The following is a 144,179-nucleotide window of genomic DNA, read 5'->3' as shown; positions in this document are numbered from 1 at the left end:
GTATCTGGGATTCTCTGAGGCAGCTGAATTAACCATGTCTTTTAATTTCTGTGTTCTTGGTTTTTGTTTGTTTGTTTGGGGGAATACTGGGATGGAACACAGGGATGCTTTATCCTCCACTTCATTCTTGTGTGTGTGTGTGTGTGTGTGTGTGTGCTGGGGATTGAGCCTAGGGCTTCAAATCTGCTAGGCAAGTGCTCTACCACTGAGTTACATCCCAAGCCCTCTCTAGTTCTTTTTATTTATTTACTTACTTATTTTAACTTGAGACAGGGTCTTGAAAGTTACTATGGCTGGCTTTGAATTTGTGATCCTCTTGCCTCAGCCCCCTGAGTTGCTGGGATTGCAGGTAGGCACACCATACCTGGTTATTTTCTGTTTTCTGATACTTTGATATTTGGGGTCCCACTGACCCTGCAGAGACTGCCCCTCCTAGGACTAGTCCATTCCTAAAAAGAGTGAACAACTCACCTATGCAAGCATACTTTTCAAATACAAACCAACTGAAATGGAGCCCATACCCTACTCCCAACAACCTCCTTTATTGGAGTCTCATACTCCAGGCTATTACCTGCTTGCTCATTCACACAGGGTCAGGTACCACACAACTCAGGGAGCCCCTATATCCCAGGACCCACTGAAATTATGCAAAGCAGCCAATCCTAAACCTGTTTGCCTGGCTTCCCCATTCCTTCTTGCAGAAACCAATCATACCTCTTGCAAAGAGTGCCTCCCTCTGCATCCAGCCCCTGGGTCAATCTCAGCATTTCCTGGTGTGCATGCTGCACCTCCTCACCATGATGTGGTGTGGCTTGTGCCCCCATGCTTGAGAACTGTGAGTCATAAACTGCCTTTCCTGTCAATCATCTCGTGATCTGTTAGCCTTACTATACCTCAAACTTTCTATTAGTATGCTCCAAAAGCAGGAACAGAACCAAAGATGCCCCCTCCCTGTCCATGAAATCCGAAGTTTTATCTTAGCACACCACTGAGCCCCTTTACGGATACACATACCCAGATACAGTTTGCCATGAATTTCTGCTTGGCACAGGAGGAAGGAGTTGATCAGTTTAGTGCACAGTGCTCAGGAAGGCAGCTTTGGGAAGCAAGAGCACAGCAGTGAGGGTCCTTTGAGCAGTGTAGTGACAGAGATGCCTAGGGTAGTTGGGATGGGGAAAAGAAATGAGCAAGAGGATACTTAGACAGACTTTAGCTGTTGTACAATGTGACCAAATTCAGTGTTGATGCTCCAAGAGCCAGATGTGGGGAGGAGGCTGCAGGATGATGGGCCTGGGGAAGAGAAGGGCTGGAACTGTATAGAGCGCTGGGAAGCTAAGGTTGGAGGGGAGGTGGGGAGAAAAGAACTACCAACAGCACCTGGATTCCCTGGATTTCAGCCTGGAGCTCTCCAAAGAATACAAGCAGGTGACCAGGAGCAGGGTCTGATCAAGGGCTGCCTACCCACTTGCAGCCTGGTACCCAGTGACACCCAGGAGGGCTAATAATCCTGCTAGGCTCATGTGGGCCCAGATCTTTGGAGCCCAGCACTATAGTGGCTGGAGAAGAACAAGGAGCTTCCTCCTTCTCAAACCTGGAGTCTGTCACCTGCCACAAAGCCTGCCCACCGCCCAGCAGTGGCTTCTAGCTCCCTGCAGAAAACCTGCCTGCAATTCCTGCTTTATGGCCTCTGCCAAATGAAGCACAAACTTAACTACATCACCTCCCCGACAGGACGAGGGAAGGGGCTGGGGTGACATGCTGGGCTTCTTCAGCCCCCTAATCTAATCACTGGTGTGGGTCATTTCAATTACAGACACCAGAGTGTGGTGGGGGGCGTGGCTGAGCATAAAAGCCCCCCCCCCCCGTGCTGTTGCTCAGCTAATTGTTTAGCTCTTACTGTCTCGGCAGGTAAATAACTCAGGACTGAGCAGTTCCAGCTCCTAAGATGGAGTCTGAGCTGGGAAACAGGACAGGGTAGACCAAGCTGGACAGGGTGTGACAGAGGTGGAGCCCCAAAGGCACAGATTGGGGTTTCAGGGAGGGAGGACCAGTATTCGCAGAGGAAAACGGCGACCTAGGGTCTCTGCCCTGTGCTAACCAGTCACCACCAGGGATTGGTGGAGGAACTCTCTGCCTTAAAACCAATTTCTGAAGTTTTCTAGGAGCCTCTCTGAGCCACAGAATAGGGTAAAATATGAATTCTAACTGTTTGCTGACCTTGCCTGTATATAGACGTGATTGGATCCCTGAGAAATGAGAGGATCTGGGAAAGCCTTGAGGTTGGGCTGAGAGCAGGGCTAATTCCCTCGGCACCTCGCTGCTGGCTGCCCTCATGGTTCTTTGCTTTCTGGTTCTGACCCACCCAAGCTCAAAGCCAGACCACAAGAGACTTGCTTGGAGATTTAAGAGTTGAGAAGCTCAGCTTCCTTCACCATGATGTCTCCTGCTTCTCTGGGACAAATCTTAGAAGGGAAAAATCATCACCTGGTTATTTTTGATAAAAAAAAAGCCTATGAAGGTCCTTGGGGTCATCATGGCAGCATCCAGAAGTTATCTTGAGATATGTTACAACTTGAAGGCTGCCTGGTTATGGGACTGCTTAACCATCTCTGCATTCTAGATACCAGAACAGGAGCTGTAATTTCTTTGTGAATATTTAAACTACCTGAGATTCTGGGAGACAGCAGATGGTAGGAGCATTCACATCTGGGAGAATCCCATTTTTGCTCTGTTCCTAGGTTTCTTTCCACTAAAGCAGCTCTAAGTAAGGGCCACTAGTACTTCATGTTCTTCCCCTACTGAAGGCACTATTCCAAGAGGAGGTCTGAAGTGTTACACATCAATAATGTCATTGTTTTAGGCAGCAGAATGACCTTGGGGCTTAGAGTGAGTTCCTGGATGTGGTTAGGATTAGGGCCACTAGGTACTAGATCGCAGGGAGTCCATTTAGTGAGCAGGCTTTGCTGCTGAATGATAGCTTCTTCGTGGGTGACATAAAGAACCTGGGCAGTGGCAGCTGGACATGGACCAAAGTTGAGACGTGTGGGAAGTGGAATTAGAAATCCCTTTGGGACCCTCACTCAAGTCCCTCTGTAAGAAGACCCTTGATGACATCAGCCCTTAACTTTCAGATCCTTATGATAAAGGGAAGAACCAGAACCCATAAGGGGATTCTGATAGAGGCAGCCGGAAGTCAGATCCCACACCAAAGACTCGGCCTGGAATCCATCTGTTAATAGCAGGCAGGTCTTGTGTTTATTTTTTGATCTATAGTTACTTTTCAAAATGCTATTGAATACATTTCTTCATTTTGATCTCATAACTGTGAAATAGGTAAGAGTAAATATTTATTTAAATATTTAAATAAATGAAATAGAAGTCTGAGAAGTTAAGTTCAAGGTCCCTTGGGTAGACAGTGTTGGAACTAGGACTAAAGCAGGTCTCTGGACTGAACCTGGTACTTTCTCCAACGTGCAATTAGGAAGGAGGGAGACCTCGCAGCATGTGTTCACTGCAGGGCTTTTCCTCCTGTCTTCCCCTATAACTGGGGGAGGAAGTGGAGAGAACTGGAACCAGTATAGAAGCTGTAGAGTACATGGAGGCAGCAAAGGCCAGTGGTACTAAGTATGGAGTGAAGCAGCAAACAGGTGGAGCTTTGCATGGACACTTCCTTCCTGTTCACAAACTTCTTATGTTCCTCATTTCATTAACAGCAGCAGTGGAATTTCATGGGCAATTGGCGTTGAGCACTAACTGGGAGGTAATGAGAGAGGGAGGATGCAGGTAAAGGCTGTTTGAATTTAAATTCTTTTTCTTTGGGGGGATGGAGGGGGGCAGATTTTTTTTAAAGGCAATTTTAGTACCAGGAAAAGTTTTTAGCAAACAGCTTTAGACTTTTGTGTCCTCTGCTGGCAGCATTAGGACTGATGACTGTCTTGCTGTCCTCTGTGTCCTTCTATCCACAAGCCTCCTGAAGGCTACCCTAGATGAGGGTTAGAGGGAAATCCAGGGACTGGGTGTCTGATCTTGGGAGATTTTGTCGTTCAGACTTAGGAAAACACACCAGATACATGTCCACTGTCAGCAGTGAGCTGGAGTGAATTACGTTATAGGACACTCACCATGCAAAATGGTAGGCTCACTCGTATGCAAAACCCTCTATGGTGTGGACATAGATGGGGGATAAACAGAAAGAGAAAACAGGGCAACTATTCTAGGAGTATGTGGCACGTTTGACAAATTCTCTCTCTCTCTCTCTCTCTCTCTCTCTCACACACACACACACACACACAAACACACACACACACACATGCACATGTATAATAGAGGCCACAAAACATTTAAAGGGAGAAGGATATAAGATACTATAACACCAAAGACAGAGATGAGGGGACAGAGTCACGGAGGTGGGAATGTGGGGGAATAAGACCATTCTGAGCAGAGCTCTGAGACAGAGTTGAGAGACAGATGGATAAAGTAGAAGAAAAACTGGTCAAAAAGAAGGAGAAGCTTAGATGAGAAACCCTATCCTGAGGAGCACAGTAGTCAGGTGGGCTTGGCTGGACTGAACACTCTGTGAGGAGAAATGATGAGAAGCTAAGAAAGTCAAATACAAGAAGGAGGATGTTTTGTGGAATTTTAATCTTATTCAAACTCAGGTTTGAGGCCACAGGAACTTCATAGGTAGGATTATTACTACAGGTTTGGCTATTGGAGAGTCTGACCCAGAAGTTGGTTAGTTACCCAAGTGCCAGGTTAGCACAGGACTCTTCTGTTCTAGAAAGTGGCATAGATGGAAAACTAAGGAGCTATCAGGGCTGTGACAGTTAACTTAATGTGTCAACTTGTCTAGGCCATTATACCTAGTATTAGGTCAAATATTATCTTAACTGTTTCTGTGAAGGTATTTTTTTAGATGTTGATGGACCTTTATTTTATTCATTTATTTAATGTGATGCTGAGAATCAAACCCAGTGCCTCACACATGCTAGGCAAGCACCCTACCACTGAGCCACAACCCCAGTCCCTTGTGAAGGTATTTTTAAGACAAGATATTTAATTTATTAAAATAATTTTAGTTATAGTTGGGCACAATACCTTTATTTTATTTGTTTTATTTTTATGTGATGATGAGGATTGAACCCAGCGCCTCTACTGCTAAGCCACAACCTCAGCCCCCAAGATAAGATATTTAAATCAGTAGACGTTGAGTGAATTGGATCACCCTCCAAAATGTGGATAGACATCATTCAATCAGTTGAAAGCACTGAGAAAAAAAAAGACTGACCTCTCCTAAAGAAGAGACACTCCAGAGAGTAGACCCCTGGACTCCAACTAGAGCTCCCCTCTGAATTTCCAGGGAACTCTTCTGTTGGCCTACCCTGAAGATTTTGTACTTGCCAAGTCTCCATAATCACGTGTGTGTTATAGGCTGATTTGTGTCCCTCTGAAGGTCATATGTAGAAGTCCTAACCCCTAGTACCTCAGAATATGGTTGTATATGGAGATGAGGCCTTGAAAGAAGTAATAAGATTCCATGGAGATGCTGGGCATGGTGACACACACCTGTAATCTCAGCAGCTTGGGAGCCTGAGGCAGGAGGATCATAGTTCAAAGTCAGCCTCAGCAACTTAGTGAGATCCTAAAGCAACTCTGTAAGACCTGTCTCTACATAAAATATTTAAAAGGGCAGGATATGTGGCTCAGTGGTTAAGCACCACTGGGTTCAATTCCTGGTATCAAAAAAAAAAAAAGTGACATGGAGGCAACCGAATGGGCCCTGATCCGATATGACTGGTGTCCTTACGAAGAAGAGGAAATTTAGCAGGGTGCTGTGTCATACTCTTATCCCAGCTACTCAGGAGGCTGAAGCAAGAAGATCACAAGTTTGAAGCCAGCCTGGGCAACTTAGCAAGACCCTGTCTGAAAACAGAAAATAAAAAGTGGGCTGAGGAAGTAGCTCAGTGGTAGAGCATGTGCCTAGTGTGCACAGGCTCTGGTTCAATCCCAGCACAGGAAAAAAAAAGATAAAATTTGAACATAGACATGTACATGCACAGAGGAAGGACCACATGTAGACACAGGAAAAGGTGACCGTCTACAGAAGAGGTTGCAGAAGAAACCTTCCAGCCTCCAGAATGGTGAGAAAATAAATCTTTGTGCTTTCAAGCTGCTGCCCACTCTGTAATACTTTATTCAGGCAGCCCTAACTGACTAATAGAAGGACTCTAGAGTATAAATCCCTTGAATTACCAGGTATGATGGCACATGCCAGGAATACCAGCAATTTGGGAATCTAAGGCAGGAGGATCACAAGTTCAAGGTCAACCTGAGCAACTTAGTGAGACTCCGTCTCAAAATAAAGAAAAAGGATCGGCTGGGGATGTAGCTCGGTGGTAGAGCACCCCTAGTTTCTACCCCAAGTGCCACTAAATAAATAAATTCCTTGACTCCAGGGAGCATGGGTTAGACATATGTCGCAGCTCATGCCTTACACATGGTATGTGCTCACTAAATGTTGTGCTAGATGGGCTAGGAAACCTTGGCACTTGGGATCTCCAAGGCACAAGAAGACAGAGGAAGGGATTTAGCTGCAATAGTAGAAACATAAGCTTCAGAAAGATGCAAATATGGTGAGAGTTTTGTGTTCTGGTTGGTTCAGAGTTGACCATAGGAATCCAATCAAGAATGTTCTCTGTGACTGACTTCATATTCTCTGGTGTTCCTAACATAATGTCTAGGACTTAAACAACACTCAATAAAGGTTTTGTTGAATAAATGAAAACAACTAACCAAGTCATAACTGAGAGATGGAGTGATCTTACATTTAAAAAAAAAACTGTTTAAACACAAATATGTGCATGTATGTGCTTTTCAGATCTCTTTCTGAGAAGGCCAACAGTAGTTACTGAGGAATGAAGGCTTGTTTGGTGGCTTGTTTGTTCTGTTTATACATTTTCATCATAAATATAGTGGTGCTGGGTCCTTCAGTAACCCATAGGCTGTGTGTACCTGGACTCAATGAAAAGAAGCAATGGCGGGTGGGAATCATTTAGACCCACTGTTCCTCCCCTTTTGATCTCCTCACAGCTTTCCTTAAGTGTGATAGTGCATTGATTGAGACCAGAGATTCCAATTTTCACAAGCCACTCCACAGTGCCCAGAGAGAGCACAGGGTGACAGCATAGAGCCCCAGCATGACAAGGTAGCTTCGGAAGAGCAGTTGGTCAAAGCGGTACAGGAGCGCCAGCCACTCAACCTCCTGTTGGTCCACCTGATCCTGAGTTTGGAGGTAGTTGTTGATGGATCGAATCTGGAACCAGACTTCCTTCAGGGTTTCTGACTGGATCTGGTGTTCTTGACAGACTGGGGATTCTGCATGATAGAGGAAAATACTTGAGGTGAGCCAAGGGCTACCAAGGCCCACTGGAACTTTCTCTTGAATCTGACAGCTTCATCCTTCAAGGAAAGTTGTGGGCAAAACTAGGAAGAGAGTTGGGTGGGGTTGTGGACTGTCACCCTACTTGCTTGTTGAGGCATGGCTGTGCTGCAGGACAGAGACCATGGCAGAGCTATATCGTGAAAGCAGGGTATGTGTAGTGACCAGATCAACTCAATTGGAACTTTAGGGGCTGGGATGATTCTTTTACTTTCCTTTTTCTTTTTCTTTTAGGTTGGGGGAAGTAAATCCAAGTAGCTCACATGCTAGAGCTTTACTATTCTAGGGTGGATGAGTCACTGTGGGTAATTGAAAAATTAAACAAGCTAAAGCAACTTCCCCCAGCAGAAGGTGGACTTCAGTCCCCAGAGAGGTAATATAAATGTGGTGCAGGGACTATGAAGCAGGTGCTTCAGATTCTCCACAAAGTGCAACAAAAGGCCTGGTGCTTTGCTGATGGGCACTGGTGCTGAGGGGGACCCAGAAAGATGGGAAAGGGATCTCTAGACTTCTCACAAACCTGTTACTCCAGCATCCTGGGTCCTAGGGTCCATTCTAGACCCATCGGTGCCAGCATCCCCTTGAAGGCACAAGAGGGGTAGTTCCTGGCCACTTCTCCACTCATCATGGAGGAATCTGACCAACAGAATAGACTTTGATAAGCTGAGAACCAAGAAGGCCATGCAGACTGTGAAGAAGACCCCTGGGAGAAGGCACCAGAGCAGAGAAGTTAGTTGTAGTCTCTAAGGTTTTTCCCTCCTCCAGTTTGAAATGCGTCACCAGATCTTTGGCAGGAATAAAATAACACTGGCATCAGGTGACCCTGAGGATGCTTACCAATCAAAGAGGCGCTCCCTGAGCTCCTAGGTACCTCGTTAGACATGTTGACTCTGAAGACTGTATAGCCCACCAGCACACTGGTCTTGAACACAATCCTCGCCCGGCAGTTGGGTGGCAGGTAGAAGCTCCCCAGATCCACAAGCATTAGGAAGATGCTGGGAATCAGCAAATTCACAACATAGGCCAATGGGCATCTGCGAATCACCACCTGGCCAGGAACAAGGAGTTTGTTGAATCTAAGCCCAAGGACTAACATTTGACCAAATCCATAGCCAGGAATACTCACGTAAGTCCCAACATGCAAAGCCTTCATATGCCATGTGAAGTCTGTGTAGTTTATCTTAGAAGTATGTTTGAGGTTATTTTGTGGTTTAGAAATGAAGGAGAAAAATCCTTTAAACTTTTACATAGCCAATATTAATATTATTGATAGTTATAAGAAGAAGTTAGCATTTATTTCCCACTTGCTGTGTGCCATACACTAGACTGTTTCATATGCTTATCATAGTCAATCCTCAAAACTTTAAGGGCTAGATATTTTCATCTCCATTTTACAAACTAGGAAAGTAAGGTTCAAAGAGGTCGAATTATTTTTCCAAATTCACATATCTGGTAAGAAACTGTCTTAAAATGAAAACCCTCCTTCTCTTAAGCCACTTATACAATATTGGGTATTATTTTCAGCCTCTCTTCTTACATGGAATGTGAGCCTCTTAACACCTGAGGATCTATAAATATCTTGGCAAGAACAAAGAGAACTATAAAATGGGGAAATTGCAAGAGGGCTCAACAGACTGTTTGCAAGGTGCGGGCAGGGTATAAAGAAACTACAAGGTTTGTGATCCCAGTGACTCAGGAAGCTGAGACAGGAGGATCACAAGTTTGAGGCCAGCCCCAGCAACTTGGTGAGACCTTGTCTCAAAATAAGGAATAAAAGGGACTGGGGAGGGACTGGGGCTGTGGCTCAGTGGTAGAGCACTTGCCTCTCACATGTGAGGCACTGGGTTCAATCCTCAGCACCACATAAAAATAAAATAAAGGTATTATGTTCACCTATAATATATATATATATATATATATATATATATATATATATATATATATATATATATTAAAAAAGGGACTGGAGAAGGGCTTGAGTGGTGGCTCACTGATAGAGCACTTGCCTAGCTTGTGTGAGGCACTGGGTTCAATTCTCAGCACCGCATATAAATAAATAAGTAATAAAGGTCCATCAACAACTAAAGAAATATTTTTTAAAAAGGTAGGGGGGACTGGGGGAAAAAAGAAAAGAGAAACCACAAAGAGGAGGTCCATGTAGGGATTTCTGGGGACTGAGCTGATACAACCCTTATGCCTGAAGGGCCCAAGTGCTAGGGATGGTGGCCAAACCTGAGGAAAGAGAAAGCTATGCAGGGCAGGAACTGTAGCTTTCTCCTAGGAACACAGCAATCTAGCAATGATTTCACCAGAAGCAAATGAAGAGGTAAGTACCCCCTGCCTCTCCTCCCCTCCCTCCCTCCAATCTCCTGTCGCTGCCCCTGCCCTACCTCCCATTGGCCCAACATGACAAGGGATCCCATCTCTGCAGGCCTCAGCTTAGTCTCCAGGAGCACAAAGAAAGGGGAAGAAGTGGAAAGTGGGGCCCCCTGGAGCGGGGACCAGCTGAAGCTACTCAGCTCCGCCTGTGTTGTGGAAGCCAAGTGGATTTTGTAGTTTGGAATTTGAATCTCACAAAATCACTACTGTTGTTGCCATTCTGTACTGGGATTGTGATGTCTTTAAGAAACATATATTCTATTCTAATCTTTTCTGAAAGAGAAACCAAAGAATGGCAAGGTTGCCTCCCTCACTCCACTGTGATCTCTCATCTCATCCCATCTCTGGCTGGTGAAAATCCCCCCAAAAAACAAAATAAGACTTGTCTTAAAAATGGGTGTTCAATAAATGTTTGTTGAACAAATGAACATCCTTGGCCCTTTGCTATTGGACTTGGACAGAAATAATGCCTAGAATCTCTTTATTTTTTGCATTTGCCAAACAATAGAAGGTTTTCTGTGCTTTTATTCGTATGATATAATTTATTTAATCCTTACTGCCAAGTCGTTAGTAGGTAATACCCTCCATTTTATAAATTTTCAAAATTAAAGCTCGATCCTCTTAAGTGATTTAAGTGGCACCACTGGGATGTGTCCCCACATCTTCTGATGCCCAGCTCTTTTCCACCACAGCATAGCTACAACTGTTGATCAGATTGGACCTCTGACCAGAGTGCAGGGCTCTTCTCCCTCATCTCTGACTCCTGCTCTGCAAAAGAATCACAAAGAAGTCTGCAAAAGCCTCTCCTCCTGCACTTTGGTAGAAATGTGTTTTCTACCAAAAAAGGTAGAAAAGGCCAGGGATGGAGCAGAAGGTGGCAGGGAACAACGTGGCTGGGGGAGTCCAGATGCTGCCCTGGTGGTGAAAGTGGGGGCTGCCCTGCAGCTGGATCCAGAAGCATGTCCCAACTCAGTGGAGCTTGGCAGGCCAGAGCCGTTGGCGGATTATAGTCTGGCTGTTCTCTTTCACATTAAACATAATTGGCTGCAAATATCTAAACCAGAGCAACACTCACTGCTTTGCAATAATTTGGTTAAAACACATTTCTACCAAAGTGCAGGCAACAAGAGAAACAACAACAGAATTAATCGTCATCAACCTGCACCTTTTAGCTCCCCTCCTCATGCTGTGACTAAGATGGCAAAGGCAGGGAGAGGAGAAAGGGGGTCAAGTGGTTGGGGTCCATGAGGGTTTTGTGTTGTAACCTAGCCTGGGCTATTGGTGATCCGGCCTCATGAGGTAAGGGGTGGCAACCACACCTGCTGTCTCTGGAGGGTAGAGATGTAAATACCCCCTAGAGATGCTGTGGCAGAGATTACATGAAAGAGAAGAAGTCTAACAATATCACTCTAAGGAAAAGCACAAGTAGGCATGTTGGTTTAGTGAAAAGAGCCTAGACGTGAAAGCCAAGGGCACAGAGTCCCATAGTGCCTCCACTGTAGCCTAGATAAGCAAGTGTAAGTGACCTTGCGTGAGGGAGCCAACCTCTCTATGGCTCAATTCACGCACTCCCTCCCCACAATTTTTTTAAAAGTAGTTTAATTTTGCCTTGCCATACATCTTAGTACAATTGAGATGAGCTATTGTACTCTTTAAATAAAGTTTGTATGTAAAAAGCACAAGCGGCAATGATTCCTCTCTACCCAGAGGCTGATGCAGACAGTGAATGTAAATCTAAGCCAGAACCAAAGATGGGTAGTGTGGCTCCTCAAAGCCCCTGATGTCTGAGAAAGTGCTGTTTTATCAGCCCAAATGATCCCTGAGATGTCAGGGGGGAGGCATGGGAAGAGCTAAGAAGTTACGTGGCTTCTGGTGCATGCAACCTAGGCAAGCACATATGATTCTGAACTTGGTTTAATGCTCTGTAGGTGCCATTTAGAAATTCTTAATAATTTTTAATAGGGGGTTTGCATTGTCATTTCCCACTGAGCCCTACAAATTAGGTAGCTGATCCTGTCAGAGGTCATTCCTCACTGTACATCAACAGAAGCTTAAAGCAGAAGGGAAAGACCTAGGTACAAGGAGAGACAATTAGCTTTTACTATGACATAACAGAACTTCCTTGTCTTAATTAACATGAACAGGTTGCCAGGCCCTATCATACAGTCTGGAGTTAGGACAGGTCTCTGCCCTTGTCCCCTCCACATGGTTTCAGGAACCAGACTTGGGTGGTTGGGTGTTTTATTAAGTCTGTGATCAAAGAGGAATTTTGCCCCAGAATAGTCATAACCAGATTCTATACCTGATCAAGATGATGAGCCTTGGGACTTTCTAGTTTATATTTAGATGATATTTTGGATTTAGAGTCAATGCTAGAAAGGGCTAACTTTAGGGCATATTGGGAAGGGCAATTGTATTTTGCATACAAGGCAGATGCCACTATTCTACTGGGTTGAATACTGTCCCCAAGATATCATTCCTGGGGCTGGGATTGTGGCTCAGCGGTAGAGTTCTCGCCTAGCGCAAACGGGACCCGGGTTCAATCCTCAGCACCACATAAAAACAAAAGCATTGTGTTGTGTCCATCTACACCTAAAAAATAAAAAAAATTAAAAATTAAAAAGATATCATTCCTTCCTGGAGCCCCAGAATGTTTCCTTATTTGGAAACAGGATCAATTAGTTGCAATTAGTTAAGATGAGGGGTTGGGAATTTGTCTTAGTACAGCATTCACCAGTTATACTGTGCGAGGCCCAGGGTTCCATGCCCAACACCCATAAGACAAGGTCATACTAGGTAGGATTGGTGTCCTCAGAAGAGAAGAAACATGCAAAAAGAAGACCATGTAAAGATGGATGTAGAGGTTCAAAAGATACATCTACAAGCCAAGTAACACCAGTGATTGCTGGCAACCAGCAGATATTAGGTTGATTTTTTTTTTTTTTTTTTGGTGGCACTGGGGTTTGAACCCAGGGCCTTGGGTGTGCTAGGAAAACATTCTACCAACTAAGCTATAGTCTCAGCCCTAACAGCAGATATTAGGTGAGGCATAGAACAGATTCTGCCTTGGAGGGCCCAGAAGTTTGGGTCATTCTTGATTTCAGACTTCTACTCTCCAGAACAACAGAATAAATTTCTGTTGTTTAAAACCACTCAGTTTGGGGTACTTTGTTGGGGCAGCGTTGTGAGACAAATAAAGGTGACTTTCCCAGTAATATATACTGTGTAGATAGCAAAGAACAGTCTGAGATGTACTGCATTACATTTAGTTGTATGTCAGCATGATGTAGGATTAGGACATGGTTTCTGGAGTCAGGCTGCCTGGTTCAATCCAGGCTCCACTAGTCATCCTGAAGCTTTCAGTAAGTTACATAACTTCTCTGCATCTCAATCTATCCATTTGTAAAAGTGCAGATACTAGGAGCACCCATCTGATGAATATAAACTCTTTTTTATTCTATTTTTTGGTACTGGGAATTCAACCCATGGGGTACTTTACCACTGAGCCACATTCCCAGACTTTTTTATTTTTTATTTTGAGACAGGATCCAACTAAGTAGTTTAGGGCTTCGCTAAGTGGCTGAGGCTGGACTCAGGCTCTCTTGTCTCAGCCTCCTGAGCCAGTGGGATTACAGGTGTGTGCTACCATGCCTGGCACCAACTCTTAAAATGGTGCCTGACATGAAGTGTTCCATTTTGAGATTATTCTTATGTCTTCCCGTGCAGATTTTTAGGTTTATGATAGATATAAAGAACCTTTTTATTTACCATGGTGTCTTAAGTGTTTACCATTGAGGGTGGCACATGCTATCAGCTAAAAAGATGTTTGTTGAATTGTATTAGAGTCTTTTAATAATGCTACATTTAGTTACAAAAGGAGTGTGAAGTTAGCTCAAATGGGGGCCAATCTATTGAGGTCAGTTTTTCTGAGGGCTACCTTCATAGTAACCCCTGCCTCTGCCAGTGTGTCCCAGGCTCTCTACAAAACTGCCCCTACCTAAAACCCAATCATTTCTAATGGACTAAAGAAGCTGGTGCCTTTAAATTCCACAGAAAGGGAAGAAAAAGCACTTTAGTTTCAGTCCGTGTTCTCCATTAGACACCCTTCAGGTGTTAGCAATATTATGCCACAATTTCATTATCCATTAAAGCCAGGTAATAATAAGTACACAAAGGTATTTGGAGCCTATTGATGTTAATGAAAGAGATCAATCTAATTCAGAATGTGTGTGTGGAGAGCTCCTTGGAGATGGAATAGGCCCCAAGGTTAGCCTCTAATTGCCTCCTTGATGGTAGACCCCACCAGTACTCAATTTTGCATGACCGTCTTTATGACATAGTTGGAATTTTGACGCCCAGACTCACGCTTCATACAGAAGCCCATTTTCCTCCTTTCTGAGGCCCCTCCCAACATTCCCAGTTCAGAAAAAAATGGGAAAGTTGCTGCCATTTAAGCAAGTTCCTCGTGCCAGACTGAGAGCTTCTTGGATCTGGACTGTGGATTGGGCTATATTAACAGGAAGTCTATGATTCTCACATTACTTGAGAATTTCTAGGATTTTAAATTCTCATTCTCTCTCTCTCTCTCTCATGCGCGTACGCGCGTGGTGCTGAAAAGAATCTTCTATCAAGTTTACAGTATGAATTCAATGGACATCTCAACAAAATTACCCTAATCTAGAAAGGAAAATTATGATGGAAAAAGAGGTTAGGGGGTGCTAGGGTTGTGGCTCGGCAGTAAAGCACTTGCCTAGTACATGAGAGGCACTGAGTTCAATCCTCAACACCATATAAAACTAATAAATAAAATAAAGGCATTGTGTTCATCTACAAGTAAAAAAAATTTTTTTTAACTTTTTTCTCAGATACCCCTAATTCATTTTTGTAGGACTGCTCTAAGGGTACCCCAATTCCTGCCTGAATGAACACTTTGCTCAGTGTGAGAGTATCTGTGGTTGGGCTGGTTTAGTTCCCACAGCTGTCCACCTTTTCCATCCAACATGAATTTCTAAATTTTATCCCTACCTACTCCCACTCTACTCTCATTTCTTTAAAAAAAAAAAAAATCGCTGCCTTACAGAAATCAAATGCTTACCCTGCTGTTTCTGGGAACCAGCCCCTCCATTCGTGTATTGGAAGAAATCTCCCCTCCCAAGGCTGCTGGATCAGGTCCCAGGCTGCACACAGATTCCTTGTAGGGAGAAGTGCCTTGCTCTGGGCCCCCTGTGGAATGAAGCCCGACTCCAAAATATCAGTGGTGCCCTCTGATAAACAGTATGTGTCCCAGAGCCAGCAGCTATGATTGTACATTAGCTGGAACTAAAGGGGCATCTGGAGAATGTGATTTAGTATAAATGGCAGCAGTGTACATCAGCCTAGGATGATAATGTATTTAGAATAGATCATGGTTTTTTCTGCCCACCCCACCTGTCCCTGACCTCCTGCTGAGCAGCCTGGGCTGAGATACCAGGTGATTAGATTAAGAGAGAGGTGGCCCTTTGTGTCAGGACCTTGGCAGGCCTAACATTGGCATGGAACTACTGGCCAATGGTTGCTGAAGGACATCCAGATGCCTTGGATGCTGGATTCATAATGGGATATATGGTACAGAGAAAGATAACTATGAATCCAGGCATGGTACACATGGAAAGAATGGAAGGCATGGAGGCAAGAGAGGTTGAGAGAGACAGAAAACTGATAGATGTGGAGCCTAAGTTAAGTCATAACCAGAGCTGCAGAATCACTCCTGTGTCTGGCTAATATGATCTGTGACTACTCAGGATTCTTTCCCCACTCTGTTTCTGAGGAGCAGGTGGAAGCCAGTTCTGCTATATACCCACCTTAGCCTCCATGGCAAAGAACCAGGGAAAAGGTTCAAGGGCAGGAAATCAAATGCCTGCCTGCCTCCAGCCTGCCTCTGTGGCCGTGAACGGAGCAAAGGAACTGAACCACAGTTTCGAGACCCAGAGAAGACCCCAGTCACACACGGTGACGCAAACTTTTACCATCTCTGTTCAGCACATTCGAAATGGTGGTAGTTTGTAGGAAAACTTCGGCTGCTGCTGAGAAAACAAATTAATATTTAAGGTGAAGGGTGACACATAAGTATAGGCAGTCACTTTGTGAAGAGAAGGGGATGGGGGGGGATGAGAACGCCTGCGCATGTGCATATGTGTACTCTGATCGAGTTACCTGCCCCATCTCTTGCCTGTTTGTCTCCTCCGTGCAGCGTAGGTAATGGTGTGTGCAGCTTTCTCTGGAGCACTTGGTAGGTGACTATGTTCCACCTTGTACATGCTACTCCCTCACATTTCCTTTAATGTTCTCCATTATTTGGGCTGCATTAATAATGTTTGCAGGCTGATATCTTTAAAATTAATGAGGTGTTTACTCTTAGCCAAGAAGCTCATTGAAATTAAAAAAAAAGAAGAAGAAGAAGAAGAAGGCTTCTTTTTTCCCCTCCCTTTCTCTCTCTTTCACACACACACACACACACACACACACACACACACAAAGTGGACAAGCAGACCACAGCACAAGCTTTGCTAAAAAACAAGCAAAATTCTAGGCAAGAACCCAAACCCCACCCCACTGCTAAGAAGTATAGGAAGGCATGATTGCAATCAGCTGCTAGCCAGTGTTATACATTACTTAGGTTCAAACTCCAATGGTATCTTAGAGGCCCTGGTTTAACTAGTTTTGCCAGAATGCTGCAGGAAACACCTTTTAACCAAACAAGGAATATCTGTGCCCTCAATTATAGCCTATCTTACCACCACCACCCTTAGCATATCCATCATAACTATAGTTCCTAGTGTAGTCTAAATGTACCTTTCTATTCCAAAGCTGCATTTCTAGGAGAATTTATCTCGTGGCAGTCCTGACTTGCCAGTTAGTCTCTATTTTTCTATTGGATCCATTTCTTGGCATGAAGGCCCCTAGCCCCAAACCACTCCTACTAACCAACTTTGTGCAGAAAAACAGAGCACACTGTAGCATATGAACACTGAGTCTGCTGGTTATGTGAACTGGCTGCTGACCATATGTCAGGATGGTTTGCCAGGAAAACCAGAGAAGAGAGAAGGGCTACCTCTGGGGCACAAAGCAGTAGGTTTCATTGTCTTGTATCCATCACTCCCTAATCCCCCACAGACAGAATAAAGGAGCCAAGAGCAGTCTCAGGGATACATCAGAGGAATGTGGGTCCTTTGGGGCAGTTGTTCCCTCTGATCCAGAAGCCACCAGTGGTTTCTGTGGGTCCTGCAGGTGACCGCTGGATAATTCCTTCAGATATTCAAGTTAATAATATGATCATTTTATGCATCTGCATCTGGAATTAATGAATAATTTACTCAGTTAAAAACAGGACAATAAGATTGATGAGACAGTCTTCCCAATTTGTTGTAGTGACAGAGTAGGGGGTTTTGTTGTTGTTTTCAGTAGCAATTAGAAGTGATAATGTTAGTATGTGCTGAAAGGTTTGAGGACTCCTGCTGTAGTTGTTGATTCAGGCCTCTGATGCCTGAATATCATTCTTTCTACATTCCCTTATGGAATCTCTACAGCAGGAGCCCAATATCTCTCCCTGGACCTCTGCCCCCTGTCATAGCAAAATGCAAGTAGATGTTCGGAGCCATCTGAACCAACTGCTCCTGAGTGATAATGAATGAGAATGTGCAGTGGGAGTAAAGATTCCTCAGCCCAGTAAAAAAGGCCAAGGACTGCAGAGAAGTGGGCAACAGGGGCAGGAAGGAGAAGAACCTACATTAAATTGAATCTGTGCAAAATCTCCAGTGTTGCTCTGCAGGATGCTGTATGTTGAGGACACAGAAAGAAGTTCCCACTCGCTGTCATTCAAAAATGTTTTTTTGTCATGCTTAATGTCTTCTCTGTTCCTCAGGAAGCCCAGGTCTACATCTTCCACTGAAAAGAACAGAAACAATTGACTTCCCAGGAGAGAAAGAGGTGCCAACATCATCCCACTTTTCCACTCCCAATTCAAATCTTTTCTCCTGCCACAACATGCAAAGTCTAATTGGTCTTATTTGAATTAGGAGGTAGAAGTGGGGAATAAAATCTTTCTAGTCATTAAAAAAAAAAACTATGAATTTAGGGTTTGGAGTCAACTCTCTACAAAATGGTGGAGCTTGTCCTGCAATTTCTATAACATTCTCAGTGGTGGTAGAGTCCTAATGTAATCACAATTTAACAGCAGCAGTGGACTCTAACATTGTACCTGATCTGAAGTATAGCAGGAGCCACATAACTATAGGAAAGAGATTTAGATTTTTAAATAGACAATTATATTATATGCAAGAATGACATAAGACATGAAATTATAGTTTCACCTATGTATTCCAACCCAGCATAGTTGGATTTTCCAACTAATGGACCATTTCTCTCATGGTTTACCTGTGTGCAGAATGCTATTGAAGGTTAAGCTGCAATTCTGGATGTCAAAAGGAAAAGCATATGTCTGTAAACTGCAAGCAGAGACCACCTGGATGGGCTTAAAGTTCTTAATGCTCCCAGATGAGGTCACATAAACGTAGGGAATGTCAGGGGATCTTTCAATGTCCACACTATATAAAACACAAGAGAACCTGTTACAGAGAGGGCATTAGTCATTTCAAAACATACACAGAACTGACTAAAGGATGGTAATGACCATGAGACATAGGACTAGCCTAGCACTGCAGAGGCAGAATCCCATTTCCTATGAGATGATTTACTGAGGCAAAAATGGGCTTAGCAGTTGTAGTCTCATAAGTTAACTCATTTCCTAGTGTCATGGACCTGGACATGAAAAGTAATCTGAAAGCCAGGTGTGGTGGCGCACGCCTATAATCCTGGCTCAGGAGGCTGAGACAGGAGGACTGCAAGTTCAAAGAAGCCTTGGCACCTTAGTGAGGCCCTAAGCAACTCAATGAGACCCTGTCTCTATATAAAATATAAAAGGGGCTGGGGATATGGCTCAGTGGCAAATAACCCCTGGGTTCAACCCGTGGTTCCCAAAACAACAATAACAAAAAGTAACCTGAAGTACCAGCAATCAAATATTATCTTAAATGTCAAATCATGGCATTTCAAATTCCCAACAATATGCCTCCCTTCCACTTAAAAAATAAAAAATAGCAACAATGACTAAAAGTAAACAGCCACTGGCATGAATAGTGTCAGCGGTCTAAAACCCCACATAAGTATAACCCTGCACACTTACAACTCATTGATGATGATATCAGGGGCCCAGATGGCACTGAGAGGTAGAGAGATCTCTCTAATCTCATCAAACATGCTGGAGTTCCAGGATAAAAACTCATCATCCCAAACCTGTTAGGAGTAGTCAAAAAGGGAACTTATCAAAGTGGGACAAGATCCACCCCACTAAAGAAATGACGAGAAATTTGAATTAATGATCCAATTTATCAGCCCCTTGGTACTCTCTGTTAGGGAAAAGGACTTAAGAAATCATGGCCATTCAAGAAACCATGGCCATTCATCTTGCAGGGATTCTAATAATTTATGTCTGCTGCATATCTAAGGAAGTATAAATGCAAAGATAATATCTATTCCTTAGAATAATTACATTTTGAAGCAGATGCAGATCAGAAATCCAGCATGCATAGAAGGAAACAATCATTTACCTCACGGTACCATACACTTGTCTTTAACTTTTGATTCTGTATATCCTGCAAAGCAAAAAGGAAATGTACACCAAACCATAGGATGTCAATAAGCCAAAGGCACATTCAACAATATGACAATTCAGGTAAATAAAATCCAATCTAACCAAATAATGCTGATTTTAAGAACATTACCTAGAGTCTTCAATACTTGGTAGTCTCTGTTCCTATTTATTATGTACACCTGTCGCTTTGAGCTTACTAAATTATCGATGACAAAATTACACTTTGACTGCACTTGACATCTTGAATGATTTGCTAATCTCTTTTCCACTCTAATTAGTTACTCTTTCATTAATCAAACTAAAAAATGATATAAAGTCTTAGTCAATTCCTAGCTAAAAAGATGAGACCAAGCTTTTATTTGTAATCAAGATATTATTCATAATCATTCAGTGAGTGTTATCTCAACTGATGTTGTAAACCATTTCTGTTAACTTACCTTGTGTTTAAATTTCTCTGCTTATAAAAAAGACTGAATGGACTTAATATAAGTGAGGTATGTTTTACATGATATATAATAGGTGTGATTTCCTATATCTGCTGTGATTTGGTGATTTTTGTTAAAGATCTCCAAAAACAGCAAACAACAAAACAAAACAACAACAGCAACAACTCCCTTACCAATTTGTTTTGTAGTTAATCTAGTAAAGAACATTCCAAAACTAGGATGTTCCTGGGGATTAAAAGAAAAGAAATATCTCACATCATATACAAATATTAGCTCAAAAGGGATCGTGCCTGGCTATTAAGAGGTAAGACAATGCAACTCTAAGGCGAAACCAGAGTTGAATCTTAGTGAATTTGAAGTGGGCAATGTTTTCTTAGATATAACAACCAAAGCACAGAAATAAAAGAAAAAAAAAACAAATGGGGTTTCATCAAAATTAAAAACTTTCGTGCTTTAAAGGACAACATCAGGAAATGAAATGCTAACTCACAGAATGGGAGAAAATATTTACAAGTCATATATCTGTAATGGGCTTGTACACAGATTATATAAAGAATTTCTACAACTCAACAACAAAAAATGAAGAACCCTATTTAACAATTGGCAAGGGACTTAAATAGATATATTTCCAAAGTGGATACATGGGTTCCCAATAAACACATGAATAGATGCCTAAAATCACTGCTATCAGCCAAATTGTGTGCCCCCAGCCCCATTTAAAAAACACTTTTACTTCAGCAGCATGAAAGGCTGAGACAGAAGGATTTCAAGTTCAAAGCCAGCCTCGGCAAAAGTGAGGCACTAAACAACTCAGAGTGACCCTGTCTCTAAATAAAATACAAAATAGGGTTGAGGATATGGCTCAGTGGTTTTGAGTGCCCCTGAGTTCAATCCCTGGTACCAAAAAAAAGTTGTTTTTCTCAGGTATTTGTCACTGCAATGGATAGCTGACTAACAATAAAGAATATATAAAACAACCATGAGAAAATCAAAAGAATGACAGGATTATGTCTTTGCTTATCAGTTAACCCAACCTTGAATGTAAATGGATTAGATTCAGGTTAAAATATCTAGATCAACTAAATAGATTAAGGAAAAAATTTTTAAAAACTGCACCCAACATCATGCTGCCTACAAGAAACTCACTTTACCAGTGGAGACACACATGGACTAAAAGTGAAGAGAAGGAAAAAGCTATACCATGCAGATGGAAACCAAAAGTGAGCAGGTGAGCAGGAGTGGTTATATTTATATAGGATAAAATAGATGTTGAAGTCAAAAATCTATAAAACGAGATAAAGAAGGTATATAATTATAGAAGGATCAATTCAACAAAAGGAAAATAAAGACCACATATATATGATATACATTCATCCAGTACTAGAGCACCCAATTATATAAAGCAAATACTGTTAGACCTAAAAGTAGACATAGACAAATCCAATAATAGCTGGGGACTTCAACACCCTACCTTTATCAATGGACAGATCATCAAGACAAAAAATCAACACAGAAATATCAGAATTAAATTATTCTATAAATCAAATTGACCTAACAAAACTTACGAGACATTTCATACATGCATATATGATTACATGACCCATGTAACTCTACATCATGTACAACCAGATGAATGAGAAGTTATAGTCCATTTATGTACGATGTGTCAAAGTGCATTCTATTGTCATACGTAACTAATTAGAACAAAAAAAGCTATTTCATCAAATAGCGGCAGTATTCATATTCTTCTAAAGAGCACATGGAATGTGTTCTGGGACATATATATATTTAGCTATAAGACAAGTTTCAAAAAATTAATGAAATTAATTAATTGCATGTATCTTATCTGACCACAGTGGAATAACATTAGAAATCAACTTCAAGAGAAACTAGAAAAATGGTACAAATATGGGGCTGGGGTTGTGGCTTGGTGGTAGAGTGCTTGCCTAGCAAATGGGAGGCACTGGAATCAATCCTCAGCACCACAAAAAAAATAAAGGTATTGTGTCCATCTACAACTAAAAATATTTTTTAATTTGGTACAAATACATGGAAATTAAACAACATTCTCTTGAATGACCAATGTGTCAATAAAGAAATCAAAAGAGAAATTGAAAAATATCTTGAAACAAGCTGGGGTGGTGATGCATGCCTATAATCTCAGTAACTCAGAAGGCTGAGACAGGAGGATTGCAAGTTCATGGCCAGCCTCAGCAACTTAGTGAGACCCTCAGCAATTTAGTGAGAACTGTCTCAAAATTAAAAAAAGGATGGGGATAGTTAGATTGGGTAGAGGGAAGTGAAAGGATGGGAAGGCAGGGGATGTAGGGATAAGAAAGATAGTAGAATAAAACAGACATTATTACTGTATGCATGTATGTGACTGTATGACCAATGTGATTCTACAATATGTATAATCAGAAAAATGAGAAATTATATCCCATCTATGTATGATATATCAAAGTATATAAGTGCGTTAACTGTCATGTATAACTAATTAAAACAAATTTTTTTTTTAAAAAAAAAGGGCTGGGGATGTGACTCAGGGGTAAAGCATCCCTGAATTCAATTCCTGATACCAAGAGGGTAAAAGTAATAATAATAATAATAATAATAATAGAATTATTAAATTGTTCCTAATATTTTGTCTTGTTTTTTGTATCTGTGATCATGTTTGAGTTTGTAATATTTTTTTTCTTACTGTCATTGACAGATTTTTATGTGTACTGTTATGTACTGCTATTCTAACTTCCTAAAATGAGTTGAATATGTTCTCCATTCTGTAGTTAGTGACTGAAAATCTGTTCCTTGAATGTTTTATGTTGATCAAATTTTTTAGGATAATAGAGACTATACTGTTTAACTTACAGGTGTGGGGTTTATTTTTCAACAAACTTATGGAGGCCCCAAGCAACTCAGTGAGACCCTGTCTAAAATTTTTTTTAAAATAAAAAGGGCTAGGGATGTGGCTCAGTGGTTAAGCACTCCTGGTACAAAACAAAACAGCAAACAAGCAAAAATAAAGACCTCCCATGTTCTTAGATAGGAAGATTTAATTGTCAAAATAGCCATATTACAAAAAGCACTATACAGATTCAATACAATAATCCCATCAAAATTCCAATAACATTCTTCACAGAATTAGGAAAAAGCAGTTATGAAACTTATTTGGAAAAATAAGAGACCCAGAATGGCCAAAGCAATCCTTAGCAAAAAAGAGCAAAGCAGGAAGTATCATAATACTAGACCTCAAATTATACTACAGATCGATAGTAACAAAAACATCATGGTACTGGCACCAAAACAGGCATGAATAGAAGACAGAGACAAAACCACATAAATATAGTTACCTGGTATACTAGATTAAGATGCCAAAAACTACATTGGAAAAAAGACAGACCTTTTAACAAATGGTTCTGGGAAAACTGTAAATTCATATGTAGTGGAATGAAATTTAACCCCTATCTTTCACCCTGCACAAAACTCAACTCAAAGTGGATCAGAGACTTAGGAATTAGACCAGAAATCCTGTATATGCTAGAAGAAAATGTAGGCCCAACACTCCAACATATTGGCTCAGGAACTGACTTCCTTAAGAAGGCTCCTAAAGTGCAAGAAGTAAAATTAAAAATCAATAAATGGGTTGGCATCAAACTAAAAAGCTTCTCCACAGGAAAGGAAACAATCAGAAGCAGGAAGAGAAAGCCTATAAAATGGGAGAAGATTTTTACCACTTGCTCCTCAGACAGGACATGAATATCCAGGTTATTAATTAAGAATATTAAGAACTCAAAAAACTTAACTCAAAAAAAATAAAACAAAAACAAAACAAATAACCCAATTAATAAATGGGCAAAGAAACTAAACAAACACTTTAAAAAGAAGAAGAAGAAGAAGAAGAAAAAGAAAGAAATATAAGCCAGGCGCAGTGTTGCACACCTGTATTCCCAGCAGCTCTGGAGGTTGAGACAGGAGGATTGTGAGTTCAAAGCCAGCCTCAGCAACAGCAAGGCACGAAGCAACTCAGTGAGACCCTGACTCTAAATAAAAATTACAAAATAGGGCTGGGGATGTGGCTCAGTGGTCAAGTGCCCCTGAGTTCAATCCCTGGTACCAAAATAAATGAATAAATACAAATGGTCAAGAAATATATGAAAAAATGTTCAACATCTCTAGCAATTAAAAAAATGCAAATTAAAACCACACTGAGATTTCATCTCACTTCAGTTAGAATGGCAATTATCAAGAATACAAGTAACAATAAATATTGGTAAGGATATGGGAGGCGGGGTACATTCATACATTGCTGGTGGGACTGCAAATTAGTGCAACCACTCTGGAAAGTAGTATGAAGATTCCTCAAAACACTAGGAGTGGAACCACCATTTAACCCAGCTATTCCACTTTCTCAATATATGTCCAGAAAATTTACAATCAGCAGCCACATCAATGTTTAGAGAAGCACAATTCACAATAGCCAAGCTATGGAGCCAAACTAGGTGCCAAACAGATGAATGGATAAAGAAAATGTGGTATAAGGGCTGGAGTTGTGGCTCAGTAGTAGAGTACTTGCCTAGCATGTGTGAGGCACTGGGTTCAATTCTTAGCACTGCATTTAAATAAATGAATAAAATAAAGATCCATCAGCATCTAAAAAAATTACAAAAAGAAAATGTGGTATAAATACACAATGGAGTTTTCTCAGCCATAAAGAAGAATGATTTTCTGGCATTTGCCAGTTAATGGATGGATCTGGAAACTATCATGCTAAGTGATCTAAGTCAGTCCCCAAATAGTCAAAGATAGAATGTTTTCTCTGATACGCAGACCTTAATTCAAAATAAGAGGGTGCAGCCAGGTGTGGTGTGCAGGCCTGTAATCCCAGCAGTTAGGGAAGCTGAGGCAGGAGGATCTCAAGGTCAAAGCCAGCCTCAGCAATTTAGCAAGGCCCTAAGCAACTCACTGAGACCCTGTCTCTAAATAAAATACAAAATAGGGCTGGGGGTGTGGCTCAGTGGTTGAGTTCCCCTGAATTCAAACCTGAGTAACCCCAAAAAACAAAAACAAAATAAGAGGAGAGAGGGGTTGCCATTGTGGCTCAGTGGTAGAGTCTTGCCTAGCCCACATGAGGCACTGAGTTCAGTGCCTCATGTGGGCTAGGCAATAGCCTAATATCAAAAAATAAAGATATTGTGTCCACCTACAACTAAATATATATATATATATATATATATATATATATATATATATATATATATATAAATAAGAGGGAGGATAAGAAAAGAATAGATGAAAGATCAAGGGAGTAGACAAAGGGGAATGAAGGAAAGAGAGGAGGGTTGGAATAGGGAAAGATGGTGCAATGAATCTAACCTAACTTCTAACCTAACTTTCCTGTGTACATATATGAATATATCACAATGAATGTCATTATCGTGTACATCCATTAGACACTAATTTTTAAAAAAACCTCTAAGTAAATAGCAGAAAGACCAGTAGAGTAAAGGGAAGAGAACAGGGGGAAGGAGGAAGGAAGGGGAAGGAGAAGTAGTGGGACCTAAATTAGAACAAATTATATTCCATGCTTTTATAATTATGTCAAAATTAATTCTATTGTCATGTATATCTAAAAAGAACCAATAAAAAATAAATTGCTTGTTCCTCTAGAAATTAAAAAAAAAATGCTGGTGAGGGATACTCTCGTACACTGTTGGTAGGAATGAAAATTAGTACAGTCATTATGGAAAACTGATGGAGGTGTCTCAAAAAAATAATTACTTTATGATCTGGCAATCTCACACTGGGTATGTATCAAAAGTTATTGAAATCAGTATAGTTGAAGAGATATCTGTACTCGTATGTTTATTGTAGCACTATTAACAGTAGCCAAGATATGGAATGGACTTAGATGCCTATTGACAGATCAATGGATAAAGAAATTATGGTACATATCCATATGGAATGCTATCCACCTAAAACAAGAATGAAATGTCATCATTTGCTATTACACAGGTGAGCCTGGAGGGCATTAAGGTAAATTAAATAAATCAGCCAAAGAAAAGAAAGAGAAGTGCTATTTGTTCTCATTTATATGTGGAAGCTAAAAAAGTTGATATTGAAGTAGAGGTTAGAACTGGGAAGGGTGTGGGGGAGGGAGAGATGGAGAGGATGGTTAGAGGGTGACGAGGGTGGTGAGTGTGTACTAAGGAACATCTGGATAGGAAGAATCATCTAATGTTCTACAGCATAGTAGAAGGACTATGGTTGACAACAATTAATTGAATATTTCAAAATAGCTAGCAAAGAGGATCCGAATATTCCCCTCTCCACACGCACACACAAAATAAATGTCTGAGGTAAAGAAATACCAATTATGGTACAGAATAGAGGACACAGAAACCAATCCACAAAACTACAACTACCTTATATTTGATAAAGGGGCTAAAAGCATGCAATGGAGGAAGGATAGCATCTTCAACAAATGGTGCTGGGAAAACTGGAAATCCATATGCAACAAAATGAAACTGAATCCCTTTCTCTCGCCATGCACAAAAGTTAATTCAAAATGGATCAAGGAGCTTGATATCAAATCAGAGACACGCTGTCTGATAGAAGAAAAAGTTGGCTACGATCTACGTACTGTGGGGTCGGGCTCCAAATTCCTCAATAGGACACCCATAGCACAAAAGTTAATAACTAGAATCAACAAATGGGACTTACTCAAACTAAAAAGTTTTTTCTCAGCAAAAGAAACAATAAGAGAGGTAAATAGAGAGCCTACATCCTGGGAACAAATCTTTACTCCTCACACTTCAGATAGAGCCCTAATATCCAGAGTATACAAAGAACTCAAAAAATTAGACAATAAGAGAACAAACAACCCAATCAACAAATGGGCCAAGGACCTGAACAGACACTTCTCAGAGGAGGACATACAATCAATCAACAAGTACATGAAAAAATGCTCACCATCTCTAGCAGTCAGAGAAATGCAAATCAAAACCACCCTAAGATACCATCTCACTCCAGTTAGATTGGCAGCCATTATGAAGTCAAACAACAACAAGTGCTGGCGAGGATGTGGGGAAAAGGGTACACTTGTACATTGCTGGTGGGACTGCAAATTGGTGCAGCCAATTTGGAAAGCAGTATGGAGATTTCTTGGAAAGCTGGGAATGGAGCCACCATTTGACCCAGCTATTCCCCTTCTCGGTCTATTCCCTAAAGACCTAAAAAGAGCATGCTACAGGGACACTGCTACATCGATGTTCATAGCAGCACAATTCACAATAGCAAGACTGTGGAACCAACCTAGATGCCCTTCAATAGATGAATGGATAAAAAAAATGTGGCATTTATACACAATGAAGTATTACTCTGCATTAAAAAATGACAAAATCATAGAATTTACAGGGAAATGGATGGCATTAGAGCAGATTATGCTAAGTGAAGCTAGCCAATCCCTAAAAAACAAATGCCAAATGTCTTCTTTGATATAAGGAGAGTAACTAAGAACAGAGTAGGGTCGAAGAGCATGAGAAGAAGATTAACATTAAACAGGGATGAGAGGTGGGAGGGAAAGGGAGAGAGAAGGGAAATTGCATGGAAATGGAAGGAGACCCTCAGAGTTATACAAAAGTACATACAAGAGGAAGTGAGGGGAAAGGGAAAAATAATGCAAGGGGGACAAATGAATGTCAGTAGAGGGGGCAGAGAGAGAAGAGGGGAGGGGAGGGGAGGGGAGGGGAGGGGGGATAGTAGAGGATAGGAAAGGCAGCAGAACACAACAGACACTAGTATGGCAATATGTAAATCAATGGATGTGTAACTGATGTGATTCTGCAATCTGTATATGGGGTAAAAATGGGAGCTCATAACCCACTTGAATCAAAGTGTGAAATATGATATATCAAGAACTATGTAATGTTTTGAACAGCCAACAATAAAAAATTAAAAAAAAAAAAAAGAAATACCAATTACCCTGATCTGATCATTACACCTGGCATACACGTATTGAAATATCACACTACATCCCATAAATACATGTAATTACACTGACTCAAAAAATATATGTCTTAAAGAAGAAGAATAGAGAAAGATATCTCTTGGCCATATGAGAATACAGTGAAAAAGTGCCCATCTATAAGCCAGGAAGAGGGCCCTCACCAGGACCAAATCAGTCAGTACCCTGATCTTGGACTTCCAGCCTCCAGAACTGTGAGAAATAAATTTCTGCTGTTTAAGTTATTCAGCCTGTAGCATTTATTATGGAAGCCTGGATCGACTAAAATAACCCCTAGTAAGGAAATGCAAGTCAAAACCATAATGAGATACCACCTAACAATCATCAGGATGACTACTATTTTAAAAAGACATAAAATAACAAGTGTTGGCAAGAATGTGGAAAAATTTGAACCCCTGTACATTATTGGTGGAAATATAAAATGGTACATCTGCTGTGGAAAACAGTATGGTGTTCTTTAAAAAAATTAGAATAGAACTACTATATGACCCAGCAATTCCACTTCTGAGCATATCCCCAAAGAAATAAAACAAATTCAGACAAATGTGTTTGCACACTCCTGTTATAATTTGGATGTGTGGTGTCCCCCAAAAGCTCATGTACAAGACAACACAAGAAGGTTCAGAGAAGAAATGATTGGGCTTTGAGAGCCTTGACCCAATTGGTGAAGTGATACCTGACAGGACTGAGTGGTATCTGAAGGCAGGTGGGGTGTGGCTGGAGGAGGTGGGGTAATGGCGGTGCAGCTTTTGGGTATATATTTGTACCTGGTGAGTAAAGTCTCTCTCTCTCTGTGCTTCCTGATCATCACATGAGCTGCTTCCCTCTGCCACACTCTTCCACCATGATGTTCAGCCTCACCTGGAGCCCTGAGGAATGGAGCCAGTTGCCTATGGACTGAGACCTCTAAAACTTCGATCTCTCAAGTAAACTTTCCTCCTCTACAATTGTTCTAGTCAGGACTTTTAGTCGCAGCAGCAAAAAGGCTGACAACAATTCCTGTTCACTGCAGCATTAATCACAATAGCCAAGGAGTGGAAAAAGCTAGAGTGTCCATCAATGAATAAATAAACACGATTTATATACATAAATTGGGATATCATTCAACCCTAGGAAGAAAATTCCAAGCTGGGCATGGTGGCACAAGCCTGTAATCCCAATAACTCGGGAGGCTGAGACAGGAGGTTCACAAGTTTGAGGCCAGCCTCAGCAACTTAGAGAAACTGTGTCTTAAAATAAAAAATAAAAATGACTGGGAATGTAGCTCACTGCCTGCACCCCAAATTAAGAAAAAGTAATGAAATATTGATATAACATGTATGAGCCTGAAGACATTATGATAAGTGAACAGTTATGTATATGAAAGCAAATAACAATTCTTGTTTCCTTTCCTGGAACTATGTTTACTAAATTAATTGTATATCAATTCCCTATCAATATTTAAAATATATATTCTTTGTGCACAGGGTCAAGACTGACACTCTGAAGAATTCGGATTGGGTATGGGATATAGAAGATTTTAGTCCATGACAATGGTGTATCTGAAATTGTACAGTTCATGGACTAGATGGACATGTTTAGGGGCTCTTCGCAGGGTGGCAGCATTTGGAAGAAAACCCATAAACTTTTCAGATTAAAATTTCCCTGTTTTACAATCTAGAAAGGAAATTGCAGCCAAGTGTAGTAGCATGTACCTATAATCCCAGCTACTCAGGAGGCTGAGGCAGGAGGATCACAAGATTGAGGCCAGCCTGGGCAACTTAGTGAAAACCTACCTCAAAACAAAAAAATATAAAGGATTGGAGATGTATCTCAGCAGGAAAGCATCCAGTATTTCACCCCTAGCACAACAAAAATAAAAATAAAAAAGAAGCAAATTGCTGCCCGCTACTGTATATGGCATTTCTAGGTTCCTTGAGAAAGAAAAAGAAATGGTGAGCAGATGTGAAGTGACCCTGCTTTGGCGCCTCAGCAAAAGGAGGTTCCAATGAACTTGTTCTACAGATTTTTATGGACATTTAGCAGATACTTGGGAAAGGCAGGTTTTAAAGTGATATGCAAAGTGAAAAGATTGAGTTCACAAGTATTTCCCTAAGGAACAGTTTGGAGGGGGACCAGAAGAGACTCCCAGCCAAGAGTGGCTCAGCAGGGGTCCTGGTGGTGGGAAAAAAAAAAGTTCTCTATTGGAAGTTTAAGATTAGGGGACACCCTAATTTTCTTTGCAAATTTTACTAGCCAACAGGTCATGAAATATATCATGTTACTCAAGCACAAAGGCTCAGTTTTTGGCTTAGTTATCATCTTTGAGAATTCCTGCAAATAGGGGGGAAAATGGGTCCAAAATGCAGTTTACATTACTTGGAAATCTAGCAGCTATCTATGCTTAAGAATTAAACCTTTAACCTGGGCATGATGGTATGTGCCTGTAATCCCAGTAATACAAGAGGCTGAGACAGGAGAATCTCAAATTCTAGAACAGCCTCAGCAATTTAGTGAGACCCTGCCTCAAAATTTTAAAAGGGCTGGGTATATAGTTCAGTGGTAAAGTGCTCCTGGGTTCAATCCCTAGCACCAAAAAGGAAAAAAAAAAAAAAAGAAAGAAAGAAATATACCTTTACGGGCTGGGGATGTGGCTCAAGCGGTAGCGCGCTCGCCTGGCATGCGTGCGGCCTGGGTTCGATCCTCAGCACCACGTACAAACAAAGATGTTGTGTCCGCCGAAAACTAAAAAGTAAATATTAAAAAATTCTCTCTCTCTAAAAAAAAAAAAAGAAAGAAAGAAATATACCTTTACATCTACTAATTGTCCTTACCAGTTCCGTTATCACTGGCTTACCAAGCTGTGCCTGTCTCTCATTGATTCCGTCAGATGGTTAGGAAGAGGGTAGGGTCTCTGGGTTTTAATGATTCATTTTCACTTACCATTTTATCCAGTTAGTTCTTATAAATTGCCGTATTGATGCCTTTCTCTGCTCACCAATTCTTTGTCATATCATATATAACAATAACATTAAAAAATTTTTTCCCCTAAAATCTTATTGGGGCGGCTGAGGGAATTCGTCATTCAGCCCTAAAGAACACGGTGTCAAAAAGTAGTTTGAGGCAAAAACTAAAATCTTTTTTTGTCAAAGGAAACAAGTTTCTCAATGCCAGCTGGTGAACATAATTGGTTCTCTGGTGGCATTATTCACAGCTTTTCCCTCTGTGTATCTCTCTCTCTCTCTCTCTCTTTTTCTTTAGATACCTTCCATCTTGCTTGTTAAAAGCAAAGGATATTTCAGAGAATTGGAATTCATTAGTCTTCCTAACAGAGGGAGTCTATTTAGATCTAAATTGGTGGTTAGCAAATATACAGATAATTCCCCCACATTCTTATTTATCTCTCCCAGTTCCGGAGACTATAGAAACAGATGCCTCAACGTCTGGCTGGGAGGCTCTAGTCAATGGACTGGAATACAAAGGTATCTGGGATTCGGAATTGACAAAACTCAATAGAAACAAATTGAAACTCTTCACTGTTGAGTAGATTATCTCTATAATCAGATTTCCCTAAGGTACTCATAATACCCAGAAATTCTAAGACTAGACTGTAGTCTTTTATATAAACAAAACAGGAGGCAAAAGATTATAATGGAAGAGAGGTGCAGAGATGAGAGTGGGCCTGGAAGCTCTTCATTCCAAATACAAGTTGCCAGCAGCTCAGCGGTTGGCAGATGCATCCAACAAGTTCTCTATTTACATGGGGAGTGTCCTTGTCTGTGCAGAATCTGTGAGCGATTTTGTCAAGTCCTTCAAAACTGTCCCTGCCTCTGGAGTTCACTTTAGGCTTAGCTCACCTAAATGAAATTGAGAATTCTGCAATGCCTGTGACAAAAATAATACTGGGATTCAAAGTAAACTAGCCTGTGACAAAAAATAATACTAGGATTGATATTTTATTTTTAAATTCATTTGTTCATGTAACCAGTATTGATCCAGTGTCTTAGAAGTAAAATATACTGGACTGCATGTTTTGGGAAATATGAATATCAGTAGCCAGGATGGTGGAACATGCCTGAAATCCCAGCAATCTAGGAGAGTGAGGCGGGAGGATTGCAAGTTTGAGGCCATCCTCGGCAACTTACTGAGATTCTGTCTCAAAATAAGAAATAAAAAAGGCTGGAGATGTGTCTCAGTGGTTAAGCACCCCTAGGTTCAAGCCCCAGTAACCCTCCAAAAAAAAGTCTTCAAGTAGTTTATAATAAATTAGGAAATATGACATTTTTAACAAGTAACTATGTGCATTCAATACTCACCATCAAACAGAAATAAAGAAAAAAACAGATTTTTAAAAGCCGAGCACTGTAGTACATGTCCATATCCCAGTGACTCAGGAGGCTGAGGCAGGAGGATCATAAATTTGAATTTGCAAGTTCAAGGCCAGCCTCAGGAACTTAATGAGATTCTGTCTCAAAAAAATAAAAAGGGCTGGGGATGTAGTTCAGAGGTAAAGTACTCCTGAGTTCAATTCCCAGTACAACAAACCAACAACAACAACAAAAAGATTTCAGCCAACTATCTTGGAGAAATTTCTTTTAGGAGCTGAGATTTGGAGGACTATGATATTGCACAGATGAAGAATGAAGAGGAGAATATTCATTGGAGGAAATGGAATGAAAGCATACAGGCAAGACACAACAAGGGGTCCAGGTTCCTTGTAATATTGAGTATATGTAGATAAGACAGTAGAGAGGAATAAAACTAGAGGGATAGGACACATGAATATTCCAGGGCGTGCTGGGGATGTGGTCAAGTGGTAGTACGCTCTCCTGGCATGCGTGAGGCACTGGGTTCAATGCTCAGCACCACATAAAATAAAACAAAGGCAAAAAAAAAAAAAAACAAATACAATATTTAAGGGGGAAAAAAGCCCTCTGTTAAAAAAAAGAATATTCCAGGGACTGGGGATGTAGCTCAGTAGTAGAGCACTTGCCTAGTGTATACCCTGAATTCAATCCCCAGTCCCTAGCACTGCACAAAAAAAAGGAAGAAATATTAAAAATATACTTCAATAATATCTAACATATTGTAGTAACAAGCATATTCTATAATGGAAGAAAAACCTCATTCTTGAAAAAAATAATAGTGTTCTCCTTACCTACCATACAGAATCAGATTTTGCTTTCTTTTATCAAGATAGGAAGAAAGAGATAAAAATTTTTCAATTTGATACACTTCTTCCAAGGAAAAACATTAATATAAAGACTCTACTTCTTTCCCATATTTATCTCCAAATAAGCTCTAAAGGAAAGCCTAAGCAATTCTATTTTATCTTAATCAACATGAAGCAGAAAGTAGAAGGATAAGGAGAGCCCTATAGGTCGTCTGCATCACTAGCTCAAGGCTGACTGCCCCTCAGCCCTGGGGTTTCATATGACACACTTCATATTGTATATCTACTCAAAATGTCTTCACCACTTGACAACCTCTGGTGAGCAGAACAGTCATGATAACCCACTGGCAACTAGATGACAAGGAATAATATCTCTTTTAGCCAGGTGAAGAATCAGCCCCAGGAAACTGAATCTCCAAAATTCTAGTTCAGTATTCAATTAAAAAGAGAATAAAGGAATTTTCTATTAAAATTTGAGAGACTAGGCCTTTTAGTATGGGGGTATTTCCTGGCATTAAATTAAATAATATTTTCTAAGGTCTTTTGGCTTTTACTAGCAAGGGTGGTAAAATATAAATAAGAAAGACACAATTTGTTGTTAAAAGGAAGAATTTGGTGTGTATCTCTTAAATATTCCGGTTTACTAAGAAACAATTGAATAGGTATTTATCTAAGCTGGAGGAAAATTATACTAAAGCAATCTGCATCAGTTAAAAGAAAATGTAAACCCTATACTCTGTTTCAAATTTATTTTTCATCAATTTCAAGGCCTAATTGTCAGCTGAAGAATCCAGATGCTATTACTCACCATATAGCACTAAAATATTAACACAAAAAACCCATTAAAACAAAGAGGAATCATTAAATTATTTTAACAAAGTACATTAAAATACTAACATGATATTGTGAGGTATTTTATGCATGTGAATATAAAATTGAAGATAAAAGTAGCAATGAGAATGCAACAGGTTGATAGATTATTATTATAAGTTTCATATATTTTATGAAAAGTATCATAATGTTAAATCTAAGTACACTGGAATAAAATAATGATAAATATGAAACTCCCAAAGGCAAACTCTTAAAACAACAAAGACGGAAAAAATAATAATATGAGAAAGGAAAGCTTAAAAAGCCAATAGGTAAACTAAAATTAAATGTTAAAAACATTTTTTAAATATTTTGTTATTTTTAATATTTGTTAATAATTTTAAATCTACCCAAAATAAGGTGGGATATAAGGAATAGAAGTACAAAAAACACATAGAATAATTACAAAACAAACAGCAAGATGGTGTTGCAAATGGACTAAACACTTCAATTAAAATGCATAGATTTTTCAGACCAGTTAAGTGAAGCAAAAACCAGGAATCCTACTCAGCAATAAAAGGGAATGAACTACTGCTATGCACACCAACATGAAAGAACTAAAAAACTAGGCTAAATGAAAGATGTCAATCTCAAAGGTAATATATGCTTCTATTTACACAACATTCTTGAAAAAGCAAAAAGATTGAGATGAATTGTTGCTATAGGTTAGAGATTAGTGGGGAGAAAGTGATGTAGCTAGCTACCAAAGAGTAGAGTTGTATAACTTGATTATGGTGGTGGTTACACCAAGTTAGACTGCTGTACTTTGGAGGTTGAAGAGCCCCCACAGGTACATGTGTTAAAGGCTCAGTCCCCAGGGCAGCCCTATTGGGAAATGATGGAACCTTTAAAAGGTGGGGCCTAATGGAAGGTCCTTAGGTCACTGGAAGCATGCCCTTAAGGGGGATTATGGGGCCCCCGGCTCCCTCCTCAGTCTCTGCTTCCCACTCATGAAGCAAGTGGTTTTGCTCCATTATGTGCTCCTACATGATGTGCTGCCTTGCCACAGGTCCAAAGAAATGGGGCCATACAATCATGGTCTGGAACCTCCAAAACTGTAAGCCAAAATAAACCTTTTCTCTTTATAAGTTAATTATCTCAGGTATTGTGAATAGTAATAAAAAGATGCTCAACACATATACTCATGTAATAAATGTACCTAGAACTAAATATAGAAATGTACATAGGTATACATCAACTGGAGAAATCTGAACAATCCTTGTGAATTGTACCAATGTCCGTTTTCTAGTATTGACACTGTATTATGTTTATGGAAGATATTAACATTGGGAGAGCTTAGGTAAAGGATGCATAGGACCTTCCTGTAGATTTCTTTCTTTTTTTTTTTTTTCTTTTCTGTGGTGCTGGGGATTGAACCCAGGGCCTTGTGCATGCGAGGCAAATACTCTACCAACTGAGCTATATCCCCAGCCCCCTATAGATTTCTTTGCAACTTTTGGTACATTTATATTTATTTCAAAATAAAAACTAAAAAAAAACTCAACTATATCTGTTTATAGGAAACTATTTCAGCTGAGCACAGTGGTGCCCACTTATAATCCCAGCTACTGAGGAAGCTGAGGCAGGAGGATTACAAGTTTGAGGCCATCCTGGGCAACTCAGCAAGACCTTCTCTCAAAAAATAGAAAGTTCTGAGAATGTAGCTGAGTGGTAGAGCACTTGCTCAGCATGCACAAGGCCCTGGGTTCAATCTCCAGAACAGAAAAAAAAAAAAAAAAGAAGAAGAAGAAGGAAGGAAGGAAGGAAGAAAAAATGGAAAAATTAAGATATTACAAACCTACCAGAATGATTTAAAATAAAAAAGATTGACAATATTAAGCACTGGTTATGATGTGGAGAAACTGGAACTCTATATGTTATAAGCCAAAGGCCAAATTATACAGCCACTTTGGAAAACAATTTGATAATTTCTTTTTCTTTTCTTTGGTTTCAGGGGAGTGCAGGTTACTAGACATTGAACCAAGAGGTACCCTACTACTGAGCTACATCCCCAGCCCTTTTTGTTTTGATATAGGGTCTCACTGTGTTGCTGAGGCTGATCTTGAATTTGCCATCCTCCTGCCTCAGCCTCCTGAGTACTAGGATTATCATCATGCAACACCATCTCTGGTTTGACAACTTCTTATAAAATTAAGAAATTATTAATTAATTGCCCCCAAATGGAAATAACTTACATGTCCAGAAATTGGGAAATACATAAACAATTATAGCACAACTACTGAAATATGAAAAAATGTGTTTGAAACTCAAAGGCATTATGCTAAGTGAAAGGAGCCACATTCAAAAGATAAAATACTATATTATTCAATCTGTGTGACATTCTGGAACTCAAAACTATAGGGGAAAAAAAATAAGACCAGTGGTTGCCAGGACAGGGATTAGAGAAAAGGAATCGGCTTTAGAAAGATGAATTTCATCCTATGTGATTTATACTTAACTTTTAAAATGTATCAAAGTTTATAGGGTGCAACTAAAATAATGTTTAGAGTGAAATTTATAGCTTTAAATGCTTATATTAGAAAATTTAAATGTCTAAAATTATTTATTCAAGATTTCGCTTTAAGAAACTACATAAAAGGGACAGATTAAATCTAAAGTGAGTAGAAGAAAATAAATAAAGATAGCTGGGGATGTAACTCAGTTGGTAGAGTGTTTGCCTCCCATGCACAAGGCCCTGGGTTCAATCCCCAGCACAATAAATAAATAAATAGATAGATAGATAGATAGATAGATAGATAGATAGATAGATATCAGTGAATTGGAAAAAATAATGAGAGAAATGCAAAGCCCATTTGGTTATATTAAAAAAATTTTTTTAAACCTGATAAACTTTAGGCAAGATTGGTCAAGGGAAAATAAGAGAAAATACAAGTTACTAATATGAAGCATGAAGAGCCATATCACCAGAAATCCTATGGACATTAAAAGGTAATGAAAAGAGAAAAATATGAGTAACTTTAAGTAGATAAATATGACGAACTGGATGAGACGATCAAATTCCTTTAACAACAACAACAAAAAAAACAAAATTGCTGGACTGGAAACATATGTCACCAGGTAGTGTTTGCCTGGCATGATCGGGGCTCTGGGTTCAATCCTCAGCCTCCCTTCCCCTAAATAAGAGTCTACCAAGAAAAAAATTTAAAACTAAACATGGGTCCTATGACGGACGTTCTAGAACTGACAAAGTTAATCACTGATGAAAGAAATTAGAACAATATTTGTGTGGGATGGACTCGGAAAGGAATGAGAGGTCTTTCTGAGATGATAGGAATCTTTGCTATCTTAATGGAAGTATGGATTATATGAATATGTAATTATCAAACCATCGATCAGACTCTACACCTAAGATCTGTACATTTCAATACAAGCATGTTATACCTCTCAACTTTTAAAAAGTGGATTAGAGATGTACTCAGTGGCACAGTGCCTGCTGAGCATGCACAAGGCCCTTGGTTTGATTCCCAGCACCACATAAATGAAGGAAGAAAGGACAGATATAAGTTTTTGAAGTAAATTGAAAAACAATATTAAACCACTTTAACCAAGCTTTGTAACGTCTAGGATTTTTTGTAGGGAGATGGGGCAGGGTGTGGGGGGCACTCATACCAGGGGTTAAACTCAGAAGTACTCAGCTTCTGAGCCACATCTCCAGTCCTGTTTTGTATGTTTTTTTATTTAGAGAAAGAGTCTCACTGAGTTGCCTAGCACCTCACTTTTGCTGAGGCTGGCTTTGAACTCGCAATCCTCCTGCCTCAGCCTCTGGAGCTGCTAGGATTACAGGCGTGCACCAAGGCACCGGGCTTGTAAAGTCTATTTTTTAAGAGGAAATCTAGCCAGGTGCAATGGCGCATGCCTGTGATCCCAACCACTTAGGAGGCTGAAGCAGAAGGATTGAAAGTTCAAGGACAGTCTCAGCAACTTAATGATACCCTTTGTCAAAATAAAAACTAAAAAGGACTGGGATTTAGCTGCGTGGTAGAGCACTCCTAGGTTCCATCCCCAGGACCTAAATAAATAAATAAATTTATTTTATAGCACAACATTTTGATACATTTTAAAAGTTAAGTATAAATCACATAGGATGAAATACTCTCTTGGTATTGAAAACTTTGTAATTAGGGAAGACAAAGGAAATGAGAGGATCGTCAGGGCCAGTTCTTACTGAGAACTCTGCTAACTGCTTTACATGCATGTTCTCATTTCATTCCCATGACCCATCTCTCAGAAACAGGAAGAAAAGAATGCATTAATAAGCAAGTCCTCCCTACCATCCTTAGCAAACACTTTACATATAAAAGCCCTCTTATAAACTCATGATACCAAGGCATTTCCCCCCTCCCAACTTTCAAATTTTAGGTAATAAGTAGTGAATCTTTTCTTTTTTTTTTTTTGTTTTTTGTTTTTTGTTTTTGTTTGTTTGTTTTTGGATCTTTTCTTAAATCTACTATTATTACTAACAAACATGAGCATAGGGCTGGGGATATAGGTCAGTTGGTAGAGTGTTTGCCTCTCATGTATAAGACCCTGAGTTCGATCCCCAACACCACCAAAAAATAAAAAATAAAACAAAATGTGAACTGCAGGAAGATACCTGTTACCATTTTTAGTGTCAGCAATAAATCTGTACTGTGACCTATGACCACAATTCCTAAACTATCTTAATTCCATGAAACTTGTATTTCTAGCCTATTTGCCTAAATAGAGGTCTAGAAAGCACAATTTACCAAATAAATATTTTACCTCATGCTAACAGCTAATATGAATCTAGCAAATTTCCCAAATAGTTGAGTCATACTCTCAAGAATAGGGCCTCATCTAAGCTCCTGCATAAATCACAGATAGTTTTCCAAGAGGGAAACAAAAATTAGAAATGGCAAGATGGTCCTTACCACATCCAATACAGCTTGGACAAATAGGTCCAGGTAGACGGTGGTGGCATCATGCCAGTTGTGAACAGGTCTCACTTCCTTGTGATATTGCTCTAGTAGATGTTGGGTGAGATGATGCAGAGTAGAATTCCTGGGATGAGGTGTATCTGTAGCTAGAATTCCTGGGGGGTTAAAAAAAAAAAAAAAAACCAATCACTGTGAAAATGAAATTAAGAAGCATCTTTAGGAGATTTCAGATTGTTCCGAACTTGGCTATTAGTGGAATAGCCCACAGCTAGCTGGTGAGCTCTTTGGCAGAAACTTATTTAATAAGTAAGTGGATTGCCTAAGTGCCCAATAGAGAAATAGAATAAAGATAAATAAATCAAACCCATCTCCAAGAATGCAAACTGTACCCACAATTCCATTTTATAGCAATCATGCATCTTGGAGACAGAATTCTTTCTTTATTCCTGTATCACTGGCTCCTATCATAGCAGATACCCACCTATATATATAGCCAAAATTTAACTACCACCTTGGTTTCTTTCTTTTGATTTTCCATTTATAATAGACAGACCATTGAGCCCTAAAAAATCTGTATGAGTTTTTAGATAATGGAATGAGTGAGATTTCAATTCATACTTTTATCCCCAAAAAAATCTCTTCTCCTCACACTATCTGTCTTTAAATAAAATGCACTTGTCAGAAAATGAGATCTTTGTTTTGGGAAAATTCTTTCTGGTTCCAGGAAACAACCATTTCCTCTGGCCCAGGAATCTTGATTTGTAGAGGAGCAGTGATTGGTGGTGAGGCAAGAGAAGCCAGGGGACAGAAAGCAAGAGAAATGAACACCAACAATTGGAAGTGACAAATTTGTGAGGGCTCTCTCTGAATTGCAAAAAGATATTTTGTTCACAAGCTTCACCAGCCCTTAGGGAATTCAAACCTTCACTAAGTCATTGGACTGAAGCAAATTGCACACCTCCTGACACAGTGCGTGATGAAATCTATCTGCAGTGTCCTGCGTGTGAATTTGCCTGGGCTCTCAGTGGTTTTGATGGTTATTTTGATGAGCTGCTGAAAGTATAAGGGATCCAGCAGGAAACTGTAAATGAGATCGCTTCTCCCTGTGCGACAATCCTGTTTATGCCCATTTCTTTATGAATGATGTCGTGTCACTTGCCGCCACAGGCAGCAATTTCTATGATTTATCAGTGTCAATGTGACCAAAATGCTAACAACGATGCTGGAGGTGCAATCCCAGACTCACTGTGGGCAGTGGAATATTCACTTTCATTACCATCAGAACTGAGAATCTAATGAGCATTTTAACTTCTTAACTATCCACCCAAGAAGATGCCTAAAATGGCATCAGCTATTGAGGCATGCAGGACTAAGGTGGGTGGCTTGCATCAGGCTTCGGTTTTAGGGTTTTTGTGAATGGTTATTGTCAAAAAGTGTGCTGCGAATCTCTCTACCTGAGAACATTTCTCACTGGCGTACCCCAGGGGAGGGAAGTCAGGAACATAAAGCAAAGCTGGCCCGATGCTCTTCCTACAAACTTTGCTTTGGGCAGCTTCATTTTTACCTCGCTTGGAAGCTCCCAATTCAAGTCTCAGTTGGGGAAATGCTGAAATGTTCATGATTCAATACAGGAAACTATCAGAAACAGAGTTAAAACATAATTCTGAGAAATGAATGTGTATGGGTTCCCTCTACTCTCTGCTCATAAAGACTCAAAATTTCCTTCTGCTGTCTTTTCTAGGAAACAATCCATGCGTCCCCTGTGGATAAACATATTTTCAAAAATGTGTCAAAATCTTTGGGTAAAAAGAGAAAGTTCTGGAAGCTAGGACTCAGAACAAAAGAGAAACAGTAATGAAATGAGAAAAATAATAAGCATGGAAGTGTGCTTAAATAAACCAAAAGGGAAAGAGTTCTTTGTTTAAGATGGGAAGAAATAATAAATTACATTTCTACTATGAATGCAAATGTGCCTGAGGAGAAAGATCAATTACAGGAGAAAGATTAAGGATTTAAGTGACCATTAATTAACAGTAAATGATGCCCCTTGAAAGCTAATGTGACATTCACACAAGCACTAAATGACTCACAGTTCAGTGATGTTTCAACAGACACTGATGGAAGCTATCAACAGACCCAGGAAAGATTCCTCGCTAACACTGAATGCTAATAATCACTTTAAATATTTCACTTGTATGATTTATAGAAAGTATAATGTGTTGGGGATTGAGCTGTGAAGCACTTGTAGTAAGAGATTTAAAAAGAAGATAAGAATACAATAGAATTATTCCTTTGTGGGTTTTTTTGTTTGTTTGTTTTAATGAGTTACTCCCTCACATACACTCATGTTAAAATGTCTGGGGTACTTTAAGGGAAAGAGCTATTCTTGACTTAGTATATTCTTTAGAATACTGAGAGTAATATACACAACTGAAAGTTTACAAGGAAATAAGAGTTTCAGGTGTATGGTTCCAGCATCTTCCAAGTACTAACTGAATACTTACTGTATGCCAGGCAGTAGGCTAAATCTCATGAATGTTCTCATTTAACATCCCCAATAATCTTGACCTAGGAATTCCACAGTCTGTAGGAGTGCACAATTACTCTAAGTGAGAAACTACAGGCTTGAGGTTGGTACTGTCCAAGGTCAGATAGCTCTCACAAACGAGGGGGCTGGAATTTAAACAAGGCTGGTCTGGATCCAAAGCCCAAACTCTTTCAGCATAACAGTATACAGCCAGTATTATTTTCTGCGTAGTATTTTCAGGTAAATAATATCTTATAATTGTTTTGCACTTCATAATTTCACATTTTATTTATCTTCATGAATATCAAAAATTAAAGTTAATCATGGAAACAGAATGTGTAAGAGATTTGCCCAGATTATATGGTGAGTGAGTAGGGAAGTTGGAGCTAAATCCCTCTCCTCATCCAGTCCTCCTCCTGCCCTGCACACCCTCCACATGCAGAGAGCAGCCAGGCAGTGGTGATCAGGTCAGCATTCGGATATTTACTGTCTTGATAATTAACAGTTAAAATCCCAAATGCAGATCCCTTTGCCACAAATATCTTCAATGTAATTTATGGTAAAACACTGGTTTTTAGACATTGTTAAAACACCTTTCTGCTATATTTAGAACAAAAATTAAGCATAAAAACAAAGAGATAGATTAGAAAGAGGTATCAAGAAGAATTTCTTCTTATTTCTTTATTTTCTATTTTTCTTTCTTAATTGTGACAGTTATTTTTGCTAAGAAACCCATTTGGCATCCAGTAAAATTTTTTTAATTAAGATATGCTTTTAACCTTTAAGTTAAACATCCAGGCTTTTCATACTTTCATAAGAGATTATTTTTCTTCTCTATCTAACAGAAAAATTATTTCCAGATTTTTAAAAAAATTTCCAGCTTCATGAATACCAAATTCCTTACTCACCTCTGTAATTGACTCATTTCACTTTCAGTTATGTGTTAAAACTTGAAAATTTGGATACAGGCTCTAGAAAAACCCTCAAGAAAGTGGGATGCTGGGAAACACCAGCATAAACATAAATTCTTGGGTTTGTGTGCATATACAAAGACTCTATTGTATTATAACTTAAATAATTCAATACAGTAGAGTTAATGTCACCAGGGAAGTATAATTTGAGAAATTTAGAAAAGATATACTAGTTTGTAAAGTGCTTTTTCAAAGGAATTGTATACTCAGAACTTGCAAGTTTTAGTACAATCTTTAGAAATAAACTCATCTCTATGTACATTTTATAAGACTAGATGTTTACTTACATACTATAATACTGAAATGATACACAAGCGTCTGTAGCCATGACAAATCCGTGGAACTAAAAGCTTATAATGAACATAAGAACATTTTGGATAATAAAAATATATTATTATACATAAAGGTGAATCTGAAAAAGAATGCCACAAACAGTATAAATTGCTGCAGAGAGCTTGATTTCTAGAAAAGGAGAGATTTATCAAACACTCATAACATTTTGGAGCATACTTTCATCTATGTGTAAAAAGTCCTATCATGTGACACTAAACACATGTGTATGATTGTAGGAACAAAGTTAGAAACAAATCATTGGTCTCCCTGTAGCTTCACAGGACTGACATTTTATGGTGAATGAATTAAAACAAAAAATTGTAAGACGTTTACAGCACACTGTATCCCTTATCTTTAGCTTCTAATCATTAATACTCAGTGCCCAGTAAAATCATTAATAGGACTCACCTGTGGCAGCCACCAGGATGCAGGGCCACAGAAGAGCCATCACACTTGCCAATGTTCTTGGGCAAATCCCCAAAAGGTTAAAGAAACTTGACTACTGGATAAAATACTCCTCGATTTTTCGTGACAGAGGTCTCTGTTCTTCTCTGTTTGCCAGTGTGTACTATCCTTCCTGATGCTATTTTATAAACATTCAATTGGACGAAGACGATATCAGCACCACACTAAGATTTTGGAATTGATGACACCAGAAATCTTGCAACTTCTCCGTTTGGTTCTGCCCCAAAATCAAATGATGGCCAACAATTCCATCTCCCTGACGAGAGATAGCTAAGTGAATAATGTAATATAGGAGGAGCCCCTAAGGAGAGGAAATTCCACACTAATATGATTTCCTTTGCAGCCTCAACCTAAGGCAATGCTCTTGCTGACATCAGGACACTAATTTCATTAATAATTGAGATCCAAATAGCTGTCCTAAATCAGACTTATGCAGTAACATCTTCAGCATTTGACAGTGGTTATTAGACTCCTGAATTACACAAAGCTAATGGAAACCTGGTATTGTCTAATGAAGAACAACTGCAAACAATACAATGGTAAAAGTGCTTTTTGTTTTCCCAAGCCCCTTTAATTAAAAGAAACATTGATTTTTGATAAATAGGAGTGCTTTTTATATTTTCACTGACCACAATTCAGAGAGAAACAACCTAGAAGAGAATGCTTCTAGGCCTATTGAAAATGAGAACTATTAAGATTTAGCATCATTCAATAAAAAGGGTTTTTTTTTTAATAGAATACTCATTGACTCTTCATTTTAAGGAAAAGAATGCATAATTCTATATAATAGCTCTGTCTTCCATTAGACTTACTTAATGCTATAGAAACAAAAAAACAAATTTCATACCATTTCCAACATCTGCCAGTTTTGTATTTTAAGTGGCATTATAGAAGCACAGATTTGAGTTAAATTATTATAGAGCAAAGTGAGGGGTGAGGCAGAATATATTGGGCTCCTGTTCTCCTAATTACTCAGTCCCTTTGTTTAGAATCCATGAAGTTATCCTCCTAATTTTATCTACCAATAAAATATAGCCTGATTGGCTTCCTATTGTTGATAGAGGAAGTTACAAATATGAAAGGGAATAAAGGAGAGGATTATGGGGTTGAGTTGGTTTTGGAAGTGTCAGTGTGAACTGATGATTTTCAGTGTATTATATTTGGCTAAACACAGAAATAAATACAAATATAAATGTATGTACACATTTTCATACATACATATATATTCCCTAGCTCTGTACACTAGAGGCCCTGGGAGCAGTGAGACCCCAAGAGTAATGAGCACACTTGGTACCCAGATCTTAGTTTCTAAATACCATACTCACAAGAAAAAAAATGGAGAAATTACTGCTGCCCAAACTGATGCAAGGAGAGTATAAGGGAACCCAGAACATCTTATGTACTAGAAAGCAAAAAGGTACTAAAAGAATGACGGGGCCAAAAAAAAAAAAAAAAAAAAAATGATGGGGACATAATAAAATGACAGGGACTCCCAGTGGCCAAATCTGGTACAATTTGAGCATAAAAATTAATAATGATAATAACAAATTGTAACCCACTAGATAAAACTAAATCCACAAATCCATACTGATTTAAATAAGCAAGTGAATAGGAAGAAGAGAAAGAACTCCATTAGATGAAAATGCCGACTAATAAATGTAGAAGGCATAATGGAATCTTCATAATAACAATTAGTTCACCCAACAAACTTCCATGGATGCTAAAACTGACTAAAAAACAACTATGGGCAACATGTGATTCTGGATTGGATCTTGTTGTTACAAGGAACACTATGGGAGGAAATGATGAAGCTTGAATGGGGCATATGAATTAGATAGTATAAAGTTTGATGAGGAATGGCACATTTGTACACTTATTAATTACAAAGATTAAAAAACAACACCCTTCAGTGGAGAAAGCTAGCAGACAACACCTTAATCAAATGATGAAAATTAACGGTTGATCATGTGTGGCATGAGACAGAATGAATTGAGTCGACACAGGAGCTCTTCTGTTGCAATCTTGCCCAAAATTCTTAACTTGAATCTACTCAGGAGAAAACACGAGTCAACCAAATACTATGGGGCATTCTAAAAAAAAAAAAAAAAAAAAATCAGGCATGAAATATTCAAAAAATTAAGGTTATGAAATTTAAGAAAAGACCGAAGAATTGTATCAAACAAAGGGAGACCAAAGAGTCATGACAATTATTATGGTTTGGATATGAGATGTCCCCCAAAAGCTCACATGTGAGACAACACAAGGTTTGGAGGGGAAATGATTGGGTTATAGCTTTAACCTAATCTGTTCATTGATCCCTGATGGAATGAACTGAGTGGTAACTGGAGGCAGGTGGGATGTGGCTGGAAGAAGTGGTACAATGGGGGCATACAAATTTCGTATCTGGAGAGTGTGTCTTTTCTGTTTCCTAATCACCATGATGGGAGCTGCTTCCCTCTGCCCCACTCTTCCACCATGATGTTCATCCTCACCTTGAGCCCTGAGGAATGGAGCCCGCTTTCTGTGGATTTAGACCCCTGAAACCATGAGCCCCAAAATAAATTTCCCTCCTCTATAGTTGTGCTGGTTGGGTCCTTTAGTCTCAGTAATGAAAAATCTGACTAAAAAACAACTATGGGCAACATGTGATTCTGGATTGGATCTTGTTGTTACAAGGAACACTATGGGAGGAAATGATGAAGCTTGAATGGGGCATATGAATTAGATAGTATAATGTGGCAATGTTGACTTCCTGATTTTGATTGTGTTGAGATTATGTGAAAGAATGTCCTTCTTTGGAAAAACAACACTCTGTATTCAAGTGTGATGATGTTGTCACGTGGGCCATACTCTCAAATGGTTGTATGAGGAGGAACAGGAGGCAGGAGTTCTTTCTACTGTCCTTTCCATTTTGCTGTACATTTGAAAATATTTCAGATGAAAAAAAAAAAAAGAAATTTAAATGTAACCTGGTAGAGGAACTTCAACACAAAGTTATGAGAAATTTATTTGAGAAATTTCCTTTAGAGATAGTGGGCAGATAAGTGGGCCTTCATCAAGAGATAAGCTCACAAAGGATTGATCTGGTCCCCAACGTCCCAGCACTGGTATCAGTTCTCCAAATTGTCAGCATCTATCTATGAGATGAATCAAGACAAGAGAAAGGAAAACCCAGACATCATAGCCATGTAGGCAGTGCTTTTATGGAAAAGGAATGCAGAAGCTTCTCTTTATACAAAAGTTTAATTGAAACGATGATCAACATCGTATTCTTGACACGAATTTTTGTAAGCTATGACTCTAAGTCAAACCTTCCGGGACATGCTTCCCCTCCCTTTTCTTCATACTTTCTCATATGCCCATCTGCTACTGGAAGGCCATTGCTAATGATGTGTAATATAGGTACATTACAACCTTCATTAGCTAATTTAACAACAGTCTGGTGATCCTGCCCATTACAGCTCATGGATGATTAATCCTGCCCTGATGGAAAAGGTTTTGTGTGACTTGTCTTCAGATGCTTCCTGGTCTTCTCTTAATGGCCCTGCTCTGTACCATCTCCTGGCTCAGCTCTCTTTTCCTAACCTTATTGTCCTGTCTGGATTTAGTTTGTTTATTCAACACGTTTTGATTTGGTATTGTCCCTCATCAAAACCTTTAATTTTTCATGAAAGCTGTCTCTTCTCCCTCTCCTTAAATGCAGCACTTTTCATCCAGAGAAAGTTTTTTATTCACATTGTGTCTGATCATTCCCTTGCACATCTTTTTAGGAAGGATGAATATTGGGGTGAATCTCATTCAGGCCTTACAAGCAGATGAGTATATTTAGACAAAAACTTGGAGTCATGAGGGACTATGCTTTCAGGCCCTTTAAGGAATATCACTTGGGCGAAATAAACAGAGACTTCATCTGAGGGTTGAATCTGCATTCTCTAACAGCAGCTCAGGCCAAGCCTATAGCTAAGAGTACCTAGAAGTGTAGTTCTCTCAGAAGCTTCTTTCCACAGTTCTGTGAGCTTGTGTACTATGTTTCTTCATTATTTTCAAGTAAGATATGGCATCACTTAGATGCACCAATGTCTTCTGGAAGAAGCAGGGGGAGAGGGTTTATTATGCAAACATAATAAGGAAGTGTTTATTATGCAAACAGCAACTGAGTTATGTGTCCTTTAAGACTACTAAATAGTTTTTAATTACTGCTATATCAGTAAATCCCATAAATATGCAAATGCAATTAGTTCACAAAATAGGCCTTAAATATCTTTATTCCTCTCCAACAAAGTTCTTTGAAGTTAATCGCTAACTCTCTTTGTTCACTCCCTTGGCACTCGTGCTGAAATTGACAGGAGTTTTGACAGATGTACATATTCAGGGAGAACTGAATTTTCTAAGCACATCTGGTCAGGCTGGAGGAGAAAAGCAGAAATGGACACTCTAGCCAAACTCAAACATTTAATGAGTAGAGTCCCATATGTAATTTCTGTTACTCTATAGCATTGTCCTCTGAAATAAATATCAAGCTAACCACTGAAGTGGCACTTCAAAGTTCAAATCCACACTCAACATTTGATTTTCCTCTAGATCAGAATTTCATGTTTAATAATAATGCTCATTATTTTCTGGTCCCAAATAAATAATAAATAAATGCATGCATGAATGAAGAGTCTCCCATGGTTCTGACTCTTCATGGCTTTCTACAGGGAGTCATGGGCCAATGGAGCTTAGTCCCAAGTCTTGAAATCAGACACACCTCATTTTGTTTCTCAGGTCCACCACTTGCCCGATGTTCATGGCCTTGACCAAATTCCTTACTTCCTCTAAGCCTTAGTTTTCACATCTGTAAAAGGAGTTTAATCAGCACTGGGTTCATTTTCTATTAGTGTAGGGCAAACTACAAGAAACTTAAGTGACTTAAAACAGAACCTACTTCTTGGCTCACAGCTGTGTAGGTGAGAAGTCCAGGCACAACATGGGTGGATTCTCTGCTCAGGGATGCAGAAGGCCAATATCATGGGGATGTGCTGTTATGGCAACAAAAGAGCCAGCCATGTACATTCCTTCCCAACTCAATGGGTTAAAATTGGCCATGATGGGAGAATTTGCTACATGGGAATCAGCAAACACTGTAAATCAGGGTGATTCCCACTAGGTGGTTACTAAACATCAAATAACATACCACAGCCACTCCCTTGATCTTACAAGGCTGATCTATGCCTCCATTATCACGCTTACTCAATGGTATTGTGGACATTTTTTCACTTTTCTGTCTCCTCTAGAATTCTGTGAATACCATGAATAAAACACTGTTGTTATGTTCATCTTTATATTTCTGGCACAGAGCTTGGCACCCATTGAATGTTAGTAAATGTTTCAGAAGGAAACATTTATGAAATTCTGATCTAGAGGAAAATCAAATAATGGAAGGAAGAGAGAGAAGGAACAGTCAAAATAATTTTGGCTTATGCAAGAAAGAGGACACCAAAGGGGGCCCAGCTTTCTTACAACCATATCTCACGTACCATCCTTTCACCACCTACCTCACCAAAGATGGGCGAGAATGACATCCTGGGCTCAGAGTAGGATGGCTTCTGCTTGGTTGACCCCAGGACCACTGAGCAAGCATTGCAAAGGACAATCCCAAGACACACGCAGGTGGATCCTACTTCCCATTGATTTTCTCAGAGGATGCCCTAAGTTTAGGGGTCTTGCAGTCCCTGGAAGTAAGATGTCTCCCACTATGTTAAGTGAAATAAAGCAGGCACAGACAGACAAATACAGTATGAACTCACTCATATGGGAAATTTTGAAAAGGTAAACTCACAGAAGCTGAAGAGTGGAATTGTGATTACCAGGGACTGAGTGGCTGCAGGGGAAGTTGGGGAGATGTTGGTCAAAGGGTATATATTTTACTTAGACAGCAGGAATAAATTCAAGAGATCTATTATATAAATATAGTTAATAACAGTGTATTATATTCTTGCAAATTGCCAAGAGAGTAGATTTTAATTGTTTTTACTACACACAAAAAAATTACATGAAGTAATGCACATGTTAATTAGCTTAATTTAGCCATTCCACAATGTTACATACTTCAAACATTATGTTGTGCACCAAAAATAGACAATTTTAATTTTTCAATTAAAGTAAATTTAAAATAAACACATCACCGCCAGGAACAGTGGTGCATACCTGAAACCCCAGCTACTTGGGAGGGTGAGGCAGGAAGATTGCAAGTTCAAGGCCAGCCTTGGCAATTTAGTGAGATCCTGTCTCAAAATAAAAATTCAAAAGGGCTGAGGATACAGCTCAGTGATAGTGTGCCCCTAGGTTCAATTCCCAGTATTACAAAAACAAAGAAACAAAAACCACATTATTACATGAAAAGGAGGAGGAGGAGGAGGAGGAGGAGGAGGAGGAGGAGGAGGAGGAGGAGGAGGAGACATCCTTGAATCCTGCCGTAGATTCAAGAAGGAGAAGGAGGAAGAGGAAAGATGTCAGATGTCCCCCACAAAGCCAGAGGAAGACAGAACATAGAAGAAATTAGGAGGAACTCCGAAGTTTGTCATTTCTGTTTGTATTCCCAATTATTTCCATTCTAAGAAACTGTTTGACTACAGTGTATGGAAGATAATCTCACTTAGTAAGCCATGTTGTTCAGACCTTCCATGCAGTTTGGGGGCTATGGAGTCTTGATGTACCAGCACTGGGGAATCTCTCCTGATCTGTGGCTCACTGTAAGGCCTGGACTTTTCCATTTAGGCCCATTTAGGAGTTTTCTAAGGTGAGATCTAGATACAGTCAATCACAACAGCTAGTAAGACATTTTGGTTTTCGAGTCTCAATGTCTGAATGTTTCCATCTCTGCTGTGGATTCAAGATGGGACAAGGTCTTTGATCTTTCAGAATTTGTTTTATTTATTCATTCATCCACCCACTCACTCTGTGGGGGGGATTGTGGTATACACTGGAGATATAAAGATAAGAAAGCTCAAGGGACTTGGAGTGGAGGGGGCAGATAAAAAAAACAACACTTAGAATGTATGAGAAAAATGCCAACATATGGATGAACTGGAGAAGCTGAAGGTAAATAAAGAAGCCCAGACTTGAAGCAGGAGTAGGGAGAGCCTTTTCTCGAATGGCATTTGTGCAGAGCACGGTCAGTGGGGTGAGAAGGGTTGCCAAAAGAAGGAATGGCAGAACAGTGAGATGAGAGCATGGTGCCTCCTGGGGGAGTAAAGCTCACTTTGTAAAACTGGGGGCAGATAATTCCTGACTCCCATGTGTTAAATAGATTCACAAGTTCATGATACAGAGTGTTGAGGGAGATTAAAATAGGAAAGTGAAATATTGTATAAGTCTGTATAAGAGCTGTGATTATAACGCTGTCTCCAAATGGTCTGTGGCAATTATTCTAAAATGCACAACAGCTGTATTTGTCCCCTTTCTGCCATTGCTGAAATTTACACTGTCATTGCTCCAGGAGGAAGGCTTGGCACTAATGATAGGCTGGCTGACTATGGCTGGAGTGTGACAGACCTCTAGTTAGAGCCCTTTAAAGACTGAGTGCCGGAGTGGGGAACTGCAAAGCTCCCAGAATGTCAGTTTGTGGCTGTAAATGCAGTTAGAGCGCCACCTTGTGGTGTAGTCACGCCTGCCTTCACAAATTCTATGCAGCCAGAAAACTATGTAACTGCCTGTCTCAAATTGTATTATATAGTGCACTTTTGTATGTGTGTGGTACTGGGAATTGAAACCAGGGAGCTCTTCCACCGAAATGCTCCTCCTCTCCACCCCTGCCCCACTTACCACTTTACACTTTCTCCTCCAAACTCTAGCTCCCTTGGGGTTCCCAAGTTTCCAGAGAAACAGACTCAGTAATTTATTAAGGGGTGACTTCTTTGCTCTCTTCCTAAGAGTGACATTCCACTCCGGAAAAGTTATCAAACAGTGTTATCAAAAAGCTATTTTGAGGGGGTTTTTTAAATTTTTTAAATCAGTTGTCAATAGACTTTTATTTTATTATTTATATATATGTGGTGCGAAGAATCAAACCCAGTGCCTCACACATTTGAGGAAAGCACTATACTACTGAACTACAACCCCAGCCCCAAATTGAGTTTTATTTTCATTTTGTTTATGAACCCAGGATCTTGAGTATGTTAGGCAAGTGCTCTACTACTGAGCTACATCCCCAGGCATTTTTTTGTTTGTTTGTTTTATTTTATTTTGAAACAGAGTCTGGCTTTATAGCCCAAGCTGACCTTGAACTTGTGATCTTCCTACCTCAGCCTCCGGAGTAGCTGGGATAACAGGTGCATGTCGAATTTTAATATAGAGAGAAGGAATAAAATTATAAAAAGATGACTATCTCCCTGAAGCATACCTGTGATCAGGATTTATATAGAACTATCTTTCTTTGTTTCTGATTTTTTATTGATATATTTTAATTATACATAATACTTGGGTTCATTGTCATACATTTGTACATGCATACAAGTGATTTATTTTATAAGTAGGGTAGAAATCCAGAAGGACAAAGGATGGTTTCAGCCTGAACCTGCAGGGAAACCTGACAGTGGGACCCACTTGGGGAGCCTGGCTCCCATAATCTCCTGCTAGTCTAAGGGGTAAGGTGGAGTGGGGTGGGGCCTCAGGGAGTGAACTCCTATATATTTCCGGCTCTTCTGGGCAAACAAAGTTTTAGTGGCTTAAGGGAAGTATCCAGCAAAAATCCCAGCTATGGGCTTTGGAAGCAATAGCACACAGAAGCCCAGAGGAAAGCACAGAAATAGTACTAGGAGCTGAAAAGATGGCAGAGACCATGAACGGTTTCTACTGCAGAGACTGCATGGATGTATGGAGGGCACTAAGTTTCTTTATTATTATTATTTTTTGGCACTTCATTTCTTATTCCAGAAGACAGTTAAGTTCCAAGCGACCTGATGATATACTTGTTCAGAGCCCAACCATACAGAAATATTATTAGCTATTTTCAAATTAATACAATCTTCCTGGAGGAAACTCTTCTCTCCCCAAAATACTTGGTAATGATTTTTGCCATAAAATTTAGCAGAAGCACGTCCTTTAAGAATAAAATATGAAATCATAAAGTCTGAAGTTATACTACTATGACATCTGGACAAGTAATTTGGGCCAGGCAGAGTGGCACACACCTATTATCCCAATGACTCCAGAGGCTGAGGTGGAAGCACTGCAGGTTCAAGGCCAGCCTTTGCAACTTAGCAAGACCCTGTCTCAAAATACAGAATAAAAGGGTTGAGGATGTAGCTCAGTGAGAGAGCACCCTTGGGTTCAATCCTTAGTACCGAAAAATAAATAAATAAATAAATAAACCGACAGACAAGTAATTCACAACCCTGGTAGCACATTAGGATATATGACTGTTTAAAAACTTTAAAAATGCCTACACCCCACCTCTACAGATTTTTTTAAATACCTTTATTTTAATTTTACGTGATGCTAAGGATCGAACCCCATGCCTCACGCATGCCAGGCGAGCGCTCTACCACTGAGCCACAGCCAAGCCCCCTCAACAGATTTTGGCATTATAGTATGAGGTGGGAACAAGGTTCTGTCATGTAATTGAAACTCCACAGATGACTTTCCTGTGAAGCTAGGTCTGAAAACCACAAGTTTAAACCAAAACAAATATACTCATTTGTGGATGAACCAAATTATTTCTCATTATTCAATTATTATTAAATTCCATTTGATGCTATGAAAGGAAGTTTTTTGGGACATTGGCCCTATCTACACTACCTTTCTGGAAGATTTTTTTTCTTCTTCTTTTTTTGCAGTTCCAGTGGTCATGTGTGAATGAATATAACCCTACCCTCTCTAACCAAAGCCAATAAAATAAGCAGTGGACATCTGGTCTAAGTGGACCACTCCACTCTCTCTCAAACCTGGAACCCGGACAATGTCACTAGCCAGTTGGCTAGTGCTTCTGTGTCTGGGAAATAAGAAATGTTGAAGACCAGGGCTGGGTGATGTCAATTTCCACAGACAAACAAAGAATGTGGGCTACAGAAAACAGACCTGTAGGTAGATCAAGGGTAGGTGGCCCTAGTCAAAGACAGGAGTGGTTTTGATTCCTGATGACTCTCCAGGAACTGGTTTCAGTGTTTCTGTAGTCAAGCTGTACTCCCATAAGGTTTCCACAAAACAAACAAAAAGCTTCCTTTTCTTCAAATTTTACTTGTGCTGGTTTCTGTTACTTGAAATTTAAAAGTCTTTGTTAAAGCAATGGTCATTCAGTCAGGTACAAAGATTGTGTCAAAATCTTTTTTCCTGTTAAGTATGGAAAGAAGTATACCCTAATGGTGCATAAACATTGCCAAGACTCTGCAGAGTAAAGTATGGAGAGGAATATATCTCAATGGTGCATACAGTTGGCTAAGCTTCTGCAGAACCAGTCCTTACCACCATGTGTAGCTAACTAAAGTAGAGGCCATTGAAGGACAAGAGGTTATGCTTTAATCAGTTAGCCAGCATCGGGAGTTGAGGGCTATATAGGTTGTCCAATAAAGTGTTGTTAAATTCAACTCTTAGGCTTATTGAATTGAATATGTGCATATTAATTTGCTAGGGTTGCCATAACAAAATACCACTGATGGAGGACTTGAACACAAAAATCTGTTTTCTCAACAGTTCTGATCGAGAGAACTGCTGGGAGTTCACGATCGAGATGTTGACAGTACAATAAATAATAGATAAATAAATTAATGTAATTATTGATATATTTGGATTTAGCTGTCCCATTTTATTATTTGTTCTTTTTTTTTTTCATATGGGGATTAAACTCGGGGGCACTCAGCCACTGAACCACATTCCCAGCCCTATTTTGTATTTTATTTAGAGACAGGTCTCACTGAGTTGCTAAGCACCTCAGTTTTGCTAAGGCTGGCTTTGAACACGCGATCCTCCTGCCTCAGCCTCCTGAGTGGCTGAGATTACAGGCATGCACCACCATACCTGGCTTTTATTTGTTCTCTTTCTTTTTTATTTTTCCCTATGGTGCTGGGGATTTAACCCAGAGACTTGTGCATGTGAGGCAAGCACTCTACCAACTGAGGTATATCCCCAGTCCTTATATGTTCTCTTATTGATTTTCTTTTTTCTTTTTCTTTTTTTTCTTTTTTGGTACTGGGGATTGAACTCAGGGACACTCAACCACTGAGCCACATCCCCAGCCCTATTTTGTATTTTATTTAGAGACAGGGTCTCACTGAGTTGCTTAGCACCTTGCTTTTGCTGAGGCTTGCTTTGAAGTTGCAAGCCTCCTGCCTTAGCCTGGGAAGCTGCTGGGATAACAAGCGGGTGCCACTAAGCCCTGCTTGATTTTGTTTTTATGCTCCTTTTTTTCTACCTTTTAAGGATTAATAAAAAAAAATTTAAACCTATTTTAAATCACCTATTTATTTGTTTTCCAGTGTTGGGGATTGAACCCAGGGTTTGGCACATACTGGGCAAGCTCTCTACCACTAAGCTATACCCCCAGCCCTATAAAACAATATTATATATATTTTTTCTTTTTTGGGGGGGAGGGAGAGTGGAATACCAGGGATTGAACTCAGGGGCACTCAACCACTGAGCCACATCTCCAGCTCTATTTTGTAATTTATTCAGAGACATGGTCTCACTGAGTTGTTTAGCGAGTGCCTTGCTTTTGCTGAGGCTGGTTTTGAACTCAGGATCCTCCTGTCTCAGCCTCCCAAACTGCTGGGATTACAGGTGTACGCCAACAAATATTTCTTTATGTAGAAATATGCAGCCTTCTATTAAGTCAATTCCCTCCCTCAATTTTTGGTGTCTGTCTCTGTCCCAAGTTCTGGTTTAGGTTGTTTCCTAAGCCTGATTGGTTTTCTGTTAGAGTTTCAACCACTCTGTGTCATGCTGTGTCTGTGCCTCTTGTCTGAATAAAGCTGCAAAAATGGACACACACCCTTTGCCAGGACTTTGGTGCACATTTTCATTCTTTTAATTTCTGCTCAATCTCAGACTCTTCAGGTAGTTTTTTTGTTGTTGTTGTTCAGGGTTTATGATTGCTATCTAGGATCTTGTTCTTCCATAACAAAAGCAGTACTATTTCTTCACTTAGTTGTTTTAAATTATTTTTTTAGTTGTAGATGGACACAACACCTTTATTTTATTTATTTTTATGTGGTGCAGAAGATTGAACCCAGTGCGTCCTCACACATGCGCAATGAGTACTCTACCGCTGAGCCACAACCCTTCATTCACTTCTTAAGCTTTATTTATTTATTTATAGCAGTACTAGAAACTGAACTTAGGGGCACTCTACCTCTGAGCCAAACCCCAAGTCTTTTTTATTTTTTTATTTTGACACAGGTTCTTACTAAGTTGCTCAGGCTGGTCTCCAACTTCCAATCATCCTATCTCAGCCTCCTGAGTTGCTGGTATTACAGATGTGCACCATAACAACTGCTTAAACGTTATTTTAAAAGGCAATACAAAGATCCAAGATGGTGGAATAGAGGAGGTCATATTCCTGGCTGCTCCATGGTGTGAAACCAATAAAGCAGACAGGCAGCTTCTCTGCAAGGTGGGTGAACCAAAACAAAAGGGAGGGACTTTACTGGAACTTAAAATTGGACATCCAAGCAGTCTGGGGACTCAGGAGGTTGAAAATAATAAGGAAAAAAATCCCCAGTGGCACAGCCACTGCCACAGCTGGGCCAGAGTTCCAACCAGAGGGGTCCTTCTGTGAACATAGTAGAGGGTATAGGGTCCTTGCTTAGCATCTGGATGGCCATCTTAAGTGATGGCTGCCATTTTAGGGAAAAAGTTTCACTTTCCCATCCAAGGGCCTTTCTGAGAAAGGCTCACTACTCCCTCATACCAACCTAACCCTTAACTGCCCCGCATTGCCTCCCCCATAAAAGTCCCAGAACTCAAGGTCGATTTGCCTCTCTCTCCTATAGAGAGATGGCCTTTATTTGTCAGCTCTGACAAATAAACTCTCGTGTGTATCTCTGTCTGGCCTCCGTCTTTCATTTCTGGCTTACCTGTCTCTCATTGCTTGCTTTCCATTCAGAGGGATGAGGAGCCCACATTTTTGGGAGGCCTGAGATGTGTCTGGGTACAGAGCAGAGCATTTAGAGACCAAGGACATTGTCTAACAAACCCAAAGAACTTGTTGCACCATATCCACATGTGGGGAAAGAAGCTGCCATCTCTCCAGGCAGCATGTGGAGGACAAAGGAAGAAAACATTTTGCAGCTTCGGCTAGGGTTGGGGGCTGGCAACAGAGAAAGCCAATTCCTGGAAAACCCAAGCCTGGCCCGAAATATAAGCCCAGTGAACACATGTTGCAGGACATAAGAGTGTGCTTAAAATCAAACATGGAAAGAGATTTACACTGTGGACAACTGGTCATGGAAACCTACCCAGCTCTATCCCTCCCCCTCCAATCCAACTGTTTGCAGGACTGGCTGGGAGAGAGGCATCTGGATGAGGGAAGGTCTGGGGTGGGAGAGATTGTTTGGAGACTGAAGCCAAGACCAGGAAATGTAGGGTCTTCATGTGATGTAGGGGAGAAAGAATTGGCTCCCCCATCACACAAGTGCAACCCAAGGGGGATTTCTGGAGTAAAGTCTTCCAGCATGGACCAGCGAGTACCGGGCCCTGGAGGTGCATTGATTTAAAATCTCCAGACCAATTAGCATTCAGTGAAGAGCCTGGATCCCCCTAAACCTAAACCCTGCCTCCAGGAACTCCACTATGGTATTATTTCTCCCATGCCAGCAATCCAGAGGGTGGAGCACCACACTCCAGAAGACCCCACCTAAAACTGCTGAGAAGAGAAACTAAGAATATTTTGAACTCCAATGGAAAGAATTCTTTAACTTTTCATCAAGATTTTTTTCTTTTCTTTTCTTTTCTTTTAAATTCTTTTTCACTGCTTAATTGTGATGTTAATGGTACATGGACATTTATACAGTTTCCTATTTTTTTTTTCTTCTTATCTCTAGCATTTTTGAAGCCAGTTATTTTACATGGATTAGTATTTTCTGAGCTAGGATGTTTGAGTAGTATATTTTAGTTTTGTTTTGTATTCTTTAATTTTTCAAAAAAAATTTGCTTTATCTATTTTTTTCTCTTACCTGTCCCTTGATTCTCTGCTAACAACCAATGTCTATTGTTCTCTCTTTTACTCTTCCTTTAATCTTTTACTTCTGTCTTCTCCTTTTCCCCCATAATCATCACATCCTGTGTCAATTCTGTTCTCTTCCTGTCCTCCATTTGAAAATGCAAACCCTTTTGCAAACTTGCTACTTTTTATAGGCAATATCTGATCATATCATTTCTGTTTATTGTGATAGTTAACATTGTAGACATCATAGTGGGAACTATTTGGATTAATGCTAAAATTGTTTGCATTAGTCATTGTTATTATTTGTCTCTGCTTAAACAGTGAGGTACTGTAAATCTTCAGGGACACTATAAGTCCACAGGGTAGAAACTATACTGCTTCAGATTCATACTGTTAGATGATGAGACAAACAAACAACATGAAAAAGCAAGGGAACAAATTGCCCAAGCAAACCAAGATACTCTAATAACAGAATCCATTGACACTACAGTGGAAGAAATGTCAGAGAAAGAGTTTAGAATGTTAGAATGTACATAGTTAAACTGATCTATGAAGTAAAGGATGATATAAAGAGAGCAAATACAGGTGGCAAAAGTTCACTTCAATAAAGAGATAGAGATTCGGGAAAAAAAAAAAAAAAAACCAGAAATCCTTGAAACGAAGGAAACAATAAACCAAATTAAAAATTTAATAGAAAGCATCACCAACAGACTAGGCCACTTGGAAGACAGTTTTAGGCAATGAAGACAAAATATATAATCTTGAATATAGAGTTAACAATGGAGAGATGTTAAGAAACCATGAACAGAACTTCCAAGAAATATGGGATAACATGAAGTGACCAAATTTAAGTTTTATCAGGATAGATGAATGTGTGGAGATACAAACCAAAGGAATGCACAATATTCTTCAATGAAATAATATCAGAAATTTTCCCAAATCTAAAGAATGAAATAGAAAATCAAATACAAGAGACGTATAGGATCCCAAATATACAAAATTACAACAGACACACATCAAGGAACATAATAATAAAAATGCCTAGCATACAGAATAAGGATAGGAAAAACATCAGATCACATACAGTGGGAAACTCATATGAATCTCAACTGATTTCTCAACCCAGACCCTCAAAGCTAGAAGGTCCTGGAATAACACACACCAAGAAAATGAATGCCAACCAAGAATCCTGTATTCAGCAAAATTTAGTATCAGATTTGAGGATGAAATAAAAACCTTCCATGATAAACAAAAATAAAAATAATTCACAATCAGAAGGCCTGCATTTCAGAATATTCTCAACAAAATATTCCATGAAGATGAAAAAAAAAAAAAGTAAAAATCAGCAAAGAGAGACCAAAGAGAAAGGTCAAAGAGAAACTAATTCAAATTTAAAACCAGAAATAAACCGAAATGACCACAAACAAAATCATATCTCAATAATAACCTTGAACATTAATGACCTAAACTCATCAGTCAAAAGACATAGACTGACTGACTGAATTAAAAACAAGACCCAACAACATATTCTCTCCAAGAGACTCACCTCATAGGCAAAGACATCCACAGACTTAAGGTGAAACGATGGGGAAAACATCACTCACATGGATCTTGTAAACAAGCAGGGGTTTCTTTCCTCATATCAGATAAAGTAGACATTAAGCCAAAGTTAATCAGAAGGGACCAAGAAGGACATTTCATACTGCTTAAGGGAATTACACATCAACAAGACATAAAAATCAAATATTTATGCCCCAAACAATGGAGTATCTACATACATCAAAAAAACTCTTCTCAACTTCAAGAATCAAATAGACCACAACACAATAATACTGGGTTTGAATATATATATATATATATATTTTTTTTTTTTGGTGCTGGAGACTGAACCCAGGGCCTTGTACATGCGAGGTAAGCACTCTACCAAGTGAGTTATATCCCCAGCCCCTGGGTTTGAACATTTTTAACCATATTTAACCATATATATAAATAAAAATGTGAATATATATAAATATACATGAAACTATTTACATGGATATGGATTTGTATATACTTATTTTTCTTTTGAGATGAATGTTTACAGTTTTGGTAAGATATAGGATATGATTACGTAACTGAATATATATGAAAATATATGGGTAGGATTTGGGTTTCCATTAAGGTACATGAATGTATGCAAACGTATACAGAAAATATATATGAAAGTACATATGGACATTTAGTAACTTATAATTTTTGTTTAAAAGGCTCACAATTATGGATTATGGATAGGATTAGGTTTAATTCTGAGTTACAACTTTGGCTTAGGGGACAGGTTACTTTGGGAACATATATATCAATATATATGAATATGAATATAGAAGTAATATATATCAAAATTTATATGTGGGGTGGGGTTGTGGCTCAGTGGTAGCATGCTTGCCTAGCATTCGTGAGGCACTGGGTTTGATTCTCAGCACCACATGCAAATAAATAAAATAAAGGTTCATCAACAACTAATTTAAAATATATATGTATATATATATATATATATATATATATATATATACACACACACACACACTTTTATCTATGGATATTTTTAAGGTAAGCAATATTGTTACCTTACATGTGAAATCTAGGTTGTGCCTATGGAAATATGTATCTATATAAAATATCTATGGGTTTTTATGTGAATTTATGGACTTATATCCCCAAATACATATGTACATTCATGTAAAATGTTATGGTTTATATATAGAGAGGTTTCTCTGAGGTGTATTGGTAGGTATAAGACTAACGTAGAAAAATAATTAGGGCTAGTTTAGGGATTGAACATTTTTAACCATATATAGGAATACAATATGAATATATATGTAAAAATACACATGAAAGTATTTAAATGGATATAAACTTGTATATAGTTATTTTTCTTTTGAGATGAATGTTTACAATTTGTTTTAGTATAGTTTATGATTATGTAATTGAATATATATGAAAATGTATGAGCAGAAATTTGGTTGCCATTAGGGTATATTCATATATATATATGTGTGTGTGTGTGTGTGTGTGTGCGTGTGAATGTATATAAACATATATAGGAATATATATGTGAAAATATTATGAATAATCCATGCTTCATGTTGACAAAAAATAACTTACATGAAAATATTTTATATTTTCTATACAAGCAATACTGATAAAGAATTAAAAAATACATTAAACAGATTTCAATTATCTATACCAAAAAAAAGAAAAAAGAAAAAAATATATATATAGATACTCAAACTAAAAATAAATAAATAAATAAAAAGATAATATATTTTATAAAAAAGTAAAAGGCAATACAATTTCAGTGATACAAGGGATAATAAGTATTACTTGTTATAGACTAAACATAATCATAAAAATAGAAATTTTTTTCCAAAATTGAAAGTAAAAAATAACAAACTATGAAATAAATACATGTATAAAATAAAATGTGAGTTCTTTTGTGAGAAGGAAACTATTTTGTCTGTCATTTGTGAAAAGGAAAGTTAGCCCTAAGTAACTTAGTTTAAGATGAAGATGCAGTGATTAAATGGTTCAGGCTTTAAGTTTTTATAATAACCAACATGTAGATTCACAACTATCATGTATATGGGTATAAAAAGCAAAATCTATATCATAGCTTTTCTCATATGCAGCAAAAATATAATCTTCAATGGTCGTGGTGGTCCACACCTGGAATCCTGCAGCTCAGTAGGCTGAGGCAGGAGGACCGTGAGTTCAAATCCAGCCTCAACAAAAGTGAGGCACTAAGCAACTCAGTGAGACCCTGTCTCTAAATAAAATACAAAATAGGGCTGAGGATGTGGCTCATTGGCCGAGTGCCCCTGAGTTCAATCCCTAATACAAAAAAAAAGAATGAAAAAAAAAATCACCTTTGAAGTCTGAGGATATAGTTCAGTGATAGAGCACTTACCTAGAATGTGCAAGGCCCTCAAAAAAAGGGAAAAAAAATCACCATTGTTAAACAAATTTCTGTTTCAAAAAATGTTTTACTAACAATTTCTAGAATTTGCTGTGAATGTATAGGCTTCTTTTAGGAGTGTCCACACAGTAATAGAAAGGGGGCATTTTAACTACCATCTCCAGTTTGAGCAATGCATGTTTAATTTTTGTAAAAAATTAAAACTTACTCAACTGTGAATTTATAATGTTCAAAATATTTTTATCATGTTCTTCAGATAAGACAGATCATTCATACCCTGAAGGACCCACTCATTGACAAGTCAGATAGGGTTGCTTTTGCCGTCATCCCATTCTCTTTGTCTTGACAATGAAGTAATAAGATACAGCATAATATGTTAATTGTTGGTCGATACTCAAATTTTCACAGATGAAGGAACAAAAGTTGAGAAACCTTCACTTAAAGTGATATGACTAATAATTTTGAGCTAAAAACTTTGCTAAACCTTCCCATTTCGAAGTAAGAGAGTGCTTTCATTTGCACAGAGCAGCTCTCTGATTGGCTAGCTCCAGGACCGAATACTTGCTTGTACTCATTAAAGTAACTGATACTCTTCAGGTTTGCAACTCCTCACAAAAGTGGCTCAAGTGTTCAGACAGCCTATTTAACATCCTGTTCCTTACCTTTGGTTTTCTTTTCTTTTTTTGGGGGGGGGGGGGTACCAGAAATTGAACCTAGGGTGCTCTATCGCTGAGCTACATTCCCCAGCCCCTTTTATTTATTTTTAAAATCCTTTCAACAACTTGTTTTCTCTACCTCTAAATTGCTAAATTGCCCATGCTGGCCTCAAACTTGCGCTTCTCCTGTCTCAGCCTCTGGAGCAGCTAGAATTATAGGCACTTACTACTGCAGTTAGTGGTTTTAAATTTGTTGCTATGAATTACTCTGGAGAAATTAGAAGGCAACAAACACTACAAAAAAAAAAAAAAACTAAGAAACAATAGCTCCAGGACTTCACAGGTTTTTGTAGTACTGGGGATTTGAATCTAGGGGGTGCTATATCCCATTAAGCTATATCCACAGCCCTTTTTATTTTGAGATAGGGTCTGGCTAAATTGTCCAGGATGGCTTTGAATTTGTGATCCTCCCACCTTCCCAAGTCCCTGAGATTACAGAACAGCACCATTGTGCCCTGCTCTGATAATTCTAAACTCTTAAATGGGAACAGAAAGGGCCAGTCCAATTTGGCCCTTGGCTTTTACCCTGTGGCAGGGACTATCAAATGCTTTTTCCTTCCTTTCAACAACTCGTTTTCTCTATATCTTCAGGGTTGGCCCTCAGTTACCTTGGTTTTAAGTGATAATAGAAGTTGTCTTAAATTGCTTAAGAAAATGGAACTCCAGGCTATGATTCCACTTACTGTCAGTAAGGTGCCCTCCATTCTTCCACTTGTGTTCATTATAAACAGAGTAACTAGTGCTTGTTAATGATGCAAGCATATCAATGTTGGCTGGGGATGTGTGTTTTAGCTATATTTGTAAGGATTTGGGAAATACTATTGTAGTATTCCCTGGGACTATTGGTCAAGTTTAAAATGAAACTGTTCCAACATCTAAATTTGAAGTTTGAGAAAGGAGGCGTTACTGATAATCATTTAACAATGGTCCATTTTATGCTTTGAATGTAGCACTTGCTGTCTGGCACTGAAACTTTTTTTTTTTAGTTGTAAATGGGCACAATACCTTTATTTATATGTGGTGCTTACACAGGCTAGACAAGCACTCTACCACTGAGCCACAACCCCAGCCCACTGCAACTTTATTTTAAAATGGACATGTTTCTTTCTCTTCCTCTCTCCTTCCTCCTCTCTATCCCCTTTCCTAATCTCAGGGGAAACAGGATTAACTTTCTTCCCTATCCTTGGCAGAGTTATCTGTCCTTGAGCACATACCCACCACAGGAATGAAATAATTCAGACTTTGGGAATGGCACTAGAATACTTCAGAAATGATTATCACCCAAATTAATAAGTGAATTAAAACTCCAACAGAGAACGCATGGAATGGAGTCTTTGATTGCCTCTTTAAAAGCTCCCCAACACTCTCTCTTTTTTTTTTTAATATTTATTTATTTATTTATTTTAAATCTTTGGTGGACACAACATCTTTGTTGGTATGTGGTGCTGAGGATCGAACCCGGGCCGCACGCATGGCAGGCGAGCGCGCTACCACTTGAGCCACATCCCCAGCCCCCCAACACTCTCTAATGGGCAGAATCACAGCCTCTGGAACAGTTCTAGGTACTTCTCCTTTACTAGCAAAACAATAAACTTTCTTTTTCCTTTGACTCAGAACTGTGTCCTTGTTATTGGATTGGCATCGGGAATAAGGACTGAGCTTTTGGTAATAAGACCTTGGGTAAATTACTTTCGTGGTGGTTTCTTCATTTGTAAAACAGATAGAAATAATAATAGCACTTACTTCATAATATATTCTGAGGATAAAATGAGTTCGTATATGCAAAGCTCCTAGAACACTGGTGTATAAACTCAGTAATGTTAGCTATTACTTCCTCTAAAAATGATACTTTTTCTTTCAGAACTAGTAAAAACAATGGCATTTCTAAAGATAAATTAGTACTAATTATTATTATTATTATTATTTTGACTGAAGATAGGACCCAGGGGTGCTTTTCCACTGAACTACATCCCCAGCCCTTGTTTGGTGCTGGGAATTGACCTCAGAGGTATTCTACCACTGAGCCACATCCCTCAGTCCTTTTTAAATTTTTATTTTGAGACAGGCTCTCACTAAATTGCTGAGAATCTTGCTTAATTGCCAAGGTTGGCCTCAAAAATGTGATACCCCTGACACAGCCGCCTGAGTTACTGGGTTTACAGGTATGTGCCACTAAGCCCAGCTCTTTGTTGTTATTTTTTTTATACCAGGGATTGAACCCAGGGGCACTTAACCACGGAGGGACATCCCCAACCCTATTTATTTATTTAGAAACAGGGTCTCACTAAATTGCCAAGGCTGCCCTTGAACTTGCAATCCTCCATCTTCTGCCTCCTGAGCCACTGGGATTACAGTTGTATGCCATTGGGCCTGGCTTATTTTTAAGTTGTTATAAAATGTATGTAAAATGACATAATAAACACCCACATATCTACAACCTGGTTATGAAAATTGAACAGTATAAGGACAGGCAGCGATGATCAAAAGGAGGTAGATTTAAAAAGGCTGCTGCACAAGGCTTTATTGAGATTTCACTCCTGGACGATGTTAGGTCAGTGGCGGCGACTTGGTGGTGACTTAGTGGCAACTTAGAACAAAGCAGCCCGCGCTGGGAAAAGAACATCAATCAGATACCGGTGGAAACGCCTGTCAATCAGCCAGATCTCCTGACTAATGCCTGTCAATCAGCAGGACCCCCTGGCCAATCCTGGAGTTCAGCCAACTCCCCTGACCAACGTCAAGGGGGCAAGGGACCCTAGAAACACCTTTTCCTGTCCCAAGCCCTTCCCTTCCTGCTGTAAGCCCCATAAAAGTCCAGTCCGGTGGAGCTTCCAGGCGGTTTCTCCTCAGACCCTTCTCCTGTCCCCTCTGTGGGTCTGATCGAGTTCCACCCGGAGTGATATCTCAATAAAGCCTGTTCAGCGGTCCTTTTAAATCTGCCTCCTTTGGCCATTGCCTGCCCGTCTGATCTGACAGACGAGACCCTCAGACCAACAGGGTGGGTCTGGGGAGAGGTGCAGGGGCTCCACAGAATGGAATTTTTATTGGGCTTAGGGCAGGAAGGGAGAGCTTGGGACAGAAAAATGGGGTTTTCAGAGTCCCTTGTCCTACTGGGATTGGTCTGGGGAGCTGGCTAAGATCCACGATTGGCCAGGAGACCCTACAGGCGGTTCTGTTGGTGCCTGATTGGTGGTTCTTTTTGCGCATGCATTGCTTAATCACCTCAAACTGACCTAAGAGTATCATTAATCTGTGAGGTTCTGTTTATGCCCTTTCCCCATTCCATTCCTTCCCTTCCCTTGAATCGACTATTCTGAATCAATCTATCTTTTTGTTTGTTTGGTTTTGGTACTGGGGATTGAACCCTGTGTCAGGGAAACCTGGGGGACAAAAAAAAAAAACAATCATTGTAGGCAATAAAAATTGGGCCTGATCAGAAGATGGTGGCTATTCAGGAAAGAAAACCAAATGTTAATATCTCCAAAGCCCTTCCCCCTTCTTCTCCACTAGTTGCCAAGGTGACCTGTTTGCAGGGGATTGTTCCTAACTGCAAGGAATTGTAGGAGTTGTAAATTAAAGCCTTCTGGGCTGCTCCCTTCCTGCCCACCTTTGACCCACCTGTTGGTCATCTATGCAGGATTCAGGGAGGAGAAGCCATGAGAACCAAGGAAATCTAAGAAAATATAAAAGGGGCAAGACACCCCACTTCTTTGGATACCAGCTCTGGATTCCCTTCTTCCTCCCCAGAGGAGAAGTCTATCTCTGTTCTGTCCTTTGCTTTCTACACTTGTCTCGGCATTTCTGGGATGTTAAATCTTCACATCTGGGGTAACAGAACTTGGCCCTAATTGATTCTCATCACCAGCATCAAGGGTCTCCCTAAGTTGCTTAGGGCTTCACTAAGTTGCTGAGTCTGGCTTCAAACTTGCGATCCTCCTACTCAGCCTCCTAAGTCACTGGGATTCCAGGTGTGGGCCATTGTACCTGGCTACTATTCCAAATTTTGTGTTTATAATGTTTTTGCTATTATTTGTAGTTTACTCATGTGTTTATCTCCCTAGACAACATATTGTTTTATGATTTGTATAAATTGAATCATATTACATATCATCTTCTGAAAGTTTTTTTTTTGCCCCACAACACTGCGTTCCTGAGATTCCTCCAAGATGTTACATAGCTGTATAGTATTCACTCTTACTGCTATCCGATATCTATACAATTTATGAATTTCACTGTTCACATACATTGGTTTCCTGTTTTGTTTTAAAAGTGCTATGAACATTTTTTGCACATATATCCTGGTACAAATGTGCAAAGTTTTCTAGGACACTTAAGAGAGAAATTACTGGCTATGAGGCATACATAATTTCAAATTCTGTGGTGTTGTATGGGTGTGTGTGTGATACTGGGGATTTAACACCAGGCCTCATACATGTTCAGTAAACATTCTACAACCGAATAAGCACTTGTTATTGTGGCATTTAAAAATTTTTGCCAATTGTAAGCATGAAATGGTATCTTTGTATTTTAACTCATGATTTACCAAAAAATTCAGCATCTTCATATGATTGGGTTTGCTATTCTGTTAAGTCCTTTTTTTCCTCTTCCATTATCATTTTAACTGTAATAGTTTCCCACCTATTTAATTTTATTTATTTTTTGTGGTGCTGGGGATTGAACCCAGGGTCTTGTGCATGGAAGGCAAGCACTCTACCAACTGAGCTGTATCCCCAGCCCCTCCCACTATTTTAGATCAGTAGTTCTCAGCTGAAGGAGAGTTCTCATTTCAAAATGCAGTTGGCAGGGGCTGGGGTTGTGGTTCAGCGGTAGAGCGCTCACCTAGCACGTGCGAGGCTCTGGGTTCTATCCTCAGCACCACATAAAAATAAATAAATAAAATAAAGGTATTGTGTCCAACTACAACTAAAAAATATTTATTAATTATAATTAATATAATTTATATTATATTAATTATATTATATTAATTATATTAATATAATTTGTGGTTACCAAAAAAGATATTTTTGGTAACCACAAATGGCGTCTACTTAGGTAGAGGCCAGGGAACCTACAAGACAAAGGATGACTCCATATAACAAAGAATTAGCTGGTCCAATATGTTTATAGTAACAAGGTTGAGCAACTTTGTTCTAGATATTACTATTTTTATCAGTTTTTGTGTTATATTTTCTCCCAGTTTGTGAATGGTTTAGCTGTCTTCATAGTACTTTTTTTTTTCCTTTTTTTGGTACTGGGGATTGAACTTAAGTGGCACTTAACCACTGAGTCACATTCAGTTCTTTTTAAATTTTATTTAGAGACAGTGTCTCACTGAGTTGTTTAGGGCCTCAAAAAGTTGCTGAAGCTGACTTTGAACTTGTGATCATCCTGCCTCAGCCTCCTGAGCCACTGGGATTATAGGCATGTGCCACCATGCCCAGCTTCATTGTAAACTTTTGATGAAGAGAAATTATTCTCTTTGTACTGCAGATTGAACCCAGGGACTACATTCACTGAGCTACATCCCCACATCCCCAGCTCTTCTTTTTTTTTTTTGAAACAGGGTCTAAGTTGCTGAGGTTCACTTCAAATTTAGGATCCACTTGCCTTAGCTTCCTAAATTGCTGGAATTATAGGTGTAAAGCGCATTGCATTTGGCTGAGAAATTCTTGAATTTAGGATAATTAGGGCTGGGGATGTAGCTCAGTGGTAGAGCATTTGCCTACTATGTGCAAGGCCCTGGGTTCCATCCCCACACTGCAACAAAGGGGAAAAAAAAAAGAAGTAGAAAAAAAAATTTTTTAATATTTATTTTTTAGTTGTAGTGGACATAATACTTCTATTTTGTTTATTTATTTTTATGTGGTGCCGAGAATCGAACCCTGGGCCCTGAACATAGGAGGGGAGCACTCCACTGCTGAGCCACAACCCCAGCCCTAGAAAAATTTTAATTACTCTTTCTTTTTGTAAATCGTGGTGTGTGTGTGTGTGTGTGTGTGTGTGTGTGTGAGAGAGAGAGAGAGAGAGAGAGAGAGAGAGAGAATGTGTATGTCTGATTAAAGAAAACCTCCTTTATCCCCAAAGCATAGCCATTTTCTAATAGAGCACTGAAAAAATTTTAAATTTTTATTTTTACATTTAAGTCATTAATCCAAAATTGATTTGTTTATGATGCAAAATAGGAATCCAAAATGAAGTTTTAAAGTATGAACAACTGTGTGAACATTATTTATTAAAACGCCCTCTTATCCCCACTGGTCTTCAATTCTGGGCCATTTGCAGAAACCAAGTGTGCAGAAATTTATGGTTTGTTTGTTTGCAGTACTGACAAGGTCTTAGATTTGGTTTTGTCTTTAAATGTGGATAGTTGGCTAGAATTAAAGACTTGGCATCTCTGCCTCCATTTTGCATCTTCTCAATTGCTCTGAGTCCCCTTGGATTCCATGAACAACAACAGGTCCACTTGATAAACATCTTCTGATGAGCTGAAGATATCCTCCTGGCAATGGCAACTTTCTTATCCCACTTGAAGTCCCCACCTGACCAATCCTGAGCTAAAGATGGATAGACCACACCTAATCAAGACCACCTGCTTTGGCAACTATGAAAATCCTCCACAATGCCCAATCCCTGCCCTCTTTCCCTTTCTCTATAAAACCTCAAAGTCATTGTCAGCCCCTTGAAGACAGGGATAAGACTGTGGGTCCCCTTGTTTTCCTGATGTTGCCACACTGATTGAAGTTCCTTTCATGTTTTTCATCATTTTCTGTTAGGTTTGTGTGGTGAGTTGCTGGACCTGATTTATTAGATCACCAGAATCAGGCCTCTGGTCTAGGACTCCTGTAACATTATTAAGGATGGAATCAAGGGTCACTCTATCATTGAGCTACATCCCTATATCCCCACAGCCCTGCAACTTTTTTTTCTTCTTCTCTCTCTCTCTTTTTTTTTTTTTTTTTTTTTGCTGCTGGGGATGGAACCCAGGAATGCTTAACCGCTGAGCCACATCTCCAGCCCTTTTTAATATTTTATTTAGAGACAGGGTCTCGCTGAGTTGCTTACAGTCTTGCTAAGTTGCTGAGCCTGGCTTTGAACTCATGATCCTCTTGCGCCACTTGGATTATAGCCACTGGGCTCAATCCCCACTGCTGCTAAAAAAATTTTAAAAATAATAATAAACAAACAAACAAATAAATAAGTAAAAACAGAAGCTCTGGGAACTCAGTTTAGAATAGATTAAAATAATTTGGACATAGGGTCTAAGATGCTGGACTTGAACTTGTGTGCCACAAATCCTGGTTTATGGGCTTATTTCTGATTCTCCATTTTAGTATTAACTCTTTATCTAAAGGCTTTATTTTTTTTTCTTGCCTTTTATTTATTTTTTAATTAGAATGGGGACTGAACCCAGGGGTGCTTTACTACTGAGCTAAATCTCCAGTGCACCCCCCCGCCCCCCGCACCTTTTTCTTGAGACAAGTCTCACCAAGTTGCTGAGGCTGGCTTTCAACTTGCAATCCTCTTGCCTCAGTCTCCTGAGTCTCTCTCTGGGTTTACAGGTTTGCATCACCACACCTAGCATCATTTTTGCAGTTTTTTTAAAAAATATTTTTCTTTAGTTGTAGATGGACACAATGACTTTATTTTATTTATTTATTTTTATGTGGTGTTGAGGATCAAACTCAGAGCCTCATTGTGTTAGGAGAGCACTCTATCACTGAGCCACAATCCCAACCCCATTTTTGCAGTCTTATAAAAAGAAAATCAGATCACCAAAACTGAAGGTTTTCACAAATCATAATTTATGATTTAAGAGCTTTTAGCATTTCTATACATGTTTTAGAGAAACAAGAGACTATTTTGATTACCAAATCAAATACTTCTAAAATGAACTCATTAACTTTACTGAAAGTTATTTCAATTCTCAACCAAGTTCATTAACTATAGTACACACTTCAGGAAGGTCAGAAATCCATTTATTTTTTAACCAACAAAAAAGACTCTTCTGGGCTGGGTGCTATGGTGCATGCCTGTAATCCCAGCGGAGGGAGGCTGAGGCAGGAGGATGGCAAATTCAAAGACAGCTTCAACAAAAGGTGCTAAGCAACTCAGTGAAACCCTGTACTCTAAATAAAATACAAAATAGGGCTAGGGATGTGGCTTAGTGGTCAAACGCTCCTGAGTTAAATCCCCAGTCCCCCCTCCCCCCAAAAAAAGACTTTTCTGAAAGTACCCACAGGTGAGCACCTAGGACCCTTGGGTTCTCAGTCAGGATTTAGAATTAGGATGTGTGTCTGAAGTGTGATGAGCATCAATAAAGTAGATTTGATTGAATCTAATTACGCCCCAGGCTGAGTCTGTAGTAACTGATCCTGACAGTTGGCATAGTTGGGAGGATTTTAAGAATATTTTGTCTTTGTAAAGATCACAAGAGCTGGGCAGGTAGTAACAGACGACAGATTATAATCCAGCCTTTGGGGAAATTCCACAAGTGGGACATTCCTACAAAGGCACCGGCTGCAAAGTCCTAAAATCGCGTAGGAGGAGCTGGACTGGGACAAACAAACCAAAGGCCAGCGGAGCCAAAGGGGAGGCCTAAGTGAGGCAAAACCAGTTGAAGCCACATCTGGGCAGTCAATCGCTGAGGGGAACCTGCTAAGATCAAGAGCTTAAAGCCGACTGAGAGCGAGGATGCCCCGAGGGTGATGAGTAGATGGGTGTGTAAAAGACTATATAACTTAGTAGAATGAAGAATAGAGACGCAGAGACAAAATATAGATAAATGGGGAAGGATTCGTTGACATATGAACAAGACATTCAATAAATTTATTTTAGATTTGATAACCTAAAAAAGAAAAAATGTTTAAATGTTTAAAGGTACCAGGTTTATTGAAAAAAAATAAGAAGCGAAGGGAAAAAGGAATTGAAACCCCAGTCGGATTGAAGAACGTGCGAGAAATTAGTACAGGAAAAGATGCCAAAATATCAGAGGGGGACTACAATTACCATACCAATGACTGCCCGGGGAACCCATTTTAGTGCAAGCTGCGAAAAAGGAAATTCCTGAAATCCTGTTGTAAGGTTATAAATGATGTTGATGAAGATAGATTGAATGGGAAGTGACTAGTAAGAAAGGCTACAGCCAGAAACAGAAATAATCCGTTTTTGCGGGATATTGAAGACAAAGCCCGATATAATTTCCCAGTGAGTAAGTCAACTCCCTCTAGACTCTCTGTCACGGGAGAATAGAGTACAAAGCTCGACTGAGGTGCGCGCCCTCAACTGGAGTGAAATCCAACAGTATAGGCAAGATTTTGAGAGAGAAAGTAAAGATGGAGATGTTTTAGCAAAATTATGGAATAAGGGAGCCAATTCTATTACATTATCTGGGGAAGAAATGCAGAATTTAATGGACATTTTAGAACATCCAGTAATACAGGATGATTTGCAGGTCCTAATAGAAACCGCTCGCTTTTTGAGTGGGTGGGGGCCACTTGGAGGATGGCCTTCTCACAAGTAGATTTATAGTCTTTCGAGACACAGTCCAATTTGAGGATAGTAAACGAAGCTATCCAACTCTGTAGAAAAATAGGCATTATATTTGTGATATATGGCAGTTGCACCACCCCACTCAGATGCCCCATGACTGTGGCAATTAAAAGGATAATAATTAAGGGCACTCCTCAAGAACTCACATTAACAGCGGTGCTTTCAGGCCGTCAGTTCATAATTGAGACTAGAATATTTTAAACAAGCTAGAGAGCTACAGGGACAGGGATGTAAACAATTAACCTTTATTACAATTAGAAACTCAGAATATCAAAAATGCCTAAATCTACCTTCCTGATAACTAGGAAACCTCGAGGACAGTGGAGGCTACAGAACAGGATCTCATTTACTAATACTAGGCCACAATTTAATAATAGGCCACAAAAGGGCTATAGAATACAAAATGACAATGAAAGTTTTCCAAAAAACACCACTCAGCCCTGGACCTCACTAGGCTCGGGTTCACAGCCCAACCCACAGTGGAGAAATCAGAGAAACAGAAACCTGCAGGGAAGGGACAACCAGACCAGAGGGCAAGCAATAAGAAATTTCCAAAATCCACCCTCCAGGAGACAAGAAAACCCCCAGAGAGGAGAAGGATGGTGGCAGCAACGCTGCTAGATAACTAGTCATGACAGGCACTAAACCACGGAGCCACATCCCCACCCCTATTTTGTATTTTATTTAGAGACAATGTCTCACAGAGTTGCTTAGCCCTCACTTTTGCTGAGGCTGGCTTTGAACTCGCAATCTTCCTGCCTCTGCTTCCCAAACTGCTGGGATTACAGGCTTGCACCACTGCGCCTGGCTATGCCTAGGAATTGTTGACACAATATACACACATTAAATAAGCAATCCAAAAATGCAAGTACAAAAATCAATAAGGGTTGTTCCAAAGACAGTGTAGAAATACATAATGCTGCAAATAAACTGGACTCAGAAATCTACTTGTTCTTCAGTGATAGCCAGGTCCAGTCCATGAACATGGTTTTTATTACTCACAGAGTGGGAGGAATTGGACAAAGCCACGCGTGAAAAGTTCTACCACCATTATGCATGACCATAGGATGACTGTCAATCAGGGAAGATTCTAAGGTAGCATCACGAATATCAACGCTAATTTGCTATTTATTTGCTAGGGACAGGTGATCCCTGTATCTCCTGTGATGGGAGTAGCCAGCAGTCCCAGTCCACAGTCCTAGGAGTAATGAGGCTGTAGCTGACCTGTTATCTATTTCCTTAAGCCACAAGCTGTGCTCATATGCAGACTGTAGGTTTACAGGTAGAACATCATAAGCACAGGGACAACAATGCCAGAAACACAGGAAAGGCTACCAATTCCACTGGTTGGTTATCTGTGACGAGTCCTGCTTCCTCACATATTGAAGTATAACATTAGAGAAGCACGGAGGCAAGCATATAAAGCAGGGTTTATTTAGAAGGAAGTAACATAGACTTCTCCCAAGAGGGAGAAGGAGGCCATAGCTGGTATCCTAAAAAGTGAGGGTGTTCTGCTTTTTTTGTTTTGTTTTAGGCTTCTTTTGTTCTCAGGGTCTCTTCCCCTTATCTCTCTCCTTCCTGTGTACTGACTAGGCCTAGGAGATGCTCACATGGAATTGCCAAAAGGTGAGAAGCAGATGGGCTGGAGGCGCCAAGCAGGAAGAGGGCCCACTGTGCATTAACAACTTTTGTTAACTCCCTGTGGAGAGGGACAATCCCTGGGACAGGTTACCCTAGCAACAGGTTGCCCCTGGGGCAGGTTTTCTGCATAAAGGTGGAGGAAGGGCTCTGAAGGCATTAACATTTTAATCTTGCTCCATCTTCCCAGGCCGTAATTTGCCTCCTTGATCTGATCTGACCTGACCCGATTTACCTATCAATACTGCTTGTGTTCATTCTGGCTTCACTACTATTCAAATACAATTTGCACTGAAAGTGCCACTTCAGGACCAGCCTAAAGCAATGGTATAAGCAGCACTGTTAACAGTGGCTCTTTCACATCCAGCCTCCACACAGATGTGGAGACAGTAAGTGTGGCAACCACCAGACTTTTGTATTTGAAAATGTGGAAGATGGTTTAATAGTTGCGATCTCCCCCAAGTTGTTGAATCTACAATTCAACTAAGGCATCTGAGCTTTTGAACCAACACGATAAATACCTGGCTCAAACTTAAAATGCAACAAAATTTCAGTTTGAATGAAATTTGAAGATCTGAAATGGGACACTTGACAATTCTTGCTCACCATGGTCAGGTCAGGGTTAAGGAAACCATGCTGGGCATCCGTGAATGAGGCTGTTGGTTTTAGACAAAGCACCGCGCTCCGCCTCCACCTCTCTTTCTCTTAAAGACTGTGAACAATTTTTTTGTGTCAGTGGACTGGGAAATAGCTACAAGGCCTTGTGGGAGAGCCTCTTTAATGTGTTCCTGGGCAACTGCCCACAGTAACTCTTCTGAGGGGAGGCTGGAGCCAATGCTCAGTCTGAGAAATGAGTAGGTTCTCCCCGCAGAGGGAAGAGATCTTGACATCGGAACGCAGGGTCCTAAAAGCCCCAAACCATTCCTCCCCCACGCCCCCCGCATACCCTAAGACCCTGAGGCGTTTGCCGACCGTTATCAGGAGGGCGGGGCCTGGATCACGTGGTCGGCGCGGGGTCAGAACCCGGCGTGCGTGAGAACACGCCGAGACTCCGGCCTCGGCCGCGCGCCTTGGGTGCGCGCGCAGGCCGGGGGCGGGGCGTGTGGGTTGGGCCTCCGGCGCGCGCTGCGGGCGGGGGCGGGACCTGGACCCCGCAGGGCTCCGGGCGCGGGCGGGCGCGGGGGCGGGGCCTTCTGTGCTCCTGGACTGGCAGCGGTGGCGGTGGGATCCCGGTGACCCGCGGAGGGGTGCCTCAACCATGACTGCGGAGCTGCAACAGGACGATGCGGCCGGAGCGGCGGACGGCCACGGCTCGGTGGGCCAGCGACGCGACTGGGAGCCTGGGGGCCGCCCCGTGGCCCGGGAGGGGAGCGTGGGACGGGACGCCAGCGACGCCGGGCGCTGGCGCGCTGGAGGCCCGACGGGGCAGGCGAGGCCTGCAGGGTGCGGGGCTGGGGGCCGCGGGGTGCGCCACGCGGGCGGGCAGGGGTCCGCAGGCTGCGTCGGGACTGGCCTTTGGGCTAGGTTGCGGTACTTGCGAGACTCGGGTTGAGGACTTCATTTTTGGGTCTGTGAGCAGGCTGATGATGGTGAAGGTAATTAGGTTATTTTGGAAAACCTAATATAAAGGACTGCACGTGGGGTTGTATGCATCAGGGTCACTAAGGAGAGTGCTCCTGGGCCCCGATCAGGAGTGAGAAACTTCTGAAAGGGGCGGCATGGGTTGTTTTTGTTTTTACTCAAGTCAGTTTTATGGCAGTGTTGTTTTAAAGAGTGTAAAGAAGACCGAAGTTATCTCGCTTAAAGCTGAGGTTCAAAGAAGTGTAGAAAACTAGGGATCCTAATACATTACCTTCCTCCTTTCCAGCTCGCTTTTCTTTCTTAATTCCCTCTCCTTTTCTTTTTTTGAAACAGAGCAGCCTCCCTAATTATTGCATTCATTTCTAGATTTTGAAGGAGGGTGGAGGAATAGGGTGATGGAACAGAAGTTATACTGATTTTGCTCTACCTACTTCATATCTAAGTTTGAAATCAGAACAAGGATTTCTGGGATAAGATGGTGAGAGTAAAAGAACAGTGGTTTGAGAGCAAATCAAAAGGCTATGAGGAAACTTGGGAAGTGGGGAATTTAAGAATATCTTCTAATGTTACTTTGGAATGTTATAACTTAACCACCTCCTCACCCCTCAGTACTACTTTTGGTTCAAGACAGAATGGGAAATCTGTGCCAAATATTCAAATACAAGTTTGGAAGTGAGAAGTGAGAAGTTTTGTAAAATGTAATACAGAGGTGTCATAAAGTGCTGAAGGAGAAACCTTTTGTGCCTTTTTATTCTTCTGATGCACTCAGAAAACCTGGAGTATATAACATGCACACACTTTTTAAAACTTACGTAGAAAAAGATATCTCCAGGTCCTGGGCTCCAAAGTGAAAGTATGTGAATGGTGTTTTATGTGCTGATTTCTAATGGAAATATTATTGTTAGATGCTCAGTGCCTTTGGAATTTCAACCAGGATTTTTCTCTTGTTTGGTTTCAGAGATCAGTTCTATTTGTTTTTTAGGACAGTGACTTAAAAACAGGTGGGAAAATGTTGGTTTCTAGACAGTTATATTGATTTAGATAATAGACTATTTTAAGGGAGAGCAAGTCATATTTAAATTTGTTGGGACTGTCATGTAAGACCATGTCATGTGCCTGTTAATCAGTGGCATCTTCATTTATCTTTGCCATAGTTTGAGAAGTGACCCCTGTTTCAGCACTCACCATTTGAGAGTTTGTATGTGGGGTGTTTGATGAGCATTTGTATATAAGTCATAGTTATTTTGGGAAGGCTTGGCACTGTAGTGGCTACTGGCTGCAGCGTCCTGATCTTTGGCGGCCTGCAGAGTGATGACATTTACTGTTCTTCCCAGTGATTCGCCCAATACTGACAGATGATAAGCTTGGAATGCTTGATAATTTTTGCCTCCCCCCCGCCCCCGCTTTTTTTTCCTAATGTGAATTCTTGAAGTTACCAGTTTAGATTGAAGGAACTTTTACCTTTTTACATCTTGGAAGATTTTAATAATTTCTTCCCTAGAATAGATTCTTTTATTTTGAATTCTGAGGCATTCTACCTTTCTGTTAAAAGATATTTAATTGTTATAGTTGAGAAGAGCTATCCTCCCCTGACACTGAAAGGCTATTTAAAACCTACAATCCTTCCCTTCCCTTATTGGTCAGTTAAGAAGACAAAACCCTTTATAGCCCCCCAAGAATTTTAGTGAGAGAAAAATGTAATTCTCTTGAAATACACTCTCAGTGTGTACTGAAATCTCAGAGTGGCCACTTTGTGATATTACTAAATCCCCAGATTATAGACTGATTATTTCTAAAAGGTTACTTATTGACAGATTCCTATATATTAATTAGTTGTTGATGTACATAAAAACCAGCAGGAAAGTTTACTTGTTACAGTGTAAACAAATTGTAGTGTAAACAACTTGAAATCAGTTTGGTTCCTTTTTATTTATTTATTTTTAATTTTTTTAGTTGTAGATGGACACAGTACCTTTATCTTATTTATTTTTATGTGGTCCTGAGGATTGAACCCAGCGTCTCACATGTGCTAGGCAAGCGCTCTATAACTGAGTCACCCCTACCCCCAGTTTGGTTCTTATAAACCTCTCATCCTTGGCAGCAGTACTAAGGGTTGACATCACACTTTTTGTGGGGGGCAGGGATGGTACTGGGGATTGAACCCAGGGGACTCCACCACTGGGCTACATCATCAGTCCTTTTTATTTTTTATTTTGAGATAGGGTATTGCTGAGTTGCCAAGGCTTGCCTTGAACTTGAATCTATCTTCCTGCCTCAGCCTTTTGAGTTGTAGGGTGTCTAGCAGGCTGACATTACACATTCTTTAGGATAGCTCAAGCCCTTTTAAAATGTGTTAATTTTAGTGAATGTAATACCCTTTTATGCTTTTTCTTCATTTATTAAGTTTTCATTTCCTTTTGCATTGTCTCATTAATTGTGACTTTTGGAACATCAGTAGGTCAATGATTGGTTGGCTTCACAACTCTCATACTCAGCTACAGTTATTGTTCACTCAGTAACAACAGTATTTATAAGACATGTTGACAGATAGGCTCTTACCAGGCACTCTTTCTTTCTTTTTTTTAAAAATATGTCAATGGACATTTATTTATTTATGTATTTATGTGCGGTGCTGAGAATTGAACCCAGTGCCTCACATATGCTAGGCAAGTGCTCTACCACGGAGCTACAGCCCCAGCCCATCCAGGCAAGGTCTTTCTATGTGTTTTGTTTCATTAAAGAAATTTAAACCAATAGCAAAGTGGAAGCAAGTGCCTTCCAAGAAAAATTATGATGCTGATACCTGTAATAGTTAATACCAGTAATTGAGCATTTATTGTGTGCTAGACCCTGTGCTTAGAACTTAATAAATTTTTGTCTCAATATTTATAGAAATTCTTTTATTTTTTTGGTGGTGCTGGGGACTGAACTGAGGGGCACTCAACCATTGAGCCACATCTCCAGCCCCCTATTTTGTTTTTTATTTTGAGACAGGGTCACATTGAGTTGCTTAGTACCTCGATTTCGCTGAGGCTGGCTTTGAACTAACGATCCTCCTGCCTCAGCCTCCTGAGCTGCTAGGATTACAGACGTCTGCCACTGTAACTAATATTTATGGAAATTCTATGAGAAGGCTTATACTTTTTAAAATATCTAAGGTCACCCAGCTCAGAAATTGTACAGCCAGATCGAACCCAGGCAATTGAGTCCAAGAGCCCGAGATATCTCTGGTTCTATCTCTTAGTTGATGGAGCCATTGTCCTAGGCCAGAACCTTCCCATTAATCTCTTAATGTCTTCTCTGTGGATTTCCTCCTAATGTTTTAAACTCCTAATCTTTCACTTGCACTCTTTCTTTTCTTTTTCTTTTTTTTTCTTTTGGCACTGGGGATTGAACCCAGGGGCACTCAACCACTGAGCCACATCCCCAGCCCTTTTTGTTTTTTTATTGTGAGACAGGGTTTCTCTGAATTGCTGAGGTCCTCACTTCTAGTTGTTTGGTTGGCCTTGAACTTGTGATTCTCCCCTCCTGAGTGGCTGGGATTACAGGCATGCGCCACCAGGCTTGGCTTTTCCCTTGCACTCTTTCTAAACATAATTTTCTTTCCTATGTTTGACTGAGCTCCCTGATGTCTAAGTAGTTTCATGTTTTGTCCAAATGCCTTGCCCCCAGCATCTCATTGATTATCTCTAATTTTAGTGGAAGAATTATATTTCCCTTCTTATTCCATCATTTCTTAGAAATAAACCTAGATTAGTAATGTGTAGTAGAGTGAGATTTTTGCACTCCAGGAGATGTTTGACAATGTTTGGAGGTGATTTTGATTGTAATTGCTATGGGAAGAGGCTATTGGCATCTAGTGGGTAAAAGTCAGGAATGCTGCTAAACATCCTAGAATGTATAGGATAGCCCCCACAACAGGCCCAAAATGTAAATTGTGCGGAGCTTGAGAAATCCTCATGTAGATGTCTCTGTTTATTCTTTTATGTAATTTATCCTTTATTATTCTCCTTTATTCTAGCCTACCACCCAGAAACTTTACTGTCTACTCCTTTGCTACTTAAATGGACCAGAGGCATCTGCATTACTTAGGACAGAAATGCTGAATGTTGGATGTGCTAGAGCCAGCTTGTACTGCTTTTCCAGCAGATTGTGTATGTCTCTTCTGTGTTTAGTGACCTCGTATTGATAGTTTGAGACCACCAGGGTGAGAATATTAATGGCCAGGGAAATAAGCACACGCTGAGATTGGAACACCATAGCTTGGACCTTCACTCTGGATCTATTGATTAGATTCTGTCTTTTGACAAGATTCCTGCATGATTCATTTGCGCATTAAATTTTGAAAAAGCTATGGATGGGTTTAATTCCCATTTTGTTGTGCACACATGTCCTCAATCCTGAAACAACAAAATTCTCTGTTGCCCTCTCCACCTGTTGTTTTGTTCACTTCTTTTTTTTTGGGGGGGGGGGGGTTTACCTTTGGAACTCAGTTTCCAAACTGTGTCTTTCATTTCTTTTCCTTTCCCCCCCCCCTTGGGTACAACCAATGAAAGAAATTTATATGTCAGTACAGGAGGATAATTGATGCATTTGTAGTATTTATTTCAATAATTCATCTCTCAGACCACAAACACATAAAATCCATTATTCTTTTTTTTTTATTTTTTATTTTTTTAATTTTTTATTGTGGGTTGTTCAAAACATTACAAATTTCTTGACATATCATATTCCACACTTTGATTCAAGTGGGTTATGAACTCCCACCTTCACCCCATACACAGATTGCAGAATCACATCAGTTACACATCCATTGTAAAATCCATTATTCTTGATAACATGTTCAAAACCTGAAAGTGAGACAATGAATATGATAATTCTATTCTAAAACACAAGAAGAAAAATTTACCTGTTTCTTTTTTAAAACATTTTTCCAGTGACAATATAATTCAGACTTTATGTAGAAAACTTGGAAAATAGAGACCCAAGGATTTGGAAAATAGAGACCCAAGGATTAGGGGCATAGCTGAGTACTAGACTGCTTGCACCCTGGGTTCAATTCCCAGTACTGCCAGAGAGAGAGAGAGAGAGAGAGAGAGAGAGAGAGAGAGAGAGACAGACCTGCGCAGGATTAAGTCTTAGCTGATGGGAGACAAAGCCAGGTTAGTTTAGTTCCTATAGTACCATAGAGATTGAGGTGGCAACAACACTTGCAAATGGCTTTGGGGATCAGTCTGGAGTTCAACAAGGAAAAGGCTGATTGCCTAGAGGCCTGCAGAGAGGCTGATCCAGTAGCATATGATTGAGTAGTAGGGAAATCAGTGGTTTTACATAATCAGCATCCAGCTAGGCTAATGGTGAGTCTTGCCAAAGTAGGCTTTAGTAAGAATTTGTTATTCTTGAATGAAACAGATCTCAGAGAAGTAACCTGTCATTAAAATGGTATCCAGGTGCATGCCTGTAAACCCAATTATTACTTGGGAATCTGAGGCAGAAGGATTATAAGTTCAAAGCCAGCCTGGGCAATTTAGGAAGACTGCCTCAAAATTGGTGGAAAAATAATAATAAAGGCCTGGGGGTATAGCTCAGTGGTAGAGCACCCCTGAGTTCAATCCCTAGTACCAAAAAAATAAAAGTAAAGTAACCAGTGATTAACCACTTTCTGATCAAATCAGTGCATCTGTGGCCTTTCAGTAGCAGTAGTAATTCATGCCATTTTCCCTTGGTTGAATATCCAGTCTCATTCTCATGCTTTAATTATTTATCTGTGTGTGGTGGGTTTTTTTTTTTAATTTTAATATTTATTTTTTAGTTTTCAGCGGACACAACATCTTTGTTTGTATGAGGTGCTGAGGATCGAACCTGGGCCGCACACATGCCAGATGAGCGTGCTACCGCTTGAGCCACATCCCCAGCCTTGTGGTGGTGTTTTAATTATTATTTTGTTTTTATGATCCCTTATTACCACTTTTAAAAAAAATATTTATTTTTTAGTTGTAGTTAGACACAATTCCTTTATTTTATTTATTTATTTTTATGTGATGCTGAGGATCAAACCCAAAATGCTAGGCGAGTGCTCTACTGCTGACCCACAACCCCAGCCCTTAGCACTTTTTAATTGGTATTTATTTTGGAGTTTGGTTTTATTCTTATCTGTTATTTTCTTTCTCCTAAAAACTTCCTCTGTGTGTATTTAATTTTTTTTTTTTTTGTAGTTGTAGGTGGACAGAATGCCTTTATTTTATTTGTTTATTTTTTATGTGGTGCAGAGGATCAAACCCAGTGCCTCACGCATGCTAGACAAGTGCTCTGCTGCTGTGCCCCAGCCCTGTGTGTATATTTTTTACAATTTTTTTTTGTGTGTGTGGTGGTGGAGATTGAACTCAGGGATGCTTTACTACTGAGCATCCTCAGCCCTTTTATTTTTTAATTTTGAAACAGGGTCTCACTAAGTTGCTGAGGCTGACCTCAAACTTGTCTCCTGGGGATGTAGCGCAATGGGTAAAGTGCCTCAGGTTCACATACATACATGCACTCACATGCACACAAACGTGTATGTGCATGTATATATAAATATATATAGGTATACATGTATACACATACATATACACATATGTAAATTGCAGGTCTTACTAAGTCATTTATGGCCTCCCTAAATTGTTGATGCTGGCTTTGAATTTGTAATCCTTCTGCCTCAGCTTCCTGAGTGGTGGGATTACAGGTACATGCCACTACACCCAGCAAGTGCTATGAATATTTGTATATGAGTATTTAAATACCTTTTTTCAGTTCTTTGGGATACATATCTAGAAGTGGAATTCCTGAGACATATGGTCATTCTATGTTTAACTTTTTGGGAAACTGCCAAGCTGTTTTCCATAGCAGCTGTTCCATTTTACATTCCCACCAGTAATGCACAGGATTGTAGTTTCTCTATATCTTCACCAAACTTTATTAACTGGGCACATAGGTACACACATGTAATCTCAGTCACTCAGGAGGCTGAGATTGAGGGATTACAAGTTTAAGGCCAGACTCGCTAACTTAGGAAGTTCCTAAGCAATTTAGTGAGATTCTGTGTCAAAATAAAATTGGACTGAGATATAGCTCAGAGGTAAAGCACCCCTGGATTCAATCCCTAGTACCAAAAACAAACAAAAACCAAAAAACACTTTGCTGTTTTCTGTTTTTGTTCTTTTTTGTTTGATAATAGCCATCCTTATAAGTGTGAAATGGTAAATCATTGGTTTTTTTTATTAATAAATATTTTTTTAGTTGTAGTTGACACAATACCTTTATTTATTTATTTATTTATGGTGCTGAGGATCAAACCCAGGGCCTCACATGAACTAGGCGAGCGCTCTACCCTGAGCCACAACCCCAGCCCTCCCAATCATTGTGGTTTTGATTTGTATTTCTCACATGACTTATGTTGTTAACATCTTTTCACAAATTTATTGTCCATCTGTTTATCTTCTTAAAATGTCTTTTCAAATTTTTGCTCATTCCATTTTTCCCCCTCCCCTCCCAACACCCCCACCCATTCCCACACACTGGGTCTTGAACCTAGTAGTACTGCACCCTGAGCTGCATTACGCCCTATTTATTTATTTGTTTATTGATTTATTGGTACTAGGGATTGAACTGAGGGGTGCTTAATCACTTCCCAAGCCCTTTTTTTGTATTTTATTTAGAGGCAGGGTCTCACTGAGTTACTTAGTGCCTCGCTGTTGGTGAGGCTTTGAACTCCTGATCCTCCTTCCTCAGCCTCCCAAGCCACTGGGATTACAAGCGTGAGCCACCACATCCAGCTTCCCAAGCCCTTTTTATTTTTTATTTTGAGACAGTATCTCAACAACTTGATTAGGGCATTGTTAAATTACTGAGGCTGGCTTTGAACTTGTGATCTTCCTGCCTCAGTCTCCTGATCCTCTTGAGATTACAGGCATGTGCTGCTGAGTCTATGTGCTATGGAACCCGGCTCATTTTGCTTTCTTAATAATGTCCTCTAGTGCACAAAAGTGTTTAATTTTGATGAAATCTGATTTGCTATTTTTGTGTGTGTATAATACTGGGTATTGGACCAGGGCCTCATGTGCTGGGCAAGTACTCTCCCACTGAACTACAATACCATACCCAGATTCAGTATGTTTTCCCCTTTTGTTGCTCATGCTTTTGGTGTCATATTAAGAATCCATTATCAAATCCAAGGTTATGAAGATTTGCCTCTATGTTTTCTTTCAAAAGTTTTATACTTTTAACTCTTAAATTTAGGTCATTGATCCATTTTGAGTTAATTTCTGTTTATTGTATGTGACATGGGTTCAGTGTCATTCTTTTGCTTGTAGATAGATATTCCGTTGCCCAGAACCATTTGTTGATGAGACTGTTTTTCCCATTAAATGATATTGATACCCTTGTTGAAAATCAGTTGACCATAGATGAATGAACTTTCTGGACTCTCAACTTTCATTTCATTTTTCTGTATGTCCGTTCTTATGCCAAACTAGAGTATTATGATCAGTGTAGCTTTTTAGAAAAATTTCAAAAAACTAGGAAGTGTGAGTCCTCTGACTTTTTTTTTTTTTTTTCAATATTGTATTGGCCTTTCAGGGTCTGTTGGAATTCTGTGTGAATCTGAGGATCACCTTTTCCATTTCTCCAAGAGGCCATTGGAATTTTGATAGAATTGCATTGAATTTGTAGATCATTTTGGTGGTGTTGCTATTTTGGTAATAAGTTGTTCTGATGGTTAATATTATGTGCTAATTTTATTGGGCTTTGGGGTGCCCAGACATTTGTCCAGGTATTATTTTAGGTGTATATGTGAGGGTATTTTGGGATGAGAATGAGATTGAATCAGTAGACTGGATAAAGCAAATTGCTTTCTCTAATGTGGGTGGGCCCTATCCGATTGATTGAAGACCTAAGTAGCACAGAAATTCTGATTAAGAGGAAACTTTGAGGCTAGGAGGTGGCACACACCTGTAGTCCCAGCGACTTGGGAGGCTGAGGGAGGTTGAGGCAGGAGGATCATAAGTTCAAACCCAGCTTCTGAAATTTAGGCCTGAAGCAACTTAGCGAGACCCTATCTCAAAATAAATAAAAGGGACTGGGGATGTGACTCAGTGGTTAGCACCCGTGGTTTCAGTCCCTGGTAGGATGATGATGATGATGATGATGATGATGACGATGACGATGACGACATTTTCCCTGCCTGACTGCTGGAGCAGAGACTTTAGTCTTTTGTCCTTGTACTTCAACTTCCACAATCAATTCTCCTTGTTCTTCAAGCTTCACACTCAACCTGGAACTTACATCTCTTAGCTTTCCTGTTTCTCAGGCCTTTAGATTTCCACTGAAATTTACATTTTCAGTTCTCCTGATTCTGAGCCTCAGACTTGGGCTAGAACAATACCACTGGTCTCCCAATTCTTCAGCTTGAATGAATAGTCATGTGAACCAATTCCTTAACTCTCTCTCTGCATACACACGTATCCCCTATTGGTTCTTTTACTTTGAAGAACACTAGTACAGTCTTCCAGTTAATGAAGATGGGTATCTTTTTAAATTATTTAAGTCTTATATAACTTCCTTGAGCAATGTTTCGTAGTTTGCACAAATCTTTCACCTCTGTGGTTAAATTTATTCCTAGATATTTTATGATATTATTATAAATGAAATCATTTTCTTGATTTCCTTTTGGGTTGTACATTGCTGCTGTATAGAGGAAGAACATTTAATTTTTGCATGTCATTTTATATCCTGCAATTTTGCTTAATTTATTAATTCTTACTTCTAGTAACCTTAATTATTATTTTTTTTCTTGCCCATTGCTCTGTCTAGAACTTTCAGTAAAATGTGGTATAGTAATGGTAAAAGTGGGCATCTTTGTCTTGTCCCTGATTTCAAGGGTAAAACTTTGTCTTTCACTAATGAATACGATGTTACCTGTGGGTTTTTGTTGTTTGTTTTGATACTGATGCTTGAACCTGGAGAGTTTCTACCACTGACCCTTTATTTTGACATAAGATTTTGCTAAGTTACTTAGGGCCTTTCTGAGATGCTGAGGCTGGCCTCAAACTTGGGATCCTCCTGCCTCTACCTCCTGAATTGCTGGGATTTCAGGTGTGTGCCATTGTGCTAAGCACCTGTGTTTGGGGTTTTTGTTTGTTTGTTTAGTTTGTTTAAGACCCTTTATTATGTTAGGAAATTCCCTTCAATCCCTAGTTTTCTGGATCTTTTGTCATGAACGGTGTTGGATGCTGTCCAGTGCTTTTCTCTAGCAATCAAAATGATCATGCTGCCGGCATGCCTGTAATCCAAGTGGCTCAAGAGGCTGAGACAGTGCCTTAGCAATGACCAGGTGATGCACTAACAACTCAGTGAGACCCTGTCTCTAAATAAAATACAGAATAGGTGGGGATGTGGCTCAGTGGTGGAGTGCCCCTGAGTTCAATCCCCAGTACCAAAAAAGAAAAAATGATCATGCTGTTTTCTCTGTTTGTTTCCTTTTAGGTTATTGGCAATAGCATTCTCATAGGCATCCACTTACAAATATTTGCCTAAGCTTTATTTCTTCATTCTTTGAGTTATTCAAAGTGTAGTCTACCTTTCTCTTTTTCCTATTAGCATCCTGCCTCTCATCACAAATGATTTGGGTATTATCCCTTTGGCTTACAGTAGTTAAGCTTTCTTTCCCTGATCTCATCCTTACTTTGAACTAGTTGTTCACGTATGCTAGATTAATCTGCTTAAACACTGCCCCCCCCCCCATATCTCTTCTTATGATTATCCATTGTTCATCACATTAAATCTAAACTCATCCTGACATTTAGTACCTTTCATAATCCAGTGTCACATCACCTCCCTGATTGCTGCTATTTATAAAAAACAAATTCCGCAGAGACCAACCTAATAGTAACTTAAAATTTAATTGTTAGATTTCTAAAACTATAATCATGAAAATTTGATTTCTTACTTTCCTCTGATATTTTCCTACTTTCATCTCTAGCAAAATTTTGTGATAATGGTATTTTCCTTAATTTTTGGAGATTCATTCCACTGTAATGACTTCCCAGACTCATTTTCTATATTTGGTTGGGTCATGTATTCAAGGAAATGAGAAAATATTGTCTTAATGAATTCTAAAGCAAGAAAGAAGCAGTGCAGAACATTATGTATAGTATAAAAAATATACTCATGGGTATAGACGGTTTCTGGAAAGATAGAAACCATGAGTAGTGTTTATCCCTTTAGAAATGGAACTCGAGGGAGGAGATACTTTCTTTTTCACTTTATATCCTTTTGTACTTTTGGAATTTCTTAATCAGTGGATGTGAAAAAGGTAAAAATTTTTTACAAGTAAATAATGATTTATTATTCTCATTTTTAAAGGTTTTAGTTTAAACCAACCTACATCATATAAGAGCAGCTAAATGCTAAAATTATTTAAATGCCTTTGAAATTTTTAAGCCAGTTGATGAACTGAAACTGGTATTTTTATCAGTCAAGTAAATTATTAAATAGTCCAGGTCAGGGAATTTTATCATCCACAAAAAGCTGCTATTTGTCATTTTTACAAGTCATGTTGTTATGACTACATTAGGTTCTTCCCAGTGAATAAGTTGCACAACATAGGGTTGTTGCTGGGAGAAAAACTGAAAAAAATGCCAGGGCTTTGTGGCATTTTTTGTCAAAGTCAAAAAGGTTAACAGCATTCCTAGAGTGCATTGTTAAGAAACTGTTGTTAAGACAATACTATTTTATTTTTGCTTTATTTTATTTTTTTTCTTTGACTCCTATTTAGGGTTTTTTTTTTTTTTTTTTCTTGCATTGGGTACTGAAGTTTTATTTTAAAATTAGAAAACCAGTTGGTTAACTTTGGAGGGAATTTTATTAGATACACCTTCGTTGTTCTTTTGTGTAAAGGAACATACATAAAATTTAGAAGTCTTTGTAAGACTACACAATTAAAATCAGAAAATGTGTTTATCAGAATGATGAAGTAGCATCCCTGTTTGAAATAATTTAGAAAATGACTCTATATTAGTAATTAGTAGTGTTTCTTTATTTGATCAGAGTTTTAACTTAGTTGCAGTAGGATTAGACCAATTGTTTGTGACAGAAACTTAATAGCTTAATTTTTTTTCTATTAATAAAATCCTGTTTGTTGCTTATTGCGAAGTGGTTTATTGCTTTTAAGAAAATCTCTCGGTTATGAACTGTAGACTGAATTGCCCTAAAGCCATTGAGTAGTTGAGGTCTGAAAGTTGAGAAGGGTGTGTGTGTGCACTCTCCTATTTTTCCTGCCTCTGGGCAGGAAAAAAAGAGTACTTGTTTGTGAAAACAGTGTGAACTTAGTCAAGGAAATGCAAACCTGTTGGTTCTTGCTAACCTTTGGCTTCATTGTGACAGGAGCACAGGCTTTGTCTTGTCTCCTGTTGGGTGTGTACTTTATATATAGCAGTGTAGTTAGAGGGAAGGTAACATTTATATCTGCTTTCTTTAAAGTTCCAGAAAAAATAGAACTTTTAGTACAGTAGAATCCTGATGAATTTAGTTTGTCTGTTACTATAAAGTCAGCATTTAATAGTCTTATTAGGATTTTGAAGGTAGGTACTTGCTGAGAATTTAAGTTTAGTTAAATATTTACAGGATGGAATCAAGTCAGTGCAATCAAGCAGTTGGGTATGTGTATCAATAGCATAGAATAAGCCTTGTGAAATCTATGATTCACACTTTTTTAAAATTCACTCTCTTAATATCTGTCTTTTTTTTTTTTCCCCCGAAGTGTGGTGTTTTTGCAAGGATTGCACTCAGGGGCAGTCAACCACTGAGCCATACCCCCAGCCCTATTTTGTATTTTATTTAGACACAGGGTCTCACTGAGTTGCTTGGTGCCTCATCATTGCTAAGGCTGACTCTAAACTCGAGATCCTCCTGACTCAGCCTCTCAAGCCACTTGGATTACAGATGGGCCTGCACTTGGTTAATGGCCATCTTTGATTTATATTTTAACTCAAAACATCTGATGATAGTTTCCCCCCCCCCCCCTGTACTGGGGGTGGAACCCAGGAATGCTCTTACCACTGAGCTACACCTCCACCCCCAGCCCTTTTTATTTTTTATTTTGAGACAGGATCTTACTAAATTCTAAAGACTGGCCTCATTTACCATTCTTCTGTCTCAGTCTCTCCAGTTGCTGGGATTATAGGCATGTGCTACTGCACCCAGCTCATAAATAGGTTTTATAAATCTTAATTTACATATTGCCTGACTTTTAGGATTGTTACAAGGATTATACATAGGCACCTGGGTTTCAGTAAATGCTAGTTGCAGTCATTATCAGCACTAACTTAAGGATAAATTCAAATTGGGCAGTTATGTTGTATGATTATTGCTTTACTAGAGAAAAGAACTTCATATGTAAAACAATTGAACTAAAAGCCCCATTCATTTACAGGCGCATTGTTTCCTCAATATGGGGGCTTAGAAAAGAGAAAGAATAGTGTGGGCCAGAGTTTTTGAAAGGACTGTGTGAAGGAACTAAGGTGAAGTAAACCCTTGACTGTAGGTTGTCTTCTATAGTTCACCAATGGAAGAGGTGTTACTAGAGATAATAGGAGCAACATTATAAGACCTGCTGTAATTTGGATCTTGAATGTCCTCCAAGACCCTTGTTGAAGGATTGGTTCCTAGCCATTGGTGCTGTTGGAAGCACAGCATGATATGGTGTAAGTGCCGGATATGGAGTCAGGCAGCCTGGGTTCAAATCCCAGCCTGAGCCAGGCACTATGGTACATGCCTGTAATCCCAGAAGTTTGGGAGGCTGAGACAGGAGGATCATGAGTTCAAAGCCAGGCTCAGCAAAAAGCGAGGCACACTAAGCAACTCAGTGAGACCCTGTCTGTAAATAAAATACAAAATAGGGCTGGGGATGTGGCTCAGTGGTCGGGTATCCCTGAGTTCAATCCCCAGTACCAAACAACAACAACAACAAAAAACAGCCTAATTCTTAGCTAGCAATATCCTGTGTAAGTTACTTGACCTACTCTGTGTGCCTCAGTTCTCTGTCAAATGGTCATAATTCACATCTCACAGATTTGTTATATAAGAGCTAAATGGTTACATGAGTTAATACGTGGCTGTAGTTGTAGATCAGTAGTAGAGTGCTTGCCTAATATGTGTGAGGCACTGGGTTGGTCCTCAGCAACACATAAAAGTAAGTGAATAAAGGAATTTGTTTCTAAATTTAATACATGCATGCAAAGTGTTTAGAATGGCACCTGTCTAGAAGTAAGCAGCATATGTTTTATATATATATATATATTTTTTTTTTTTTTTTTTTTTTTTTTTGATACTGGGTATTGAACCCAGGGGTACTCTACACTGATCTACATCCTCAGCCCTTTTTATTTTTTATTTTGAGACTGTGTCTTACTAAGTTGTTGAAACTGGCCTCTAAATTGTGATCCTCCTGCTTCAGCCCCCCAGGTGGCTAGGATTACAGGCACATGCCACCATGCCCAGTTTATATATTAGTTTTTACTGGGATTATTTTCTGTAAATCAAGAATTTCATATGAAAATGTGATTATCTATTCCATTGTTACCTTCTTAGTCACTTTGGTATTAATATGCTACTTATGTCCCCAAACCCTTTTGAGGGTATGTTGATTTTGGTCTTTTATAAATTTGCATTTGATTGGGATATCTAGATTCACATACTTTTACACAGTAAAATCAAATGAAATTAGAATTAGTTTGGAAAAAAGTTTTAATACCTTATTGTTGTGAAAATCACATGGTGGTTTTCAACTTCTGCCAAGGCTAAATAACACCTTTTAGTCTGATAATCACCCTCCCTTGTGTACAATGACTGGCTTTAACAAGACCCATGGCCTCAAAGACTGCTGACCATAGCAGGATAGGGTTCCATTTCTAGCCTCTGACTGTGGCCTATGACGAGAACAGAAAGGCCGTTGATGCTTTTTCAAGGACTGTGGAGGGATGTTTCAGTTAGTTATTTCTAGTTGTGTGATACTTAAGTGTTGCATTGTTGAGCCCTCAGCTGTTGAAGAAGGCAGGATACTGTTTCTGTTACAGCTGGCAGTAAACATATAATGTTGAAGCATAGAGTTTTGAGTCAGAACTTTATTCTGGTATTACCTTAGTCGTGGTATAAATTAGATTTCTTCTCACTGAATTAATTTTGAACTTGATTGTTTTTAATATTCATCTAAAAGATCATTATGTCTCAAGTTATTTAAATCAAGCTATACTTGTAAATAAGTATTTTGTGTTAAGTTTTGACTGTGAGAAACATAAATCAATAGTTTGAAAGACTTTAAGGCTAAAAAGGAGTTAAAAACGGATCTTATAGCTGAAAGTTAACCAGTTAGGTTTTTTTTTAATTTTTTATTTTGGTTGTAGATAGACACATACCTTTATTTTATTTATTTAATTTTATATGGTGCTGAGGATCGAACCCAGTGCCTCACACATGCCGGGCATACCACTAAGCCACAACCTCAGCCCCCTAGTTAGGTTTTTCCATGATGCATATCAGAAGAGAACACATTTCATAGGTCATTTTTTTTCTTTGTCATGTTTTTCTTTTTTAAAAGAAAAGCTGTTGAGGTTAACCATAGTTCATTCTTTTGGAATAAATATTTCATCATTTAGAAAACTCTAACCTTAGCTATACTTCTGTTTAATCAGCTCTGAAGTTTTAAATATGATGTTGGTGGTACTAATCATTTGTAAGTTATATGATTGGAAACATTGTCAGTGAAAAATGACACACACAAGTGGCATGTGCAGTCAAGCTTAAAATAGCTGCTCCTCACATCCATGCAAATTCCCTGGACTCCTTATATGACCTATTTATGCACACTTACAGAAAGCAAAACCTAAGCATCCATTCGGCTAAACTACTACATTTTTAAATGTTTTATTTATTGGTAGTTTTACTTTTTTTTCTTCATATTTTGTAAGTGCCCATGGCATTTGCCTTGATTAGGCTTTTAAAAAATTAATAGATTTGGCAGTCAGTTCCTTGTTAGATGGATCTTGTCAGTTCTTCAGAGTAAAAAAATGCATGTCTCAGGCCTATCTATCCAAGATGTGCCCAGTTTTATTTTCTGTTTGACATGTCTTTTTTTCCCCCATCTCAAATATAGAGCTGCCAAATGCTGTTAAATCAACTGAGAGAAATCACAGGCATTCAAGATCCTTCCTTTCTTCATGAAGCTTTAAAGGTTGGTTTGTAGACCCCTTTTAGCCAACAGCCTTTAAAATAGTTGTCTGTATAATACTTGTGTCAGTTCAAGCTATCTTTATGCCAAAATAAAAATACATATAAGGGACAGAAATTGAACAGGTAAATGGCCCAGTTTCTTCAGTATGTTAATTGTAAAGAGATGGGGGACACTTTTGGAGAAACCCTACAAAGTCAAAGAGATTTAAGAGTCATATCAACCAGTTACATTGTACAAACCTTATATAGGTCCTGATTGAAACCGGCAAACCAAATAATATTTGAGACAAGGAAATACCCCCCACCTCCATCCCCTCTGGTACTGGGGATTAAACCCAGGGCACTTAACCACTGAGCCAAATCCCTAGCCCTTTGTATTTTTTATTTTGAGACAGTGTTTCGCTAAATTGCTTAGGGCCTTGCTAATTTGCCAAGGCTGGGTTTGTACTTGCAATCCCCCTGTCTCATCCTCTGGAGTTGCTGGGATTACAAACTGATTATAGGCCTGCACCAAAGCACCTGACAATACCATTACTCTTAGACTTTGTGGCCTGTATTTTTAAAAAGATGCAATCTAAAATGTTGACCAGTGAAATGATAAGATGCTTAGACTTTGCTTCAGAATGCCTGGGAAGGGGTAGGCAGTATAGATAAAACAAGATTGATCATGACTTGATAATTGTTGAAGCAAAGTGATGAGTACGTGTTTTTTCACTATACTGTGGTAAATTTTAGACATTTTTTCTTTTCTTTTTTTAAATCTTTTTTTTTTTTTTTTTGGTGGGGTTCTTTTTTTTTGGAACTGGGGGTCAAACCCAGGGCTTTGTGAATGCAAGGTAGATGCTTTGCCACTGAGCTACATTCCAGCCCTTAGAAGTTTTTTCTTTTTTTTTTTAATTGTTTTTATTTATAGATGGACACATTATCTTTATTTTTATTTATGTGGTGCTAAGGATCGAACCCGGGGCCTCATGCATGTGAGGCAAGCACTCTACCACTGAGCTACAACCCCCAGAAATTTTTTCTAATGGAAAATTCCAAACCCATATGTATACGTGTGTGCTATAAATAATTTGCATATACATATATGTCTGGGGGTGTACTGGACATTGAACCTAGGATTACCACTGAGCCATATACCCAATGCTTTTTATTTTTTTATTTTGCAACAGGGTTTTGTTAAGTTGCTTAGGGCCTCACTAAGTTGCTGAGGCTGGCCTTAAACTTGCAATCCTTCTATCTCAAAAACCAATATTATATCTATTATAAAATATGGTAACTGCTTATTATTTTAGAGGCTGACTCTTCAGAATCTCTGTTACTTGTCGGCTCTCATTTGACACATTGAACTTGAACTATTTTGTGAAATCAGGAATAATAAGATTTGAAACAAAGACAAATATACAGCAAGATTTTGCTTTTGTTTGCATGTTGTGGGAATCAGAGCATAGAAACTTAACTCCTGTAACTTGGGTGTTGATTATACCTTCAAGCAAATTAGACTCATTGTACTCTACCATACTTTTTCTCTTCTTTTTTTGTTGTCACTGAGGATTTAGCCCAGAGCATCCTACATGCTAAACAAACACTTTACTACTTAGCTACATTCCTCATTCTTTTTGAGACAGATCTCACTAAAATGCCCAGGGTGGTCTTGAACTTGTGATCCTCCTGCCTCAGCCTCTTACAGATTTGCACCACCACACCTGGCTCATATTTGCTTTGTCTACCTTATACCTAGAGTTACACCTAGACTTACTCATTGTCACCATGGTAGTAGGGAGGTATAACCCCAAAACTATCTTTCTACTTACCTTACACTTTGATTCTTTACTTTTGAAATGTTTTTTGTTTTTCTCCCCTTAGGCCAGTAATGGTGACATCACTCAGGCTGTCAGCCTGCTCACTGATGAGAGAGTTAAGGAGCCCAGTCAAGACACTGTTGCTACAGAACCATCTGAAGTAGAGGGGAGTGCTGCCAACAAAGAAGTATTAGCAAGTAGGTCTCTCTTTCTATGAATTTGCACAAAATTTGTGTGTATGAGTTCTCTACAAAGCCTATCAACCCTTTGAATAGCTAACTCTTGAGTCATTGCTATGTAGCAGGCATAATTGTGAGCCTAAAATTTTTTAAAAAATATTTATTTTTTAGTTGTAGTTGGACACAATACCTTTATTTCACTTTTTTTTTTTTTGGTGCTGAGGATTGAACCTGGGCCGCACGCTTGCCAGGCGAGCGTGCTACCACTTGAGCCACATCCCCAGCCCTTTATTTCACTTATTTATTTTCTTTTTTTTTTTTTTTCACTTATTTATTTTCATGTGGTGATGAGGATCGATCCCAGGGTCCTGCACGTGCCAGGCGAGCACTCTACCGCTGAGCCACAACCCCAGCCCCTAAAATTTTTTTTGAATTCATTCATTATTTAGTACTTAATCAGTGAGCACTAGCTATGTGCGAGACACTCTGGTGGTCCTGGGGATTAAGTCCACAAGAAGGCCAAGCTGAGGCTGAGTGAGTTGGGAGGGCACTAAGAACTGTGGAGTATCCAAATGTGGTGGTGCACACCTGTAATCCCAGCAATTCTGGAGGCTGAGGCAGGAGGATCCCGAGTTTGAGCCCAGCCTTAGCAATTTAGCCAGGCCCTAAGCAACTTAATGAGACTCTGTCTCAAAATAAAAAATACTAGGGATCTAGATTAGTGGTAAAGCACCCCTGAGTTCAGTCCCCACTATAAAAAGAACAATGGAGGAACTGGAGGTGAGTCATGTGCATCCTTTGTAAGTGCTGGCTGATACTCCCAGTTAAGTGGACAGCCCTTGAGAGTTTAGAACAAAGAGTGAGGTGAGCTTGTTTCCATTTTCTAGAGGCCATTCTGACTGCAGTGTTAAGAACAGAATGTGGAGGAGAGGGTAGTAAGGAGCCATAAGTCAGGTCAGAGAGCCCAGGACCATTCAGGAGGCTGTTCAGGAGGCTTGGGCCAGCAGGCAGTTGTGGATGGGTGAGAAGTGCTTGCATTCTAACAGCTATCTGGTGCTTTTTAGATAAAATCCATAGAATTTGCTTACTGCAGAGATAAGGATTGTGAGAGAAAGGTTTTTTTGTTTTTTGTTTTTTTTCCTGAGCATCACTGAAAAGATAGAGCTGCACTTATCTAAGAGGGATAATCACTGGTGAAGCAGGTTTAGGACGAAGATGAAGGGATCACTTTTGATAATACTAAGTTTGAAATACCTGATATTCAGATGGAGATGTCCAGAAAGTAAGGAGACCCAGGTGTGAAGTTCAGGGGAGAGATCCTGACTAGAGCTAGGTAAGCATGGAATCAGGAAATGCTATGTAAAGGTGTGTGATTAATGAGCCAAGTCTCCAAGGAAGTGGTGTAGAAAAGGTAAAAAGTTCAGCAGTTGAATGTTCCCAGTCTAGGGAGGTGATGAGTATTGAGGGAAAACCTGGAGGGTGTACTCTGAAAGCCAAGGAGGCTTCTGGGAAGAAGGAACCACCAGTTGAGTCAGATGGTGTAAGTGGACATTTGGCCTGTTTGAAATTTTGAGCTATTCTGAATAATGCTGCTGTGTGTATGTGTGGATATATATATGTACATCTATATATGTATGTATGTGTATATATGCATATAATAATTTTCTTTTTTTTTTAAAGAGAGGAGGAGAGAGAGAGAGAGAGAATTTTAATATTTATTTTTTAGTTTTCGGCAGACACAACATCTTTGTTTGTATGTGGTGCTGAGGATCGTACCCGGGCCGCACGCGTGCCAGGCGAGCGCACTACCGCTTGAGCCACATCCCCAGCCCTACATATAATAATTTTCAACTCACAGCATATATTACGTATAATATCTATAACATATAATATGTATGTGTATACAAAACGTATTTTTTGGTGGTACGGGGCATTGAACCCAGGGTTACTTTGCCACTAAGCTGTGTCTTTAGCTCTTTTTATTTATTATTTTGAGACAGGATCTTCCTAAGTTGTCCAGGCTAGCCTTAAACTGTAAACCTGTACACTCAGAAAAATGAGAAATTATACCCCATCTGATTCAAATGTATGATATGTCAAGATCATTGTACTATCATGTGTAACTAATTAAAACAAATAAAAAAATTTTAAAAAAATGTGAAACTCCATACCAATTAAACAACCTCTTTCCTTCCTCCTCCTAGCCTCTGATAACCCCATTCTTTTTTTATTTTCTTTGTTCTTTTTCTTTCTTTTGGGTCCTGGGGATTGAACCCAGGGGTGCTTAACCACTAAGCTCCACATCCCAGCCCTCGCTATTGTTTATTTTGAGACAGGGTCTCTCCAAGATGCTGAGGCTGACCTCAAATGTGCATTTGTACCTTTTCAGGGACATGTTTTGCAAAAATTTCTCCTGTGGGTTGACTGCACTTTCTTCATGGTGTCCTTTGAAGCCTAAAGGTTTTATTTTTTATTTTTAATTTTCTTTAAATTTTTTGTATTGAACCCAGAGCTTTGCGCATGCTAGGCGGGCGCTCCACCACTGAGTCACTCCCCAGCCCCCAAAAGTTTTTTATGTTTTTATTGGGCCTGGGGATTGAACCCAGGGCCTTGTGCATGCTAGGCAAGCACTCTCCAACAAGCATATGCCATCATGCCTGGCATTTTTTTTTTAATTAGAGCATTATATTATACATAATAAGTTCATTTGGACAAAATCATACATGCATGGAATTTGATTTACTCCATTTTAGTCCTCAGTGTGCCCAAGTTCCCTTTCCCTCTTCCCTTCTGCTACTTTACTGATGATCTTTATGTTTATTGTATGCCAGGTAGCATGATCTTTTGTGTGTGTGTGTGTGTGTGTGTGTGTGTGTGTGTGTGGTACTGACCTATATCCCCAGCCCCCTTTTTTTGTGAGACAGGGCCTCACTGAGTTGTCCAGGCTGGCCTTGAACTTGTGAACTTTCTTCGTTAAGAAGCTGGGATACAGGTGTGCACCACTGTGCCTGGCACAGTTTTGATTAGTGCAGTTTTGTGTATCTATATGTACTGTCTTTCATTTTAGATTAAATGTTCTTCATTGCTGGTGTATAGAAATTAATTTAACCTTTTATACATTGGTCTGTTATTCACCTATTTTTTGTGGTGCTGGGGATTAAACCTAAAGTATTGTTCATGACAGGTAACCACTCTACCACTGAGCTAAATTTAGTCACTAATTAGAACTATTTTTTATAGATAATTTTGGGTTTCCCTTGTAGATTATTATCATCTGTGAATGATTATTGCTTTGCTTATTATCCAGTATGTATGTATGTATGTATTTAGTTAGTTAGTTAAGATGTCTCACTACATTGTTTAAGACTGGTCTTAAACTCCTTATCTCAAAGCAGTCCCATTTCAGATTCCTAAATAGCTGGAATTACAGGTATGTGCCACTGCACTTGGTTCAGTCTCTAAGTTCCTTTTGTACTAGTTAGGACTTCTAAAGCCATGATAAAAAGTGCCATAACAGATGGGCATGCTTGGGTGCACCCCTATACTTCCAGGATTACAAGTTCAAGGCCAGCCTCAGCAACTTAGTGAGGCCTAAATAACTTAACAAGACACTATCTCAAATTAAAAAAATGAAAAGGGCTCAGGATGTAGCTCAGTGGTAAAGTATACTGGATTCAATCCCTGATCCCACGAAAAAGGAGTGATAATCGAATTATTGAATTCTGTTTCTAATATTTTGGTTTTTTTGTCTCTGTGGTCATTTATGAGTTTGTAATTTTTTTTCTTACTGTTGTTGACAGGTTTTTATGTGTATACTATTATGCTAACTTCCTAAAATGAGTTGAATATTTTTTCCATTCTGAATAGTTAGTATGAATTGAAATAGTGTGACATTGAAAATCTTTTCCTTGAATGTTTTATATTTATTGAATTTTTTATGATGATAAATAGAGACTATGTGTTTAACTTACAGGTGTGGGATTTATTTCTCACTATGTGGAAAGACACTTTAGAAGAGGGTATTTGATTCCTACATTTTAATAGCTTATTTCTGTACTGTTGGCTAGTGTAAGGTTACAGTGTAGCATTTAAGTTATTCATTTGACTCTGGACAGAGTAATGAAATTGTTCTTACACAGATGAGCCATTGTAGGGACAGCTAGAGAGTATATCTGTTTGGGGAGTGTTTTTACCTTTTTTTTTTTTTTTAATACTGCAGACAGAAGGGCAGTTTTCTGAGTAGTGTGGACTAATTAAATTTCTATTTATTTTATAGAAGTGATAGACCTTACTCATGATAACAAAGATGATCTTCAGGCTGCCATTGCTTTGAGTCTGCTGGAGTCCCCGAAAATTCAAGCGGATGAAAGAGAGCTTAACAGGTTATTGCTTTAATTTATATTCTATGCTCCCCACATTTATGTGTAGGTCAGAGGCAAACAGCTCTGTGCGTGCCACTCAGGAATAATTCCACCAAATTCCTTTAATGGCACTTGAGTCAAATTGCTTTTAGGAGAAGCAGTGCACATTAGCGTGCTTTACCGTTTGGTTTACATTTAAAACCAAATGTGAGGAGGGTTTTTATACTCCAGTTGAAAGTTATCAGCCGTATGTCATGGTGCACACCTGTAATCCTAGGTGCTTAGGAGGTTGAAGCAGAAGAATCACAAATTCGAGGCAACCTCAGCAATTTAGTAAGACCCTGTCTCAAACAAAAGAAAGAAAAGAAATAAATGAAACTTAGTACTCAACTATCCTGCTTCAGAAGTGACTGGGGTATATATTGTGTGAATTGGTATTAATTTGATGATTGCTTGGTGCTGTTTACAGACATCCTTTTCCAGTGGTGGACTGTCATTTCTGAACATGCTTACCTTCTTGCACTGCTGAGTTGTTTCTTTCAGAGAAACATACCGCAGGGTGTTGTGTGCTGGGCAGTTTGGTGGCTCTTAGCTGTACCACACTTCTCTCTTTCCTCTTTCAATGGCAAGCACTTAGGGTGCTGTGATTAAAATGGAAAACGTTTAATAGTAACCATATGGTCCTTATTAGTCATAGTCCCTGTGATGGAAGGATTGAAGTTTCTGTTTAATCCTTGCTTTTCACCTACATTTTGTAGTTCCCATAGATACTATATAGCTGATAATTACCCAATAAGTAATTTTTCGGGCATTTTGAATGATTTATGAAAGGTCACCAGCATCCTCCATATACTATATTATTCTTTTAAGTATTTTCTTTTTTGATGTGTGGTATGTTGACACAATATAGGATGCATGAGGCAATCTCTGCAGAAATTAAACGCTCAAAGAGAAAACGCTGTGAAGTCTGGGGAGAAAACCCCAATCCCAATGACTGGAGGAGAGCTGATGGTTGGCCAGTTGGGCTGAAAAATGTTGGCAATACATGCTGGTTCAGTGCTGTCATTCAGGTATGATATTTTTAGAAGACAGCTGTGTCTTCTGGCAATACTTTTATGATTTATTAAACTGAAATGTGAGATATAACTTGAAAAAAAAATTAAAGCAGGTATGTAAAACTGGATAGTTTTTCCTGTGTTATTATTGTGTTTTGGTTGCTTTCATGTGTTTTGAATTTAGATGCTCTAAGTCTAAACTGGGCAATACTAAAAATGAAATCTAACCAGGAATGGTGCTACACACCTGTAATCCGAGCAACTGGGAAGTCTGAGGCAGGAGGATCATAGGTTTGGGGGCAGTCTGGGCAACTTATTGAGACACTTGTCTCAAAATCTTAAAAGGGCATGTAGCTATAGGTCAGTGGTAAAGCACCCTTAGGATCAGTTCAAACTTTGGAAAAAAATAAAAATAACAAGAAAGAAAAAAATGGTTGAACATGTATTGAATAAGTGTTTTGGGTCAGTAATAAGTGGCTACTGTATTACAGCAGAGTGAGCATAAACAAGGAGAAATAAGTTATTGAGAGGCTGTCTTGGGTAACCAGAGAGGAATTGAAGGCAGATTAGAGAAGGGAACTGGCAGAAGTTGTGAGAGAATTGAAGTAAAACATCTTTGAAGTGGTCATATCTGTATGCTTTGGTGAGCAATATCTGGAAGAGAGAGTTGGGTTTCTAGCTTGAGTAAGCCAGTGGATAAATAGTGCCATTTGACACTAGAGGAGAAATGATTTGTGTGTTAAGAGTGGATTTCAGGGCTGGGGATATAGCTCAGTTGGTACAGTGCTTGCCTAACATGCACAAGGCCTTGGGTTCAATCCCTAGCACCACACACACACACACACACACACACAAAAGTGAATTTCAGTTTTGGTTTAGACATGCTGAGTTTGAGGTATTCCTGTAAGACATCCATAGGGAGATACCATGTTGGCAGTTAACTGTGAACTCTAGTTGAGAAAAAAACTGTAGGTTGCAGATAGAGTTTTGGGAATCAATGCCTTATAGATTATAGTAAAACCAAGGGAGTAGATGCATGCACCTAGAGAGTAGAGGCTCTTCAGAAGTATCTCATGGTCATATTAAACTTAACATAGCTACTCCTGATACCTGTCTGCAGTTGTCTCCATCATGGTACATGGTATCTATCTAGCTGCTCAAGTCAGAAAAATAGAATCTTTTTGTTTTGCTTTTACATAGTACATTTTTCTTACAGTACACCTAGCCTTGTTTTAGGCACTGAGGAAATAACATTGAATAAAACAATAGTCCCTACTCTTATGGAGTTTACTTTTAAAAGAGTGGGACTCCAGGCTGGGAATATAGCTCAGTTGGTAGAGTACTTCTCTCACATGTGCAAGGCCATGGGTTCAATCCCCAACAACACAATCAATCAATCAATTTCTTTAAGGGGGGAAAAAAAGAGTGGGACCGCCCCCCTCCCCCCAAAAAAGAGTTGGAAGTTGTGTGTGGTGGCACATGCCTGTAATCTTAGCAAATGAGGCAGGAGAATCATAGGTTTGAGGCCACCCTCAAAAATCTAGCAAGACTATCTCAAAAAATAAAAGGACTGGTGATGTAACTTAGTGGTAGAGTGCCCCTGTGTTCAATTCCCAGTACTACAAAATAAATAAAAATTTAAAAAGTGAGGATGTGGGGATATACCTCAATGGCAGAGCACTTGCCTAGCATGCGCCAAACTCTGGGTTCAATCCCTAGTACTGCAGAAACAAAAAACAGCAAGAGACCACAAATAAAGCATGTGTGAAATGGTTTTAAGTGCTATAAAGACACAGGATGAGGTGAGGGTTTGAGAGAAGGTTCAGATACCAGGGAAGAGGTACTGTTTAAGTGGAGTGGACAGGGATGGCTTTTCTGTTTGGATGGGTGTTTGAGTAGTAGTCTGAAGGTGGTGGGGGAATGGGCTGCTTACCTAAAGAACATTCACATGGAGGGTACAGCAAGTAAAGTAACACAGGCTCAGGGGCTTGTTTAACATGTGAGGAAGAGCTAGAACTGGTGGTTAGTAGAGGAAGTAATGAGGTCAGGAAGCGGGGCAGTCAGGAGCTTGGGATCATGAGGAGGACTTGAGAATTGTGTATGAGATGGGAAAGTTTTGGAAGGCTGACATAGAGGACTGATACAAACCTATTTCTGCTTTAAAAGGATCATGGGCATCTGTGTTGAGAATAGACTGCCCAAATATAATGTGAAATTAGGAACATCGGTGAGTTCTTGTGGAGGGGGGCAGTGAGGGAGAGACTAACTAACCAACTCTACCAACTGAGCTATATCCCCAGCCTGGAGTCAGCCTTCACTCCTGTGAGAAATATTAAAAAGAGCCAGTAGACACAGGGGATAACAGAGTAAGGCTTCTAAGAAAGCATGAGAGCTCCAAGATTGAGAGTAGACAGGAAAAGATTGTTCTTACAATGGATTAGGTCAAGGGAGTAATAGGGGAAGGAAGAAGGAAGAAAGATGTCTACAAATTAAATTGAATTAAAGTAGTTTATATTAAATTTATTCATGTGTGAAATGGCTTGTATGTGGCAGGGTTGGTGCAGAGGTACTAGAAAATGAACCCAGGGATGCTTCACCACTGAGTAACAGACCCTGCCTTTTTTATTTTAACATAGGTTCTAAGTTGCTGAGGCTCACCTGGAATTTGCAGTCCTCCTGTCTTAGCTTCCTGAACAGCTGGGGTTGCAGGCATACTGCACTGTGTCCTATCATGGTCAGATTTTAAAAGGAGTGAAAATTTGAAATAGTTGTTGGAGGTGATGTGAAAACCAGTTGGCACTAGAGTACAATATGGATTGAGTATCCCTAATCCAAAAATTCAAAATCCAAAATTCAAAACTTTTTGAGCATTTCAGGACATTTTAGATTGAAGATTTTGGGATTGTAGATCCTTCAGCCTACAAAGTCTGCAGATATTCCAGAATTCAGAAAACCTAAAAATCTGGAACACTTCTGATCCCAGGCATAATTGATACTCAGCCTGTGGTAGAATTTTAAGAAATTTGAGAGTTTGTTTGAAGTTGTTGACTTTAAACAAACAGTGATATCACTGTGTCCTATTTTTATCAGGATTTTGCCTTAGCAACACTACGAAGCTTTTAAGTGGAAAATTCAATTCATTTAGGTTGAAGGATTTACTGGGTGCCTGATGAAAGGACTGTGGTGGGCCAGTCTGAGAATTTAATGAGGTTATTAAAAAGCATGGGATCAAAGTTAGATTGAGGGAGAAATAAAGACACTAAATAAAGAACTAATGGTTAAGGAGCAAGGACAAGATCAGTTTGCATGGATCCCTAGTAAAAGCAAGGAATAGGTGTCCTGTGGGTAATTGAACAAATGAGTAAGAAGATGCGTTGTGGACGGAGAGTTTTGGGGATTTTCTGAATATCTGATCTAAGAATTGCACATTTTCAGATGTTGACATATCCTGGTGTGTGGCCTTGAATGTGGAAGTAAAACTGGAGTGGAGGAATATGTCCCTATTGATAAGATTCTCATGAAACCTAGAGATCTCTGGGCTGTGTGAATGTACATGATTTCCCTTCACAAATAGTAGAACATCCTACCTTATGTCTAGCACTATTCTAGGCTCTTAAGATAATAGGAAGGAAACAAAATAAAAAATAGTTGTGCCTTTATTGAATTTCAATTCTCATGAGGTAAGATGAACAGACTAAAAAGTAGCCGAATGATCAACTAGTTAAATAAATGCCTATAATGTGTTAGATTGTGGCTGGTGCAATAGAAGAGCAGAATAAAGGAGATTGGAATTGTTGCAGAAGAGGAAGGAAAAATAGTAACTTGTTAGGTAGGTCTCACTGAGGGGATGAGATTGGAGCCAATGCTAGATACATAGGAGGTGAGGGAGAGAGTCATGTGTGATCAGGAGAAAAACATTCCAGGTAAGGGAATCCATACAGCAATAGCCCTAAGGTGGAAGTGGGCTTGGTGTGTTCATGCAACATCCAAGAATCCCAAGTTACTGGATGCTAAGAACAAAGGGGTGAATCTTACCAGATGATATATGGTAAGGTAGGAAGGTCCTGAACAGAAGAGTGGTTAACTCTGACCCAAGTGTTGAAAGACCTACTCTGGCTACTGTGGTGAGAGCAGAGTGAAGTCAGCAAGGATGCTAGGACAGAGATCCATTGCATTCCTCCATTGAGAGGTAATGATAGCATGGATCAGGCTAGCAGCCATGGAATTAGAAAATGGCTTGGATTATTGGTATATCATCTAAAGGCAGGGCTTCAGATGTCCCCATGGAGTGGATATTGACTGAAGTTGCCTAGGAAAATGCAGGACTTGGAGTAACAAGGAGAACTGTTACCAGATGTCAGTCTTCAGTAAATCAACTTAATTTTTGTCATTAGAGGTAATCAGAGGAATCTATGTGGCATTGAGTTGGTGGAGGGGAAGTTCTAGAGGCAGACTACACAGATTCAGGTGAGCAGCCATGGGGTTTCATTAGAAGTGGTTATAAATAGTATCCTAAGGTAGAGTCCAGCGGCCTTGGGACTTATTGGATGTGAATGCTTAAGAAAAGACAAAGAATCAAAGACTGGAGGAGGAGAAGAATGTAAATGATGCAAAAACACAGGAGAGTAAACCGATGTTGGAGAGAGAACTGTATTGATAATGGGTCATATTAGCTCATAGTTTTGTGGGTTTTTAAAGAGTAGTGATGATGTGGAACCATGTGGCCTATGGATAAGGCATCAGACTTCAGATCAGAAAATTGATGGTTCAGATCTCTTAGTAGTTTGGAGCAGTAGAAGTTTGGAGTGGTCATTTAGCTGAGCTTGGTGGTACATGCCTGTAATCTCCATGACTAGGGAGGCTGAATCAGGAGAATCTCAAGTTTCAGGCCAACCTGGGCAACTTAATGAGACTCTGTATCAAAATAAAAATTTTTAAACAAAGGGCTGGGGATGTAGCTTTATGGTAAAATTCCCCAGAGTTTTAGCCCCAGTACTGAAAAGAGGGGGTTGGGGGAGACAGTGGGGAATAATGATAGCCTCTTTAGGGAAAGCCAGATATTGGTGATGATGATGAGGTAGAGTGAGGTAGCTGAGACTGTAAAGCCATTTTCCTCATGTAGAACAGAAACTCTGGTGAGTGTGGTAGGGTTGCTGGCACAGTAGGGATATATACAATAGGGATGGAGATGTGTGTGTGGAGGGTGAGGTGGAAAGAAGAGAGAAACAGCGTGGTGAGGCTAGCTAGAACCACACAGCTGGCCTGGCCCCAGGTGGAACTGTGCTGGAGCAGCAGGGCTCAAATGTGCCTGCATTATTTTGGCTGCCGCCCATGAGGATGGTAAGAGGGTGAGGGCAGACAGAGAGCTAGTTGGTGAGCTCCAGTTAGATGTGCAGTTTTGATTCTTTGTCTGACATTAGGAAGCACACCTGAGGTTTTGGCATACTGAAAAATATCTTATTTAGTTCTGATTCCAAAGTTTCCTTACTATCTGCCAGGATGCTGCTTCAAGAGTTTCAGTGTTGCAGGCTGGAGGGGTTTTCATTTTAAGAGTATGCTGGAGTTAGAGATTACATTCACACAAGGGAATTTTTAAAATTAACTTAAAAAAATAGAAGAATATGTGATTTACAAATAATAAAAAGAGAATTCCTTTCCTCAGTCCTGTCAGCCAGACATGTCTAATGTTAAACTTTAAAAAATATTAATATTCTTAACAAAGCAGAAAGTAGCAAATTCTGCTGTACTCATCACCCTACTGTAGAGATGAGTATTATAGATCCCTGTGTTATTGAGTCCCAATTGCCACAACCTCCCTCCCTCACAGACATAACCATGCATGTATGTAGCCACAAAAAATATATAGTATTGTTTTTGGTTTTTGTTTTTAATTTTTTTTTTCAGTTGTAGATGGACACAATACCTTTATTTTATTTTTATGTGGTGCTGGCAATTGAACCCAGTTCCTCACACATGCTAGGCAAGCGCTCTACCCCTGAGCCACAAGTCCAGCCCCTATAGTATTGTTTTGTGTAATTAAACTTCACATAAGCAGTATTATACATTTTTCTGTTACTCTTTCACACAAAATATATTTCTGAGATTTATCCATGTTGATACACATAGCTCTTGTTCATTAGTTTTACTGCTGTATAGTCCATTTCATGAAAACAATTTTCTAAATGTTTATTTATTTTGGTGCTGGGGGTTGAACCTAGGGGCACCCCTGAATTATAGCTCCAGTCCCCCCAACTTTTTTTAAAATTTTTTATTCTGAGACAGGGTCTCATTAAGTAGCTAAGGGCCTCAAACTTGCAATCCTCCTATTTCAGCCTCCTGAGCTTCTGGGATTAACAAGTATGTGCCACTGTGGTCAGCTTCTACAGTTTTTTGCTTTTTTTTGGTGTGTGTGTGTGTGTGTGTTACTAGGAATTAAACCCAGGGATGCTTAGCCACTGAGCCACATCCCCAGCTCTCTTTTTTATTTTATCTAGAAACAGAGTCTTGCTGAGTTGACCCAAGGCTTCGCTAAATTGCTGAGGCTGGCTTTGACCTTGCCATCTTGCTGCCTCAGCCTCCTGAGCCACTGGGATTATAGGTGGGCACCACCATGCCCAGTACTACAATATTTTAATGACTACTTAATCATTTGTTGTATAAATGTAGTATAATTTATTTAATCTATTCCTCCTTATAGGCCTTAGGTTGTTTCTATATTTTTTTTAACCTTTAAGGGTTAACATTCTTGTTAATTTTTGTGTATATTCTATTATTTCCTTAGAAATAACAGAATAAGATTTGTTAGGTTGACACTTATACATAGTTTTATATATGAAAGTTTTATAAATGAAAGAAATAGGTGTATTTTATTTATATATTTATTTTTGCAGCAGTTATTTTGATTTTTTGGTGGGGGGTACAAAGGGGCTACCAGGAATTGAACTCAGGGGCACTTGACCACTGAATCACATCCCCAGCCCAAGTTTTTTTTCTTTTAAGCTGTAGATGGACACAATATCTTTATTTTATTTATTTATTTTTATGTGCTGCTGAGGATCAAACCCAGTGCCTTACACTTGCTAGGCAAGTGCTCTACCACTGAGATACAACTCCAGCCCTCCCCAGTCCTATTTTGTATTTTATTTAGATACAGGGTCTCACCGAGTTGCTTAGTGCCTCACTTTTTGCTGAGGCTGGCTTTAAACTTGCAATCCTTCTGCCTCAGCCTTCTGAGACGCTGGGATTACAGATATGCACCTCCGTGCCTGGCTGCAGCAGTTATTTTGAATGAAAGGCTATGGATTCATTTCCTTCTTTCTTTTAGTCTCTCTTTCAGTTGCCTGAATTTCGAAGACTTGTTCTCAGCTATAATCTTCCACAAAATGTTCTTGAAAAATGCCGAAGCCACACGGTAAGCTTCTCCTGAGGAGTTTCCTTATCTCATTTAGCTCCTTTCATCCTAAAGCCTTTTAAATTTTTGACTAAAGATGATGACCATAATTCTCTTTGGCTCTTGCTAATATTTGTTTTCATTTCTAAGTGACTGTTTTCCTTATTTGTAATAAGAAATAAGGATTTGCAAAAATAGTAAATTAAGTAGGAATGAAGTTAGAAACACTTCCAGGAAAGTGTGGTAAGCCACCTGCTAGCCTCAGCAGTGCTTCCTGGGATGGGGACACTCAGAACACCTATTTTATGTGTAGTGTCCTTCCCTCTGCCATTGACTGCTCAGGTCAAACAATGCAGAATAGACAACCCAGTGAAGAGGCTTGGACCTTCTTAGAAGAGATTTTAGTCTGCTCTTGCCATAGGGCGTAGTCTCCTCCCAGCCATTTAAACCTTGCCTGGATTTCTCCTTAGTGTAATCCAGTCTTCTGACAGAGGGAAAGCAGAAGCTTCAGAAAATGGATGTATCTGTCTTTCCAACAATATTATCTCTTTGGCTTCTATATGATTATTCTTCAGTTTCGAGTTAAACCTGTAGGCAAGTCCTTATTAGAATCTCTGTGACGTAGTTTGAGGCCTGAGACTCTGACCTAGAACTAGGTAAATACGAATTAGAGGTTATTTAGAACTCTTTTCTTTATATTTTTTAATTTTCCAAGAAAGATACATATGGCTGTATTTTCTGTAGGAAAAGAGAAATATCGTCTTTATGCAAGAGCTTCAGTATTTGTTTGCTCTGATGATGGGATCAAATCGAAAATTTGTAGACCCTTCTGCTGCCCTGGATCTGCTAAAGGGAGCATTCCGATCCTCAGAGGAACAACAGGTACTAACTAGGAACCTTGTTCTCATTTTGTCTGAAGATCTCCAGTTAGAAGTCATGTCCTATTACTGTTACCATGACATTGCTTATTTCAAATGTGTGACAAGTTGTGAACATGACTAAGCAGCACTATGGGTGCTAGTTTTTGTATTTATTTTGCTCACAGAACAGGTGGTAAGAATGCACCTGGGAGACAGAAAGATGAAGAGAATGTGTTTTATGTAGGGGGTTGTTTGCAGTTCTTAAGGGAAAAAGAAGTAAAAAAAAGAATAGTAGATTTACTCAGAGATTGAAGCAAAAGGAAGGAGGTTGAAAAATATCTAAAAGTGAGCGATAGCAAAGGGTGACTGAGAAAAGTGACCCTGTACCTTTGTTTTAGGATGCCCCAGATAGAAATGCTATTTTTAAAATCATCTACACCTGAGGTTAGTAGCTTTTCTGAGCACTCTTTTTTTTTAAGATATTAATATTTTCCTTTCACACCTCCTAATAAAAAGCAGAACTGTCACTATTTGATCAGCTTCTTCGTCACATACATTTAAAAACTTTTTTTCCTGCAGCTACATAGCATTCTCAAAACATTGTATAAAAGTTGCCTTTCTCTGTTCCAATCTCACGTTGTTCTGGAATACTACAGTCTGTTCTTTGAGCCTTTAAAAAAAAGCCTAGTTAGAAGATTTCGTTTGTTTTTTCTTTGTCAAAATCAGATGCCGCTGGAAGTGGTAGAATTCCAGTATCCTAGGCACAGTTTAGTCAGAGGTTGCTTCATGCATCTTCTGTTTTGTCTCTGGTCGCTGGGTTCTCCTTATTTCTATATTTTTGTGACATTTGGCCCTAAAAAATAAATGCCTTCCTAGTAGTAGAATCTTAATTCATTGGGGGGATTAAGGGCAAGCTTTCATTTCCCTAAGTATACTGTTGCATCTAACGCTTATGCAATTTGTGCCTCTCTTATAGCAAGATGTGAGTGAATTCACACACAAGCTCCTGGATTGGTTGGAGGACGCATTCCAGCTGGCTGTTAATGTTAAGTGAGTGTTGAGGGTCTGTACATCCTTCCAACTCACAGTGGCCACTGAGAATACTGATATGGGGGAAAAATCATTCTTTTCAAGTAGAAATCGCTGCTGTTGTTTTGTTTTTGTTTTTACCAAGCCTCGTAGGATAACCGCTGAACTTTTTCTTACGTATCCCTATCGCTTAGGCTTTCCTCCTCTGTGAATATAGACAATCCCATTAACCTACAACTTTTTTACTAAAGGGCCCTAACTGATACCTTTTATAGGCACAGTTATAACCTGTGCCTATAAAATGTATCTCAAAAAAGGTAAACCATGCTGCATAGGAGCTCATTCTTACTCTATACTACTTCTGTACTTTGTATACATCTGTCGTTGAACATAGGTACAGATATATATGTGTGTATACATATGTATACACACACACACACATAGTGCATACAAATACATATATTTGTCTGCATGTGTGACTCCCTTAATAGACTTTTTTAAAGCTCCTTAAGGCCAGGGATCGTGCCTTATTGTCTTTGTGTCTTCAGTGCAGTGCCAAGCATATTGTTCAATAAATGTTTCAGCTGAGCTAATTCATTATTTATTGTAGAATATACCTGGGCTGGTTCTTTGTGATTGATAAAAATGCACTACTTTTGTTTTTGAATGATGCTTGGGTTTTATGTAGCACAATAATTCAGAATTGTCTTCCTTTTTAAAAAGCAGCAACCCTAGGAACAAATCTGAAAATCCCATGGTGCAGCTATTCTATGGTACTTTCCTGACTGAAGGGGTTCGTGAAGGTAAATTTTCTGCCTCAGATGTTAATTCTAGACCTGTTACCATATCCTTATAATTCTGTCCTCTTAATGAGGTAGTGTAATAAATAGACTTGAAAGTCAGAGAAACCTAGGTCTGCATATTGGTTTTGCCTCTTAGTGTCTATGGAATTATGGAATTATGTGAGCTCCTGGTTCCTCAATCTCTTTAACTGTAAAGCGGGCACAATCCTTATAGTTGTTATATTAAATTGTTTAATATTTGCACAGTCCAATTTAGCATTAATATCAGATGCACAGTGATCTTAATTCCATTTTCTCTGTTGATATTTCTGATATAATATTTAATCTCAAAAAGTTATATTACGTTAAACTTCCAGAAATACTCATCAACTCTGGAGGCTTGCCTGCTGCATGCTGGACACATAATGTTTATTCTTTTTTTTTTTTTTAACCAGGGAGAACTTTAAAGGCATACAAATAGAGCAGTATCAAAAAGCCCCTTGAATTCAATAGCTGCATTAGCCCACAGCTAGTCATTCTACATCTAACCCCGTTCTACTTTTACTCTGATAGTCTTTTTATTTTTAAATCAATCAGTCAATCAATCTATTTATTTGGAATTGAACCCAGAAACTTTATGCTTGGTAAGTGTGCACTCAGTCACTGAGTTACCTCTAGCCCTTGATAATGTTTTAAAATAGAACCCATTTACTTCTCCCAAAAGTAGCATTTTAAAAAATATCAGATATCTAGTCAGTATTTAAATTCCCAATTCATTCATTTATTGATTGATTGTGGTACTGGGGATTGAACTAAGACACTCTACCACTGAGCTGTACCCCCTACCCCTTTTTATTTTTTAATTTTATTTTGGGAAGTCAGTACTGGGAATTTAACTCAGGGGGCACTCAACCCCTGAGCCACATCCCCAGCTCTGTTTTGTATTTTAATTAGAAACTAGTCTCACTGAGTTCCTTGGTGCCTTGTAATTGCTGAGGCTGGCTTTGAACTTGTGATCCTCATTAGCCTCCAAAGGAGCTGGGATTACTGGTGTGCAGTACTGCTCTTGGACCCTTTTTATTTTTTGAGACAGGATCTCACTAAGTTGCCCATGCTGGCCTTGAGCTTGCAATCCTCCTGCCTAAATCTGAATCTCTGGGATTACAAATGTGAGCAACCACTCTTGGCTTTCATTGCATAATTTTTTAAGAAAAGTTTATATTTGTTTTTGTTCAGTCAAGATCCAAATGTGATTGATTGGATGTCTTAAGTCTCCTTTCAATATCTATAGACTGCCTCCATTTTTTTTTCCTTGAAATATATGTTTTGGAGAAACTTGTTGGCATATAATTTTTCCCAGAGCCTGAAATTTTACTGTTTGCATTCCCGTGATACATTGATTGATTGATTGATTGATTGATTGATTTTTTAAAAAATAAATATCAGCGGAATGCATTATAATTCTTATTACACATATACAGCACAATTTTTCATATCTCTGGTTGTACATAAAGTATGTTGACACCAATTCGTGTTTTCATACATGTACTTTGGATGGTGATGTCTATCACATTTTCACCGTCCTTTCTAATCCCTTGCCCTCTTCTTTTCCCTCCCACCCCTCTGCCTTATCTAGAGTTCCTCTATTCCTCCCATACTCCCCCTCCCTACCCCACTATGAATCAGTTTCCTCCCTTGATACACTTAACACTGTCTTTTACTCTTGTAAATTGATAGTTGGATCTAGATCTTTGGACTCGGTCAGGTAAGGGTACTCCTGGCAAGACTTAATTCACAAGTGGTAGGATAGTCTTTGATATAGATAGGCATATCTGTTCGTTTTTGCCTTGGCAGCAATTGTTGATTGTCCAGGTCTGGGTCCACTGGCACATTAGAGGTTGCCCACCAGGCTGAAGTGCACTACTAACCAGAACTTGGAAGGCTGCTAAATTTAAGAAATTACTGTCTGTCTGGAGCCAGAAAGTAGTTTTTACCTAGTTGTCCGTGATGGCGTTTAAAAAGCTGTTTCTCTTTTTGCCTAGGAAAGCCCTTTTGTAACAATGAGACCTTTGGCCAGTATCCCCTCCAGGTAAACGGTTATCACAACTTACACGAATGTTTGGAAGGGGCCATGGTGGAGGGTGACATTGAGCTTCTTCCTTCTGAGCATTCTGTGAAGTATGGACAAGAGGTAAGGTGCATAGTTTTACTTGCTTTGTTGATGACAAAACCAATTAATTGTAGGACTGAACATGTAGGCAAGCTAGTTTCCTATCACATATTAAGTAACTTTACACTGAATAGAGTTTGAATTTGTCTTAAGTCTCTCATCATTGATGTGAGTCAGTGATTCTCAGTGCTTTGATAAATAAATTCTTCACTAAAACTATGAATTTGAGTTAATCATGTAAAGGTTATATGCTGCTTCTGATATTTTAAGTATGATCAAGTTTCTCTCTTTTTGTTGAAGCCTACCTGTACCTGAGTAGGGAGAACCCACTGCCTCCATATTTTCGGAGGGTAAAAGTACAGTGATTAACTCCTATGGTATGCCATTTAGAATATTTTCCCTATTATGGTATTTATTGTTCTCAATTGTAAATTCTGCCTTTGCGTTTACAATTTTTTAAATTTAACTTTTATTTATTTATGTGGGGTTTTTGTTTTTGTTTTTTGGTGGGTTGGAAAGAAAGTGGGAGCAGGAGTAATTAATATTTTACATTTCCAATGGAGTAAGAATTATTTGTAGCATGATTGTCAACACAACATAGTTTGCCTCCAAAAATTGTGAGGCAAAATTGTGGCTTGTACAAGAGTCCAACTCAGGAATTACTGTAGGGGAAAGAAGGCGCTTTCTTGAACTCTAGGGAACCTAACATTAGCCTTCACGTATTCTCATTAAGCTGCCTTGAAACTCTTGAGAAAGCACTGTCTCTCCAGCCTTCAAAGGAAAGAAGTTCTACCGGAGGCCTAGCATCTTTGTAAGCCTGATGCATTTTCTTACACAAGAGAGGGAGTGGCCACTAGCTACTCAGGCCTCAATATTCAAGACCTGAAATATTATGCTTATTTATTTTTAGATTTAACCCTGAGGTAGTCAGTCTTGTCTGGATGCACCTTGTAGTGCCAACAGAGCAACTGAAGGGGGAACACTGTTTGTACCATTAACAAAATGATGGTTTTGAAGCTGTTCATAGGAACCTTTGCCATATAGGTGAATTAAACAGAAATGCCTTTCCTCCCTAGGATTAGTGATAGTTGAACTTTTTAAGTCAGTGTTTTTCTTCCTTGAAACTCTAGGTAACAGCTACCCTACCATTTTAGATCAACTTGATTGTGTGTGTGTGTGTGTGTGTGTGTGTTACTAGAATTGAACCCAGATCCTTGAACATACTAAAAGCAAGCACTCCACCACTAAGTTACATTCCCAACCCTTCACTTGCTTTCTTATGAGACATCTGTACATTGGAATTTAGAGTTGTTTTTTCCCCTTCAGAATCTTGAGGAATCAAAATCATGAAGCTATTTCAAGTTTCCTTTTTAGACATAAAGGGAATTCAAATTATGGATAATAGAGTATAAATAGTGTTTAATATATGTATAATATTAGTCTTCTTAGATGATTCCTGCAGTTATCTCCTTAGTTGTATGCTGTTTAGATCATTATTTCCAATTCTTTGATTAGGCTGTTTTCTTCAGCTTTTGAACCTTGTTTTTTAATATTGATTGACTCATTTAATGAAAGAATTGTATAGATGCTTGGTCAATTCATATACTCAGGGCAGTTATTTCTAAGAGTGTTGGTTGAATAAAATGCTGTTGACTGGCTAGTGTTTGGAATCTTGAGAACTGTTTAATCATATTCTCTTAGAGCATGATTCTAAGTGTTTATTTTCCTTTAATATTGGGGATAAAAAATGTTAGTAAGAGCTTGATTTGAATAATTCTATATCACAAGAATAAAGTTTGATTAGGGATATTTTAAATTTATTGCTGTTGCCTAAAATTAGTGTTACTTTTTCTCATATTCCACCCCGGAACATAGCGTTGGTTTACAAAACTACCTCCAGTGTTGACCTTTGAACTTTCCAGATTTGAGTTCAATCAGTCCCTTGGGCAGCCAGAGAAAATTCATAATAAGCTGGAATTTCCTCAGATTATTTATATGGACAGGTAAGTTTCTGGTTGATTGTCTCCTGATGTAATGCAACAGTAGAAATGAGCATGTAGTCTTTTGTGGTCTTGATAATTTGCAAATTTGGATGTGGTGGATCTGGGTTGGGGCCTAGGCATTTTCATTTCTAACAAGCTTCCAAGGTAATGTAAATAATGGTTCTGATCTCTGGACCAAGATTTAAGTTGCTAGACTGCAGGTGAAAGTCCTACTGTTTTGGCAGTAAGGAACCTTATATGGAGTAGCCATAGTATAGTTCTTTTTCTTCTGAATACTATCTGTATTCCTGGAGTGGTGATAGAGGGACTCCTAGAGAAACTTAAATTACAATTTTAATCTCTTTACAGTCTGATTTAATGAGGTACAGTTGACATCCCCAAAGTCACCATTCTTTGGCGTATTTCCAGTATATTTTTGTTTTTGTTTTTGTGGTGCTGAGGATTGAACCCAGGGTCTTATGGATGCAAGGTGAGCACTCTATCAACTGAGCTATATCCCCAGCCCCACCAATATGTTTTGACAAATATAAATAATCAAATAACCACCATCATAATCATGATAGAGAACCTTTCTATAACTTAGAATATCCCCTCTGCCCCTTTGTAGTCAGTTCCTTTCTCCCACCTCCAGGCTTTGTCAACCACTTTTTTTCTGAAGCTATAATTTTGCCATTTCCAGAGTGTTGTATTTAGTATGTACTCTATTATGGCTATATTCTTTTCCTTAGGATAATGCTTTTGGATTTACCTATGTTGCATATACCAATAGTTCATTCCTTTATTTGTTAATTTTTTAGTGCTAGGGATTGAACTCAGGGCCTTGCACAGCCAAGTATATGCTCTTCCTCTGAGATACACCCCCAGCCCCTGTTTAATAATGTTCTATTGTATATATGCACCACAATTTTTTTCTATTCACCAGATATATTGGTTGATATTTCAAATGTATGCAGTTTTAGGCTATTATGAATAAAGCTGCCATGAGCATTAACATACAGGCTTTAGTGTAGTTTTTAATTATCTTGAATAAAATATCTAGGCGTGGATGTTGATGGGTTATATGTAAAGTGTACATTTCTCTTTTTAAGAAATTATTGTACTGTTTCCTAAAGTGATTATGTAATTTCATGTTCCCACCAGTAGACTATGAGAGCTCCAATTTGCCAAATCTTCACCAGTGCTTGGAATTAAGTCTTTTTAATTCTAGCTATTCTAGATGTGTAGAAATATTGTATTTTTCATTTGCTTTATAATTTCCTTATAAGTAATTATATTGAGCATTGTTGGGGGGGTGCTGGGGATTGAACTCAGGCCTTTGTGCATGTGAGGCAAGCACTTTACCAACTGAGCTATATCCCCAGATGTTGAGCATTTTGTTGTGCTTAATTAATAGTCATGTATGTGTGTGGTTTGGGTTTGTTTGTTTGTTTGTTTGTGATGTCTTCACATCTTTTGTCTACTGTACAGTTGGGTCAGTTGTCTTAGTACTGAATTGTAAGAGTTCTTTACTATTTTGGTTAGAAATCCAAATATTTTTTCCTCTCTGCTCGTCTGTTTTATTACCAGTGTCTTGAAGAGTGGAAGTTAGGATTTTGATGTAGTCTAGTGTATCATTTTTTTTTTTTTAAGTTAGTACTCTTTATGTTCAAGAAATTCTTGCAAGGTCACAAAGATGGTCTGATTTTTTTTCTCCTAGGAATTTTGTTTTAGCTTTCATATGATGTCTACAGCTCATTTAGATTTTATTTTTATATATATATTATGAGATAAGGGGGTTTTGGAGAGGGATGGAAGCATGTATTTCTGATGTCTGTTTTGTCTACGGTTTGATCTTATTTCAATGCAACATTGTCTTGATTAAAGTAGCTCTGTGGTTTTGTTTGTTTGTTTTTTTCTGGTTTTTAAAAAAATTTTGTTCAAGAGGTTCTGTTTTAAATCTTTTTTTAATTTGTTCTTTTTAGATATTCATGACAGTAGAGTGACATGTACAATATGTCAAATTAATTATTCTAATTAGGATCCTATTCTGTGGTTGTACATAATGTGGAGTTCATATATGAACATAGGAAAGTTACGTCTTATTCATTCTACTGTCTTTCCTGTTCCCTTCATCCCTTCCTTCCCCACATTCCCCTTTGTCTAATTCACTGAACTTCTGTTGTATGTTAGCACCCACATATCAGAGAGAACATTCGACCTTTGATTCTTTGGGATTGGCTTATTTTACTTAGCATGATGGTCTCCAGATCCATGTCTTAAATCTTGATATTAGGTAGTATCAAAGTAGTTTTGCCTGTTCTGACTGTATTTCTGTATAAGCTTTTTCAGCCTGCCAGTTTCTACCTAATTATTATTAGGATTTTCATTTGGATTGTATTGCACCTATGGATATATTTGAAGATAAATAAATAACATTAAGTCCTTCAATTCATAAACATGACATAGTTAGCTCCATTTAGCTCAACAGTTAAATTTACCCCTAAATAAATCATGCTTTTGATGTTGTGATAATATATATATTTTTTAATTTCACTTTTTATTTGTCCCCTCCTCACCCCCAGTACTAGGGATTGGATCCAGGGATGCTCTCCTACTGAGCTACATCCCTGGTTCTTTTTATTTTTGAGACAGGGTCTTGCCGAGTTGCTGGGGTTGGCCTTGAACTTAGTGTCTTCCTGCCTCCCTAGTCACTGAGATTACAGGCATGTGCTGCCATGACTGCCTTCTATTTGTTCTTTCTTTCTTCATTTATTTATTTATTTTTGTCATTGTATATGGACAGCATGCCTTTATTTGTTTATTTTTTATGTAGTGCTGAGGATCAAACCCATTGCCTCACACATGCTAGGCAAGTGCTCTGCCACTGAGCTACAGCCTCAGTCCCCCATTTGTTCTTCATGAGCATACTGAAATGCAGTTGAGTTTTTTATATTTTTTAATTAAATGGACATTGTATTCTTTGGCCTTAGTAAACTCACTATTCTGATTTTTAAAAATTCCTTGAAATATTTTACATAGACAGTTATGTCATCTGCAAATAAAGGCAGCTTTACTTCTTTCTTTACTATTTATACTTTTATTTCTTTCTCTTGCTTTATTATACTGGCTATTTCCTCAGTAAATAAATTGAATAGATGTGATGAGAGTGGTCATCCTTGCCTTGTGCCTAATCTTAGGGCAGATGTGCCTGTCTTTCACTATTAAGCATGGTATTAGCTATGCGTTTTTCTTTTTCTTCTTTTTTGTACCAGGGTTGCTTAGCCACTGAGCCACATCCCTAGCCCTTTTTATCTTTTATTTTGAGACTGCGTCTTGCTGAGTTGCTGAGGCTATCTTTGAACCTCAATCCTCCTATCTCAGCCTCCTGAGCTGCTGAGATTACAGTTGTGTGCCACAATGCCTGGTTAGTTGTACATTTTTCATAGATGTCCTTTATCTTATTAAAGGAGTTTTCTTGTTTCTCGAGTATTTGTTTATTGTTGTGTTATAATTATACACAGTAGTGGGATTCATTGTGTCATTTTTGTACATGCATATAACGTAATTTGATCAGTCTGAATCCCTGGTACCTTCCTTTTCCCTGTCATTCATCCTCCTCTTATCTGCTTGCTCTACTTACTGATCTCCCTTCTGGTATTATTATTTTAATTAGTGCATCATAACTTTATATATATGGTATATTCATACATGGACATAGTACTATTTGGTAGATTTCCTTTCATTTCTTAACATTACAGAGGGTTTGTGTCATTAATTGTGTTTGTGGGATTATCATTTGCTTAGGTACATGTACAGGAGCAAGGAGCTTATTCGAAATAAGAGAGAGAGTATTCGAAAGTTGAAGGAGGAAATAAAAGTTCTGCAGCAAAAATTGGAAAGGTAAGTTTGTGATACTTTTGTGCTTGGAAATAAATATTGAAGAGTAGAATACGAAGATAGGGTAATTGTTTATATTTGAAAGTTAATTTAGAATTTAAGTAATAACTAGGTATTCCATAAAATAGCTAAGATTCTTTTCCCCCCTAAGGGTGAAGTAAACCTTTTGGACCCACTAATATTATCCATGGGTAAAATATAGTTCCAGAGGACTTAAATGACCAAAAGTCACAAGTTAGTTATTGGTAGTATACTTAGGGCAACCCATGTTCTCATTTTATGTATATATAGCTTTCCACTTTTTCTACTCCCTCTGCTGTCTTTACAAACATAAGAGAAGCAACTGTCACATTGCTCCATTTCACTTGTCTAGGGACAGCAGTTTCTAAAGTATCCAAAAAAGGAAAAATAATGCTGTTTTACCTAGAGTGGTGCTGATTAAAAGGGCTAATATAAATTTATGATTCATACAAGGTTCTTTCCTTTATGGAGGAATCTTTGCTTTTTTTAATTTAGTATTGACTTTTAGTGGAATCACCCTGATTTTCTTATGAGTATTGAATGCAGTTTCCTTCTAGTCTAGGTAGATTCCATTGTCTTTGTATTTTCAAAGGAAATCCCATACACTGTTAGTGGCTTTCCCCCTTCATCTATTTAACCATTTGTCTCCTCCCACTGTCCTACTTCTACTCACTTCATTGATTAAGCATTCCTTTCCCTGAGAGGTAGCACTTTTTATCCCAGGCCCACAGCAGATTCTGCACCCCTCACCTTCCTTTCATCCAGGAAGAACTTTTCCAGTATGTATTTGTCTGAATAGAGACTTACACTGAATATTACCTCCTCCTCAAATACTGTCCTGGTAGTTTTTGATTTATAGGACTTCAAGTATGGCAGTAATTTATTTTAGTGTGTTAATGATACTCTGCAATACTAATAGTTTTTAAAAATTATCATTTTTTTAAATATTTATTTTTTGTTGTAGTTGGACACAATACCTTTATTTTATTTATTTATTTTTATGTGGTGCTGAGAATCGAACCCAGGGCCTTGCATGTGCTAGGCAAGCACTGTACTGCTGAGCCACAACCCCAACCTTTAAAATTATTTTTATAGGACAAAATATGCTTGATATTTTATAACATAGGAGGAACCAGGAACTGATAAAGCATCTGGTTTATTCCGATTTTTTTTTTCTTTTTAAATAAAAAGGAGTCTTATTGCTTTGCTTGCAAAGAAGAAACAGAGGACTTCTGTCAGAGAGTCTGTGATTCTGCCCATTAGAGGGAAGAAGGGGTTTTTAAAGAAGTGATTTCACGTGTTCCCTATCCAAAGTTGTAATTCACTTGTTAATTTGGGAGATAGTCATTTCTCACTGGTGCCATCCCTGAATTATTTAGATTTTAAAATAGAGTACAGGAACATTTTTCTTAATATAATATTACTATTGTTTTCTTAGTATAATATTACTATTAAAATAGACTTTCAATTTCAGGGTTTTGTTTTGTTTTTGTTTTTGTTTTTCTTGGCAGAACTGGGGATTAAGTGTAGGAGCACTCTACCACTGAACTACATCCCCAGCCCCTTTTTATTTTTTAAGACAGTGTCTCACCAAGTTGCTGGCCTTGAACTTGAGGTCTCCTACCTTAGCTTTCTGAGTTTCTGGGGTTATAGGTGTGCACCACTGTGTCTGGCTAGATAATTTCGTTATTACAATGTTTTATTATTATTATTATTATTATTATTATTATTGTAATAATTGTATTAGAGGTCTATGACTTTTAAGGTTTGTTGTGTACTTTTTTATATTTGCATTTTTTAAAACCAGGGGTATAGATTACTTTTATTGTTGAAGAGTAAAAATTTTAGGGCTGGGGATATAGTTCTGTAGGTAGAGTGCTTTTCTCACATGCACAGGACCCTAGATTCAATCCCCAGCACCACACACACACACACACACACACACACGTTTACCATTTTTCTCTAAGATTATCTTGATATAATATTGAAAATAAGATTCCTGGTATACAATATAGTTACCTTTTTTCAGGTAACTTTTGCTCTGATTCTGCTAACCATAACAGGTACTGCATTGTATGAAGTTGGCCCTAAAAATTGTCTAAAGGAATATAGTAGAAGAACATAAAAATAATTATGTCATAAAATTAAAAACAATTTCTTAGAGAAGATTTTTCACTGGTGTGTTATATAAGTACTGTAATTACACACCTGTAATCCCAGTGACTTGGGAGGCTGAGGCAGGAGGATCTCAAGTTCAAGGCCACCTCAGCAATTTGGTGTGGCCCTGTCTAAAAATAAAAAATAAAAAGGGATGGGGTTGTATCCAGGGTTGCCCCTGGTACAATGCCCAGTACCACCCAAAAAGAAGAAAAGAAAAAGCAACAAATTTAGGAAGAATTAAAGATGTAAAATGATGGCTTATAATTTTATAATGATTACTAATGCTGTATTGTATATGAAGTTCAGAAGACAAGCAGAGTTTAGAGAATCTGATAATAGCAGAAGTGATGGCAAGGAAATATGTCTAAGAAATAGAGCAGTTCTCCAAGGATCTTCTACCTTTACATATTTGAGATCCTTTTCAATTAAAGCAGTATTTCTCTTTGGCAGGCAGATTCTATTTCTTCTTTTTTTTTATTATTTTTAGTTGTTCAAAACATTACAAAGCTCTTGACGTATCATATTTCATACATTTGATTCAAGCAGATTATAATTAGTGAAGATGAAGAGGTATGATTGATCTCTTTCTGCCTTTGCTAAGATAGCCTTTGCAGTCTGTCCTCTAATATGTGGTTGACTTTGAGTTGCACTGTCCTTTATTTTCCAGTAGTATTTTCATTTTATAATGTCCAATTTGGGTTTAGAAACAGACAGTTTTCTACCTGTTTCGTACTTGTTACTTTCTTCTACTGTATTTAGGGAAGAAAACTGTGAAGTGACTATTCTTTTGTAAAATGGAAACCCAGAGTTATGAAGATTACCTATGGGAACCAGTCAGGTTGATTATCATACCATTCAAACTCTTATCTACTTTAGTGAACTTAAGAATTCATTAAACTATATCTCTTTAGTGAGTCTAAAGTAATATGCTAATAATGGTAGAATATTAGATATTAATGTATTTATTATTTTGCTCACATACTTGCGAAAATTATTATTTATATAGAAATCTTCAATAATTTAGCCTGGCCTGTGCCATTGAATGAGTGTATGAATAATAGGGTACTTAAGATGCTACATAAGAGCCATTTGCCAGTTTTCTTAGTCTCTGGTCTTTATCAGTACATCATTCTAATTTCTAGACTTCTTTCTTGTATTTTTCTCAATTGTGAAATAGTTGGTCCAAAGGGCAACAAAGAAAAAAACCCTTGAGTGGTAGTTCACTAGAATTATTTTTCAGATTTGAGTACTAGTAACTAGTACTCAAATGTATAGTTACTAGATAATCTGATAATAGCAGAAGTGATGGCAAGGAAATATGTCATACCTCTTCATCTTCACTAATTTAAAGAAGAAATAAAATCTGCCTGCCAAAGAGAAATACTGCTTTAATTGAAAAGGATCTCAAATATGTAAAGGTAGAAGATCCTTGGAGAACTGCTCTATTTCTTAGACATATTTCCTTGCCATCACTTCTGCTATTATCAGATTATCTAGTAACATATATATTTTCTGTTAAAAAATGATTTATTTTTATGACCAGATCTTAAATGCAAAATGACAGCAAGAAAAGGCATATTTGGCGTGATTTTGATTATGATTTGAAATGTTTCCTACCAGATAGAAAACATTCAATTGTTACATTTTTACTTTCATTGAAAATTTAACTCTATAGATTGTTCAAGTAACCTATGAAATATTGTATGCCTATAGGAATAAACTTTTCTACTGACCCTCCACATGATAGACCTTTTGGCAGCAAGTCTTAAAAACACAAAACTTGGGCAGTGGAGTACCATTGTCTTTGCCTCTTAGGTATGTGAAATATGGCTCGGGCCCCACTCGGTTTCCACTTCCAGACATGCTGAAATACGTTATTGAATTTGCCAGTACAAAACCTGCTTCAGAGAGCTGTCCATTGCAAAATGACACATGTATGAGGTTACCACTTCCTTCAATGCACTGCCCGGTTTCTGACCTGACATCTAAGGAAAGGTAATGAAAACAAATTTTTAAAAATGGTATGTATTGATTTTTCTGGTTTAATTTAACTATGCACCAGCTTTCCATCTAATGAGCAACTCACTCCACCAGAGCTCAAGGAGCTGTAAGATTTTCCCTACTGTTGCTTGAGTGACAGTGTTCGTAATTCCCTCCAGTGCACTTATCTTGCCCCAGGATGGGTGGGATAGTTCCAGAAGTTTCTTCCTATCTGGGAATATGTTCGTACTCTTCAAAGACTATCTTGCTGGGAGCCAGCTGCCACTAAAGACCTTTCTCCCGAAGGTTAACCTCTGTTCTTCCAAAATCTCTTTATTTTCCCATCTACTGTGAAGTTAGTAGGGCTAAGTAAACATCAAGGAAAGAGATGTATTCATGAGTAGAGAATTAAAACATGAGACAGACTGGTTAGGAATTGAAGAGGACAGCTAAATGCAGTGGTGTGTGCCTGTAATCTCTGCATCTCCAGAGGCCAAAGCCAGAAGATCAAAAATTTGAGTCATGTTTCCACAATTTAGCAAGACCCTATCTCACAAGGGCTGAGGATGTAGCTCCGTGGTAGAATACCTCTGGATTCAATCCCTAGTACTGCCCTATCCCCCTCAAAAAGAAAGAGAAAGGAAGGAAGGGAGGGAGGAAAGGAGGGAGGGAGGAAGGAAGGAATTGAAGAGGACAGACTAGCGGGTCGTGTGTGTGTATATATTGAAGAAACAGGGAGGCCATGTCAGAATGGCCTTCTAATTGTATAATAATCTTTATAATTTAAAGGAGCCAGTAGGGTCAGCCTGGATCACATTTGATATGTGTGTGTCATGGCTAATTAAAATATTAGTATTCATTTTTTCCAAAAATGACTTTAATATAAAAAAAACTAATCATTCTCCCTAACCCTCCATATTAATAAATATTAGTATGTTATTTGATTTTAAATTTATAGGGATGTGTGCATGTGTAAGACCTTGTCTGGAATTGAAACATCTGCTTTCTTGCTTATGTGGGGCTTAGTTTTCTATATTTATGTATATATGGGTCCTCAGGGGAAACAGGCTTCCTTTTAAATCAAAACTAAAGGAACTGTAGTTTCAAGTAACCTATGAAATATTACTTTGTATTCCTACTGGTATGTCTATATGTAGTTTTACTCTGATGATAATTGATTAGCAAGTAAATTAAATTTAAAAAAGTTCTTTAAATGAGAGATTTTTATTTGAGGCTGATCCCTTTTCCTTGGGCATTTAGCTTAGGAGTAGGAGAGCTGGAATTCTTGACATGAGGCCCTGTTCTCTGAGTTCTCCCAAGTGGCCAGCCACCTAGTGTATGTTCTTCATTTTTCTTGTTTTTGTGAATTTTGTTCCTAGACAGGTGTTTCACTTTACTCAGTTACATTTTGGAAACTGTCATTGATTCCTTGCTCCTTCTAGTCCTAGCCTTCTCTTTCCATCTTCCTTCTGGTTCTTTCTTCATGAGGAGCATTGTAATTCGTGATTAAAGAACATTAACCATAAACTCAGGCAAAAACGGGCTTAATGCTTTTCCATCATTGTTAAATTGCTTAATTTCTTTAAACATTAGGTTTATGCTTAATAAAATAGGGAGAAGTGATAGTATCTGCTTCATAACCAAGTTGTGTTCAGTGAGATGATTCAACTGGTCACAGTGGCACATGCCTGTAATCCCAGTGATTTGGGAGGCTAAGGCAGTAGGATTACAAGTTCAAAGCCACCATAAGCAACCTGTCAAGACTCTGTCTTAAATAAAAAAGGAGCTGATGGCGCATGCCTGTAATTCCAGAAGCTTAGGAGGCTGAGGCAGGAGGATCGTGGGTTCAAAGCCAGCTTCAGAAAAAGCAAGGCACTAAGTGACTCAGTGAGACCCTGTCTCTAAATAAAATACAAAATAGGGCTGGGGATGTGGCTCAGTGGCTGAGTGTTCCTGAGTTCAATCCCTGGTTACCCACCACCACCACCACCAAAATAAAAATATAAAAAGGGCTGGGAATGTGGTTCAGAGGTTAAGAGCCCTGGGTTTAAGTTCTGGTACCAAAAATGGGGGGGGGGATGATTCATGTAAGAAAAATTTTGGCTTAATATCTTTATAAGGTTAATACTAAATACTAAATAAACTAAAATAAATTAAATACTAGCTGTGCTTTTCCATTTATCAGCTTGTTTTCCAAAGCACATTAATTTAGGCTAAGATATATTTTGGAAATTATCATATGAGCATGATTTTTGTCTTCCTTTAGTACAAGTCCAGAATGCTCTTCTCAGGATGTTGAAAGTACCTTTTCTTCTCCTGAAGACTCTCTACACAAGTCTGAGGTAGCAAGTAGGCCCCTAACTTCCCCTCGGTCTTCCCTGGGAATGCCTGCACACCCAGCTCCTCGAACAGTCACGGATGAGGAAAAGAACTTTGTTAAAACCTGTCTTCAGAGATGGAGGAATGAGATTGAACAAGATATACAAGGTTGGCATTTTTAAAACTTGTCAACTACTCTTTGCCTTTTCTTGGTTGAATATTTGGAAGCTGGGTACCCTGGATGCACTTCCTGCCATTACCATACAGGCTGTTGAATTTTGACTCAGTAATTGTGATTTCTTTTTCACCTTTTATGCCCTATAAGATTGGTTCACTCCCCCATTATATAGCTGTGGAAAGATGACTCCAAGATTCCCTCTTCAAAATTTCTGGTAATCTGTAGAAACTTACACACTCATGATTATTTTTGCTCAGGTCCAATTACCTTTCCTTCTTCCTCTATCCCTCCTATCTCTTCTCCATTCTTCTTTCCCTTTTTCCACCCTTCCTTCTTCCCTCCCTCATTTTTTTCCTTGTCTCTCTTCCCTTCCCTTCCCTTCCCTTCTTTGTTTGCTTGCTTGCTTTCTTGCATGTTTTCCATCTTTCTCAGAGTACTGGGCATCAAACCCAGGGCTTCCTGCATGCTGTGCACATGCTGTCCTACTAAGCTAAATCCCAAGTCCATAATTTTCTGTTTATTCATTTTTGTTCCTACAGTAGTTTTTCAGACCTTGGTTTCAGTTGATCCAATCTTAGAATTTTTGGATTTCTTCTTTTAAGTCTTTTTCCATGTAAAGCATGCTGTACTGAAGTTTAATGGGGCAATGAATATTTAGGTGTTGCACATGATGTAAAATTGAATTATTCATCATTTTGTTTTTAAAATTCCTTTGGTCTCATTGCCTTATTGCTCAGATTATCCCTTCCCTTTCTTTCCCCTTTTATTTAAGGAGCAAAGAGACAAGTAAAACTTGAAATTCCTCCCAAGTTCTTATTCAGAGAAATATAGCCCTCCCTTTTTTGTCCTTTTTTTTTCAGATCCTATCACTGAGACATAGTATTTTATGCCCAACTTAATTTCCTAATAAAGTTTCCTCTTTTAAACATTTTAGCTGGGCACAGTGGCACACATCTGTAATTCTAGTGACTAGGGAGGCTGAGGAAGGAAGATTCAAGTTTAAGGCCAAACTTAGTGACTTAGTGAGGCCCTAAGAAACTTAGCAAGACCCTGTCTCAAAATAAAAAGTTGAAAGTGGGGGATGTGGCTTAGTGGTTAAATACCTCTGGGTTCAATCCTCAGTACTAAAAGAAAAGAAAAGGAATATTGATATCAGTTTTAAAAACTAATTTAAAAAACCCTTCATAACCTAAAACATGAGCTGCTTTAAAACTGTTACTACTTTGTGGTTCACAGCAGGAAATCGAAATCATAAGAACTTTGTGTACACTTAAGCAATACTGTCTGATTAGCTGAGTGAGTTGATTTTAACAAAGTGTTCTTTTTTAACAGATTTAAAGAGTTGTATTGCAAGCGCCACCCAGACTATTGAGCAGATGTACTGTGATCCTCTCCTTCAGCAGGTTAGAATAAAAATGGTGGGAAAAGAGTCATGGCATGTGCTAATCATAGATGCAACAGGAAAATATGATGTTTTTCTTTTAAACAAATAGGACTTTTCCTGAAATATGAGAATAAACTTGAGCCAGTGTGGTGGCACACAACTATAATCCCTGCTACTCAAGAGGCTAAGACAGGAGGATTGCAAGTTTTAGGCCTGCCTGGGTAACTTAGCAAGATGCTGTCTAAAAATAAAAAGGACTTGGCATGTGACTCAGTGCTACAGTGCCCTAGGTTCAGTCCTTAGCACCACACACTCAAAAAAGGAATGAACAAGATAGATACTGATTCCTTTGATTAGGTTAAAGAAAGCAATGTATCTTTTGCCTGCAGTAGAACCTAAAACATCATTGTTTTGATTCTGCCATGTGGTATCTTTTCATCTTGTAGAAAGGTTTACTTTCAAATATTAATACACATTTCTCACAAAATTGTAATTTAAGGAGTTCAGTGGGGGGAAAATGACTTAGGAACCAATTATCCATCAATTTTAAGAGTGCCATGGTCCTTTGAGAACCTTTTTTAGCAGTGTGCTTTCAAGCTTTGTATCTTGAATAACTTAAACTTCAAATGGAAGCCAGGAAGGACAGAAATTCTTATTGTCCACACAAATTTTTGTTCAGAATAGCATTCTGGGCATGGCCTTGCAGAGGCATCTGTGTGAATGGACCACGGGCAGAATGGCTGCAGGAGGAGAGCTCTGCTTCTAGAACGGCAGTGAGCCCAATTCTGTTGCGTAACAGGAATGTACCATGTGAATCTCGGGGGTTCCCCGTTGTCTCTTTTGTGTTATTTCCAAAATCTTCACCACCAATGAAAACATGTCAAGGTACTGATTAAGTGTAAGTTTAATTTGATTCTATAACTAACTTTTCTTTCTTTCACCAATACTTAGAATTTAAGCATTGTTCTATTTTTTCCATATTGGGGGAAAAAAAAGCACTTTTCAAATGTTGAAACAATAAATGGGCTTACCCAGTATTCACTCACAAGAAGAAATATAAGGAGCATGTGACTAATTTATAATGAAATATGCTAACTTAAATTTTGGTACCAATAAAATAGGACTAAAACAAGATAGCTGCCGACTTGTGTTTAAGTCCCAAATATGGTAAACATTTTCTCAATGTAAATAGCTAAGGCTATTCTATTTTTAAACAAACTGACTTTTGAGCTGGACATGGTGGCACATGCCTGTAATCTCAGTACTCGGGAGGCTGAGGCAGAAGGATCATGAGTTCAAAGCCAGCCTCAGCAAAAGCGAGGTGCTAAGCAACTCAATGAGACCCTGTCTCTAAATAAAATACATAATAGGGGTGGGGATGAGGCTCAGTGGTCGAGTGCCCCTGAGTTAAGTCCCTGGTACCAAAAATAAAAAATTTTAAAAAACCTGACTTTTGAGTTGGAAGGGTAAGTAAACCTACATTATCTTTGGTTTTAGATCTTTAATCATAATAGAGTAGTTTCGAGTTAAAAGAGCTTTCAGAGAGGTTATCTAATTCAGCTGTCTGGTTTTAAAGATTCTGGAACTGAGGTATCCTTGAAAGATTCCAAGGCTGAGTTTTTGTTAGTTCATCTTGAATTAATAAGATGTTTGAAATGAACCCCTATATCATATACATGCATGAATGGTCATTTTTCATTAATCTGATAATTGGAAACAGTTTTTGCATTTGAATAACCTAAACTTTATCAGATTACTTTGCTTAATCTAACTGAGGAATTTCCTTTCTGATTTGCAGGTGCCTTATCGCTTACATGCAGTTCTTGTTCATGAAGGACAAGCAAATGCTGGACACTACTGGGCCTATATCTATAATCAACCCCGGCAGATCTGGCTGAAGTACAATGATATATCTGTTACTGAATCTTCCTGGGAAGAACTTGAAAGAGATTCCTATGGTGGCCTGAGAAATGTTAGTGCTTACTGTCTGATGTATATTAATGACAAGCTACCCCACTTTAATGCAGGTAAAAAGATCTTTAACAGAACCCAGAGACTGGGGGAAATCTGTACCACCCGGGGAGGAGGATGGTCTCATATTTCTTTTGCATAAATTTATTGTTATGTAATTAACATTTCACTTAAAAGATAAAAGCAGTAGAAAAGAGGATAAAAAGGAAAAATGAATTTGCTTTTCTACTTCCATCCTTGACAAGTGGTCCTGCTCTTCGGCAAGTATACAGTATATAGTCTTTAAGAAATGTTCTCTGTGTATGCTAGATTGTATTTATCTATCCTCTCTCCCTCATTGACCCTGCCAAGGGATATTTTTCTGTTCAGTTCTGCACCTGTTTCATTAATAGAGTGTTTAATGATCTCTATAATTTCAAAAATAGGTCCTCATTTTTTTTGAACAACTGTATAATAATTCCATTGTATCTGACACAGTTTATTTGATCAGCTTCCCATTGATAGAGTTTTTAATTATCTCTAGTTCCTCCATGTCTTGTTAGTGAGATCCTTTTTTTTTTGTTGTTGTTGTTTTTGTACCAAGGATTGAACTCAAGAGGCACTTGGCCACTGAGCCACATCCCCAGCCCTATTCTGTATTTTATTCAGAGACAGGTCTCACTGAGGTGCTTAGCCCTCGCTTTTGCTGTAGTGGTCTTTGAACTCACGATCTTCCTGCTTCCCGAGCCACTGGGATTATACCACTGTGCCTTCTTACACATACAGTTTTGCACCTTTAGGACAGCTAAATTTTAAAGGCATATTTTCCCAAACAGTCTCATTTCTCATAATACTAAGAGCAATGATAATTATTATTTATTAGTATTTTATTCCTTAATACATTCTTTCAAATTTATATCTATAATATGTTATAACTCTAAAAGGGAGGTAGGCAGGGTAGAAATCCTTATAATCCTCATTTTCCAGCTAGGTAGCAAGCTTTCAAGGAGTCTACAGTTGTCTAGATTCTATAGCCATTAAATAAATGTCAGGCCATAGATTTAAATTCAGATCTGACTCCTAATTCTATTTACATTATTCTCTCTTCCTTTCAGTCTTCTGTGAGTGACCTTTATGACCAGCATTTTATGTGTAAAATAATAGAAGGCTTTTTTTCTCGGAGACTGAGAAAGACCCTGTCTCAAAATAAAAAGACAGGGGATTATAGCTCAGAGTGCTTGCCTAGCATGTGCAAGTCCCTAGATTCAAACCCTGTACCACCAGGGGAATGGGGGAGTGAGGGGACCGGGGTGGAGGGAGGCGCTCGTTCTTTTAGTACTGAAACTCTGTTAGTGTGCAGAAGTAAGAAAACATGAGCCAGGGGGCTGGGATGGTGGCTCAGTGGTAGAGTGCTCACCTAGCCTGCATGAGGCACTGGGTTCGATCCTCGGCACCACATAAAAACAAACTAATGTATCCACCTAAAACTAAAGATACATAAATAAATAAATATTTTTTAAAAAATAAAAAAACATGAGCCAGGGCTCAGTGGCGCATGCCTGAAATCTCAATGCCTCAGTGGCTCTAGAGGCTAAGACAGGAGGATCACTAGTTCAAAGCCAACCTCAACAAAAGTGAGGCACTAAGCACTCAGTGAGACCCTGTCTCTAAATAAAATACAAAATAGGGATGGGGATGTGGTTCAGTGGTTGAGTGCCCCTGAATTCAATCCCCAGTATTCCCCCAAAACAAACAAACAAACATGCAAGGCATTTTGTCCAGGCAGCATATTATCTTCCTGATACGCTAGTGTGGTTTAGGAATATGGGATGAAGAGAATGTTCATTTAGTAATAACCAGTGTTCAAAATCACATGTTTACAGTGTAAAGGAACAAATAGCTGCTTGTTGGAGTTATTGTGCAAATGACTATACTAGCTGTTGGTTATATGTAGGAGCCTTGCTATTCCTTGCATTATTCCTTTTTATATTGTAGAAACAAACAAGTAGAAACTTTTGTTTGCTTAGTGAAAAGGCTAGTTGATACCAATCAATAAGTGAATGTGTTGTTCTGCTGTAGGTTTTGTTTCAGTTTGGTCACAGGATTAGAAAGAAATTTAATGTGTCCTTGATAAGCTTGCAGTTTTTCATCATAGCTTTTGATGAGCCAGATATTATAGACCATCTGAACCATTGCTGCATATTGCTTTATAATAGGGCTTTGGTTGTGTGAAACTTGAGGAAATAGAAATGCCTTGAAATTTCTATTTAACCCTCCTCCTAATGGACATTCTTATCAATAAGTACAATGGCTCAATTGATAAAACTTTTTAGCTTAACATTTCCATTGTATCTTGATTTTTTTTTAATTTCCAAGAAATGTTTGGTATACCCAGTGATTGATCATGATTCCAAATCCTTTTTACTCTGTATCATTTATTCTTTCATTCATTTAGCGTGTATTTAATAAGTGCCTACCTACTACTATGCCAGGCACTGTTACTGATATGCTGTGCTTTTTGACCTTATATTGTCAGTATTTCTTTCCTTCCACGTTTTTACTGGTGCATTATAATTGTACATAAAAGATAGGATTTGTTGTTACACGTGCATCCAAGCACACAGTATAATAATACAATTTGACTAGTATCACTTCCCAGCACTTACTCCTCCTCCCCCCTCACCCCTTTTCTCTACTGATTTCCCTTTGATTTTTATGAGATCCCCACCCCCAACCTTTCTTTTCCATATTCCTTTGTAGCTTTCACATATGAGAGAAAACATAACGATCCTTTTTCTTCTGAGTTTGACTTATCATAATGGTGTTTAGTTCCATTTTCCTGCAGATGATATAATTTCATTTTTCTTTATGGTTGAATTAAACTCCATTGTTGTATATAGACCACATTTTCCTTGTCTGTTCATGCATTGATGGACACCTAGGCTGGTTCCATAGTTTGGCTGTTGTGAATTGTGCTGCTTTAAACATGGGTATGCATGTATCACTGTAATATGGTTTAATTCTTTAGGATGAATACCAAGGAGTTGTATAGCTGGATCATATGGTGGTACCATAACTATTCTTTTGAGGAATCTCTATACTGATTTCTATAGTGGTTGTACTAATTTACAATGCTCCCAACAGCTTAATAGTGTTCCTTTTCCTCCACATCCTCTGCAGAATTTATTATTATTATCTGTATTTCTGATTAATTGTACATGTATGTATGTGTTTTTAATTAGGGGCAAGTCAAAAGATGAAATGTTCTGCTTTCTTCCTTTCTGGAAAGGAACTTTTGATTCCTAAGAGATGTTTTCTGGATGGTACTCCATTTAATTCTGTCTTTGGTTTTTCTCAGAGGCAGCCCCAAATGAAGCAGATCGGATGTTAGGAGAAGTAGAAGCACTGTCTGTTGAACTCAAACATTACATTCAAGAAGATAATTGGCGGTTTGAGCAGGAAGTAGAAGAGTGGGAAGAAGAACAGTCTTGCAAAATTCCTCAAATGGAATCCTCCACCAGCTCCACATCACAGGATTTCTCTACCTCACAAGGTATCTGAGAAGGGCATATGTCCGTGTTTTAATAGCATGTAAGTTGCACACCAGACAGCCCTATGTACCCCAGCTGATCAAGCAATACTTTTATCTTTACAATGTTTCATTTATAATTGGCTTTGCATAACCAGATAGAGTAAATTTGTGACTTCAGAATGTGATTTCTGATGAATAGAAATAATATCAGAAGACTACCTGTCCTTTGTACATATAGTTTTGCTAATTTCTCAGGTTGTAAGGGAAACTATAATAGATTGATAGGTAGACTTTATGAAAGCTGTCCTCCAAAGAAGATCTTCCTTACAGAAGGATTTTGCGGGGAGTCTTCTGGGCGTAAAGAAATATGACAAAGTTGAGAGCATAATTTAACAGAATCGTCAGTGGGTTTTTGCTGAAATAGCCATTTCTTGTTAACACTAGTTTCTCTTTAAAAGGTGTGTTAGAAGTGTTGTGTATTAAACTGTGTATCAAGCAAGTGTATCATTCTGCTTGCCAGATATCTGAGTGTCCTAGTCGTTATTTATCAGTGGAAGCTAATGTCTTTGTGTGGTTCTTTGTCAGACCCTCCAGCAGCCTCTTCTCATGGGGCTCGCTGCTTGTCATCTGAGCATGCTGTGATTGTGAAGGAACAAACAGCCCAGGCAATTGCAAACACAGCACATGCCTATGAAAAGAGTGGTGTAGAAGCAGCACTGAGTGAGGTAAGACTGACTAGGAGGCCGAGATTCAAGAGTGTCTGACTTTCAACAGTAAATGCCAACTGTCTCACATTTCTGTTATTCTGTGTCTCTTCTGCATTTAACCAACCCCTCTTTATTTCTCCTGTTTTTTTTTTCTTACTCTTTTTTTCCATTCTGCTGCCACAGCTTAAGGAAGCTGAACCCAAGAAGCCCATGCCCCAGGAAACAAACCTTGCAGAGCAGTCAGAGCAGCCCCCAAAGGCTAATGATGCAGAGTCTGCTGCCCAGCCTAATTCTGAGGTCTCTGAAGTCGAAATTCCCACTGTGGGAAGGATTCTGGTTAGATCTGATGCAGATGGATATGATGAGGAGGTACAAAGATGAGTGTAGGAATTAGCTGTTTGTTGTCAGTCTTATATTTCCTTCTCATGTGACAGTATACTTTTAAAAGGTGTCTGGCAGCCAGGCATGGTGGCACATGCCTGGTAATCCCAGTAGCTCAGGAGGCTGAGGCAGGAGGATCGCAAGTTCAAGGCTAGCCTGAGCAACTCAGTGAGGCCCTAAGCAACTTGGCGAGACCCTGTCTCAAAGTAAAAAATAAAAAACGCTGGGGATGTGGCTCAGTGGTTAAGCATCCCTGGGTTCAATCCCTGGTACCAAAAAAAAGTATCTGGTAATATAGCTAATATTTTTCATTGAAACAAATAATTGACAAGAAGTCCTATATGGTTTTGACCTTAATTACTACTTTTTAAAAGATAATTTTATTTCTACTGTGCACTGTTTCTTTCTGTATGTGTATATATATTTATTCAGGATTATACTTAGGGGAACCACTTCAGAATCTAGATGGCTCAGAAAGGTAGAATTTAATTCTTATTTTGGTATTATGAATAAGAATTTCCTTCTAGGGAATTTTTATGGTTTATATTAGTCAATTGTTTTTCCTCCAAATAGAAATTTGTCCAATGAGCAAAACAAGTCTGGATTAAAGTTGTTTTTGCTTTCAATTCTTTATCAAGAAAGCTATTTTCAAAGTTTTATTGAAGCAGCTGTAGAATCCCAAGGTATTCATTTTTACTACACATAAAATAGTCATGAATCCTATCTCTCAGATTTCCATTTTTTCCTATGGGTGTTTTGTTTTGTTTTGTTATTTTATTTTTTTCCCCTAAATCATCATTGGAAGGTTTTCATTTTATAGTCATATTTGTGTAGCTCCTAGTTTCCAGACTGTTTTAATATGCCATTTATCCAACTACAGCTCTAAAGTACTTGTGTATTTAAGCTGTGTGCCCAAAGTTACAGAACTAAATTACAGTTGGGTCCTAGACAGTTCCCCTCAAGAGCTATAGTTTAATTCAATTCTTCAGCAGTGCCATATTGGAGATAATTTTGGACATACATCTTCATCTTGCTCAGTTAGAAATGTATAATAGAGGAATAGCTCATCATGGGCGCTGTGTTTATGTTCTATAAGGGGGCAGAGGCTATGCATGCACATAGGAATAGAGTATTGAAACTTGTATCAGTGCTGGCCAAGGAGCACACTGCTCTACTTTCTTTTAGCACTTTCTTTACCTTGCTTTCATACAGTCTTCTTTTGAACCTTTCTTTCCTTTTTCTCTCTGTTTTGTGCCCTCTTGTGGTAGGTGATGCTGAGCCCTGCCATGCAAGGGGTCATCCTGGCCATAGCTAAAGCCCGTCAGACCTTTGACCGAGATGGGTCTGAAGCAGGGCTTATTAAGGTATCTCTGTTTTCAAAATTGTAATATTTAAACCAGCTATCCTAATATTGGGGCAGTAATTATAAATGTGGAGAAATGTGTTTTTTAATTTACATCATTCAAGTGAAATATAAACCTTCCCTTCATGTCCAACTAATGAGCAAGCTGTCCCACAATACTATTGGCTCCTCTCCTCTTGGCACTCACCCAGCCTGTTAGCAGTGCCACTGTCTGTTACATCTAGCCTACAGGGGCTGTTGCTTTTGTTAGTAGATGTCCATTACTAAAACTGTAGGTGATACTGTTGCCTTTGTGATTTGGGGGCCTTATTATAAGAAAGTATGTCACAGTGTTAAGGTATTTGAATAAAATTTAAGATTCTTGAATTAGGTTACATTTGTATGGATTTCTAAAAACAAAAAAATCAACTCATTATTTTTTATTTTTTAAGAACTTGAAAAAAAATTTCTCTTATAATTTGTGATGCCAGTTTCATCCTTTATGATATGCAGACAACTTAAAAGGTTCCCTAATTGCTTTTATAATTCCTCGATGAGAAGAATTCCTTAGCATTATCATGGAGTTATGAGATTCTCCAGACCTTGGGCATCATTTTTTGTGTGCAGAAGTCTGCAGATATACCCTTTTCTAACTATAAATTCTGTCTTTAATAGGCATTCCATGAAGAATACTCGAGGCTCTACCAGCTTTCTAAAGAGACACCTACCTCACACAGTGACCCTCGACTCCAGCATGTCCTTGTCTACTTTTTCCAAAATGAAGCACCCAAAAGAGTAGTAGAACGAACCCTTTTGGAACAGTTTGCAGATAAAAATCTTAGCTATGATGAAAGGTGAGAAGGGTGTACTCAGGTGATTCAGCCTCCATCGATATTAGGAAGAGATTTGGCCTGGCACCCATTCATTACTTGGTTAACTTTCTCCCATGCAGATCAATCAGTATTATGAAGGTGGCTCAGGCTAAACTAAAGGAAATTGGTCCTGATGACATGAACATGGATGAGTATAAGGTGAAGTCTTTTTTTTTATTTCACCATTACAGCAAAACTATTTATTCTGAAGGAAAATGGTACCTGAGGCAAAATTAACAATTTTGTATTATCACAGACTGGACTTGTTTCTCTCTCCACCATAGAATCAGGAAAGAATGGATAAACAGTCTTTACTTACCCTCAGAATAGAGGTCTCTCTTTTTCCATACTCCTTTTAGAACGATGCAGTTTCATTTCCTTTTAAGTACCTACTTGAGCCTTGTAGGCAATAAAATTTCTTGAAAAGACGCTTTTGGATTTTAAAAAATGGTGCTGTTTTCTAATATGTATTAAAATACATACAGCTATAATTTTTTAAAAAGTCATTGTATTCTAAGAAACTATTCTACCACCAAAGTATGCTTGTCTCACACTAAGCATGAGGTGCTTCTGTGTGACGTGCAATAGCCTTGTACTTTCATCCTCCCTGGATGGTCTTGTCAGGACTTTTTGATACGATTGTTGGAAATTCAAAGAATAAATTCTAAAGCTCATGTGAAATATTTCTGTTCCTCAGTGAAAGAAATAGAACGTTTAAAACTAAGGTCAGTGGTAGACTTTTATTCTAAATGTTGAGTAGTTTTCTCTTTTTCTTTATTTCTTTGCAGTACTGAGGAGTTAACCCAGGGGTGCTCTACCATTGAGCTATAACCCCAGTCCATTTTTTTTTTTTTAAATTTTGAAACAGGTGTCTGTAAGTTGCCCAGGCTGTCATCAAACTTGCATTTCTTCTGCCTCAGCCTCCTGGGTGGCTGGACTTATAAGAGTGTGCCATTGTGCCCAGCCTTGAATAGGATTTTATATAAAAGTTGTATTTGTTGTTTTGGATGTGGCCAAATGTGCTCAATAAATATTTGTACTGAATTTAAAACTCAGTGTGGGAAATGCAGCAGTAGAGTACTGAGATCAAATTCATTACTGTCATTCCTTTTCAGAAGTGGCATGAAGATTATAGTTTGTTTCGAAAGGTGTCTGTGTATCTCCTGACAGGACTGGAACTCTATCAAAAAGGAAAGTATGTTGTTGGCCTTTGATTTTATTAAAAACTTGGTCAGGACACTGTTACTTGCTGATGCTCACCTAGAGTCACAGCCATGACCTTCCTCATCACACATTAATGCACTGCATCACTTTTTCCGGTGCTTCACTTCAGTTTTGCTGTGAACATCACACATTTAATTTCATTCTTCAAATAAACATAAGTTTACTAGTAAAGTGATACATAGTGCCATTTTGTTTTGGTGGTGCTGGGGATTGAACCCAGAGCCCCTGCATGTGGCCAAATGCTTACCATTGAGTCACATCCCCAGCTTCCCAGACTTTCTCTGTGACAAATAAGAATGTACTCAGAACATTAATGAATTTTTGAAGTTGTCATGTACCCCAGTGAGCATCTAGTTCCCTTCTTTGATTTAGAAAGAGGAAAAACTGAGACCTAGAGAAGTTTCCAGATTTGCCTTGGGTTTCTTGACAAATTTTTAGAAGAGCTGAGGATGGCCATGGTTCTTGGCCCAGAGGCTCCTCTTAGTATATCAAACTGAGCTCATCTTTAAGATTTTTCTATAATTGCAACCAAGTAGATTCTTGTATTAAGAAACAGTTGGGTCTAATCCCTAAATTTTGGTGGAGAAGAACTCAGCTGTGGTTTATCTCCTGTTTTCTAAGGTACCAAGAAGCACTGTCCTACCTGGTGTACGCCTACCAGAGCAATGCTGCTCTGCTAATGAAGGGGCCCCGCAGGGGGGTGAAGGAGTCAGTGATTGCTTTGTACCGAAGAAAATGCCTTCTGGTTTGTACTCTTTGTGAAGCCTTAAGAAGATGTGTGAATGTGTGTGTGTGTTTATCTCTGCTGTTGGAACCATGGTGAGATATAACTTAAACAAGAATTATCTCTAGCAGATTTTGGATTTTTTTGTCCAATTCTTGTGAGCAGTTTTACATTGGGACAGGTTCTTTTATAATACCTTAAGTGAATATCATTCTTCAACCTGTAAGAGAAGTTAAGATGAGAGCCAGATGTCCCTTTTTGTGCCCTTCCTGTGTGCCTGCATTGTGGTTTTGATGGCCTTACTTCCCTGCTACATGGTAAGTTCACTGAGCAGAGAGACTTATTCAGCTGTTTTCCTCGAGACTGACACATAGAGTGCATGTGTGGTATTTTTTTCTACTGTTCCCTACTAAGCTAACAGATGAAAGTTTTAGGGACTCCACAGGGGTTTTTTGTTTGTTTGTTTGTTTTTTTTGTTTTTTCTTTTTTTTAAGGTAAGAAGCATAATAATTAGTCCTACTGTCATGCTGGCATCATTGTGATATACCAGTTAAAACTAAACCTACTCTGGCCTGTTTTGCATTCAGCAACACAGAAAGGCAGATCTAATCAATACCCTCTGCCTACCCAAGGGTGCATACCCTGCTCATCCTTCAGAGAACTATTGAGGGTCTTGCCCTCTGATTGTGTGCTCGTGTTCATTTTCCCTAATACCCAGGAGCTTGGCCCTTGACAAGTAGGCCATCATTCCTACCACTGTCTGATCTTCTTAATAACAAGCGGAGGATGCTAAATCATGACATGTTCATCTCACCAGTTTCATTTTCTGATTTATACTTTGTTTTCTGTATCAGTTATAGGTGTGACATGCTACTTTGAAACTGGAAAAGGGGGCACGAAAATTTGACAGATCTGAATTTTATTAGAGCCAATGCTTTTATAACACAGATTAACATCTTAAACATCCTATGCAGCTTACAGAGTAGCACAGTAACAGGGATTTAGTCTTATTCATTACTGGCTTTCAACCCCTAAATATATCAGAATCACATAGGGAGCTTTCATATGTAGTTATTATTCAGGTCCCTCCCCAAACAGTTAAACCAGAATTCTAGGGAGGGGCCTGCTCATTGGTGTGTCTTCTGCAGATGATTCTGATGCTCAGTGGAGATTGAGAACTATTAAATTAGTCTTGGTATAAGCAGATATTAAGCATGACCTTGACATATAAGTTTAGGTCAGCAGATCACTAACTAGATTGCATTAGAATCACTTGGGGAACTTTTATTATAAAATCCTGATGCCCCAGTCACTCACATGCTAATTAAATCAGCATATTTGGCCTGGGAACCAGGCATCAGTGGTCCTTCTTCCCTGGTACTAGGGATTGAACCTAGGAATGCTCTACCACAGAGCTACATCTCTAGCCTTTTTAAATTTTATTTTGAAACATGATCTTGCTCAGTATCCCAGGCTGGCCTCAAACTTGGGATCCTCCTGTCTCAGCCTTCCCAGTAGCTGGGATTACAAACATGTGCCACTGTGCATGGCAGCATCAGTGTTTTTTAAAAGATCCCTAGGTGATTCCATTGTGCAGTAAAATGTGGGAACTACTTGTTTAAACTCTTACTAAATAGATATTTATCTTTTTCAGACTTTATCTCCCCCTACTCTGTATTTTATCTGTAGGAGCTGAACGCCAGAGCGGCTTCTCTCTTTGAAACAAATGACGACCACTCTGTAACAGAAGGCATTAATGTGATGAATGAGTTGATAATTCCCTGCATTCACCTTATTATTAATAATGACATCTCCAAGGATGATCTGGATGCTATTGAAGTCATGAGAAATCATTGGTGTTCTTACCTTGGACAAGATATTGCAGGTGTGTTGGCACCTGTAATAATTTCTATGGTTTTAGGAATTCTACAAATTTCTATGGTCAGGTTTTAGCACTGGGGGTGTTAAGCCCTTTAGGATGTTGGAACTCACCAGCATGTGAGTTTAGTGGATCTGCTGTATGGAAATACGAGGTGTGAGTCTGGGCTCTTAATTTTTCCTGTGGCTTGAAGTTATAAGAATATCACAAACTGTGATGACCTCAAGACTAATAAATTAGTATGCAGAACATCCTTTTAATATTTGCAGTTTACTTAGGCCATGTGTAAGCTTTACTTAATGTAGTGTATACACAATGGCGTATTTTAAGCATTTGAAAGAAAATAGCACCATTATCTGTATGGTACAGGGTATCATATCCACTTTCTCAAATTTTAAAAGTGCACTTGATTAGAAGACCTGTCCACAATAAAGTGAATATGTGGTATAACTGCCAACAACACATAGCTTACAGCAATATATTTGGTATATTTGGCAGGTAGATCTTTGTTCCTGATTGTTCTAAAGGAATCAATGTTTGTTGTTAGCTTTGAACTTTGGGTAATGAGCTGTCTGAAGACCTTACCATATAGTTGTAGGCTTATTATTTTTTACTTGGAGATGTAGTTAACTCTATGTGTGACCATCTATTTTACAGAAAATCTGCAGCTGTGCTTAGGGGAGTTTCTGCCTAGGCTTCTGGATCCTTCTACAGAAATCATCGTCTTGAAGGAGCCTCCAACTATTCGACCCAATTCTCCTTATGACCTTTGTAGCCGATTTGCAGCTGTCATGGAGTCAATTCAAGGAGTTTCAGCTGTGACTGTGAAATAAGCTCACTTATGTTCAAGGCTTGCTGTGGTCTCTGGCTGCCTACCTATTATGGTCAGAGTCACACTCTTCACCTGGGGAAAGGGATTAAGTGGTCGAGTAATATTCGGTTTCACACCCCACCCATGTTGTGCATTTAAAGAAGGATTAAAGATAAAATTGCACTTTTTAGGTACAGAATCATGAAAGCTATTTCACCAAGATAAGACAGGAACCAGGTATTAAAGTATTGAATTATGCCTGAAGACCTGAAATGCCTTTGAACTATAATGCTTGGGCTTTTCTAAGCCTCTTGTCTCTTTTCAAATTATTCTAAAGGCCTAAATATTTTTGACAGCAGAACATAAGAGTGACTCATCAGACCCCCAAACCAAATGAACAGCTACTATTTTATCAAATCCAAATGACATTTAAAAATGCTAAACTACAAGAAAGTAGTAATGTTGCTTGGCTTTTGACAGGGGATGATAAAATGTGTTGCTGATGAACCTCTCTACCCTTTTACATGTGGGTAGAATATAAGGTCACATGGCAGTAAGATGCCAAAAAGTCAAAGGAAAACTGCCTCTCCTTCCTTTCTTCTCTGTCTTTTAAATTTTTAAATAAACCAGAAAACCTCATACTCAGTCCTGAGAGAATGAAAGAAAAGCAATTGAGGACTTTGACAGAATAGCATTGTGAAGCTTGATTAAAGATAGCGTTTTTAATAGTTGTTAAACATTTATTAGGCAGAGTTTTCTGGTATCTGAAAATTGTCAAGAAGGATTGTCTAAGGCTGCTGCCTAAGACTATAATAGAACACTTTGTTTGATTCCTCTCTTTTTTTTGCTTTTAAAAACTAAGGGATGTGGATTTGTAAAAAGAAAAAGAATATCTATCTATCTATATATATGTATATGTAGAGAGAAAACTTTTTAAAGGACTTTTAATTGGGAATTATGTTTTAACAAATTTTAAAAATTAAGGGAGGAATCATGGGAGGGAAGAACACTTAATACAACTATGCAGATTTTATAAATGTGCAATAAAGTATTTGTTTTACCTTTGGTGTGCAGTATGACCCTTATTTAAATACGCTTTTCCATTTTGAAAATGGATGGACTCCGTAAACATTTCAATTTTTCTTCTTTAAAAGAAAAGGGCAGATTAAAAAGTTGAGAAACTCGGGCTGAGGTTGTGGCTCAGAGGTAGAGCACTTGCCTACCATGCGTGAGGCACTGGGTTTGATCCTCAGCACCCCATAAAAATAAAATATTGTGTCCACCTATAAGTAAAAAAAATAAATATTAAAAAACATAATAGAGTTGAGAAACTTGATGGGTCAGGAGGTGCCAGCATTTGAAAGAGCAAATGCATTCAGTTCCTGAGCAGAACCTTCTCATGTCATTTGCCCATTTGCATTGCAAATGAATGTGTAAGCATATTCACTTTGTAATTTGTCAAGTTCTAGAATGAAAAAACAATTTTTTTCTTAAAACTGAATTTCTTGTGCGTGACATTTTGGCTCATTAACATCTCAAGTTCAAAGCCAGCCTCAGCAACTTGGCAAGATCCTAAACAACTTAGTAAGATCCTGTCTCAAAATAAAAAGGACTGGGGATGTGATTCAATGGTTAAATACCCTTGTGTTCAATCTATAGTTCAAAAAAAAACCTGAATTTCTTAGTAGTGGCCCATCTTTTATAGATATTCAGAAGAGCTTTTGTGTTTTCCAGTTCCTCATAAAGGTTGTTTCAAGGGAAGTTATCTTACCCATTTTACTATTTGAAATCCTATTCGCCACCCTTTGCCTTTCACTTATTAATCCCTGTCATTATGAAGTACTGTATGCAAAGTGCTTCAATGATATTAGCATGGTAGGCATGGTGGTACACACCAGTAATCCCAGTCATTCAGGGACTGAGGCAGGAGAATTACAAGTTAAAGGCTAGTCTGGGCAATTTTAATGAGACTCAGCCTCAGAATAAAATATGCAAATCCTTGGCATATAGCTCAGTAGCAGCCACCCTGGGTTCAATCTCCAGTACCATAAATTCATAAATGTATACATAAAACAACAACCTTGTGATGATGGTAGGTAGGTACCATGGTTTTCCAAGGTTAGAATACTAATCCTTGGTGTGTCTGTCTTCATCATCTGTTCTTTTAATGACTGTTAGTTGTGCATGTTGTAAAATACTTTGTTTTGTCCTTTTTGTTTGTTAATTATTTCCTGGTCAGCTGTTGAAAATCTACATTTGGCCAAGAAAGGAACACATAGATGGTGTTTTTTCTGTTGCTCCCTCTCTGTTTTCTTTGGATCCACTCAGACCACCAGAGGGAGTGCTGACACCATTTTTTTCCCCCACATAGCTGACTGCCTTTGGGTAGAGCATCATTTCTTACAGGGCTCCACAAATTAAAGTCTCAGATAGTTTTTTACCATCCTCACACAACTTTTACATTTTTTTAAGCATTAGAAAAAAAGGCAAGGGGAAGGAGAGCATGAGGAGAATGAAGAAGCAGTTTACAAGCCCTTAACCTAAAATTGAAGAGTTTGAGCAGGATATTGGACTGCAACATAGATCCCTTTTAGACTAGGTTTGCATTTTCCACAGTTAACTGGGATTACAATCCTCTTGTTTGATTTTGCTATCTTCAAGAAGTGGGAAGCATTTAAACAAATTTTTAACTTCCTCACTTCAGGAAAGAAATCCAGGTAGATACATAATAGCTATTTTGGTTTAGATATGTGGTAACCCCTAAAGAGCATGCAAGAATTTTCAGCAAAACAATAAGTGAACAAGAGGCAGAAATTGGATGTAAAGCCAGGCATGTAAGTGCAGACTTGAAATCCCAGTGACTTGGGGGTGGGCGGGGTGGGGGGGCTGAAGCAAGAGGATCACAAGTTCTAGGCCAACCTCAGCAACTTAGACCCAGTATTAAAATTAAAAAAAAAAAAAAAAAAGGATTGGGGATACAGCTCAGAGGTAGAGTACCCCTGGGTTTGAATTTCTGTACCATAAAAAGCAAAAAGGGAATTATATAGAGAACTGTGAATGTAGCACGGATAGAAGGGGGAATTAATTGTACCAGAATTCATAAAGCTATAGTTGATTAATTTTCATTGTTCAATATATTGTATTTCATTATATGAGTACATCTCAAAATTGTACAAATTGTCATTTGTGTTATTACCAGATTTTGGTTATTATGCACGATGCTACCAAAAACCATTCATATATATCTTTTGATGCACACAAAAATGTATTTCTGTTGGTACAAAATTAGGAGTGGAATTACTTGTTCATAGGAATATCTGGATACAGATATATCTTTATTAGGTACTGCCAATTTTTCAAAGTGAGTATACCAAATTAAGTTCCCACCAGCAGTTCATGATTTCCAGTTGTTCCATATCCTTGTCAACATTTTGTCAGAATTTTTAAGTTTAGCATTTCTGATGTTCTGTGATGTCTCGTGGCTTTATTTTGAACTTTCCTACATACCAATGATCTTGTGCATTTCTTTATTTTTTTATTGTCCTTTGGTCATTATCTTGTGAAGTACCTAGTGTTTTTTTTTTTTTTTTTTTTTTTTTTTTGTCTCTTTTCTTGTTGTTTGTCTTTTTTTTATAGTATTCTTTTTCTATTTTATTTTAACTCAGAGGCACGCAGCCACTGAGCCACATTCCCAGTCCTATTTCGTATTTTATTTAGAGACGGGCTCTCACTGACTTGCTTAGTATCTTGCAGTTGCTGAGACTTTGAACTTGAGATTTTCCTGTCTCAGCCTCCTTAGACACTGGGATTGCAGGTGCATGCCACCATGCCTAGCTGCATGCATTCTTCTGGTTGCAGAAATTTTAATGGTTGTATATGTTGCATGTATTATCTCCCACTCTGTGGCTTTTAGCTCTTGGTGTCTTTTGATTAAAATAATTTTGATATTAATGTAGCCCACTTTATAGTCTTTTTTAAAAAAATATTCTTAGTTGTAGATGGACACAATATCTTTATTTTGTTTATTTAGGTTTTGTTTTTTTATGTGGTGCTCGGGATCGAACATGCATGCTAGGCAAGCACTCTACCACTGAGCCACAACCCCAGCCACTTGTCTTTTGCTTCATGATTAGTGCTTATCTTGTCATGTTGAAGAAATTATTGCTCAAGGTCATGAAGATATTCTGGGTTTTCATTTTGAAATTTCACTTTTTGCTTTTCACGTTTAATTGATTGACCCCGCATGAAAACACTTTCCTTTTCCCAGTGCTCTACACTGCCATCTTTATCGTAAGTCTAAAGTCTTTGTTCTTTTTTTGAGTTCTTTTATCTATTCCATTAGCCAATTTGTCTACTGTACCAATACAATAAGTTTTGATTTCCAATATCATAAATTCTCCAGTTTTTTACTTTTTCAAGATTGTCTTGACTAATGTTGGTCCTTTACATTTCCATATAAATTTTAGGATTGGTTTCACAACAGCACACTCAAATATCTAGAGATTTTGATAAGGTTTATGATGATTAGATAATGTGGGGAGAATTGAGATTTTGGTGTTGATGTCTGCTGATATATTTGTGTGTGTGTGTGTGTGTGTGAGAGAGAGAGAGAGAGAGAGACTGGGGATTGGAGATTTGAACCCAGGTGTGCTGTACCACTGAGCTCACTAAATTGCCTAGGCTGACCTCGAACTTGTGATCCTTCTTGCTCAGTCTCCCAAGTCACTAGAGTTTTAGGTGTATGCTGCTATGCCTGGCTTGGTTTTCTTAATTTCTACATAAAGGGCTTCCACATCTTCCAACAGACTTATTCTTAGGCTTTTGATGATTTTCAAGCTTTTGTAAATGTCATTTTAAAAATTAAATTCTTGCTGGGCATGGTGATGTACTCCTGTAATTCCAGAGGCTGGGTTGGCTGAGGCAGGAGGGTAGTAAATTCAAAGCCATCCTCAGCAAAAGCAGGGCACTAGGCAACTAAATGAGACCTTGTGTCTAAATAAAATACAAAAAATAGAGCTGTGGCTGTGGCTTCGTGGTTGAGTGCCCCTGAATTCAATTCCTGGAACTCAAAAACAACAAAAACATTTCTTTCTCTGGTGGTCTAGTGCTTCAAATTTTTAAATTACTTTTTTTTTTTTTTTTTTGGTCCAGGGGACTGAATCCAGGGGTTCTTTGCCACTGAGCTACATCCCCAACCCTTTTTATTTTGAAATTGGATCTCGCTAAGTTGCTTAGGGTCTCACTGAATTGCTGAGGCTGGCCTTGAACTTGAAATTCTCCTGCCAAGCAGCTGGAATTACAGGCAAAAATTGCATTCTTTATTTTATTTATTTATAAGCAGTGTTGAGGATCAAACGAACCCTGTGCCTCACACATTCTAGGCAAGTGCTCCACCACTGAGCCACATCCCCAGCCCCAAAATTGTGTTCTTTATTATTTCTTGCTGGTATCTAGAAACAAATTGATGTTACTGTATCATCTCTGCATCCAATGATCTTTTTTTTTTTTTTTTTTGAGAAATAAATGTTTGTTTTGGCTCATCCAATGATCTTGATAAATTAAGTTACTCTAATAATTTTTCTGTAGATTTTTAGATATTTCTTTTATACACAACTGTGTTATCTGTGAATGGTGATATTTATTTTGAATTCTTACAACTCTTTATTTATTTTTCTTGCCTGATCACACTTTGGTACAATGCTGAATAGAAATGGTGATGATCTTTGCCCTGTTCAACATTAAGTAGGATTGCTGTAAATTCCACTTGCTGGGTAAAGAAAGATCCATCTATTCCTAGTTTGCTGAGAGTGTTTTTTTAATCTTAAGTTTTTAAAAAAGTTGAAAAAAAGTCTTAAATTTTGTCAAATGCTTTCTGTACATATAGATAGAATTAATTTTGCAATATTTTGTTACTATTTGAATTATATTTATTGATTTCAAATTTAAATCAACCATGCATTGTCAGAATGATCTGGATTTGATCATGATTGTTTTTATATGTAGGTAGAATTTTGCTTAGGACTTCTATATATTCTTGAGAGAGAGTGGCCTTTCATTTTATTCTCATAATGTTCTTGTCATGGTTTTGGTATCAAGATTATTTTGGCCTTACTGAATGAGTTGGGTGAGTTTGGATAAAATAGGGGTTCTTTCTTCAGTGTCTG

At 38.7% G+C, this 144,179-nt stretch overlaps 2 protein-coding genes and 2 non-coding genes across 9 annotated transcripts; 2 read left to right on the top strand and 2 right to left on the bottom strand.

Annotated features, from left to right (window-relative positions):
• Positions 1 to 7,138: 7,138 nt before the first annotated feature.
• Htr3b (5-hydroxytryptamine receptor 3B) lies at positions 7,139 to 43,200 on the bottom strand. Its single transcript, XM_027930438.2, has 9 exons — positions 43,155 to 43,200; positions 38,910 to 39,070; positions 19,462 to 19,506; positions 19,038 to 19,147; positions 18,230 to 18,399; positions 17,583 to 17,740; positions 8,276 to 8,486; positions 7,959 to 8,141; positions 7,139 to 7,374 (listed from the first exon to the last, which is right to left on the bottom strand). Exons 1-9 carry the CDS (start codon positions 43,192 to 43,194, stop codon positions 7,139 to 7,141), a joined length of 1,314 nt encoding a protein of 437 aa, XP_027786239.1. The 5' UTR covers positions 43,195 to 43,200.
• Trnaa-cgc (transfer RNA alanine (anticodon CGC)) lies at positions 35,353 to 35,426 on the bottom strand. Its single transcript has one exon. It is a non-coding gene; the product is annotated as a tRNA-Ala (tRNA).
• On the top strand, positions 36,646 to 36,712 carry Trnag-ccc (transfer RNA glycine (anticodon CCC)). The gene has a single exon. It is a non-coding gene; the product is annotated as a tRNA-Gly (tRNA).
• Positions 43,201 to 74,394: 31,194 nt separating the features above from the next.
• On the top strand, positions 74,395 to 139,080 carry Usp28 (ubiquitin specific peptidase 28). 6 transcript variants are annotated; one of them, XM_071616717.1, is made up of 26 exons: positions 74,395 to 74,518; positions 90,968 to 91,045; positions 92,911 to 93,043; positions 97,302 to 97,407; positions 98,297 to 98,456; positions 105,766 to 105,852; positions 106,576 to 106,713; positions 107,668 to 107,741; positions 108,444 to 108,523; positions 110,545 to 110,693; positions 112,548 to 112,675; positions 116,459 to 116,554; positions 120,548 to 120,727; positions 122,979 to 123,199; positions 124,542 to 124,612; positions 126,392 to 126,620; positions 129,902 to 130,096; positions 130,661 to 130,800; positions 130,966 to 131,151; positions 132,432 to 132,527; positions 133,181 to 133,359; positions 133,458 to 133,536; positions 134,493 to 134,572; positions 135,223 to 135,346; positions 137,015 to 137,210; positions 137,862 to 139,080. In XM_071616717.1, the coding sequence occupies exons 1-26, from the start codon at positions 74,462 to 74,464 to the stop codon at positions 138,035 to 138,037; spliced, it is 3,438 nt and encodes a 1,145-aa protein (XP_071472818.1). In that variant the 5' UTR covers positions 74,395 to 74,461; the 3' UTR covers positions 138,038 to 139,080. The 6 variants fall into 6 exon arrangements, with proteins under 6 accessions (XP_071472818.1, XP_027786411.1, XP_071472814.1 ...); XM_027930610.2 differs by lacking the exons at positions 130,966 to 131,151; positions 132,432 to 132,527 and having other exon boundaries at positions 108,447 to 108,523; XM_071616713.1 differs by lacking the exons at positions 130,966 to 131,151; positions 132,432 to 132,527.
• The last annotated feature ends 5,099 nt before the right edge of the window (positions 139,081 to 144,179 follow it).

Source organism: Marmota flaviventris, chromosome 9 (assembly GCF_047511675.1).
Source record: "Marmota flaviventris isolate mMarFla1 chromosome 9, mMarFla1.hap1, whole genome shotgun sequence".
Classification (NCBI taxonomy): Eukaryota; Metazoa; Chordata; class Mammalia; order Rodentia; family Sciuridae; genus Marmota; species Marmota flaviventris.
This window is presented reverse-complemented; position numbering and strand designations above follow the sequence as displayed.

What these genes read in the sequence shown, in the direction of transcription:
- Usp28 (XM_071616717.1), top strand. Translation starts at nt 74,462, where the DNA reads ATGACTGCGGAGCTGCAACAGGACGATGCGGCCGGAGCGGCGGACGGC. An exon ending in GGTTCAGTGCTGTCATTCAG is followed by an intron (nt 98,457 to 105,765) that starts GTATGATATTTT and finishes TCTTTCTTTTAG; the next exon opens with TCTCTCTTTCAGTTGCCTGA. An exon ending in GCTACCCCACTTTAATGCAG is followed by an intron (nt 126,621 to 129,901) that starts GTAAAAAGATCT and finishes GGTTTTTCTCAG; the next exon opens with AGGCAGCCCCAAATGAAGCA.
- Htr3b (XM_027930438.2), bottom strand. Translation starts at nt 43,194, where the DNA reads ATGGCTCTTCTGTGGCCCTGCATCCTGGTGGCTGCCACAG. An exon ending in CAAGTGTATGGTACCGTGAG is followed by an intron (nt 19,148 to 19,461) that starts GTAAATGATTGT and finishes TACTCCTAACAG; the next exon opens with GTTTGGGATGATGAGTTTTT. An exon ending in CCAGGATGCTGGAGTAACAG is followed by an intron (nt 7,375 to 7,958) that starts GTTTGTGAGAAG and finishes TCTATCATGCAG; the next exon opens with AATCCCCAGTCTGTCAAGAA.